Source organism: Saccoglossus kowalevskii, chromosome 8, assembly GCF_978046115.1.
Source record: "Saccoglossus kowalevskii chromosome 8, keSacKowa6.1, whole genome shotgun sequence".
NCBI classification, from domain to species: Eukaryota; Metazoa; Hemichordata; class Enteropneusta; family Harrimaniidae; genus Saccoglossus; species Saccoglossus kowalevskii.
This window is the reverse complement of record NC_140648.1, coordinates 15,888,537-16,006,486: the sequence shown is the minus strand read 5'-3', so window position 1 is coordinate 16,006,486 and position 117,950 is coordinate 15,888,537. Positions and strand designations below refer to the sequence as shown.

General features: G+C 34.8%; 3 protein-coding genes, 1 long non-coding RNA gene and 1 pseudogene across 5 annotated transcripts; 3 read left to right on the top strand and 2 right to left on the bottom strand.

Annotated features, from left to right (window-relative positions):
• The first annotated feature begins 6,292 nt into the window (after positions 1-6,292).
• On the top strand, positions 6,293-20,175 carry LOC100370271 (signal recognition particle subunit SRP68-like). The gene is made up of 12 exons (XM_085502259.1): positions 6,293-6,394; positions 8,358-8,424; positions 9,398-9,511; positions 11,106-11,301; positions 14,014-14,096; positions 14,446-14,635; positions 14,750-14,989; positions 15,207-15,416; positions 16,563-16,657; positions 16,821-16,953; positions 17,261-17,339; positions 17,884-20,175. The coding sequence occupies exons 1-12, from the start codon at positions 6,304-6,306 to the stop codon at positions 18,171-18,173; spliced, it is 1,788 nt and encodes a 595-aa protein (XP_085358385.1). The 5' UTR covers positions 6,293-6,303; the 3' UTR covers positions 18,174-20,175.
• A 1,303-nt stretch (positions 20,176-21,478) lies between these two features.
• LOC100370424 (cytochrome b-c1 complex subunit 2, mitochondrial-like) lies at positions 21,479-34,571 on the top strand. The gene is made up of 12 exons (XM_085502258.1): positions 21,479-21,567; positions 22,039-22,110; positions 22,840-22,989; positions 24,228-24,349; positions 26,625-26,749; positions 27,192-27,347; positions 30,691-30,783; positions 31,266-31,471; positions 31,844-31,924; positions 32,891-32,964; positions 33,378-33,531; positions 34,272-34,571. The coding sequence occupies exons 1-12, from the start codon at positions 21,517-21,519 to the stop codon at positions 34,356-34,358; spliced, it is 1,371 nt and encodes a 456-aa protein (XP_085358384.1). The 5' UTR covers positions 21,479-21,516; the 3' UTR covers positions 34,359-34,571.
• Positions 34,572-35,660: 1,089 nt separating this feature from the next.
• On the bottom strand, positions 35,661-83,962 carry LOC146739359 (uncharacterized). The gene is made up of 2 exons (XR_014930086.1): positions 83,851-83,962; positions 35,661-35,991 (listed from the first exon to the last, which is right to left on the bottom strand). It is a non-coding gene; the product is annotated as an uncharacterized LOC146739359 (long non-coding RNA).
• On the top strand, positions 35,985-105,919 carry LOC102802066 (small G protein signaling modulator 3 homolog). 2 transcript variants are annotated; one of them, XM_085502256.1, is made up of 21 exons: positions 35,985-36,128; positions 47,106-47,293; positions 51,750-51,947; positions 53,596-53,733; positions 55,219-55,275; positions 55,845-55,979; positions 58,491-58,607; positions 61,570-61,648; positions 62,320-62,465; positions 66,520-66,615; positions 70,388-70,519; positions 71,972-72,026; positions 74,756-74,886; positions 75,515-75,670; positions 76,003-76,057; positions 77,235-77,343; positions 77,445-77,538; positions 85,750-85,820; positions 98,086-98,220; positions 98,676-98,856; positions 102,682-105,919. In XM_085502256.1, exons 1-21 carry the CDS (start codon positions 36,050-36,052, stop codon positions 102,754-102,756), a joined length of 2,427 nt encoding a protein of 808 aa, XP_085358382.1. In that variant the 5' UTR covers positions 35,985-36,049; the 3' UTR covers positions 102,757-105,919. The 2 variants fall into 2 exon arrangements, with proteins under 2 accessions (XP_085358382.1, XP_085358383.1); XM_085502257.1 differs by lacking the exon at positions 35,985-36,128 and adding an exon at positions 37,091-37,249.
• An 8,259-nt stretch (positions 105,920-114,178) lies between these two features.
• Positions 114,179-114,837, bottom strand: LOC100368845 (histone H1-III pseudogene; annotated as a pseudogene).
• Positions 114,838-117,950: the final 3,113 nt, after the last annotated feature.

Sequence of the window (117,950 nt, the reverse complement as noted above, 5' to 3'; positions counted from 1 at the left end):
CATTGTTAAACCTGCCACCCCCACAATATAATAATGGCCGTCCAAAGGTAAAAACAACATGTCTGGGTCAAAATTGAATAATAAATATATATTTTTAAGGCCATATATGGTTGAAGTAAGACTATATGGAGAGTATAAAAAATATTTACGTGCAGCGGACATTCAAACGGTGTGAATCGTCTTTATTTGTGCACAACAATTAATATTCATGACTCACTCTATCATTTTTCATTCGATCCCCTTATAAGGAGCGCGTCCCTGAGAGGCGGTGACAAAGGATGAGTGGACTCATTAGCATATTAATGGGACAGGTTTGTCCTAGAACTGGTCCCTGGTCAAAAAGAATAACGCAGAAACAATCGATATTGAATTCACAGCAGTCATGTGCGCTATAATAAAATGGCTGTTCATATTTTATTCACTCGTTCTGAGTAGGGATTTGTGAGTCGATTTCCAATATATGTGTTCTCCTTCTTAATATTTAAAATTGCCTGAGAGATAAATTGTCAACTAATATATATACGGAAGTGACTGGCGGGTATGAGTCACTGCCCGAGTCACTGCCAGTCGTACAGGTAATTGTTATCAGTTGATAAACTGTGGGACTCGCACTTTGAAATTGAATATTCGGTTTCATAGGCGGGCACACCCAATTCACAAACAAGGGATTTCCAACGGCCACGCAGACCCAGCACTCCACAGTGAAACTGAAGTGCCACGTGTATTCAACTTCATTTGTAACCATGGAAATCACAAACAAGTTTATCTTCGAGCCTTTTTTGGGCATGGTTCGCAGTTAAATTAAAATGCATATAGACTATTAAAGCCCTGATTAAAGCCGATTTTCCTGCTGCGGTGACATTAATACCCAGGGTTGCGCAGTTTGTGTTTTTCATGTTTTATCGCATCTCGTCTCGAGTAAAAATCACACGGCCTTGTCTTTACCTACTTCGACATGGCGCGAATAATCCTGGCGTTGATAGCTGTTCTGTCAGTGTATTAGATATTAAGCACACTTTAATCACAAAACCCAATCTATATCACATGTATAATTGTTGTCGAATTCTAAAATCTGTGTCATATTTGAGAAATATCGTGCACGATTACGGAAGTTGTAGAAGACGCCCCTAAAAGTGCTCGTGGCGTATTTGTTGTTCACCGGCAACTTCCGCGTAGAAACCCTTTATGGTTCTATGTCACCAACTGTCATCGAGGGGGGGGGGGCAGCACTGCGTATTGGGACTGTATCTTTACCCTGTGCTTTACCAGAGTTTTGCGACTGATATCACAAATTTAATAACACTTTTAAAGCATAATACGAATTTATATTATTTAGTATTAATTAAAATATGAAAACACTTGATTCGTGGTCGACGGTTGGACTGGATTTTTCTGTTTATGATAAAGGTCAACGTATAAAGGTCAAACATAAAGGTCACCAACGGTAGGTCACCGAGATAATAAATAATGTTTGTTTGTTTGTTTGTTTGTTTGTTGTGATGACTCAATTTACTGAATCACTGCGCGTTAAATATGTACAATATTTGAATTTATTAAATTGCATTCATTACACGTAAAATGCACATGGTTTTATTCTCAAGGTTGAGGAGGCCATCGTGACCGTACTCGATCTTAAAAAATAGAAAGGCTGTAATTTATAGCGTATTTGCGCGTACGTGGTTGGAGGGGTTCAGCGTATTAATGTCCATGATGCCAATACACACAGGGCCGCCCATGTGCAGTTGTCTGGTACAACAAAGAAATTCTGTATAAGCATTTGAGCGCAGTTGTTTCGTTTTATTTTTGGTGTTTTTAAAATTACATCCTGTGGCATGTTATTTTGTGTTTTTTTTTAATTTGTATTGGCTAGCTATTCTAGTTGTATTCGCATCGTGGATCGTGGGCGCGGGTGTGTCCGTTACGGTTCGTTTATTCACTGATAAGAATTTGTTTGGCGATCATGTCGAGCCAGCACCAGGAAGACTGTGTTCAATGCACACTCGGCAGTGGAGAGAATAGTGAAATCCTGCACAGTCCGTCGGTCATATGTACTTTTCATATATCCCTAGTGCACGTAACAAGATTCAATTGTTCATAGTCGTGTTTGAGGGACTGTGAGTTGTTCTTGTCGCTAAGAGCAGCAGTTTCCACTGGACAACTGGCATATTACTCTCAACGTATGCTCAATACTAGTACATGTATACATTTGTACTCGCCAACATTTCGGAGTCGGTTCCGAGCCTGTTGTCAGGAAAGCATTGCTTTGGCGGGTAATATGTATCTTCAATACGATAATTCTGACTAAATAAATAATCTTTTATTGAAATCGTTTTATGAATTTTTCTTACAATGCAGCATTTTATACGGCTGACGGTAATTTTCAGGTTGCATCCAACTAATCCAAATCAAATAGAAAATAACGACATCTGTATTATTTTATCACAATAATCCTATTACCCTTTACGATGTCTTATGTCGGTGCGGACCAGTTATTTTTTTTAATCACAAGGTTTCATTGCCCATTCGTTTGTCACGTTTAAGCGATCTAACCCACGCCTCGTGACTGATTGTGCAGTCCGGGCGCACATTGTAATATTGAAGAATGTGCCACCTATTATTTTTTTGTTTTAAATTGACTTTAATTTATGGTGAACCCGGAAACAAACCAAAGTTCGATAAATTAAACAATGCGTCAGACTGGATGATTACGTACGTGTATCAATTAGCAGAGACCGACACAAGCACGGGGTTTTCCCCTGGTTTACTTATGAGGAAGTGTAACACTACGCGGATTACCTTAAATGGAAATAACGTGAACATAAAGAATTTGGCACAAAGTATTGTTGTTGATATTTGTTTTAGGTCTTGAGTACAAAGCATATTCTTTACTGCCCGTTTTACTTCCTCTAACCTCAGACAACTAATTATTATTTTCTGAGCTTTAACCATGAAGCTAAAACTATTTACCTCTATGCTCTGGCTAAGTTTATAGGGTTTCCTATTTGAAAACTGGGGTGAGAGGGAGCGGGTCTCCCTAACCCTAGGTCTCCAGTGCCACCCCAATTCAGTTGGATATGGTCCTTTTATGTACAACTGCAGGTATATCCAATACATTTGGTACGCTGTTGGGGTTATGGATATTTAGGATACTAGTATGTGTTAGGTCAAACTCTTGCAAATTGGGGCTCAAAAAATGCAACTAAAGTAAATAACACTCTCAAAACTGAGTGGACGCATGGCTATCGTGAGACAAATGTAAATAAAATGTTTAAATAATTCCTCACTGCCCGCCTGATCACCATGTTTCCAAATGGGTAGCCTTATACTCATGCGAGTTCTTCATACGACTGTGAGCCAATTGTCAGTGTACCATCCGCAGCTATATCGAGCCAAGGAGGTAACGAGGTTACGAGGACAAAGAACGCTAGCGTCGAAAGTGATCATTGGTAATGACAGGACGTTTAAACAGACAAGATAGGAAGATTAACTCGACTAGAAATTTAACAGGTTGAAACTTTTACCTCCATGATCGAGCGTTTTAGTGTGAACAATATAACGAGGTGGTTGGAGGGGTGCATGGACTGTACGCTCTTCACTTTGGTATGAAAGTCTAAAGACTCAAAATGAAGGATGTATTTTTATCATTGACAAAAATACACCAATACAATACAATTTCCCATATAATGTGTACCTATTTTCTTGTTTGGGTGAGGAAAAAAATGTGATTTCGCAGTTTCAACTTACCAATTTACCGTGACTGAATCCTTGGGACCTACTCCATATTTCGGAGTCGATATTACCAAATAATCTAAATCATGAATATTCCTAATAAATCTTTAATATTAATCGTGCGTTAATTTCTGTATAATTTGGTGGTCGGTCCATTCTCATACAAGCTGCCATTGTATTGCATCATTGGGGAAGCTTGAATAACACATTTGCAAAGTTAGTGGGGGTGCAAAACATGGGAGCAAATACAAATCTTCATACCAAAATAATGTTCGGAATTATTATAGCACAACAGATCGTTCTTTGATACAACTGAAGTCGGTGAAAAACTATGACTTGAGAAGATGGGTTTGCTATAGCGTACAATCTGATCGTACGTCCGTGAACTTGATGCTTGGGGTCCCGTTTTAGGATTCCCTGGGTTTTGTTTCCCGCTTCAAATATATCCAAAAGAATGTACCATAGCTCCATATATCACCGAATAACAGCAACACCCTGGACAGTGAAGAGGTAACTTCTGAAAAAGTGTGTACTCCAGCCCTATGATGTTGCAGAAGTTTAATAGATATTGAGAGACGACATTGAGCTACACATGATTAGCGCGGAATGATAGCACCGTGACAATTAAATATACATCGATAAATGTGGCAGATCAAAAATGTCTAAATAAAACCAGATGCAATGCGCTGGGTCAAGGCTGTGTCCGAGATTTATTTTGTCTCGTCGCCTTTGTCCGTCTTCCCATATAAGGTGTAACCAACGCTCGGGCATTCGCGTAATGTGACCCGAATCACAAGCGTGCATCCAGGTCACTGAGTTGGCATGGCAACCACGAATTACTGAATATTCCACATATTTGTCTTAATCGCTCTATATATTACTGTGTTTGTAAACAAATGAAATTTGATGCAAGTTTCAATGTCAAGTGTATTTATAGTGGGATACTGTAAACATATTAATGATCACTTGTTTTTCATTTCTTTGGTTTCGTTGATAAGTAAAACCCGCAAAATTAAACCAAATGACTTTGCTTCAAATATCAAAATAGTGGAATTGAAATCCAGTGAAAACTTATACTTTCACACTTTATTCAACCACAAAAAGTACAACGGAGGAATTAACATGGTTAACAACAAATAAAAAACCATATCAACAAATAAAAACAAATCTATCAAAAATCATATTCAAATAAAAACAGACGAGAAATAATAAAGGTTACACATTACAATGGAATCCTAGATAAAAAAAACAATTTCTTATTGCTATCTAATAATTTAAAAAAAACTAGAACGCAAACAATAGTATCGTTCCTATGGGCAGTATTTGAGGAATATCTTCTGTTTTTAAAATACTGGCTAAGTCAAATATTGACGGAAACGTTGCTATTATGCACTAACATAAGTCACTGAAATTAGAATGCACATGAATTTTATCGCTTCTTCAAATAATATTTTTTTGAGCTTTTAGAGGGGCATGATACTAAAATATGGATTTCATTTTCAGTCCGATTTATTAAACACAGCTGACATTGTCTACTGATTTTTTTTTTTTTTCTGGGCTGAGTATATCTCTCTGTTTCTATTTTTAGGTTGGCGACGATTCAAACGGAATCCCGTAGTTCATAACAATAGATATATAGTTATGATTTCACTAACCGCATCGGTGAGACATGATCAGTGCGAATACATCAGCAATACAGTCATGGTTGATGGTATAGACCACTTTCCCGGAAGTAGCAAAACTGGGGTGCAAAAATACTCCTGCCTTGTCATGGCGGAAAATACAACCATGTCAGTTTAATGATAGTCGATAGAAAAAAAAAATATTTTTGTTACGTCGATTGTTACACCCAGGAGCACAATATCACGCGTGCAAGTTTACGTTACACCTCAATTTCATGCGAAAAGGCGGTTCATCGACTTCCGGGAAAGTCGTCTATGGCGCCACCACGTATGCAAATATAGTTTCTCAGATAGAAGATGAAATTACGTGCTCTCTCTCTATATATAAGGAGCGAACCATTATTTTTTTTTAATGTGAGCTAAGGTTATTACAAATATGCATGATTACATTTAGCAAACTTCATCGAACACTTCATCAAATAAATATTCGGCAAAAAATGCCATTTGATTTATGTGTAGTGACGATACTGCAATAAAGATAATTTTAACGGACGGCATTCCATTATCAAATCGTTTCTAGCCTTGTCTGAACATTCACGTGGCTTTGGTACCCAGTGTGAACTTGTCTGAATATACCAAATGTGATCATGCATTTGAGGAACAGATTAAAATACCGGTAGTGTTGGATGAAAATGGTACAATGTTTGTAAACTGTATCACCATAGGAACCTTGACCAAAGAGTTTTAAAATAATATACAGTATGGCACAAGTAACGTTACATATCATGTGTCCATGAAATCACTATGAATATTTTATCTGAGGCTGAGTGAAAACAAAAATAGTCAACAAAATATGTTTTTCTTGTCGTTATCCACAGCGTTGATGCGACATAATTTGTCACAGCGCCCTCTGTTCGATCTTTTTGTTTATCCCATAATGCATCAGTTCAAAATGGCAGAAGAAGTGCAAAACGTGGCTGAAGTAGTGCCGGAAGAACCGACACCAGAAGCGACGACTCCGACCGACACTTACACAATTGAAGGTAAGAAATAGGGAGTATATTTAATAAGTATTCAACAGGAGAAAAATGGTGCTGATAGCGTGCCGCTGTGCAAAGTAAACACGTCGTAAAATTGAGTGAAGATACATATTGCTTACAATAAAACCCAGTGGACACATTCACAACTAACAAGACGATTTATAAAAAGATCGTTTATTTTGATATGACGACGAAAATTGACATGTGGTTTTCATTCGATGACATGTGAAACCGGATTTTAAATAAATAAATCCAATATCGCGTAGCCCCTAAGTGCAGCAACTACAGCAATAGCTTTGTAACTGCAAGATGCAGTTTAATTTTTTTAGTGTTTTTTAGTCGGCGAACCATATGTTACAAATACAATGCCAATTTTGAACACGGGTATTGTCACAGACAATAGCTACCTACTGTGGTCGAGTCAAGGAAGAACTGCAAATTATCTCACAAAACTGTTGTGTATTTAATATGAACTGTAGATTAACATGCCATAGTGAAATTATGCATTCTGTTCAGAGCAGGTGGAAGATCCTTTACCACAATGTCCAAGTGTTTTTATTGGTTTTTATTGTACTCTTTAAAAGATGATGGATACAGTGCGATAAATACAAAATGTGATAAACGGTAGTCCATGTTATTAATTTCACAGGTTAAATTATAAGAATTTTGGTTTGATTGTTCAAAACAAAATATACGTATCGAAACTCAATAAATAAAAAAAAAAGGTTGAGAAACATGTTTTTCACTGTCCAACAAATCAGGGGTAAAATACCAAACTTTCACAGCCGAACGACCCGCTAACACAATTTGTCCAAAATCGTCATCCAACTTTAAGGACATTGTTAATTGTCTCCTGAGTGAAAATGAAATGATAATATTTTGGTTTCAAAAAACCCTGGAAAGTGTTCTATGTTTTTTTTGTAATTAGGTGTTCATATGCAAGGATTTTCTCCATAAAAACAGTGAATTCGGCAAATTGTTAGTGGTTGGCATAGCCCAAAATGACCATTTGGGTGTGAAAGTTTGATAATTTTTTTCGAATTTGTAGAAATCTTAAAAACACATTTCTCAACTTGTCTCTTTATTTAGTATCATGTCATATTCAAGATGGTGGCCCCCATAGTAAACATCAGTAAATTGTTGCTTTTATTTCATTATCACATTACACGCCAACTGACTGTGTGTAATTGCTACATGTGTGCAACAGAAGGTCTTCTTGGTGTTGAGTGGGACGATTACAATCACGACTGGGAAACTATTCTGGGGAGTTGATTTTCATTAGAACTCTTGAGTTGGCCGAAAATGAGTTTCTCTGCCTTACAAGCAAGTGCTGATGATTCAAACTTTCCAGACTGCATTGTCTGGGATCGATGTTACCACTGACCTCTTGTTACCTACTACATTGGCCAACAAAGAAATTAAATTATAAAAAACAAGAACAGAGATAAAGAAAAATATCGGCTCCATGAAATATTAAAGGACTTCATTAGCTTAGTTTTGCTTACATATGTCCACACTGACAAGCACTGTAAACGTCAACATCTCCCAAAATTTACCAATTTGACCCAGAGAGTTATTAAAGCTGACGTAATTCATGGAAGGATTTCCATATAATTTTAAATCCAAAAGTCTATTTCTTAGTTTTTTTTTAATTTGGGAAATGCTATGAGCAATTCAATGCTGGAAATAAAACTGCAGGATATTACTCCAAGACCACTAAATTACGTTTAAGGGAATGTTGTCTTCTATCAAATAGGGGTGATAAAACTGTTGGTCATCCATTCCTGTTTGGTACATGTTGAAGAATCTTTATTCAAAAAGTTGCAAATTTCTACAGAATTATTGGCTTCCTCGCTAAAGGTTTTTGGCTTCCAGATCTATTTATGGGTTCTGTGGATCTGAGAAGAAATGAATTGAATTGGAAAAAAATAAATACATTTACTTTATTTTCAAAATTTATTTGCAGTTCTACAAATTATTAAAGAAGCCCAGCAGCAACATGGTTTACGACATGGGGATCAACAAAGATACAGGTATGCACAGTTACAGACAAACTCAGACTGGTGAAACTTATGAGAACCCTCGCCTAAATTTATGAGGATTTTACACCTATATTCCTCTATAACCGCAAAAAAAGCAGTCTTTGAGAGTGTTTGTGTGTGACTATGTGGCTGCCACACACATTGACAGCCACACAGCACAGTTACTAACTTGAGCTATAACATGAAAGTAAAGATGAAGTTTTCCATTTTCCATCCATGGTTGTGGTATAAGATTAAGTTGCTGCTGTAAATTCTAATCATCTTCAAAACTATGTGAATTTGATGATTTCACTAAATCTCTGGAATTAGATTAATTTTGGGATTTAAATGAAAATGACACCTGCAGTTAGGAAATGTAGGCCACCGGTTAGCAGAATTTGTGTATGAATCAAAATCTTACTTCAGATAGTTTTGCTACCATTAAAAAAGATACTCAATTTCTCGAAATTCGGCAAGATGAGTTGAATTACAATAATGTTTATAATTCTGAAAAAAGAAATACCGGTATATGGTTACCGAACTAATTTTTCAACAAAATTACCTCGAAAGTTAATCAAAAATCTATTTTTTTTAATGATTTACAATAGGTTTGTATGGAAAAAACATTCCATCATTTTAAAAAATTTTTGTAGGTGACCTATGCTAAAAAAATTGTATGTAGTTTTGTGAGGGCCACAAATGTATTTGAATATTAGTACAAGTTATCCACGGAATAATGTGTTTACATTGAGTCCTATAGAAAATGTTCAAAATGGCCACTTTTTAGATTATTTTGCATGTTTGAAACGCATCCATTTTTCCTAGTAAAAAAAACGTTGAATATGAATGACGTGCATGTATGTGAATCATCACACAACAATGTTTGAATGATTTACTGTGATAATTTTTTTTTCATGTTTTAATGTTATGAACTACCTTAAATAAGAATATTTCAATGGAATTCCTCTTTTACATATATTTACAGAGGTTACTGTACAAGAAAGCTCAGAAGAATACGTAAATCTGTTCATTTTGTTCTGGGTCATAGAAATCGATTTAATAACAAGAAAATTACTGAAGATATTATGAAAGATTTCAAGTAAGTTGGGTATAGTTGGTGGTGGCAATTGTGTAGTTATGTTATTGTTGATAACGTAGGATACATCCTTTTTCTCATCTGTAGTTTGCTGTTGTATTCTACCTCGTTCAATAAAATCAACCTATCAGATAAATTTGCCATCAACATTATGTTATCTAAACAAAATAAGATAAAGATGTTTTTTATTTTTAGTCCCCGTTCGGACGTAGTCCGAAAACGGGGACTTATGGTTTGCCCTGTGTGCGTCCGTGCGTCCGTCCGTCCGTGCATCCGTGCGTCCGTGCGTCCGTGATCACCTGTATCTCGAACATGCATGGACCGATTAAGTTCAAACTTCACTCATACATCACACATTATATGGGACATATGCACATGCATTTTTTTCATGATCCGATTAGCGATAGCCGAATAGCGGCCATTTTAAGGCCGAAAATGCATCAAAATCGCACATTTTCACCATTCCGGACCCGGATCTCAGTTATGCATGGACGGATTTCATTCAAATTTGGTACATACATTAAACATAATAGGACCTTGATGCACGTCATTTTTTTTTTCGGATCAAGTTCGAAATGGCCGACTGGCGGCCATTTTGTTTCAAAGAATTCAGTTCTGGATCCGTATCCGAGACATGTCTGGATTGATCAAGTTCAAACTTCACACACACAAGGTACATCATGTCACAAATATGTATGTGCATTTGTTTCATGATCTCATTAACGATAGCCAAATGGCGGCCACTTTAAGGCCGAAAATGCATTGAAATCGCACATTTTCACCATTCCGGACACGGATCTCAGTTATGCATGGATGGATTTCATTCAAATTTGGTACATACATTAAACATAATAGGACCTTGATGCACGTCATTTTTTTTTCCGGATCAAGTTCGAAATAGCCGACTGGCGGCCATTTTGTTTTAAAGAATTCAGTTCTGGATCCGTATCCGAGACATGCTTGGATTGATCGAGTTCAAACTTCACACACACAAGGTACATCATGTCACAAATATGTATGTGCATTTGTTTCATGATCTCATTAACGATAGCCAAATGGAGGCCGCTTTAAGGCCGAAAATGCATTGAAATCGCACATTTTCACCATTCCGGACCCGTATCTCAGTTATGCATGGATGGATTTTGTTCAAATTTGGTACATACATTAAACATAATAGGACCTTGATGCACGTCTTTTTTTTTTCGGATCAAGTTTGAAATGGCCGACTGGCGGCCATTTTGTTAAAGAATTCAGTTCTGGATCCGTATCCAAGACATGTCTGGATTGATCAAGTTCAAACTTCACACACACATGTTACATGTACATCATGTCACAAATAGATATGTGCCTTTGTTTCATGATCTGCTTAACAATAGCGAAATGATGGCCATTTTAAGGCCGAAAATGCATCAAAATCACGTATTTTCACAATTCCAGAACCGGATCTCAGTCATGCATGGATGGATTTTGTTCAGATTTAGCACAATGTGTTGTACATATGCAGGTGCATTTCGGTCATGATCTGCTTTGAATGTATATGTCACTCAAATATGAACGGAACGGGGACGTGTCATTGACAATGACTTGTTCGTTACAGGTTCTTGTATATACCGCTGTTCAGTGCAGAAAGAGCTTGGAGCTACGCCATGCAGTTAAAACTAGAGTCAAACACGGAGCCTAGAAAGAAGTTTTATCTCTTACGAAGACTACGTAAAGCTGTAAAATACAGTGAGCAATTAGAGAACCTGTGTAGCAGCGTGAAATGTGATGCACGGTCTAAATTAGAAGCACAGGTAACCAGGGGTTGTCAATTTTAGACAAGTTCAATCAGCTGACTACTCAGTCGAAATGTATTTCAAAACCTGCTAATAATTCTGCTCACAAATCTAAGGCTTGCTTATTTATTTATCATATCATATCATATCACATACTAAAAACGCATTGAAATAGCCAGAAGTCACTTAGCAAATTTACCAGAATCCAAATTCAATCTCATTGTGAGAATATAATTTATTTAAATTTTGAACAACATCTTGAATTAACGAAACTCTAGTAAATTTGCTAATGTAAGTAAATCACGTGTTAGCAAAAAAACAAAACTTCTTGCAGTAAATACTAGCACGCTATCCCTTGCAAAATGTTTTCAAAATGACAAATTGATTTGTTGCTATCGTACGACATGCATTTTTTTCATGATCTGATTAACGATAGCCGAATAGTTAAGGCCGAAAATGCATCAAAATCGCACATTTTCACCATTCCGGACCCGGATCTCAGTTATGCATAGACGGATTTTGTTCAAATTTGGTACATACATTAAACATAATAGGACCTTGATGCACATAATTTTTTTCCCCAGATCAAGTTCGAAATGGCCGACTGGCGGCCATTTTGTTTTAAAGAATTCAGTTCTGGATCCGTATCCAAGACATGTCTGGATTGATCAAGTTCAAACTTCACACACACACAAGGTACATCATGTCACAAATATGTGTGTGCATTTGTTTCATGATCTCATTAACGATAGCCAAATGGCGGTCGCTTTAAGGCCGAAAATGCATTGAAATAGCACATTTTCACCATTCCGGACCCGGATCTCAGTTATGCATGGACGGATTTTGTTCAAATTTGGTACATACATTAAACATAATAGGACCTTGATGCACGTAATTTTTTTTCCGGATCAAGTTCGAAATGGCCGACTGGCGGCCATTTTGTTTTAAAGAATCAGTTCTGGATCTGTATCCAAGACATGTCTGGATTGATCAAGTTCAAACTTCACGCACACATGGTACATCATGTCACAAATAGATATGTGCATTTGTTTTATGATTCGCTTAACAATAACTGAATGATGGCCATTTTAAGGCCGAAAATGCATCAAAATCACGTATTTTAACAATTCCAGATCTCAGTCATGCATGGATGGATTTTGTTCAGATTTAGTACAATGTGTTGTACATATGCAGGTGCATTTCGGATCAGAACACTGAAAGTGGTCTTAGATTTCGGTCATGATCTGCTTTGAATGTATATGTCACTCAAATATGAACGGAACAGGGACGTGTCATTGACAATGACTTGTTACAATACGGTTTAAATACCATCTGAATTTACGGTGCAAAAATGGATAGGTTCTGTGGGAAAATGGTCGAAAGCAAGATCTTTATCATTACTTTGTTGTGGAATGTTTTTGATCGTATGCAAACTCTCGATACAAAGCTATTTCTGCCATGCTGATTTGACCTGAACAACTTCCTTTGACCTAACAGGTCACGTCTTTCGTTAACCAATGAAAATGCTTGTCGTACAGACACAGTTTCCTGATTATTCACAAAGTAATTTTTTAAACACAATGCGGAAGTGTATTACCATGATGTTAAAATGCGATCTGTTAACACTAATTTTGACAAAAAACAATTTTTTTTGCCTAAAAGCTGTTGATTCACAATTTTTCAAAGGTAAACTGAGGGTGGGGGAAGTATTTAAACCTTAAACCTTTCACGGCCGCCAACATGTCTAATCGAAGAATAGTTTACTCGTTCACACCCCATTCACAATAGACTCAATGGATACGATTATTCGGAAAAGTAAAACTATGTTCAATGACCAGGTTTCACGACTCGACGATCACATTTTTGCCGTTTGGAAAACTACTATTCAAAAGAAATTAGATTATTTCAGTATTGCAACATCGGGGTTCATTCCGAGTAAATAACAGAATAGAAAAGGTGCGAACTATGTTACGTACGTTTGCTCTGAAATTAATGTGAGTTTTCTTGTATAAGTTGGAACCAAACTACCGTACCAGTCATGATTTTTATGCATTGAAATGCACATTTTACATGCATATTTTAATAAATTTCGCCGACGCCCCGGTAAAAACACCCTGCCCTCAACTTGTTAAATGTCTAAATACACAGGGGTGGGCTTATACTCGGGGGGGGGGGGGGGTACGGTACTGCATATTATAATTAAATTGTGAAACCTGTTTGTCTCTTGTGTGTATGAAAATTGTAGATGCTCAAATAACCCACCCCCAGAACCACACATATGTCACTGAGTGAGATTGGCGTAAGTTGAGATAGCATATTGTCTGTGTCAAGCGATAGCAATTAGGGATTATTTTATTCTTAAGGGCTGATATGTGGACATTTTCACCACCTGGCAACCATCCTCGGTGAAAACAAGAGCTGAAAACCCTCAGGTTTAATATTATTTTGAGCTAATTGTTGGGACTCTCCTGAACAGTGCAACAATTCTACTCTATTTGGTTGTTCAGGATTACCTCACAATTGAGCTGCGCCATTTTCCTGACTTCAGCTGTTTTAACTGATTCCTCGACCGGTGTTACAAAGCAGCTTAAGTATAGCCCATAGAAATACATTGTACACTGTGGTGCATGTACAAGCAATGCAAGATAGGATGTTCTGTAACGTAGCACCGCCCTGTGAATACTTGAAAGATATTGAGTGTGAATGACAGATTCCAATTATTGTTTACAGGCTTATTCTGCATGGATGAAAGCAACATTACATTTTGAGTTGAGTGAATGGCAGAGTGCTATTGAATTATTCAGTAAAGCAAAGTAAGTACAGCCCTGACATGTGGAGCCTTTTACTATAAACTTCAAAAGTAGCTTTGCACATCTGACAGTATCTCATGTACTTTTACCAATTGACAATTGTGATGGCTTACTTGTGATATAAAGTGGTTTTCATCATTTTATTTCAATCATTTCTCACTATGAGAGAAGTGCACATAAACAAAAAATGGCATATATTTTATGTTGAATCTTTAAAATTATTTTGACCCAGGAAGTACCTTTGTCATTTATGTAAATACATGCACTAATAAATCAAATACTAGTATCGCTTACACAAGTTGTTTAGCAAAAATCTCCAAATAATTAACACATAACTGTGTTTTTATGTTAGAACCATCTACGAGAAACTTGGAGGAGCATTGGATGATGAGCAACAAATTCTTTATAAACAGCGAGTGGAAGAGATAGCGCCAAATATACGATATTGTGCGTATAATATTGGTGATGAAACTGCCATTGATGACTTAGTGCAGATGAGATTGAAATCGGGACCGGCTGGTGAACTCTCTTCCAATCTTGATGTAAGTGAGATTCTTGATTCTGTTTTTTTTACACAAATTTGTCACCTTGTAAAAAATATCTATACTTGTTTACAACCCATATTCTGACTTTTCAAAAAATTTTTATGTTTTCAGATGCTAATTCAACAAACCCGTGAGAAGCAATCAGCAACTCTGAGTGAGGTCACCTGGAGAGGGCGCACTGTTGGTGTCAAACAGGAGCAAATCAGAGTATTTTTACTGAACGTGCAACAAAGTGAGGATGAAATCAACAAGGCGACAGACTCGGAAACCAAAATATCGGTTTATGATACGCTATTACTCGAGTGTCGTGATGTGATACAAGAATTACGAGATGAAATCAAAGCGGATCCAGTAAGTATATTGTTTTCTTGTACATGTCCTTGTAAGGTAATGGAAACATTCCAGTTCATTCCTGCAGTTATTCAATATAGGAGTACTATACCAATCGATAGACAACTAGTACGAATTGACCAAAGCCGCATTGTGGCTTAAAAGATCTGTTGACATATTGTGAAGAAATGAGAATTGGAACCTATGTAATCATGCAAAATTATTTTTTTTCCATTAGAAACAGAAAACTCAGAAAGCAGACGGCAGGATATCTAATTTAGAGTATCTTCATAGTTATGTGACATACATTAAAATAAGTAAGACGATAGATCGCAATAAGCTAATGGTAGAAACCATGAAAGATAATTTACCTGGTGGCGAAGTACAGGAAGGAAAGAAGATGACCAAACCGCAGGATATGATACGATTATATGATATTATAATTCAGGTATGTGTACAGCAGTTTCAGTGAGGCGTAAAATTACCTCCTCACTTGTTAGTGTATTTTAAAGGTGCATCTTTGGCATATTTGCGGTATGCACTAATGGATATTGCAGGTGCGATTCTATGGTTCTATGATACCTGCAGTTTTGGTTTATATGTGCTTCTGATGAAACAAATACTGTATAAGTAATTCTGAGCCCAAACTGAGGGCTATTATCTCAAATATGTGCCAAGTTGTGTGTCGTATCACCAAGATACCTCATTTGGTATAATTTTAACAAATTACAAACTATGAAAGATGCAAACTTGCCAGACGTTTAGATAATGTCATCTATTTGAGTCAAAAACTAAATTGAAAATTATCAAATTATCTGAAGAAAAAAAGCTGTGGATAACACTGATTTTGCTTATATAGATACATTTTATTTATTTGCAGACATGTATGTATGTGTGTATGTATTTGCATATTAGTTTGTTCATGTGGTGTTTGGTCGTAAGGATAGGTTTACTATGACTAGGTAGTTGGAACATAATTACTTGTATCCTTGGGGGCGGAGCTACGTCACAGACGTTCTACGTTGCTAAGACGCGCACCACTGTACCACGTATTTCTATGGGCTTTGTGCGCGCTGCTGTGGAACGCCGATGGAGCCGGTGAAAACTCGAGAAAACAACACAAACTCAACTTTGAAGTAATCCTGAACAACCAAATTCATATATGTTACACACGTAGGGCTAATCTTGTTACACTGTTCAGGGGACTCTCAACAACCATCGCAAAGTACCATTTTCTGCGGGTTTTGGGTCTTTGTTTTCACTGCGAGGGTGGCCAGGTAGTAGAAAATGTCTGGATGTCTGCCCCGAGGATACTGTATTTTCTGTAATAGATGTGCATGTGAACCCTAAATGTCAATTTTGATTGAATTTTAAGTTTGTTATAATTATCGGTAAGAATAATCAGCTGTGTTTAAAATTGAGTGCTGTATTTTTGTGCATGTCTGGACTATTTCTTTGATGATGTGAAATAAATTTGTTTGAACAATAATTATTTTGATTTTGTATTTATACCACTAAGGTTGGTATCATTAGAATACTGGCAAAGCAATGCAGTTTGTCTTTTAATCCTAACTGTATTTGGTTTTATTTTCAGAATTTGACGGATATTTCTCAACTTCCCGGTTTAGAAGATGACGATAAGTTAAAAGAAGAGATTGATTATGAAATTTTAGTTAATAAAGCGTTTAGGTAAGTTGAAAACAAAAAAACTTGTAAATGAGAAACAAGATTACATTCCTAGTAAAATGCTAACAAAGAATAACTAATTTTTTTTCTTTGTTAAATAATATTACTTAGCAGCCATAACTTTATCAGTCTCAACTTTTCATCGATTCGTGTTTCTCTGTTACAGATGTTTTTATGTTGCTCAGTCGTACTCCTTTGTTAAAAAGCGAGTGGAGGCCTCAGCATTGTATGAAAGAGTTCTACATTACACTGGCATAGCAAGAAAACAATCAAAAACTGCATCAGGGCAAAACAATAAAGTAAGTGTAATGATTTGAGGCTATGACGTTTAGTTTAGTTATTTGCATAATGATATTCCATTCGTTCCGGGCCTAGCAGTTGAGCAATAAACACCTTGGCTACAAGTACTCCTCTCCAGTGCGTTATTCTCCTCCCAGATTTGGTGACCAATACTGACTTGGTTCACTCTACCTTGAGAAGTCTGTTCTCAGTTTACAGTCTGATTGCGTTGCATATCTGCTTCACTGATTTTCCCAGAGATCCCGTTTATGGTTGCTGCATTGGCATTTTTTGTGACTGTCTACATTTCATTCTCTGTTTTTGCAGGATTTGCTGACTAAAATAGAGGAATTGACGAGGATAGTGAAAGGATTAAAATATTCAATACATGCATCCGCTATATTAGGTAAAGAAATCTTTAGAGCATGTCATTTGACCGTATTCGCAAATGACCGACCGCCCAAGAATTCGTTGAGAGAGAGTCACAAGGCGGGTTTTTGCCCTCTAAATAATCTTTTATTTGCTCTCGTCAGTCTGATCGCTGTTATATCGATATATGTTGTAACCATGGTTATGTGGACACGATAAAAGAAGAGAATGGAACATTGAGAGGCAAACCTCAAATCTTGTGGCTCTCTCAGCATCCTGTTGCATTTAGTGCATTGACATACAAATTATGTTGTACTTTACCCATAATCGTTTGCTGGAAAATCAAGATGATAGACAACACATTATCAAGTTTAATATCAGGAGAATGAAAAGTGATATTAAAAACGTAAATTGCATTCGACTTCATTTGTAGAGTTCTTTTATCTGGGAGCATTGTGTTGTTTGCCCGGTCTTCTCCTTTAATGGGGGACAGGATGATGTCATTTCCCACTTCTGCCAATTTGTGTTACGAGTAGAGTTCACTCACTTTGACTGACTCGTTTATTTTTACATTACTATAGATACACAAGACATGACAGAAGGCGTGTCTCAACTAAGTGTACAGAACAACAAACCACTTATAGACCGACTTGAAGAATATCGCGACGACCCCAGCCTGCTGACGCGTAAACCCAATCTAGTCACATTCCCACCAAACTTTCAACCAATCCCATGTAAACCGTTGTTCTTTGATATTGCATTCAATCATGTTGAATTCCCATCACTAGAAGACAAGGTAGAACAGAAGAAAGCGGCGGGTGGTGGACTCACTGGCTTTGTTAAAGGATGGTTGTGGGGTGGAAAGAAATAAAGCCTGAGGCAGGCCGAACAGCTTTGATATGTTGCGAGTATCGGCTATGACAACAAAACGGTTGCCAAGCAAACAAAGCAGTTATATTTTTTTTCTGTTGTAAATACTGAGCATTACAGAATTGGACTGGATGAATACAACTGGTTGGGTTATGAGCACAGATTGTAAAGAACTGTATGCATGAATTGTTACATGGAGGAAAATACCACTAATGTTAACGTATGAAATAAAATTCACTCGGCATTCAATGCGTTTCAATGGTCATTATGACATTTTGAATCAACATGTATTCTTGAATTCAACTGCATCTCAACCTTGCAAAATGGGTCACAAGGGAAGTTGTATTAAAATCAAAGAAAATCACTGAATTGTTACTGTACATCTATAAAGTGCCCCTAAAATACACTTAAACCTGCAGATGGCCAAGCATCGACACATTCAACGATTACAATAGAATAAGTCTGGGGAGGGGGTCTCCTGTATATCTTATTTGCTCTATTGGTAGTGCATGCTCTTATGTGAATGTCAGTGTAAGGCCTGCTTATTGCTAATGAGAGTGCTCCCACAGAACTCGTATTGGATGGGGTACTTTAACTGCTAGTATGGGGTAGCCAAGACAATAGTACTGGAAATGAAATATAACAAAAAATGTCAGTGTAAGGCCTGCTTACACCTATGACAGAGGGTTATGTATGATCATAAGTAAATGCAATGTTTGGTTTACATGAGTGATGATATACAGTAAAACACTACCTGCATGCGTGCGTGCATTGTTACCAAATTGACAAACTAAATTAACAATCCATGCATCTGCAACAAAAAAAATATCCTATAGTTAAAATAGATTTCATGTTAAATTCTCTGCATCTTGAAATTGAAAGGTGATATTGTAGTGAATAGTCTGTCAATCTTTATGCACGAGTCTTTGCACATGGGTACCATGAACACCGAATATACGTCAATATGAGCTGCACAACTGCTGGTGCTTTAATTAATTGCTTGGCTATACGATCCAATGAACTAAAATAAACTATGGAAAAAAATTGTGCAATAAGGATTTATAATACAAGGGTGTGTTATGCGATTAAGATCTCGTTCACATCGTCAGAATATCACATAATTGCAAATGAAACCTAAATTTCTAGAAATGCTGATGCAAATTAGTCTGAAAGAACCGATTCATGCTCATCGCAAATCGTTTTTTGGTAGTGCATAGTGTGTAATATGTACACTATACGTTTTTAAGTAATTGAAGATTTCCAAGCACCCATGGCGTTAAAATATACAAACTTTAATACATTTTACTAGATAAATATTAATTAATATTAAGGGATTTAGTAGTTTGCTGTTAATTATGTTAAATGGATGGTGAGATACGACTAGTTCGAACACTCATGGTGACTGTCAGAAAATGTTATGCTATGTACTACTAATGAGCCATTACAGTATTTGTATGATTTGATGTGGATGGCAGAAATCTATTGAGTACCAAAATAGTATTACTAATAACACAACTTGTAACTCGTATACAGTGCACGGTAGAAACATGTACCCAAATTTCCTAATGTTATACGAATGTACCTACCCCCAGCTTTATTTAAATCAAATAAAGATTGGCTCCAGAGCTCAACATTGTGTAATCCATACTTCGTGCACATATGCGACGTATCAGCAACTACTAATTCATGCAAATTATAGTTTTTGCCAATTGACTATGAAATAACTCGTTATGTTTTATACTTTTATTGTCGGTAGGTCAATTTGACTTCCAACAACAATTTTGAATTTATAAATATTTCATACATTTGTATTTATAAAATGATTATAATGTTCACGGTTTTCTGCCACGCACTGTATCCAGGTGACAGTCAGTGTATTTATAAATGTACACATGTGCAGTCATTGACTTTGAACCCCAGTTGTCTGGTGATCCAGTGATCAGGGAGTTCGGATGCTGAATTTTATTTACACTCTGTTGATAATAAACAACTATTCAAAGCTATACCAGACTTTGTGTAATAATTTGTCATAAGAGCGTGAAGAGTATAATCTAAATGAGTTGGAAATTACTGGAAACTCAAAGCTGTTTGTGAATGTAATTGTTTACTGTGCCCTTACCTTAGAGTGACCAATTATTCACACTGATCGTCGATCTGAAAATCATTGGTTTGAATAGTGTGTATTGCTAATTTCTCGGATACACCATATTCTATTCCATTGTATTGTAAAATGCGTATTCATGACATTATCACATGTCATTGAAATGTGATTTTTTCAAAATAGTGACTGGCAAACATTTGTAACATAAAAATGATCAATTCTAATACTTGATTTTTTTTTTTATTGTCAGACTGAATTATTAACAGGGACTGTCATTTACAATTGTTATGAAATGAAATGTGGAATTTAAAAAAAAAATTATTAAAAATATTGCAATTTATTGCTTTTACCCAATTTCTAAAACTTAAGTAACTTGTCAGCGTAGTGCTGACACTCTTTGGCTACCCACGCTCCTTTCTGATTTTCAATATATTTTTATGTTTGAGCAAATGAGAGTTACATATTTCAATGTGATGACTTTCAAAAATTACAAATAAACGAAGACGCAAAAATGACACTAACTCGTACTCTGAACTTGTAATTTGTGAGAAAAATGTAAATATAAGTAAATATCCGTACCACAGAAACCAAATCAATAATTCATAAAACATTTGATATAAGTGGTTGTGTATACTGGTACTGTACTTTGTTAATATTTTCTCAGAAATATAAGTACCCCAAAATCCTTGTAGCTCAGCGTACAACAATAAAATTTGAACAAATTATATATAGTAATTTCATGAATGTGGACAGTAATTCTATTTTAAACCAACCTCTATATAATGATTTGAAAAGTTGCATTCAATAAATTTAGCTTTTTCAGTAATTATTTATTTTTGTTCATTATCACAATAAATTTAGTTTACTTGCCTTGATTCATAAAGCCAGGAACGGATTTTGAAGATTCTTCATTCTTCGTCTTTGCTGATCATAGATGAGACAAGATATAATAAAGTGGAATTCATCTTCCCTGTTTCTGTGAGTGAAAAAGCAACCCATGCTAACAGTATTGCAATGAAGCTTTGCAAACAAAATAGCGATATTGATAGTTCAAATGTAAAAGTTTGTAATGGTAAGCTGATATCAGTATTGTTACTTTATGAACAAAACAGAGAGCTATATCGCAATACTGCTGGTTGATTTTTTGTTTCATTCACAGACACAAACAAACCTAACTAGAGGGCGCTCATTCACAGAGAATGCTGGGATATCATTATCGTGTCGGCCATTTTGTCTAAAAATCATGTTGTCCGGTAAGGTCACGGCAGTTCGACCAGTTATTGCCAATATTTCAGTAAGTAACGTGAAATATTTCTAATAATTATGCACAATTGTTGCAGTATACTTATTTGTCGATACCGATCTTTAAAGGTTCGATCAGGATAAAATGGTTTGTCCTGCAACGCTAAACGCCGGTAACAGAGCAATGCACGTACACCAACTTTTACGATGTTGACCTTACTTCAACTTACTTACTTACTCCAATTATGATGTGTGAAATAACATTACTGGTAGTTCTGATGTTGCTTGATAGCATTTGGCATGTTTCGCGAGGCTCTATATGTTGATATCAACAGAGAAATATAAATAACTCCCATGCACCTTCCCTGGAACTGATGCCGTTCACCAATATTGTCATAATTGATGCATTTATATTCGCAATAAAGTAATATTCATGTCGGAATTTTCGACTTCGATTTCGTTCATATTTTGTAAATATTTACACCCATGGTCATTTTAATCAGCTATTTTTTGTTCTCAACAGCAACGAAGTTTGGCACTGTGGCCAGCTAAAAAGAATCAAGAAAATGTCCACCTCCGTAAAGAAAATGTCAAGGTATTTACTATTGTCAATAAACTTTTTAAATAAAATTGCAAGATTTTTAAGATCAGGGTATACATCTTAGATACATGTGTATAATGATTTGCGATAAAAAATTGCATCACTCAAATGTATTTCTAAGGAACGAAAACTAATTTGTTTCATACATTGTATACACACTTATTTTGCATTAATATTTCTAGAAATGTGTATTTTGTAATCACCTCTCGTATTGCAGTGTATCTGAGGGCACCCAATTTGAGGCCAAGGCTTCAAAAACATGCTATTGATTCAATGAAATCATAAAGAGGGTACTGAAGGTAGTCATGTCTGTCATTAAGGTGGTGTGTCTAAGACAATTGCCACCCTTGACTTTGTGAATTTTGAGCCCTGTATTAAACTTTACAAAACAATTCTACACAAACATTTATGATTATAATACAATCGTCATGATGTTTGGAAATATATAAATTTCCAAATTGGTTACTCAATGATTGTATGAATTGGAGAAATCAACCATTATAAATTCGCTGCAATCTGCTATATCAAGCAAGAATTTGGGAAAAATTACACTTGAGACTGCTTTGAGAGATTATTTTAGTTTTACTGGTAGCCATTTATATGGTAGCCAGTGTAATATTGCTATAATAATATGACTAGGTGGTGTGGAATAGATTTCAAGGTAGATCCAAACAAAAAACCCTTCGAGTTCACAAATGATTGATTTTCATTACCTTCCCACAGGTCAGTAAACTGCCAAATGGAATGACAGTCGCATCATTAGAAAACAACTCTCCAATCTCTAAAGTTGGAATTGTTGTCAATGCCGGGAGTCGATACGAGTCAGCTGATAACCTTGGTGTTGCACACTACCTCAGAGCATGTGCTCATTTGGTGAGTGGTATTAAACTTGTTAATGAATCTTATAATTGTGATACCTTTCCTCATACTAGAATACTAGCTACTGTCAAATCATTTTCCCAAACATTTAATTACCCTATTTTGAGCATCACCTGCTGAAAGCCACCACTTATATATAGCAAAAATGACTATTATAGATAAGAGTTCCTTTGGGCCCCCTCACCCATAACTGTAATCCTACTCTAATCCACCCCCTTCTCTGTGCTTCTCTCCCATCTCAATTGTATATACCCTACTTCACTTAGAGCTAATTGAATGGGCATATTGAAATCATTGGGAGCTGGATTGTTAGAGTTGGGGTGAGGGGGTCTTAAGTAACTCTTTCTTAACTCTTTCCTAAGCCTAGTATATACCATAGTGTTGTCAGCAGGTGATAATAATTTTAGCCAGGGATACAAAAATTTTTCTTTTTCTTTTACATATTCACATAGATTTTATTTGCCAGATTGCGAAACGGCAAATTGGTGGGGAAAATGGGGGGGGGGGGGGGGCTTATAAGCTAGTTAAAACTTCTCCCGAGTGATAATTCATGCTGATTTATTCATAAACAAATCGTTGTGTCTTCACCGACTAGCATCATCCAAAATAACTTGAGGATTGGCCGTTACGCCCCGGGGTCACTAATCTCTCTTGGGTGCGTTTACTAAATGGAACAGCATTCGACTCTGCATTTTTACGTGAATATTGGTCTGTACGTTTTGGGGTTATGAAATTATATTCTAAACACAACTGCATTGCGTAGCAGAAAATGATCATGGTTGCGCAATCCGGTCATGCTGTGTTTCACAATTGTTGATTACTCAGTAGCGATTATAATAACGTACAAAAAATAAAAATTTGGAGGGGGTGGCTTATACTGTAGCAGGGGTTTATACTTGGACAACTACGGTAGTGGAATTAAAACCCAGGAAATAATGCATGTACAGTATATAGTCAAGAGTATAGGGATTGCATATAGAAAGCAATTATTACATTTGTTGTTGATCAACACATTACACAACTCGATATGCCTGTATATTGAGTTAGTGCTCAACAATGCTAACCTACCCCTGTAATTTAAATTCTAACTCAAACCTACCCCTGTAATTAGATTTTAACTCAAATCTACCCCTGTATTTAGATTCTAAATCTAACCTACCCCTGTATTTAGATTCTAACCCAAACCTACCCCTGTGTTTAGATTTTTATGCTAACCCATTGCTTTATTACAGACATCACAAGGAGCCTCAAGCTTTGCAATCACCAGAGGTATTGGAGACATAGGCGGTAGTTTTGATGTGACGACTACCAGAGAACATGCTATTTATTCAGTACAGACATTAAGGGGCAAATTGTAAGTTATTGTAATTTCTTATCATTTTGATAATTACCCAACCCACTACAGAGTGAGGCACATTGCTGGTAGTTTTGTGGTTTGGTTTTTCTTGCGTGCTTCATACACATTGACGAAGCAAGATGAATAATAAGTTCCCAGTGTTCTCCACAAGGGGTTTTAGGTGGGCGGCCCGCCCATCAAGTTTTACGGCTGCCTAGTAACTCTCAACACCCGCCCACCAACGTACATCCAGCTGAAATTATTTGTAAAAAGCTTGCATTGTTCTTCCCAAGCCTAAACAAAGGAGTAGTTGCCCAACCCTTTATTTTGCTATTGTTTCAAGAGTCCAAACATAAACAATGACCACTGGAAGTCTGCAAGCAGTTATCAAATGTATTCATGGCAATGTGTCAATCGCCTGAATTCATCGTCGCCCGACATTGTTGCCACTTATTGCTCACAATACGCAACTACAGTGGTTTAAATTTACAGCTGTATTTTTAATAATCGTCTTCTGATCACGAAAGAAAGAAGTAAATACGAACGAAATGTATATGCACAGTAAATAAACAAATATATTAGCAGATTGCATGTAAACTCGAACAAAAATTAAAATTCTAGCCGTATTTACAACGTTCGCTCGATTTTCATCGTGAAAACAGCATGGAGGAGGCAAACTGGTGACCTTTTGGCCTACCCCATTCAACGACCGTCGGCCACCCACCGTTGTTGGCGCTGTAACGATTTAGTATCTAAGTTGCATAGGGGAACAGCGCATTCTGGGTGTTCGTGTACTAAATTCGGAAAGCGGTAATAAACATCAAACATGGCTGCCGGATTAGTTTACCGCGAGTATTTGTAATTGAATAATATTTTAGTTATCTTTTCCATGTTTTTTTTCAATTTATCCATTTTTTATGTCTAATCTTTCGAGAACATAGCAGATTCTTTTCTTTTGCCGATTGCTAGCATTTTTTCTTGAATTCCAAAACAACGTGTGAAAACGCAACGCAACGTATCGTGACCGTACTAGTAAATGCGTAAATGCATCTTACCGTCCGTCGGCACGGGTGAGTACTGATGCCACAAATAAAAAATGTTATGAGTTTTATTTTGACAAATCGTCCGTTTTGGCGTCGGGGACAAATCATCTCGTATATTTTCTACATTATAACTCTTGTACTTGCTCTTGGTTACTCGAATTGCATTTCATGAACGTAGAATAATTTGCGAACGTGTAAATCACCGATTTCAAACTTTTTGCATTTCGTAAATAATAATAGTGACCAATCTGTTTGTATTTCAAAAAATTGTAACATGTTTCAATTAAATTAAAAAGAGAATAGTAAATAACTTAGTGTGTATTGCAGTTCATGACATAAATGCTAGAATGCTGTATGTAAATGACATGCAAATTAATATGCAAATTTATGCTAATTAGGCCGCCCACCAGCTATTTTGGATTGTGGAGAACACTGTAAGTTTGTAAAATCTTCATGTCTATACATGTATTTCAAGAATTCTGTGAGTTGGCGATATCCAATGAAATCTTTCACAGTTTGGTAAACATCAAGCAGGAATTGTTATAAAATTACTCTTTTCCATTTTACTGCTGGGGAGTGCGGATTGAATTGAAACCTAAACCTTGTCTGCCCACCGGACAACTTTGCGACAGTCCGATCCCATTTAAAATGTTCTTCTCTTCAAAGTATGGATTTTTTTTATGATAAACTTTTTTTTTTAGGTGTGCCACCTGTAGTGTATTTTGACCACTTGCTAATTAACTACTGTCCCATGTAAAATCTGCTTGCTAAAGACAGGTAGATGTACCCACATTTTCTATAGTCGCTGTGTTTGCAAGTCAATAGATGAAAAAAGCTAAACTTAAGAACTATTGTCCTTGCATAATGTTTCTCTGATGGGTATCATCTGCCCTCAATTCTAATGCAATATCACTGCAAACAATCATAGGTCGTACAGAGCATAAACAAATGCATCTGTTGAAATTTGGCATTTCATGGGAGTACATCTTTGTATTGGAGATGCTGAGAATCTTGTGTACATTACCGTCGCTTATAATATATATCCCTTGATTTCCCATAATGCAATGTGTGGAATGCGAGTGAAAACGTTCGTATTGGAGATGCTGAGAATTGTGTGTACATTACTGTCTCTTATAATATCCCTAGATTTCCCATGATGCAATGTGTGGAATGCGAGTGAAAACAATGTACAATGTATAAGATGTTGAGAATTGAAGACATTGCATATTCTTCTTATTTGTTGATTACAGAGACAAAGCAGTGAATTACATGACGCACGCCATCTCATCGCCATCCTTCAGACCGTGGGAAGTGGAGGAAACCCTATCACGGATACAGTTTGAGGTAGGACTGGCCAAACAGCAGCCACAGATAGGTAAGAACACATCGTCTTCTTGCTTAAAGTGTTGTGATGTGTGAATAATCTTAGTGACTAATTTCAAACTGCAAAAGCATTCACCCCCAAATCACCAGCATGTATACTGAAGCCCCAATTTTTTTTCATTTTATGTAACCAATGTATTTCTCAAATGTTGCATGAGGACAGCATGACAGGGTGATTTACATACAGAATGCTGAATTTGAATTGCCATCTTTAGATCATTTATGCTTTTTTCATAAAAACTTGTTTTTATCATTGCCTACAAGTCTGGATGAAAATTATGAGTGTATATATTGTTGATGACACCAAAATAATGTTGATCAAGCCCACATAATTTATGAAAAGTTTATGGAAAAATTATAATTTAGGTATGTAAATCAGATCATTTCAAACAATATTTATTTACATGTAGCAAACAATTCTGTTCTGTTTCTAGATGTGTTGGAACGATTACATGCTGCCGCTTACAGGACGTCACTGAAAAACTCGCTTTATTGCCCCGACAGTAACGTTGGAAATATCACACCAGAAACTTTGAGAGAGTTTGTTGCTAAACATCACAATGTCAGCAATATGACATTAGTTGGGCTCGGTAAGTGACTGAGGCATATCCACTCCTCGAACATTTGGTATGCCTTGTTTTGTCAGTTTGTTTAAATATGTGTCTTTTAGTTTCATCACTCCCCACAAATTCTGGTCTGTTTTCAGTCTGGGTAGTTGTGGTGGGATTTGATTGTTGAAAGTAAATTGTTGCAAGTGTAACTTTGTTAGATTCTGCTATCCAGAGAGCTTAGTGATTTTTTTTTTTTTGACTCCCATGTGCGAAGCACAAAATGGGAGTCTTTGCAGTTAGTGTGTCTGTATGTGTGTGTGTATGTGTGTATGTGTGTATGTGTGTGTGTGTGTATGTGTGTCCGACTGTTCCACTGCTATCTCAAGAACCATACATCGGTTTTTGATGAAACTTGGTGCATAGATGCTCTGGGCCAATGCGCAGATTTGATTAGGTTTTGGTAAAAATCCATGCTCGTTAATTACCTTATTTGCATGATAATTAGCTAATTTTTAGCTGTTCTATGACTGTTCCACTGATATCTAAAGAACCACTCATTGGATTTTGATGAAACTTGGTACATAGATGCTCTGAACATATGCGCAGATTTGATTAATTTTTGGTAAAAATCCGTGCATATTAATTACCTAATTTGCATGATAATTAGCTATTTTTTAGTGGTTCCATGACTGTTCCACTGATATCTAAACAACCACTCATTGGATTTTGATGAAACTTGGTACATAGATGCTCTGAACTCATGCTAGGTTTTGATTAGTTTTTGGTAATAATCCGTGGATACTAATTACCTAATTTGCATAATGATTAGTCAATTTTCGGTTTTTCCACTGATATCTCAAGTACTTATCATCACATTTCAATGAAACTTGGTACATAGATGTCATACGACACTGCACAGACCTGATAGTTTTTATGGTAATATCAGTACATATTAATTACCTAATTTGCATAATTAATTAATTTTCAGCATTTGATATAAGTAGTTAGCATTACATTTCAATGAAACTTGGTACTTACATACTCAAGGACTATGCAGAGATTGATTGTTTTCGATAAATATTTGTGCATATTAATCACCTAATTTGCATAATTAGTTAATTTTCAGCTTTTCCACGGGTATCTCAAGTACTAATCATCGCATTTCAATGAAACTTGGTACATAGATCCTTTAGGACTATGCAGAGACCTGATTAGTTTTAGGGTAAATAATTGTGCATATTAATTACCTAATTTGCATAATTAATTTTCAGCTTTTCTACTGATATCTAAAGTACTAATCATCACATTTCAATGAATCTAGAATTATGCAGACCCAATTAGTTTCCGGTAAATATTTGTGCATATTAATCACCTAATTTGCATAATTAACCAACTTTCACACTGATATCTCAGGTACTATACATCACATATCAATGAATGTACATGGATGCTGTAGGACAATAGACAGACCTGAATAATTGTGGGTTAAAATCTGTACATATTAATTACCTAATTTGCATAATTAACCAATTTTAAGCTTTCACACTGATATCTAAAGTACCGTAAAAACTCCAAAATTTCGACCGGTTTTAAATAATTGGTGTTAGATATGTGACGTGTTTTTAGAGTCAAAATTAAGGTGCATTTTCGGACGGTCGAATTTTTCAGAATAGAAATCAGCAAATGAAAAAATGGGGATGATAGACAGTGTGCTTCATTAGTTTTTAAAAAATGCAATGTCCGTCAATTGACGTAAACTTGCTCATGTTTCACGGTAAAAGCAAAGGTCGTGGCCGAGTTGTAACTCAAAATCTAAACAAAGTCATCAATCGGTGAGTATTATGACAAGCAAAACAAAACATCAAGACGCGGAGAAGAGGTCAGCACAAAACTAATAGGTCAAAAGACAAAGCTGTCTCACACTACCTAGAAAAACTTGCGAATGTTCGAAGTACAGGTACCCATTGGACAAAAGATGCATGGAAGTTTAGCAAACTATCCCCCCGACCCAGTGCAATGTATCCGGTTAGAATCAAAGCTCACGTGTCCGTTATTTGAGGGACCAAATTCTGCCGTAAATTCGCCCTTGGATTAAAAAATAAAATGGGATTTAAGAAAATAAAATGGGACTTTTAAGGTGTATTTTGGCGTCATTTTTTGGACATTTCAATCAATCCTGCCGGCTAAAATAGAGTAAGTTTTACCGTAGTCATTGACGTTTGTCTATTCAAGAGTACACGTGTATGATTTTTATCGTGACTAGCGTGAGCGGGTAAGCTTCCTTTCGAGAATGAGCTGTTATCACTGTGAACAATGTTAAATTATTCTTCAGATGACCAGTTTATTTTTTAAAAACAACTAATTTTTTTATTTAAAAAAATCATGCCGTTTTCGCATCAAAATCCAAGCCAAAATATCGTACTACAACATCAATCTATTTAAATAAGCTATGGTAATTTGAACACGTTGGCATCATCCAGCTTTTTGATTGGTTAATTAGCGATTTGACCTATTTGACCTAAGAGAACATGGCGGATATCCTACAGCATCAAACGTTTATACGAGACCGGAATCATTCGCTTACGATGAAACTAAGTTGACTTTTATTTGTATTTCATAACCATTCAACAAATTTATTTTGTGTACATTATTATAATCACTACTGAGTACAGTAATAATCAACAATTCAGAAACGCAGCATGCCGAGATTTTTGTGTTCGTTTTTATTTGAAACTTCGTTTATTTAGAATATATTTTCGTTACCAATAAAATAAAAATCTCTCAGTCAATCAGAAACTCGGATTCATGCCTTCGAGGAAGGTCCCGTTTGAACGCTCACATCGTTTTTTTTTCGTTTGGGGGAAAACTAAAACTGGTCGCAATTTTCGAATAAGAATGAGTCGGCAATTTTTAGTGGAGTCGAAAATTTGGAGGTAAATAAAACACCGAAACCCGGCAAATAAATAGCCGGTCGAATTTTTAGAGGGGTCAAAATTTTGGAGTTTTCACGGTAATAATTATTCCATTTCAATGAAACTTAGTACAAAGATGCTCTAGGACAATGTACAAACCTAATTAGTTTGGGGTAAAAATCTGTTCATATTAATTCCCTAATAAGCATAATAATTCATAATTTTTTGGTTTTTTGGTTCTAATCACATTTCAATTAAACTTGGAGACATAGATTTTCTGTTACATTGCGCAGACCTCATTAGTTTTACACTCAAATCTGGTCATATTAATTTTCTGATTTGCATAATTAGTTTTCAGCTAAGTAATTTCAAATTATATTTAATGTGTCTCCAATACTCTCAGCACATGGGAGTTCTTTCTAAGCTTTCTTTGATTTTTTTTAAATCTTTCCTCGTTTGCATTGTTTTAGGTGTGGACCATGGCCAATTAGTAGGGTATGGTGAAAAGCTGTCGTTACCTCTTGGTAGTGTTGTAGAGAAACAAGCATCAGTGTATGGCGGAGGTATGTCACATGTGAATGTAATGATGGCTACCGGGTGGCCATTTTGCTTCTGAACTCTAAAGTGTACTGTTATAGCTGGATAAGCATTGACAGATCTGATTGAAACTTAGGACAACAAAATAATTGATTTGTTTCTTTTCAGCGTGTGTGTCGGATCGAATGAGGCCGCTCACAATTGTTTCCATGTTTTTACCAAAATACTGTTCAAATGAAAGAAAAAACTGCAAAAATAAAAATTCCATGAAAAAATGGTGTCAAATATAGAAACAAATGTTTTTTAGCCTTGTGTACAGTAGGCAAAACAATAAGAAATAAAGAGCACATATACAACTAAATTTTGTACATAACTATATAAGTGAACAATACCTGAAGAGTATTTGTGTTCATTCTTTGATGGACATGAATTGTCAGTGAACTATAACCTCCGAACAATTTTCTTCATTATTGTGTATACAAAAATATTTTTGTTTGGAAAATTACAGGTGAGCATAATAGAAATCCAACTCGGGATGCTTTCACCCACGTCGCTGTAGCAACAGAAGGAGTCGCTTTGAACAGCAAGGATTTATTAGCGGCCGGTGTTCTACAGTATTATCTGACTGGTGCCCCAAATATTAAACGTGGATCTCTGACGGCCACGTCTAGACTAAACCAAAGGGTTGCTAAAGCCATCAATGTACCATTTGCAGTAAGTATCTTTGTACCCAAGAATCAACTTGTGTTCATGTAAGTTTTAAAAACACTGATTGACTGAAATTTACCAGTTACATGATGTGATCGCTCTATAGACCGAACTCAAAACTGACTGAATTTCATTCCTGAATTGAAGGATTTTACTGTTTATAATAGATAAGGAAAAGCAGCAATTTGTGTCCACATGCATGTATGTGGAACGACCTTCAATACTCTTCACGGTACCCCATTCGGAATATGGCATACAATATTGATGAAATCCACACTTCAAACAATAACCATTTTCTGACAGGTTTGTAGAGGGACTGTGACAACCAATGAGAAAAGAAATGATAAACAACTATTTAATGCAATTGTTTCATTTCAGACTAGCTGTATTAACGTAAACTACAGTGACAGTGGTCTGTTTGGAGTCTATGCCGTATCACAGCCAGACAGCGTTGCACCAGTAAGTACATGTTAATTTATGTAATGACTATCTTATATCACAATGCTGTCATTGAACTTGGCAGATTGTCCTTTAATTATATTACGAACATTATAAGGTTATTACGAAGATACCTCAAACTAAGCACGAAGACATTAGAGCGGCAGTATCGACCGACACGCAGCCGAGGTCGATGCGACAGCGTACTGTCTGAGTGCATACTTTGAGGTATCTTCGTAATAACCTTATTATTATACATCTTTTCCCTTCAAGGATACATCATGGAAATGCCGAAATCCAAAAAGTTTATAACAGAATCAGCGAACTTCTTTGTATGGAGTCCGGTCAAATCCTTGTGGCAGCCATGTTTGTTTTTATTATTAGAGGACGCTTATGCGCGTAATCATTCCATATTTGGAATTCGCATTTCCAAATATGGTAGTATGAAAATACCCCGTAAAATACCGCAAAATTACGGCACGCTGTAACGTATGGCGTTACGGCGACAGACGTATAATAATATATATTATTAGTGTGTTCAATTATGTTGTAAGTTTAGGCTTGTACTTGTTGCTAGTTTTCAAAATGTCTGGGATTAAGATATAAGAAACAGAAACAAAAAATATAAAGTGTTTCTTTCCTTTGGAAGAGCGATTTTCTATTTCTGTGCCTGCATGCTGCAAAAACATGTCTTGGAACCTAATTCTGAGTTCAGCTGAAAGTCCTCTCCCACAGGAAACTGAGGATGCCAGACTTATGAAAAGGGTTTTTATCGCTGTCTTAAATTGAAGGTCTATCTAATATCGGCAATAACTGATTAAACAACAGTATTGTCGCAAATGGACGTCTGTTGTATATCGGCCATAACAGATTTCATGATGTATTGTGGAGGGAGGATTGGATACAGGTCCCAAACGATGTGATCAGATGATGCCATCTTGCCTTACCATAAAATAACACAAGTCCATATTGAATTTATTTGATCAGATGCTGAAAGCATTGATGTCAGAGTTTTCTGCTGCAGCTAAAGGTGTTGATGGACAAGGTGTTGACAGGGCCAAGTGAGTTCTTTCTTCCACTCATTTCAGTACTGTATTATGTTAGTCTTGTGTCTCGCTCTTTCTTTGAAGGATGTATAGAAAAACTGGTGAATTTTCAATCTTGAGAATTATCCTGACTCTTCATATTGACTTTTCTGTCATAAAAGGGAGACTTCCAAGCCCAGGGATTGCACCTAGGAATCATAGGACACTATTGTTTGTTGTTTACAAAATTAATCTATCTTTTGTTAGCCATTGTTATTTTAATCCAGAAAGTAAATTTGTTGCGAGATTAGGCTTAACTGGAAGTGCCCCTTTAAAGAAAACAATGAAATCTTACTAACAGTGTACACTGCTACAAAGTGTCATGGTTTTTCCTGACTTGGAACGTGTTTTACCATGGTAAACAAAAACTAATAATTGTGTTTTTACAGGAACCAGCTTAAGGCCAGTCTTCTGATGGCGTATGAGAATCCTGATGATATCTTTGAAGACATAGCACTGCAAGCCACTACAACAGGAAGTTATGTATCGATTGAGGAAGTCGTCAATAAAGTAGATAGCATTAATGCTCAGGATGTCTCTAATGTAAGGATCACTTATTTTCCTTTGTCACTAGGTGGTCCTCTTCCACATTTTGGCTACTCTTTGAGAAAATCCTGGTTCAGTTTAGTTAGGTTTCAAGCTTACACCATACCTTGTCTTTTGAATATACGTGGTTAGATGGAAATGTCCATCCATAGTAAAGGCCTCTATGCTTTTGAAATGAGAGTGAACATGATATTTAACTTTTGTTCTTAATTTGTGCAATCAGAGTTTAGTTTAGACTAGACGATTTATAGAATTTTATTTTAAATAGGGAAATTATTGTCCACTTCTTTTTGTGAAATTCCAAAGCACGGGCATGTACAGTGTACATGTGTACTTCGTTTTGCGAAAAGTGGTCTGCTTTATCTGAATATACCCTCGTTCTGTCAATTTTCAACCATGGAACATGAGGGTGGCGTAAATCAATCAACGAAATATTTGTGATGATAATCTCTCTGAAGTTTAAGATCACATCATTCTTAAACAATGTAAACTTATGTCTGTGTAAATTAAAGTGCAAAGTAAAGAAAATTAACTACTTACTCATGAGTTTAACCTTGCTTTCCTCAATGTGTGAATACTCCATTGACTTGCACTGCAAATTTGAAAAGTGTCATTCCATGTTCTAAATTATTGAATCCTTGAACTCACCGTAACATCACTTTCTCTTCAAGTATTCGTCCCCTCTCTCTCCCCAACTAATAACACTTACTATTCTATTTTTTTTTTTTTTTTTTCAGCTTGCTAAGCGCATATTCACGAAGAAGGCCACACTGGCAGCTTCCGGTAATCTTATCAACACACCATACGTCGAAAATCTTCTTTGAAATGAACAACTCCACAACTAAACTGAGTGACTGATGTATATTATGATAATTCAACGACAGTGCTTTTTATTGTTGTCTTGCTTTATAACAGTTATTGTCTGTTTTCTTCTCTGAAAAAAAAAATTGTACTTCATCTCTTCTGAAGATTTTGTTCAGCGTGTGGAAGACATGATCATATTTTATCAAATCAAATAAATGGTTTGCCATCCCCTAGGTTTATTGTTTTGTTTTTTATTCCAGTAAAATATTACGTGTGTGTTCTTACACTTGAGGATGGATTCAATGTTCTGCAACTCCAGCATGGGAAATCACTCTAATAAATGAACGCTAAAGTGAACACTATGTGTTCTAGAATTTCCCTTGTTTGTTTGGTTTGTCAGAACAAATAGAAATTTAAAGAATGAAAAAAAAAAACCCTTTAAACTCGATTTTTTGTTTTTGGAGTTAGAGGTGGGTGGTATTTTAAACTGTTTTTGCTGCTATAAATTTTTTCAATTTGACGAGTCATCCAATCCCAATGAAATAACTGCGACAAACTTTTAATTTTTTTTTCCTACTCTATTTTATGAAAATAAAAGCGTGTTTAATTAAATATTTTTTTGCGCATGACACTTATTTTGCATTCATCTTTTGGACAAACTAGAAAACTCGCTTGAGCAGCGAGTGTGTGGAGCGTTCAAATCTTTAGAGTTTCATCTTGCCATGGGTACAAATTTAAATGAATAATTCTCACTATTACAAATTCTGCAACTGTCACACAAGATTTCTATGGGCTCTGTGCGCGCTGCTGTGGAACGCCGGTCGAGCCGGTGAAAATTCGAGAAAACAACACAAACTCAACTTTGAAGTAATCCCGAACAGCCAAATTTATATATGTTACACACGTAGGGCTAATCTTGTTGCACTGTTCAGAGGAGTCTCAACAATCATCCCAAAGTACCGTTTTCTGCGAGTTTTGGGTCTTTGTTTTCACCGCCGCAGGTTGCCAGGCGGTGAAAATGCCCGGATGTCCGCCCCCGAGGATAGCATGTTCCAGCAGGTCTGGTGGAGCAGCGCCACCACAGGCAAACAAGAGAAAATGCATATGGTATCCGATTTGTGCATGTACCTAATACTATTAGTTGTATGAATGCATGAATGAATGTACATACAACAAACTGAAGAATCACTGATGAACCCGAGATAAACCCGCTCATTAAATAATTCCAGTTTTGAACTGCATGATGTAAATATTTGATATTTGATAAAATAAACAATATACATTCATATATATTTACACTCACTGATTGATAACCTTGGCAATGAGGTCATGTGAAATTTATTATGACTGTGAAGGGCTTACACTCGCGGTATAAATTACTGTCAGTTCATATGCATTGAGGGCAGCAGGTATGTTGGTAGAACCCTCAGTCCTGCTACGTCATCAAGGTTGTATTGATTGAATAGCATGTTGCTGCTGATCATAGACTATCTCATTCACATCAAACATATGTGCCCTCTTTTCAATCCGTGTTAAGTGCTCACATTATTGCGAGCCACGACCACAAACACACGCACATTCTGTTACACTTTCAAGCTACTCTCTCCCTGTTTGTTGGACTGGTAATCCAGGACCGATTTCCGCTGCGGCAACCTGTTGGAATTTATACCAGAAAGAAAGAATAACTAAAATTTTCAACACATAGTTATAAATGTTGCGAATCACCACAACGGTTTCCAAAGTTTCGGATCACTTGTACACACAGGATTTTGATCTGTACAACATAGCGGGTGAGTGTTTGTTGTTTTTTTCATTTTTTTTTGTAAATTGGTGGGTTTTTGACATATGTTGTAGCTTTACTCAAACAATAGTTACCGGTATTCCCATGAATACAAAATATCAGAGAAGTATATAATGTTTATGCCACAGACAAAGAAATTAAAAAAAAATATTTACAATCAGTGTTTATTTTTAAATCTATTTGTTTTTACTGAGATTTCTTTAATGTACACAATATTTCATATCAGCAAGTTATGATATTTATAAACTTGATTTTTTTTTACTTCTGGTAGTAATCGAAAAGTGTCAAAACATACACCAGTATATCAGATTTTGAGAAACTAAAACAAACATAATCAGAATTCATACACTAAAACTATGTAAATAAAATAAATGTTTTATTTTTAAACTAAAACTAAAGAGATAATATTTAACCGTTTTGGATTGTATTGTGCAATTGTAATTTTGGAATTGTCTTTGTTTTAAATTCAAGTCTATTAAAAAAACAAACACTGATTTGTCAGTATTACCGATAATTCACTAATTTTCTTGTTTTGACGTCACTTATATTATTTGTCATATGGAATTGATAACAAAACAAGTCTTCATTGATAATTTGCTTAGATATGACCTTAGGGTATGAAAAGATGAGGCAGCTGTGAAAAATCGTACAAATACAAACTGATCAGTTCATCAATGAAATTCTCGAAACCGACTTACTCAACCACTTTCACTATGTATTCTACTTACGCAAAAATTCAAAACAAAATAGCGCCAAGTCTTGTTTGTTTTTATTATTTAATGTTACATTGAGAATAATTATTTTAAGATGAATCGACTTTTTAACTCGTCAAATAGTTTAATGTAAATTTTGGAACGGTAGTTCGATTTTCGTGTGGCAATCCCGTGCCTGTATCGCCGTAGCAAGTTGGAGTAAACTGTCCAGCATTTGCATATTCATCAGTAAAGGTTCGCTGACATTTGAGAAGGGAGAGAGGGGTTGGTGTACTACAGCCAAATCGCGATATTATTGAGTGAATTGTTGTAAATGAACCAACGATTTAAGAAATGGCTCTGAAGAATTCCTTTGGGAGACGTTCAAAGCAAGGATATCGTGGTGGTAAAGTGTACGGTACGTATCCCATGTCGACAGAAACACGATGTTTTGCAGAACCGATGATGCGACCATGTCGATAGCTCGACTTGTCTTCTTGGAGTATTCTGTTCTTACTACGTCAAGACATCGTGAGCATAAATTATGCGATTTCGCTCAAACGTATAAATTATTATAATTTTAGTTGGTGATAGAAATCAAGTTGTGACGACACGGCATTGATAAGAGAGGCATCGCACCTGTGTGTAGAGCATTTTCCCGTGTGTGTATGCACACCATGTCGATCAGATATTTGCTGTTCTGACCGACGTGCCGTTTTGTTCGTGTTTTCCGGGATCGTTGCTCACTCACTGTATATAAACATGACAATGCCTTGGAAACTGCAGTCGGTTGGTCCACCGTGTCCGGGAATTATACCCGGTCATACATTTAAAGCACGTAAGCGATCGTTTTATTTTATCATTGAATGAATGGACTGTGTCACCCTTTTTTGCCGGTTCGTATGTTTATTTTGAACACAACTCAAGTCCTTTGATCAAAAATGAACTCAACAACCAGTCCAAACCATATCCATCCTTCCTGCTTATCAATGCAATTTTAATTGTATTTAATCCGTTCACCGCTTAGCACTCGGCCTAAATCAATCCTTCTACAAATGTTGCTTTTTACTATTTTTAGACGAATGCAATTTTTACGCGACGGTTTCTCTCAGTGACGCCGGTATAAATCATTCCAATTATTCTATGAAATTCATGTTGCCGTATCCCCCGACATTATCTCCAGTATTTAAGAATTATGAAAATATCGTAAAATAATATAATAAAATACAGCAGATGAACTAAATCCAGTTGCCATTTTGAATATTACGCATTTTCCGGCTTTTGACGTCATACACATATATTTGAATATTTGTGCTACGTTTCGTCGTCTTTCGTGTGGGCGCAGACCTGGTGATATTAATACGTTTATTAGGTCAGTAATTATTTCCGTTATACCCCTCCAAGAATGTATTCATATTTCAAAAAACAACAGTATTGTCTATTATTGTATATAATAAGTATTGGTCATATCGTGTCAACTGACACTGATGACATTATTAGATTATTTTTGTTTTAAAATCATTAATTATTTTATACCTATATTTTGACTAATTAATGAAGGCTAGTATCCCACTCTAACTAATCATCCCATATCTAAATTATAAATTAACATAGTACATTTTCAACTAATTGTGTTGGCTATTCATGTTGAACCTTTAATTTATTTTGTTTCAATTAATCTGTTTAATTAGTATGAATGCCATACAATTACCAGTGTAGTTGTTTTTGTACCATTTGCCTAAATCACTATATTATTTCGATTTGAGCATTTGTGATTCGCCCCAGATGCAGTCATTTCAGTTACTGGAAGTCCCTAACCCTAGATCTTAATCAGAGCTCATAATCTTCTTATTGATAAATATTGTGAAACCCAATATTATTTTGAATTATTCAAAAATTAAAGGCACTGTTTTATAATAGGTTTTATTGTACTAAAAATTTTTTTTATAAGTCAGACCACCTGTTAATACAGTCATGGTTTTATGGCGTCTCACGAGCAAATATGTGTACCATGTACTCTATGTTGTAGCTATAGGGCGCATGTTCAATGACTAGTTTGTACTTGTGCTGAAAAAATACAGGTGTTCACTGCTGTTACATTTACTGTACTTGCTCTATTAGAAGTGCATCTCTCTCAAAAAAAAATTGCAGATATACTGCATGTTGGATCATTGAAATATGAATTACAGCCAAAACAAAGTCAGCTTGAACGTTCAGTTGCGAGACGTGAGAAAATAAACGCAGCGAGTGCTACATTTTGAAAATAAAAATACAAAATAAACGCAATCAAATGCGCGGGCCACGCGCGTTGGAAATAAATAGAACGCGTTGTGACACAGTCTTACCAGCCACTCACGCAATATAATTATGCTATTTTCAAACGCACTGTGCATGTGGGAAAGCGATGAGTGAACTCGAGCAAAATTATGCTAGTGTGAGAACACGCTATATACCCCGCGGAGTACTCGCTATAACATCGAGAAAATTTGCCATTTCAAAGGGCACCTCTTACAAATAATTGTCTGCGAATTTGTGAACATAACGTGCAAACAAGAATATAGCAAATTATGTTTTTTTCTGTAATATTCGTGTGTAATCAGTAATTATGAAGATAATTTATGGGTGCATATGGAATACGTTTCGTTAAGAATTATTCTTAGTATAAATTTCTGAATTATCTTGTCAAAATTATTTTTTTCAGGTTTTTCTAAGGTCTATGCCCCATCTAGTATTCAAATATTCTTTGAGGCATTGTTCAAAAAATCCTGGACAAGGATTTGTCTCTTCCGGTGTTTTTTTCCTTGCCGTAGTATACAGAAATAGCACGAGTGTGTGCGTTTCCGTGAGTAAAAGAGGCAGGTGAGACTCCTTGCCGCAATGCGTTCTATTCATTTCCAGCGCACGTGGTCGGCGTCTTTGATTGCGTTTATTTTGTTGTTTTATTCTCGAAATGTATCACTGGCTGCGTTTATTTTGTCATGTCTCACAACTGAACGTCCAAGCTGACTTTGTTTTGGCTGTATTTTGACCACAGACAAACTGTTGTCATTTACCTATGTGTATGCATTACTAATAGATCCGTGCACAGTACATATATAGATGAGCCCTTAGATTAAACAGTGCTATGTATTCAATGTGAGTCCCATACTATGTCGCATAGCAACCTATATGTTTATGGATCAAACGTGTCTATTTAGACAAAATGTGAAAGCATGTGATCATGACGAGCACCATTTTTTACTAAAACAACATTTTGACACTGACGTTGTCGCAGTGGAATGTGTGCTAGTGCTCATCTGTGCTCGCCATTTTGTTGTCAGACATGCCCATATTAGGTGAACAAATAATGTCAGAGTGAACTGGCCTATAGATACGTTAGGGTATGCTCATTGATTGTTGAACTTAGTTTTGCTATCTCCATTCTGACATACTGCAAAAAAGTAAGGGCAATTAGGGAGTCCTATACATTGTATTGTCACATTGCCCACTTTGCTGTACATAGCTCACTTGTTCAAAAAACAGCACTGCAGCAACTTGTTATCGGGTCCTGGATACCAGCATTAATACTAAACAGAACATTTTTTATTTTGGTCAACACTATTTTTGTTGATTGCATGGCAATGAGATAAACCTATGATATGGTCATTTTTATCACTATTCATAAAAATACAAATTTAATTAATTTTTTCCTAAAGAAAATTATTCATTCAAAACATTTATTTAAACTGGTTTCCAATCAATCAAAAGAGGGCCCAATTTAAAAAATTTCCCAGCAAGCCCCTCTGTTTACATTATGCAGGCTAATTATATCAATATCCCTTCTGTTTGAAGTATGTAGACTTCTCTTGGGAGGGGAATGGGTTTGACCAGATGTGGATGTCTTTCTAGCCAGAATGCTGTGGATGAGTTGTTTGTTTACACTGGTTTGTACCTTTCCTACATGTGAACATTGTCTCATTGCAACTGTATTTCACGCTCTGTTCCGACCGAAGCCCAGACTCGATCGTTTTACATATTCAAATAGTTATATTTATATCTGGGCAATGCAGCCACCATTGGTCTCCAGGGACGTTTTTTGTGGAAAAAAACTGCAACATGAGATGTTAATATCTTTATTATAGGACATGATTGTTTCCACTCATGATCAACTAGTACCCTGTATTTAACCCCACCCTTCAATACAAGCATGCAATGACTTGATGGTATAAGCGGTATTTGCTGCCTCACTTGTTTAATGTGAGTGCTGAATATTGTAAGCTACATTGTAAGAGATACATTTTCTTAAATTTTGCGAGTCTGTGAAAATTGTGGAATTTTGTAGCACTAAAAATTTCTCCGGTGTCCTACATGAAATTGAAAAAAATGTTATCAGTGACATCTAAATGTTTTGCAGTAGCGAGTTTCCAGATGAAAATGTAATTTACATTTTTTGCAAGCAGGTTTGAATGGTGAAAATAATTATGCAAATTACGATTTCTGTAGTTTCTCAAACGTCTTGGTCAAACTTTGATTTTATTTCTTTGAGTTTAAAATGTGCAAATAAAACTGTCTATGTCAGTTTAGTAAATTTTCAGACCACTGAAATCGGCACACTTAATTAAACAGGCAGTTTATTCGCTTTTCAATTCCTGTACATATATACATATTCCTTCAGTGAATATTGGTGTTGGCACATTTCACTAAATATCGCAAACTTGCGTTCATGTTTTTCACCTACTTAAAATGTGGATGATTTTATGTTGAATGTGGTTGATGCCAAAATCCGTCTGAATGCCCGTGACACATACATAATACAGGTGACCTGGCTTGAATAGTTCACAGTGCGATGTACAAGGTAATCCTCTGTTTAGTCTGTAACATTAAAAGTATGTTTTTCAATAGAATACTTTAAAATAAAAAGTATTTTGAAATATTAATTAAATCACAAATTTTCTCAACAAATTTCATACAAGTGTCCCCTGATATAAATTGTTTTTAAAGTTGCATTCTGGGAGCATAGAGAAAAAGATAGCTTTCTTGGGGGTATTGGGACTATTATAACATATTTTATTGTCTGAATTAATTAATTGTGGGAAATACATAATGTATGTTCAAACTGAAAGCTTTTCAGTACATTTGAATGCTGTGATCGTTTTGTGTTAAAAAATCACTCGATCGTTAGGTCAGTCAGTTTGCTGTCAATACCCAAATATTATTGATCATTCCTGTAGATTCGGTTGTTAGTATTCAGTACCGGTATCTTAGGGTGTCATTAGGCCATATCGCAAGCAGGACTTCCCAAGCAGGTAGTTCAGATACGACTTTCTTAATAAATCAAACAGCTGTGAATTTGAGGCCCTTTCCTTCTAAATTTGTATGACATTTTTTGCCACTGCGCCCAAGCAAACTTCAAATATAAAATATTTCATCAAAATGTATACCATACAGTAATGCTTCATTCATAACTAGTTTATAAATATTTCAAACCTTGACTGCGTTGTCTCCCAAAAAAACTGTACACAATGGTTATATCTGATCAGACACTGATTGATCAATTACACTTGTGTGCTGTGTGATCTTGTGGGAAAAATATAACCTCTTACATTTTCTATGTTGCAATTTAATCAACACTAGTAACTGTAAACTACCATATTTTCCATACAAACTATGCAAACCACATACTATTTTCTCTTGACTCACCGATAACTATACTGCATGACAAACAGTGAGATGGAAACGTATGACTGCAAATAAGATACTGATAATAACTATTTTGTAATTGATTTTTGTGGTGACCCACATTTGTGGCAAGGTGGCCTACATTGAGACTGACTTCCATGAAATGCGACATATTCCAAATATGTTGAAAAAGGTAATACAGCTAAACCTGTCTGATTGAAGTCAATAGAAAAATACTAGGAAAGTTACTTGTTTAAAGACGCATTTATGGTTTATGATAGTATGAGGCTATTACGTTTCTGTATGTGATGCCTGAATTCACTTGTATTCTTGTGAGAACCATATTTTTATCACAGTCCCTCTCTATCAGGAGGACTGTTATTAACATATTTTCATGCCTATAGTCATAATGTAATGAGAAACAGCCTAAAATTTCCAGCAAAAAGATAAATTTCTGCACCTGTGTCATACATTCTGCGTCCGGTGTAAACAAAGGCACATTTTCAAATTTGATTTTTATATGACACTGTAAACTGAGATCAGACTTCTCAAGTTAGAGTGAACCAAGTGAGTACTAGTATTAGTCACTAAATCCGAGAGGAGAATAACGCACTGGAGAGGAGCACTTGTAGCCAAGGTGTTTATTGCTCAACTGATAGGCCTGGAACTGAGTCTAAATACTTACGAGATGTTTCATGACAATGTCTCAATATCATTATGCAAATAACTAAACTAAACGTCATAGCCTCAAATCATTACATTCACACATTTCTCAAATAAGGAAGATGTCTTAAACTCGTGAAATGTGTCCATTACACTTGCAAACATACGCCTGGATTATATTGTTTTCACGACAAGATGTACAATAACAGATGTTAATACATGGCAGATAAATTAGCTAAAATAACATGCTAGCTGGGAATACCAGGGTTCTTCCCAGGACATTAAAGAATAGGGTTTTAATTTTTGATAAATAATGGAGTCCATTTAGCATAATGATAAATACAATAGAGGTGATACTCTTTGCTTTTTTTCAGGAGGGAACACTGAATATGTGTTGTAACAATACATACAGAAACAAATAATAAGGCAATCAAGTAATACCCACTGTACGGCCCTAGTGTAACTTAATATTTTAAGATTTAACCCTTTGAGCACCAAATTTGCACTGTTTTACTATCCAAAACTGTTTTTCTCAAGTTTAAGTTTTGATTCAGTACAGCTCATTGGGACATCGTCAAATCAAGCGTGTTCAGGCTTTGACATTCAAACTCGCACTTATCGTTCAAAATGAGAAATACGTCTGGGTTTTTTAAGAAAACGCTTTGTCACCGAATAATAGTCTGTTAAAGGTGCCATGTATGAAATAATTAGGGAACAAAAAAACAAACCTGCATAGAAATCAGAAAAATATGTCTTTTGATTACCGGGAACACATTTCAATTGACTTGATTACGGACAATGCATGACGTAAATTTCATCCGGAAATTCCACAATGTGCACTTGCAATTGTCATTTTTACAAGGTTTGCTATTTTTGTTGTCACGTGGTACTTGTGTAAACAATGGCTGTCCAGTTGCGCGAACTTATCCCTCTATACTTATGCTTTTGAATCATATACATTAAATTACGGTTCTGAATGAAACAATAGACAGAGAATGCTTTTATTCAAAAACGTCATCAAACCCTTCCTGCTACCTTAAGAAGATTGGGACAAAAATAGCCAAATTTTGAGGGAAAATTGACTATAAAACTAGAAAAAAAGTGAAGAAAAATTTGGGTGAGAAAGTCTAGTGGTGAAAAGGTTACGCTGGTTTAAATAGCTTGTTTTCAGAACCATATTATATATTATGTGTATCTAAATTAATTTACATAAAGTAATTAGCATAATTGTCTCATAATAATAGTAACTCAGATAAATACTAAAAAAATTATGCTGAAATTACAGATAACAATGATACTCTTTAAAAGTTTTTTATGAAAAGACAAAGCCAGCTCGAAGCCAGCTTGGGAGTTAAGTTACCGGTATGCCCAGACTGTAATGAATAGACTTTGTCAAGCCTGGTGGATGCACGTCTTTGAACCTGTTTTATTTGTGACTAGGATCGAAATAAAGAGAGCCTGTTGCTCTAATGGTTCCCAGGCTGCTATCTTTACTATACCAAGAAGTCGACTTGGTTCTCTACATGCCTCATTGCTGCCACATACATTATATTAATTATCATATTATATTCTGACTTCTCATTTACATGGTACTATATGCTTCACCAGATCTCTTTTCATCACAATAATTCGCCGTAATTGCTCTCTGAATCATATTCCATCTCCATTGACCCTAAAAATGTTGTATGTGTCCTGGTTTTTTTTTTCTCTGACTGGCTCAAAGATTGTTGTAGCTTAACTTGGCACCCGCATGTTGTCTCCCAAGTTATATAAGATTTCTATCCCTGCTTGGCAGTGGTGGATCCAAGATCCAGAGAATACTGCTTGAGACATCCAATGATTTGTCATGCCATTCATTACCGTTTTTGCTACATTCTGTCAAATCTAACTAATACCACACATGCATAAGTGGGTGTATGCCTGGATTGGTCATTGCATGGTGTCTGAGTATTGTGGCTGAACACTTGTATAACCGCAGCCTGGTACCATGTGCTCCATAGTAGTTTTTAGAATGTCAACAATGGTGATTATACTGATGAACAATTCCAGTCTGAAACCTGTAGTACACAATGAAAGTATATTCACAAGAAGACTTTTGTACGCTGTATTATTAAAACACTGTGTACGGTTCATACAAGAGCTTTGAAATTATAAACCAGTTTAAAGGTGTCTCTTGTATAGCATTTGTTATTTTTGTGTACGCACACAGACTGTGGTATACACGATGATTGCCACGTTGACATATGTATGTGATTACACTTACAATGATAAACCACTTGACCTCCTTTCATATAGGTATGTGACATGAAATAAAAAAAAAAATGAAGTGGTTTTCAATTTGCGCATTATGGCATAGAGTTATAGCTCCTTCTGATCTGTATGATTTATCATTGCATGGTTGCCATGGAAATGACTTATGTTAGTCGGGGCTGAATTTTGATGTTCTTGACATTAATGTGGATGTCAATAAAAGGTGTCTGGCATATTCTCCAAGATGATTGTCTATATTCGCATGACATTTTAAGTCAGAATAATTTATAGTATAAGTTATAATTATAAGTATAATTTTGTAGCCTTTAGCAAAATAAATCCCCATTTTTTTCAAAACCTTTGATCAAGCAAGTCCTGTCTATAATGGGAAATTTGGTGCAAAATTAACTAAGATTTTACAGAAAAATACAAAAAATGTGCTAAATGTTGGTAAAAAAAAATTTAGTCTTTTTTTTTTTCAAATGATTAATTTGTAGATTTTTTCAAACTTTAACTTGTGATTTTGCACACTTTTTAAATTTAAAAAAAAACAATAATTGCTAAAATTTTATTTTCAATTCACACAATTCAAATTAAGACAAAACTTTTTCAGAGAAAACAAACCTAAATTTTAAAATGTGTTGTATTGCCATATTCAAATCAGTTATTGATGATGCAAATAAAACATTACACATTTTGTTATTGGAGCGATAATCAAATTTCTATTGCTGAAATCTGTGTAAACCATTTTTTGTTATTAAAAAAAAATTTAAATCTGTCACTGGATGCAAATTACTATACAATTTGAGGTAGATATGCATTGTGACATGACGTCATCGCCAAGTCATGTTGCCATGGTTACCATTCACAGTTGTCAAGGTGATAGCCCTGATGATAGAGGGGATAGTTTCTAGATATGATCAACATTGCAGCCAAACCATGGTGAACTCATAACATGCAGTGCCAACACATGGGAGGCTGTTGTTTGTATTGAATTTGCAAAAAATTAAAAAAAAGCTTTACAAAAAATGTTTGTTTCACAGTATTTTTCCTCAACATGGTGCTTAGAAAATAGTCTTGTTTGTGCTCCTGGCATCCAACTGTTAAACCCCAGTTTAAAAGGGAAATATTCGTTATTATTTATAAATGTTTGGTATTATTACAATTACAACAAAAATGAAATTAATATGTGAATTTCCACTAACATGTGCAGTCACTTTAAAATGTCAAATACCAATGCTCACTTAAGCCTTCACCCCAACCTATAATCAATCCCTTCCCAAATCTGTCAATGCATTATTTAATTTTTTTTTTTCAGAATTTAATAACAAATTGAAATAAAAATTTGGTTTCCATGCAAAATCATAAATTTAGTGACAATTTCTAAATAATAATAAAAAGCTGCCAAGCACATCAATTTTAGAAAAAAATAGAACAGAAACATGAATATTTGTTCAGCCTTTTTGACAATTTTAAAATAAATGTTAGGAAAACAAATTTACCCAGAGACACTTTTTGACTTTTTTTCTGTTCCTTATACTGCTGGTCAAGTTCTAAATTTTATACTTAAATACTGCTAAAACAAGTTGTTTTAGTTATTCATCGAAGTACAGTTATTACTGACCTACATGACTTGTGATAATGATAAGTGTAATAATTAATAAATCATAAAATTTTTCAATTTATTTTATTTTCTTCAACAGCTGAGACTCTATCTGAAGATGAAGATGATGTGTTTTTCAATGATGAAAATCCAGACAGTATAAATCCCTCTCATTCGACGATATTAAACATGAGTGGTCAGCCAACGTTTCGTCCCACACCGGGTGGACCATTTTCAGCATTGACGCCGAGTATGTGGCCGCAAGATATCCTGGCTAAACTGGCACAGGTAATAAGAAAGTGGTGCATGCTCTGATATGATGTTGACAGTTGTACACTGCATAATTCTGACAACCTGAGAATTCAAGAATTGTTATATAATGCTGTTCTGCGACATAGGAATAATTATTGCTTTTCTGTTTCGTTTTGTTTTTTGAAGATGGGGGGGGGGGGGGGGGGCTTTGCTCAAAATTGAATTTTTGCAGACATCCTCAAAATGCAATTTTAGAGTTTTATAGTTTAGTTAGATTTTATTAATAAGCTTTTTTTTATTGATATGCTTAACAAAACAAAGATACAATACACAAATACAATACAGGTTACTACACAAATACAAACCTATACTTCAAAATAATCAATGAATTCTCCCCATTTTTTATTATGACTTCCCTGTCTATTTTCTATAACTGCAACTTTATTCTCTGTATGGTAAATTAATTTGATATATGATCTAAAACCACCAATGTCTGGTTTTGTTCCAACAATTTAACATTTAAATATATAATAGCGTGTCAATAATAATATAGTATTACTGGTATGTAATGGTCTAGCATTGTATACATCCCCCAAAATACATGTGACTGCACTTTAACGTCAAAGTGTCACCTGTAATGAAAGAAAACCATTCATTGACTGATGTCCAAAATACAAATACATATCTACAGTCCCAAAATAAATGAAAGTAGTCTTCCTCAACTTCTCCACAAAAAGAACACATCATTTAAGCCCCACAAGCACAACAACCCATTTGAAGGCAATATTTTCATATTAATTTTATATTGAAAATAGCGTAATTTGGCATTGGTAGTAATAGAAAAGGTTGCAAGGTAAATATTTTTCCAAGGTAAAGAGGTGTTCAAAATGTCCAGCCAATGTTGCTTTATAACTGAGGGGGTTGAATCAGGAAATTCCTCATGACAATTCCAAAGGTAAATACTTTTATTAACCTTAGTTCCTGACAGCCAGATATTGTTATTCATGTTTGGCATACAGACCATTAGTTTTGACATGTTATATTCAACAATACTGCGCTTCCAAATAGATGCAATTGCTGATAATAACTGTCGATATTCAAATTGAGTACATATATTCCTGTAGTTTGATACCAAATCTTGAAACGTGTAAAAAGTACAGTCTGCATTTAAAAGATCATTAATAAATATTATACCGTGTTGTATAAAACGTTTCCAAGCAACAGTCGTGTTGTCAATAAGAATATTAGAATTATAACATATTAGTTCTTGAGGTATATTTTCTATGTTTATTACTTGCACTCGTATAATTATACTGCAACCATGCTAAAATTAAGTCTTTTAGAAATCTTGATCGAAAAGGGTTGAACTTAAATAGGTCTGGTTTACCCAGCTTAGCGAAGTAAACCAGAGCACCACCAAAGTCAGGAAGAAAGTACCGGTATTTAAATATTTTACTACAAAAGGAAGTATCATTATGGTAAATACGCGGAATCCAAGCTGCTTTCAAAGATTTATTGAATGCCCCTGAATTAGTAAGTTTAACACCACCCTTCTCATATGACTTGTACAGTTTCGTTTAACAAAGTCTCTCCTACCACCCCAAATAAACGGGAAAACAATATTTTCATATTTCTTAAGCTTAGATTAATTAAATCCTCATGAATTATCAATAATAGATCACTTTCGTGTTAAAATTAAAAAAAAAAGTTTTTTAGGTAGCACATGTTATATTCATACTTCATACTATTTCAATAGTAACATAATTATACACCAAGGGTCTCTAGTTTTTATAAATTAGATCATCATTTGGGGTGTGAAGAACTTAAGGTTATTTGCACTGAATTACAATTTTACACTTCTGAGTATATTACTTTGAATATATGCACTACATTCACATTGTATATAATGGAAAACTATTATCTCAGTGGAAACTCAGTACATTGAATATTCATTTTTTGAAACAATTATAATTTACATCAATAATAATAATATATATGACTATTTCGTCCAATATGTTATTGAGCAAATTTTCAAAATATGAAGAAATAATGTCACTATAGAAAGCAGTGTAAAAATGGAAATTTTGACCAATCTGTGATCGAGAAAATTTTCAAAATATGAAGAAATAATTTTACTATAGACCCCAGTGTAAAAAATGTAATGTAATGGCATTAGAGCATAATAATGAAAGAATGAAAAGAAGAACATCTGTCATCTTAATTTGGTCCAAATGTTCTTAAAGTTATTGAAGGCTGGTACTCATATGACACTCCATATCCTGGTGTTTGATATCATATATTCCCTCATCAACTCAGTACATATTGGTGGGATCATATTATTAGTACTGTATGCTTGCTTTGTCTGGCTTTGTCTGTTTGCTTTCTTTTAATGGTTGGTATATTCGGGGAAAACTTGATATCTAATACGAAACGTGATAAAATTCCCAAGTGAACTGGGAAATTAAATACTTAGCTATTAATAAAAGCATAAAGCTGCTGGGATGTTGAAATGACATCTTAACAACATACCAGATTGTTCATACAATTGTGGTATTAAGTGCTTGATACAAAGTTATTGGTTTGCATATATCATTTGATTCTACACTCTCTTGTTGTCCTACCATATTTCACAGCCCATTAGCGTGTTTGTCTTCATAAAGCATCGTACTGTGCTATTATTTGCTTTCACAAATAATTCTTTCTAGCTTCCCATGACTTGTCCAGGCAGGTTTGAATTGTTCTACCTTTCATTAAAATATAATCACACGACTAAAAATCTCCAAACCATTTTTTTCTGTATCTGCAATTTGTGATCAAACCATTAATTTGTTTTTGAGGCAATTTAAGTACATTCATAAAACTCTCGCTCAGATCTATGATTTATGCTATTAACACATACGATTTTAATAAAACAATTTATGAAGTCTACTGTATTTGCTCTATTAGAAACACATCCCTAAATATAAGTGCACGTAAACAAAAGTTGAATCTGAATTATTAGACATAGACACATGTGCCAAGTAGAACAAATGTGTTATTTTGAAGTTCAATTTTATGAAATCCAACCGAGAAAATGATGTCGCTTATAATAGACTTTGGAATAACATTTATCAAGTATTTTTGGTGGCAGACATTCAGACATTTCCGTGGCAACCCTCTCGGTGAAAACAGTACTTTGGGTACTTTGGAATGGTTGTTAAGAATCCCCTGAACAGTGTAACAAGATCACTCCTGCAAGTCCAACATACAATGTATATACATTTGGTCGTCCGGGATTACTTCAAAGTTGAGTTTGTGTTGTTTCCTCGAATTTAGATATTTTCACTGGCTTTTTGACGTCTTGTGACGTAGCTCCGCCCCGAGGATAGAGGTTGTTGCACTGTGATGTAATTTATTTACTTTTTTGCCAAATACCACTGATCAGCACTAACTCTCGATATGTTGTCACAATGTTGTTATGGAAGTTGTTTTATTAACGAGGTTACATACTTATATTTTAATAACAACTGCAACAAACATCGCCATTATATTATCCTTGGGCGAACATGCTTGCTATTCACTGTGCACTAATGTATGCACAAAATGCAAACAATTCTAGAATGTCTTTATAGTGGTACTTTTGAATATTATAATTCAGGAGCCTCATTTACAAAAATTAATTTTAATACAAGAACTTGTTTCGCTGATACAATATCTGTCATCCAATATTTATTGTTAAAACGGTGTGATTTTAAGACACATGATTAATTTCCAGATACATACGTAAAATAATATTGATGATAAAACTAAAAAAAAATAGAATGAGAGTATAATAAAAAATAATGCAAACACTTGTAAATAATTGGCAACACATGCAGATATTGGATTTTCTCTATAAAACATATTTACAAACAGTCAAATGATTTTGACATACAAAGGGTTCATTTTTATCTCTCCAAAATTAAAATTGTGATTTTATCAAATTTCATTTATTGACATTGATTCCAACTTATCTAGTTTTGAACCGATGACTTTAATGTTGTTATGGAAACAATCAAGAACTACTTTTGAGAAGTTCTGCGTCATTTTTATGAGCATGTCTTTTTTCTATACACTGCCCTCTAGTGATGTTTCTTGGGCTAGAAACATTTTTGCAAAGTGTCAGTTTTATGGAATGATAAAATCCATATGTATGTCACTTGTCAAAACAACTATCAGATTGTTTGTAACACCAGCATGATAGAGTGTTGTGAGTCTCACACTCACATTTAGAGGAACATTGTAAGTCAACAATGTATTACCGATATATATAAAGACAGTTAAGTTGAAAAGAGTGGTTCATATATTTTCAAAAATGAATAATTAAATATCATATAACACATTATAGTTGTCATGTTGATGCGCCATGTTCGATATGGGTTCCATGTGACATAGTGTGCTCATATTCATTGTTTGTTACCACACTCGCAACCTATACCGACTCAAACAAAACATACTTTTTACTTATCCACAGATTGAAGATTCAGGGAATCCTCCAGACTTTTGCTACGATGAATTTGGATTCCGTGTGGACGAGGAAGATGGAGCAGAACCGAATTCAAATAAATTATTGAGTCAGCCGCTGATAGAAGATCCGCAACACAGACTACAATGGACGGCTCATCTGGAGTTCACACAGAATCAAGACGTGGGAGACTTGACATGGAGTAAGGTAAGTCCCCACTGGGGTTTGTGGGAGTATAGTTGTTAGAATGTGAATAAGGTAACTATTTATTCTAATCGATTTTTGGTCATGTAATGAATGAATGTCACTGATTACCACTTCTAGATATAAATGAAAATAATTTTATTATAGAAACTATTGGAAAAAAAGAAGATAAAATGATAATATTTTGCTATTTTCCAAAAATTCAGACAAAAACAAATATATTTTTTTTTTAATTTTCAGTATTCCAATTGCTTAGGCACATATTATTCACAATATGAGGATATGTCATTTAATTTAATTTAATAATTCAGTCTGAACCTTCTTAACTCTGGGGCATCGTAATTTTTCCCACTAAAATTATTGCCACATTGTGTCTATTTTTATGTATATTTTTTAAATATGAAAAAAAAATTGATAGTTTTTGACCAAACAAATAATAATATCTTAACGACTAAAGGTCTTGATCCCAAAAATTTTCAAACAAATATGGGGGTGTTATTTTGTGAGAGCTCAACATGACATCAATTTGGCTTTGGTGCCAGGTTTTCAAAATGAGCTTGGTTTAATAACAACTGTCAATATTTACAAAAAAAAAAAAGGAAGAATACAGAAATGAATCAAAGGCTGTAAAAGCAGTTTTCAAATGTTAACACAATATATGTTCTGTCTGTAATGTAGTCTAAGTGTGTGGGTGTATATATACTCAAGAAAATGCAAAGAACTACATTTCAAATGTCAGTGATCGTATGTGGGAGAGAATATATATATACTTAACATTTATAATAAATGTAAAGCTTTGGGGATATTATAACCCATGTATCTTATTCAAATGTCAGCTAGAATTAAAGATTTGTACCGGGTACAATGTATATTATGTCTACCCTTGGGTGCATGTACAGATATATTTCCGGAACCTTCCTGAGACCTTTCGCATTTATTTTTTGACCTCTGTGTACAATATCGTCATCTGGTTACGTGTCCCCATCAGATGTTTATCACTTTAGAATATGCTAGTCCACGTCTACTTGTATGTTAATACAATGCTGAGTGTGTGTGTGCTGATTATAGAAATATCAAATAAATAAAATTTTGCAATGTGTGACGTATCTTGCGTGACCACTCTATGTTCGTGAATTAGTTATTAAAATCAAACTGTTTTACCAACCCACACTTTAATTCGATGTAATTTTTCCCGGAAGTGCACTGTTGCATGAACAATAAGTTATATATATATGTATATGTGGGTGTTTTTTAAATGTACAAAACAAAGACTCAGTGTTTTGAAATAATTTGCAAGCTGTGTAGCTAGGATTTAATAAGTCTGTATATATCATGTATTTCGTTTTGATTAATTTAACAATGCCGTGCACAGCGCTGCAGGATCTATGTGTCAACTGGTATACAGTTACAATGCAAACAAAATCCCCTATTACATGTATGCCAGAACTGTATCTATAATCCCTGTTATTGCTATTAGAAAACCAGTCACATGTCTGTTTGACATCGCCTCCCACAGAGAGCCATAAATGAATGAGCAATCGGCAAGCCAGATTTGAAATTATGATGATTTTTTCAAGTAATTATCACATTTGTTAATAAACTTCTGTGACATCTTCTGTTTACAATGTTGATCATTTATCGATATTTATAGGTCGATGCCTGTTTGCCACGTTCTGACAAGTTGCGATCGTTAGTACGTGCTGGGATACCACACACCATGAGGGGTCAATTGTGGATGCGATTATCTGGTGCTATGACAAAGAAACGAGCGGCAGATACAAACTATCAGGTAAGAATGGAATTATTTTTAAATTGAAAAAAAGTTATTATTGATAATAAGATTAGCTTTTGAGTGCCGTTGTCATTGAAAATATATTCTTGTTGTCATCAAACATAACTTTGTTGTCATCAAACATAACTTTGTTGTCATCAAACATAACTTTGTTGTCATCAAACATAACTTTGTTGTCATCAAACATAACTTTGTTGTCATCAAACATAACTTTGTTGTCATCAAACATAACTTTGTTGTCATCAAACATAACTTTGTTGTCATCAAACATAATTTTGTTGTCATCAAACATAACTTTTCTGTCATCAAACATAACCTCTCTGTCATCAAACATAACATTGTCATCAAACATAACTTTTCTGTCATCAAACATAACCTCTCTGTCATCAAACATAACCTAGCAGAACTATTGTATTCTGAGCGCGCATGTGTGTGTACGTCCATTTGTATCCATGCTTGAACTAATCAAGGTTAAACTACACATATACATCAAACATACATTGCTTATCTACATTGTAATAATAATATTTTATTATTATTTTTATTAATAATAATGTTTATTAAACCGTAATGAATAATGTCAGTTGAAGTAATAAAGTATAGAAAAATAGAATACAAAACAATAAATACAACAGATCTATAAAAGAGTACATGCATGTCTTGAGAGTATTCATTATTGTAATAAACTTGTTTGTAATTCAAGAGATATCAAAACTCATCAAAATAGCCTGTGTTTGTATTCTAATGATCGTTACCTTTGTCTAGTATGATAGTGTAGGTAATAATGTAAACTTGTATGTCAAGTCTAGTTTGGACAAAAGCTAGTGTTTTGTAAAGTTGTAAGTCATCTTGCTAACTGACTGACTGTCAGAATGATTTCCAGAATCGCTGTAAGGGTCATAAACAACAACACTTGTTATCTCTAGTTTAGCAAAACAAACTTGCATAATAGCCTGAGAAAACTAGTTCTTGAACATTGGAAGTTTGCTGTTTGTAATCGGGCTGTCACATGGCTCACCCATCCCATGATGATGAAGAATATGAGGTTATTACGAGAATACCTCAAAGTATGCACGGAGACAGTACAGCTGGAGTATCGACCGACAAGCAGTGGAGGTCGATGCACAGCATACTGTCTGAGTGCATGTTTTGAGGTATTCTCGTAATAAGCTTATTATTATTATACATCTTTTCCTTCCAAGGATACACCATGGGAATGTCAAAATTCAAAATATTTAGAACAGAATCAGCGAACTGCTTTGTGTTGAATCCTGTCAAACTCTGATAGTAGCCATGTTTGTTTTTATTAATAGAGGACGCTTATGTGTGTAATCATTCCATATTTGGAATTTTCAATTCCTTATATGGTAGGATAAAAATACCCCATAAAATACCGTAAAATTACGGCACGCTGTAACTTATGGCGTTACGGTGACAGATATATAATAATGTTAATTATTCAAATATTTGTTTCTTATATAGGAAGTTGTTAAAGCAAGTTCAAATGAGCATTCCCTGACGGCAAAACAAATAGAAAAGGTGAGTACATACTATTCACTATATGCTAAACCAATGTATAAAGTAGGGTTTCTTTATTTTATAGTAGGTAGACATTTTTATATTTTTTATAGAGATTTATTTTTTGTAACAACTATTGTTTTTTCTTGCATATAAGAACTGTTTTTGCAGATACGTGTATCATAAATCATTACCCCAGTTTTTCAAAATTTTGAATTTCAATAAATCACATTCACAATTTTGTAACATTTTGTCAAATATGGCCAAAAAGGTTTATGGTCAGGTAGTAAAAAAATACGGGAGGGTTGGGTATAAGAACCACACACTTTTTTTTTCTTGACCTGAAAAATACTTAAAAATATGACAATCGTATTTTGGCTGAGAAAAATTATGGCGATCTATGGATTAAAGCACTGCAGTTGTCTTAGCACATCCTATAGGAAATGCATAGTATACAACAAAATTCTAACATGTGACATATGACAACTGTGGAGTTTTAAAAAAAATGTGAATTATTTACTATTATGTTATGAATTCAAATAATTATCTCTGTGTGTGTGTAAAGTATTATTTTTTCTTTTTTTTGTCAGGATTTACTTCGAACGATGCCAAGCAATGCCTGTTTCTCGTCAATTCATAGTACTGGAGTACCGAGACTACGACGGATACTCAGATCGCTAGCATGGCTGTATCCAGAAATAGGATATTGTCAGGGCACCGGAATGGTAAGTTAAATAAACTGTCGCTGGATGCAGCGAGAATGCTAAATATTACAGATAATAATAATTTCTCTGGCCAATCAGAGACCAGAACCAGAAAGAGGCTCCCTATCAGTTTAGGGCGCCAACTTTATTACGGTGCTGTTGCCATCTTGTTTTGTAGTTTTCACGAGCTCAAGGGAGTAGTTTTTTCTGTTGTTCCAAACTTTATCCCATTGAGAATAAACGGTGTTTGACGATTTAATATACTACGAGACGTTGCATTATCTACAAGTCTACAAGTTGAACCTGCTCGTCGTCGCCTGATATAATATAGCACAGTCGTCAAGCCACAAACTCAGCATTGGGCATCTTGGGATTACTTTTGGGTTATACAGAGTAGTTCATAAATGAAGTCAATAAGCATGGTGTAAATGGATTAGGTAGTCATGATCGGTAAACACAAACTTGAATAGCTAATGATGTATATTCATAACTGTTGTAGTGTCAATTTTTGTGCTAAATATTCATTAAGCCTAAGCATTTCTGTTATTCTGGAACCAGATCTCGGCCATGTATGATCGGCTTTTGTTTAAACTCGATATATTGGACATTATCATGATGCATGTCACCTCGTTTTGCAAATTAGATTAAAAATTTACAACTGGTGGTCATTAAAAATGAATGCTTTTCCAGAGTAGCATGTCACTGATATGTCTTGACCAATCATGTTCAAACTTCACACGTTATATACGTATGTTACACATTTGCACATGTATTTATTTCACAATCCAATTCAAGTTAGCCGAATGACATCAATTTATATCTTAAAAAAATCATCAAAATCAAGCATTTTCAACCATTTTGGTTATGTGTAGGCAATTGTTGTTAAAACTTGATGCATGCATTGGACATTTGGTTTTTTTTTTTTTTAGAAAATATTCAAAATCAAGGATTTTCGCTGTTCTGTTTCGAATAAAATTGGCCGACACATAAATCATCCGTTCATTGAGTTCTGATTCAAAATGTTTTTTTTTTTTATTTTGCTTTTGATTTACTTTCAGTATTTTTTTTCTCATTCTTTATTGTAATATTTATGTAAGTATGCTTTTGAAATAAAACATTATTATTAAAAGGTTTTTTCATAAATATTCATAACTAATTTTAGAAGTATAATTTAAAAAGTTTAATAGATTACAATGCTGTCAATCACTAAATTCTCCACTGACAATGTCTCTTATTTGATAACTCCATAGTGAGTAAATCTCACCCGAATTGTCCCTGAAACCCAGTGTAAATTTTTACTGTTTCTGTGTGAAAATTTTTCTCTTTAATTTAAAATCGATTTACGGTATATTACATTTTTTTGCTTATTTATTCTGTAATCCTCAAAATTAATTCCATCCGACTTGAATGTTGGTTAAATTATCATATAATTAGCAAAATTGTTGAATAAATATTTCAAATTAGTGACAATATCAATCTACTTATTAACCTGTTTTTATATTCTGCTGAAATAAAAATTGTTCTTTTCTAATGATAATTGCGACGCTATTGAATAAAAATGAAAGAAATGCTTATTAGCGCTTTGAAATTCATGAATTACGCTCACAAAGGACTACGTCAACGTCTGCTGGAGATATAAAAAGAACAAAATTGTTGGCACTGATTCTAAACAGTTTCTTTTTTCTTTTTTATTATTATTGTTAAAAAAAGGTCTTTACAAATTTAATACTAGGAAGTTACAGTTTTGTTGCCATGGAGATTAGGATTATATGAATATAATCTTTTTTGACCTCGCGTATGGTCAATTTAATGCATATTATCATAATGCATATATGTCGGTGCTTATCAAAAATACCGATGGTTATTTGAATGAAAATGTAGCATTCACGTGTCATGCTTGCCATTGTTGAGAAAAAAATACAAAATTTGTGTGGGTTATTTAAAGTGTTTATGTCTGCAAGTGGACTTGTAACTTATTTCTGAACCATAGCCTTGTAACAAACCCATTGTATTAGGTAATCGTGATTAGCGTAATTTAACTAAAAAAAATTAACTCTGAAATGAATAAATACAGTGACATTATATTATTTTTTCAATTGATTTACATCCCCCCAGCTGTTGTATAATTATTCTGTTTTCCCAATCACTACTTCCTCTTCTCACTTTCCGTCATCTCTTTAACTATTCAATTCAAAACATATGAAATGAAGCGTATTAATAATAGTTGTTCGCTGCAGTGACTGAAAGTATTTTTTTTTATCAACTCCCTATACAAAGTATCCAACATATATTGAAACCAGTCAAAGCCAGTTATCAAAAACGGTTTACAGAAGTGTCTAATATTATCAAGTATATGAAACAGGGTTTTTTGATGTTGACAGGTTTTATGTACTACTATTTTTTTTTGTTTTCTAAAATAATTTATTGTTACATTATTCAATATCTAGTAAGTAAAAATGTATATAAATTCTCTATTAAAAAAAAAAAAATCATGGTTTGCGTTCATATGTGTATTTATTGTTTTTTTTCAAGATGGCCGCCTCTCTCTTACTCTTCTTAGAAGAAGAGGATGCTTTTTGGATGATGTCATCGATTGTTGAGGACCTCGTACCTGCGTCATATTATTCTAGCACTCTGATTGGAGTACAGGTAAGTTGAACGAATGTTCAAAATAGACACGATTCTAACTAAACATTGTTTGATGGCTATTGCATAACCTTGGAGATCAAAATCTAACCTAAAAGTAAAAAAAGATGAGTGTATATGTGTGTGGTGTGCTCCGTACATCTGAAGATGTCTGGAATAATTAGTGATGGATTGTCATCGATTGCAGACTAAGTACCTATTTAAAGTGGAGCAATCAGTCGTGGTGAGATTGACAATTGATTGCTTCTATTGACCCATCTACATATTAAATACACATGGCTTAGGGGTTAACCATTAGAAACTCAAGGGGGAGACAGAATTGAAAAAAAAAAATCAAATCTGTATACCATACCTATTTCTTAAAAAACAATATTACACACAATGGAAATAAAACAATTACATACAGTGAATTTATCATTGTAAAAAAAAAATTAGCACAAAGTTAAATTAAAGGAAAATAATATTCTGCCAATCCCCCACCCTAATAGGCCACCTCTTAGATTGATTTAAAAAAAAAACAGTAGGTTTGTTGAATAGACCATTTTCCGTTCACTGCGAGAATCACGCGTTATGCGTGAAATCGAACGTAAAAACAGGACAAACAAAGGTCATAGCGTCGTAGTCGCGTCAAACATCGCGTGGGATTCGACAAACGCCAAAGTATTTCGGGGACATTTCCATGCTTAATAATGTGCTGTGCACATTTGATGATAGACAATTTTGATTAAGTAAGGGTATTCGGAAGCAATATTCCTCTGTCGAAGATCGGCCGGTCAATGTAAGCTACGAAATAAAGAAATTCTAGTTCAAAATCAAATCGTTTGATTTTTGCGGCAGACGTTCGAAGCGTGTCTTTCATGCATCTCGCGAGATCTCGCAATTGTACGGAAAATCACCTATTAGAAGAATCGATGTACTCATAGGCACAATGTTATTATGATTTGATGTTGATTCAATGGCGCCCTCTATAGTTTGTGTGTTCTCAAATCTTTCACCTTTTCAGGCCAGCATACATCTGTGTTTAATTTAACATTGACATGGCAGAAATAAATCCTGCTGTTTGTCATTTTACTTAAAAAAATGGAAAAACATGTGATCCATTTATCTAGACGACCAACCTGTGGTTTGTTAAAATGATGTTGTTAGGTTAGTAATACTGGAATTTCATGGAAAACAAATTTTTGCACATTTCGCAAGGCAATGAAAATTTTTCTGGTATCACGTGACCCAGAATTTCAGTGACTTTCGTGCATTTTTGTTCTTAAAAATAACATAAATTTCAAAATTGCAAAAATTGATAGCAGTGAAAATTAAACAGTTTATACTATAAGCATCAGAACTTGTCATACTTAAGAGCACAATAAATTATGCTGATTTCTGTGAGATTCGCACTGTTGCTGTTGCAGAAACTTGTTTATTATTAACAACATAATAGTTCGGATCGTGTTTGTTGCATTTCTTTTTCAAAAGTGCTAAATACCGCAAATATGTGGTGAAGTCATTCACCCTAGACATGTTAGTTTCATGCACATGTGGTAAAATAATCACCATTTCCTTCCGCCATTTTTTGTTCAACATTTTTTCGTACTTGTGGATGACGTGTTTATGGGAATATTGTAGCTTGGCATACCCGGTACATCTGAATTTAGTAATCTGTTTAATAACGGTTTCTTGCATATTTAACAAATATTATTTGTTTAGTTTACACATATAAATACACGTTCAGTTATCTATATGTATTTAGTAAACATGACCATTTTTTGGATAGCCTAACAGCTTTTCTCAACCCCTTTAGAGATTTGACTGAGGGGGGGGGGGGGTTAATTGTTTGACCTTGTACACATGGAATCATTAAAAGCTTTTTGCCTGTGTTTATACTGTGTCTGAAACATCTCTCAGTTCAGTCATAGGTGGCGCTATTTTGTCTGCCTTTACATTCAAGCACCGTAGCAGTCATTATTGTAAACATGTTCTGTGCTTGTCATTAAATTCTAAATTTCTGTTAATTATTCAACATTGGGAGAATGAATAACCCAGGTCTTGTTCACATTCGCAGAAGACGTAAAAAAAAGTCACTCTATAATTTATTAAATTCAGCATAATACAAAGAATATCGTTTTGTTAAAAGTTGAAAGTTCTACCATACCTATGAACTTATTTATTTATATATATTTATTTATGCACTTGTTTATACTGTAGAATGCTTTATTTTTGCTTGGAATTTATTTTCGCTATTTTCGCTGAAGGGATGCTTCAGTGAAAATAAAATCCAGCGAATATACTTTTTTTTCCTATTTCTCACATTCAACTCGTCAAAAATCAGTGAAAATAAATTCCATACAAAACATCAAAAAAGATTTTTCAGCGAAAATTAATTCCAGCTAAAATAAAGTATTTCACAGTAATATGGAGCAAGGAATGCTGTTTGTAGCAGAGGTATTGAAGACCGACTCTCTGTGAATATGTTTAGCAATGAATCATGAATTGTATTGCAATTTGCAACTCCCAGTGTTAGTAAGCGCATGTTTCAAAAAGTGTTGCATCAAATAAATAAATAAATGAATGAATGAATGATTAAATGATTGAATGATTGAATGAATGAATGAATGGTAAGACTTCCTCCCCTCACCCCTAACTCTAATCTTAACCTTGCCCCTCCCCTATTTTAATTGTATATGCCCGTCTCCAGAACACTGTATAGTACTCTGGAGGGGCATATACAATTACATTAGGGCCTGAGGGTTTGTGTTTGCGTTAGGGGTGGGGGGGACGTTAAGGAAGGCTTTCCAAAATAATAAATAAAATAAATCAATAAATGTACTTCAGTATTTCTATAGTGTAACCATGCTTATTTGCGGTGTACGAAAGCTCAAAGTGTTACCATAATCATGACAGTTATCCACTCCAGATACATTTGGTGCCTAATCATTTCGCATTTAATAACTTTCAATTTGTTTGATTTCAGGCAGATCAAAGGGTTTTACGTCAATTACTCGTAAGTTATTTACCAGATCTGGATCATGTGCTCAAGGAACATGATATCGGTAAGAGCTGATACATACTCTTCTTGTCACCACCACTATTCCATTTAAGTGGTAATTCTGACGCAAATCCCATTCTCAATTGGGTTAAATTGTTATTTGGTGTTGCTATTTATTAAAATAAATTTTTTGATAGTAGAAAAAATTTGGAAGAACCGAATCAAAATTTCTAAAAATAAAAAAAAATTCAATATGTAAATTAGCTGTTGGTTTTCAGATGTGCTTGTGACCTTTGACTTCTGACGCCCAACAAGAATTTATGTACTTTTCATTTCCTACAGTGTATGTAAGTTGGTGCTGCTGTGTACCCAATACATATCATGGGTTCATAACATATGTAGACTTAGTTTCTGTAATTGATATTTCTTATGTCCACTATATGGTGGTCTTGGACAGTTGTATATTTCTACAGAAATATAAAAAAGTTGAATTGGTTTCAAAGATGGACTCCATTATTCTTCAGTACTTCCTGAAGACAGTGTCCCAACTGTTATATTATCATTAGATGAATGTTGGTTTTTTTTACTAAGCTATAATTTGACAACTCTGTTAGGATCATGTTTCTCCTGATCTTTGTCAACTTTTAAAATTAATCATGGAGTCTGTGTGTATGTGATGTCATTGTTCTTGCATTCCATCAACTATCAGTGTTTGTTTTTCTTACTTTTTTACAGAGCTCTCCTTGATTAGTCTGCACTGGTTTCTCACTGCCTTCGCCAGTGTTGTGCATATGAAAGTGCTGCTGAGGCTTTGGGATCTGTTTTTCTTCGAAGGATCGGTTGTGCTCTTTCAGATTACTTTAGGGATGCTTAAGATGAAGGTAAGAGCAGAGTTTTAATCTTCTTGTTTTGTAAACTTGATTTTTATACAGTGTCTGCGGTTAGATGGGAATGGAATCAGGGTAGGATCAAAAGGTCACACACAGGTTATGAACTCTGTTATGAGGTTGAAATGGAATACTGAGGATTTTATAGTCCCAGGCCTCTTAGAATATACAAATAAATAAACAAAAAATGTTATTCCTGACTTTACTACTTTTTATTTATCTGGCTATCTGCCTATGGTGGAATAAGGGGTAGACCATTAGAAACTCTAGGGGGATGTGAAAAAAAAAATCATTCTACACATATACATAGCCAAAAGAAAAACGAAAAGAAAAATCTGCAAAACTGGCAAAACACAGAGTGTAGAAAAAATATTGCTAATTCATATGACATCAAATTCATCTAGAACAGATTAAATCATGCTCACTTCTCTAAGTAGCAGAGCAATAATTTGTGCAGTAGCTCTGCCATCACCCCCTCCTGAGTTCCTATTGGGCTATCCCTTAGGAGGGTGTCCAGAAAATGTTGTTGGATAGTAACTGTTTTATGTGCTGATCACATTCCAATCTTTTGAAAGGTCAGATGTCCTTCTGTCTACTCAATCTAAAACTTAGCTGAGTTTCAAGGGCAGATATTACAGCACTCAATGTGTGTTTCTTCCATTTGTGTGGGGTTGGGGGGTGATTCTGGCTTTGAGGGTTGACACCCCCCCCCCCCCCCAAGGACAATATTGCAACAAAAGATTTAGTTAAAAACCAAGTAAACTTTTGTCACTTTTAACAAAATTAACATAATTATTTTTCTAGATCTGTGGGCAATTGAAATTATGTCGATTTAGTCCCAAAAAAAAATAAAAAATGTTTGCATTCAAAGAAGAATGTAGTTGACATGTTCTTTTTTGTAATGAAAATTGAAATTGTGTGTATTATTCTGATAATGTATTTGATTTTTATATAATATGACTAAATTAACTTTTGGAGTGCCAGATATTTTCCCGCCGAAATTCAGTGCAAATATTTTTACAGTTTATAACATTGTTTAAATTTCATCATCATTTTGTTGTTTTAGTTTGTGATCAAAAATTGTGTCAATTTTTATCAACATTTCTTGTGGGGGAGAAGCAGATCGTATGAAATCATTTTGTGAATAGTGTCAACAGTTTACGATATTCCGAAAGGGTTAAATTTTCCACAGAGGAAAATATCGAATGTGTTGAGAATATGAGAGTGACAGACCGGCATAATTACACAGTGCACTATGGTACTACTGGGAATGATGTATTATGATATGCTACCAATATATGGGGGTGGAGTGGGAGTTCTTTTTTTTATCTAGTTTCCATGTCCAGAATATTGAATATTTGATGTAGCAAAGAACAAGCTGCTAGATCTGAAACGCTATATCATCTATGTGTAGCATGTTGATTTTATGCTTTGAGACACAGAGGACACACCGAGCCATTCATATTACATGAGCATGAAGACAGTTAACGGTTTGATTCGTGTATGATTTGTGTATGATTGACGTTCAATTCATACTTCTATTGAAACACGTATAATTCACGCAAATGTTCGTATATAGCAATTTGAGCCATTGTATTTTTTTTGACATGATAGCAGTAATTGTATAGTCAACAATGAGTTCAAAATTATAAACTGCATTCAAAACTAAACATGAAGGGAATTTTGGTAATTCTATTATATGTTAGGGATGTTTTTTTCAAATAATTGCATCAACAAGGTTTATTATTTTCGTGAAACGTTCAAAATTGAATTTATTAAATGAACAAGCATATGTATGTTTGAAATAATAAAGTGTCCGATGTCAACAATGAATAAAACATTTATAAATGTTTGACTGAATGCTTACAAGTGGTAATAGTTGAACCCCTCTGAAATCCTTGTCAGTTGTTTTGATTAGCTGTCACGTAGGCCTGTATGTAACTTTTTTGCGTCTACATTGGTCACTTGAGCATCTAGGAAAGTGTCTGGTAATTGCTCACCAGGTGTGAGAGTTAGGTGTATGTGTATCTTATGCCCACTGTATCACCACAAACAAAGCCTAGTGACAGAAATTCACCACTGCCCAAGAGTACATCTACACTTTTAACAATGATTGCAAAAGACTATAATCAAGTTGAAAGTGACTTATTATGTATTTAAACAAACATGAGCTAACTTTGTGTAGGCTCCCTCTAGTGGCAACATTGACTAATTAAAATTATGTTATGAAAATCATATTATCAAACATTTTTCTTTAAAAGAAAGCAGGTACCTCTGCATTTAGGTTTTTTCAACTTATTAAATTATGTCATGACAATCATCGATCAGTCCTCAGATCATGTGTCCTTGTTTTCATAATATGATTAATTCTCTCATCATAGCCACTAGAGGGCAGTGTTTTGATTGTATGCTGAGAATGATATCTTTGTTCTGTTTCTCCTATTTGGCATTTTCTTTTTTCTAATTATATTTATCATGTGATTAGAATCTGTTTAAAGTAATTTATTAATTAATGCTATGAATAAACCATATTTTTAATTGAACTATAATTGTTTTATAATTCTAATAGTATAATGGAATTAATCCCATATTTGTATTGATTTTTAGCTAAAAGAAAGGAAATTAATGACATTGATAAATCACCAAATTGACCTTCAGGGTTTGTCTGATAAATTGCCACATGGACAAACCCCATAGTGTTGACTGTAGGACACCTTAGGTGACTCATTATTCAGACAGACTGACCAGTCAAGCTGGTGTGAAAAATTCTCTTCTATCACAGATACCAATTTATTCTGTAATGTTTGTATATTTTGCTGACATGACAAAAAAGACAGCCATATTGTTAAAATGTGATAGGCTAGGTGGCTCATTCAATAGACCACCTGTTACCAGTTCTATTGAGTTCATTGAAATTCAGAGTAAACCATTATTATTGAAGGGGTTTAGACTTAAAAAAATATGATGAATTTTCAGCTCAAATAAGGCTGACTGACACAATTGAAATTGAGCTTATTATTCTCTTGTTTGGTAATAATATGTTGACTGTTACAGCAGTTTCTATTATTTTTATTTTTTTTTAATACTGTATGGTAGTATCTTGGTCACCATCTTTAGCTCCCGAAACAAACCCTTTTTAACTGTACGGTAAATTCAACATTGAAATGGTACCCGTACTTTATATCTGTGTTTGATTGAAACATTACAATGTTGATTTAACATTTCTAACTCTGTCCATCCACCAACCACAACAGTCAAAGCTATATATTTATTGGTTCAAATAATAGTAATAACATATATAGTAATACCAGAGTATTTCTACACCAGGTTTATATCGCCTATCATTGGTCCATCAGCTATAAAGCATTGAAATGAATGTAGCAATTCAACGTAAGATTATACTTTTTTTTAGATTATCACTCGAACGGTATTCATTCCGTCATACAGTTGAGATAGCAATAGTTTGAAAAAAAAAAAACATTTTTTTTTTCATTGCCGCTCACTGCCGCAGCCGGTTGGTATTTCCTATGCACATTATTATGTTAATTTTTTATCTGTTGCTTTGTGGGTGTGTATCGGTGTCATTGATACGGCTGACTTTTCATGCTGTTCACACATGACACATGTCATTGAGAGTAGGAGATTAAGATCTCCGTTCATCAAACTCATCAACACACCAGTCCAGTTAAAATGCCAAGAAGTGATTTCCGGACTCTTTTATAAATCCACCGGAGGAGAAGGAGGCGATTTCGCCATGCCGGATATGGACACTATTCTGACAACTACGCCACAGATTAATTTCCAGCTTCTTCACTCGGAGGATATTCGTCCGGACCGACTCAAAATCTGGCCTACACCATGTGGGTATCTTAACTGTCAGTGCGTCATCTACGAAACTGTTAGAAATTACGATATTGTCGATGATACATTTGACAATAGAGAAGGTGCTGTGAAAGCCGGTTTCATTTGTTGCCGGCCACCCCCATCCAAGGTATGTGATTAAAATTAATTGTAATATGTGCGAATTTGAATTTTTTTTTTCTGATAGGAAGACACCCTTCTTGATTTGGAGAATTCAGCACAGATATTCAACGCACTTTCTGATATTCCAGGGGAAATTGATGATGTCGATAAGCTGATAGAGGTACGGTATCTTATAATAAATTAATTATATTATAAATTACGTGCAAATTCATAACTCTTAATAGTCGCTTGACGGCAACCACACATGTAACACTCCCATCATTTTTTTTTTCATTCGAAAAATTATTTAGAAAGGGCAAAATTAATACAGAAATCCAACAAAGATTTAGGAATATTTAATTCAAATAAATGCCTGTTTGATGTATTATTTTATGCTTCGTTTTAACATTTTTTCTAATTGGTTACCTTGTGTTGCTATGTAACCCACTGGGCTATGATAGCATATTTTGTCTGAAAAATCGGCTATTATTTTATTGTACACATGTAATGGAAAAATATGTTCTAGTGTGGCAAACATAAATGAGTATAGTGTAAACAATCAGCACTTCAATGAGTATTGATTGTGTTAATAAAAATTACACTTGTATGTGTTAAATGGTGTTTTACTGTGGAAATTCTGGTGTTGTGTTGAAAAATTGTCCCCCATGATTCAATTGCAAGTATTCATTTTACTGTGATTTTTGATGTGACAGCAGACACGGGTGTCTGTATGATGACTGTGTTTAATATTTAAACTGGAGTCAATATTTTAAATAATGGTGATTAGAATAAAATGGGGGGGGGGGTCATTTCAGTTCTATTGAGTTATTGAAATGACTCATCCAAATTTTCAGCCCCCCTTCATCCCCCCTCTTCTCTTCAAATTAGTATTTTTTTCCTGTTCTCTCATTCACTGAATTATCTTTACATTTCCTCTCACTGTCATTGCACTGTCATAAGCATGTTACCGTCATACAGATATGTTTTAATTATCAAAAGAAATCATGACAGAAGGAAGACCGGCCGGTCTGATTCACTCCGCATGACTAAACAGCACTGCATTTTATTTTAACAGATATTACAGACATTAAACATGTTTCAGAATGAGTATCACTAACCAGCCGTTTCAATTCCCTTATCATCAAAAAACATAACAATTTTTGGTATATATATATCCTAATTAAAAAAATCTCCATCATTTTTAATTTTGTCTAGTAATGAGCATATCAATTAGCATATAAGCCTTTATGTGCAATTGCAAGATATTTAGTTTCAGACTATAATGTAATTATTGTTTCTAATTGAAATTTTTAATTAGACATTGAGAAAAATGTTATCATTCATTATTTTTTGCTGATTGCCAATTATATGAAAATTACAGTCTGTTGACACTTACACGTCGAGCGATAATCTGCACGGTATGCTGGTATTCTAAGTCTATGATGACATCACTCTTGGCAACTGTATATACTATCAACCGCTTTCATTTCGCAAGAGACGAAATTTCGCGATTTAGTTGTGGCAAACGCTTTGACTGAAGTGCTTTAGAAACAAAGGTTACAGTGTTTTTTGTGCTTTCTCTTGTCGTCAAAATATCAAAATTGCTAAGAAATTTTAATTTTCCAATTATTACTACTTCACCTTAGCCTTTATAGCAGCAGACTTTCTTGCCCAAATTTGTCTGAAAATGTTTCTTATATACTTCAATATTTCTGGAAATGAATTTTGGAGCCAACAGGACAATTTTAAGTCAATTTTCAGTTTTTACTCAAAAAAAATGTGGTTATTTTTGTATGAATCTTTTGAGGAAATTGCAGACTATAAATGGGACTATTTTGTGAATTTGTGATGAAAAGAGGAAACTGGTGGTGAGAAAGTTAATTTGTTTAAAATAGAAACTATAACTTTTAATCGTCAGTTATATTTGCTCTGGTATGCAAATGACAGAGATGTGTCTTGTCAAAATAAATCATATTTTAATGATACAGTATACAGTAAATGCAATTTTTTCTTCTTTATACACTCTTTATTGGAGATGTATTTTTTACAATACTGCAAATATACTGTAGAATACTTTATTTTCGCTTGGAATTAATTTTCGCTATTTTCGCGGAAGGGATGATTCCGTGAAAATAAAATCCAGCGAATATACTTTTTTTTCCTATATTTCACATTAAACTCATCAAAAATCAGTGAAAATAAATTCCATACAAAACGCCCAAAAAGCCTTTTCAGCGAAAATTAAATCCAGCGAAAATAAAATATTCCACAGTAGTATAATATCTACCGGTATATAAAATACAGTTCTTTCCCAGGCTAACATTGTGCGTCCCCATTTGTATGTCCTTTTTGGTTGATTTACCAACTTTGTAATTAGCCTGAGAATTTGTGTGTTGTGTGGTGTAGCTCCTGTATTGATGTAAAGCATTCCTAAATACATTGGATATAGTTAGCTTATTAATGCGCCGTGAAATAGATTTCAATTCTAATATCTGTCGTTGTTTTCTAAACCACTATAAACAGGACAGACACAGCCATTTTTGCTGGCTCGAGCCGTAGGGCTCCAATAAAATGCTGTCGTGTGAACGTAGCAATTATCTCCAATACACTGTAAACAGTGTTTCTATCCTGTTACTAATAATTGAAAATTAAATTACATTTTTATTTTCATTATTTTTATTTTTGACTTGCAATTTTCTTTTTTTACCTTGGATATACCCACTGTCTTATCTTGGTACACAAAGCACCATAATAATATTATTAGTGTACATGTATAATATTCCTACTTTGGTATTTCAGGATCAAACCGTTCAATAATGTCATGAACAAAATATCTTGACTGTATGGATGGGCTCTTCGTGTATTCCAAACCCTGTACTCCAGTGTACCGATTCAGAAATTCTAATCTCCGTCCCAACCAATCCGTGATAAATATAAATTAATTAAAAAAATTAAATTTCAGCATGTGTATTATCGGCGTGCTTTACAGTATGTTCATGAACCCCAATGTTGTATTATGCCGGTGAGTTGTTGTCACTTGTTTTCATCTGTGGCAAGAATAAGGAACACCTTTGCTAACTTCACTTTGCTTTGCTGGCAACCACGGTTAACCCCCCTCCCTTTCCCAACATAACTCCTATTCCTACTTCAACTCCAAATCCCCATCCCTTACAAGGCTTATTATTATTTTCGCTTTTTGGTTGGTTCTTTGTACTCAGAATTCCACCTAGGTGTGCTGCAGTAGTCAACAACGATGAAACTTGTCTAAACCAAACACCGAAATGAACAAGAAAAGTCAGTCTATGTATAGGGAAAAAAGAACAAGCAATTTATGTTTGGGGTTTAGACAGGTTTCCAGTTAACCCTCGGTCTGGTTTTACTGTATTCTCATATTTGTAGATCCAATTTCTCTTATATTATCGGCTAATCTGGTTATTTTTGGGACAGGTGCAGATATAGCACGCAGGGTTTTGCTGCGCTGTTGCGTATGACCACAATTTATGCAAATCTTGCTTTGCATAATTTAAAATATTGGCGCAGAATTTCTCTTCTCTCTTCTCAATCTAGTTATTGGCAATGAATGCAATTTTTGGTTTGTGTACTTTGTTTTCAGGTTCACTTCTTCTAATTAATACAATGTGTAGACTTGTGTGTGTCAATGATAGGATATCGACCCACATGTACATGCAGTACTTTAAGACAGCCAAAGGACAAACGTTTTTGTTAGAATTAAATAAACATATTTACAATGTGTCAGTTCGTTTTCCATCCAAATATGCAAGTTAACATCCTTGTCCACGGATTTTGAAAGTATGCCGTTCTAATGCTTGAACAGTAGATTTCCTATAATATCAGAAAGCCAAGAACCCAACTTTGTTTATAGATGTACCAGTATCTGTAGTGTAATCATACTTGTCAATATACTCGTAACCAATGTTTCTCTACTTTTTCAGTCGGCAATGAAGGTCTCGTCATCGCTAACGGATGTGATAATAGACACACACAGACGTAAACATTTAGCGTACTTGATGGCGGAACAAGGCCAGATTGTTAATCCAGAATCATCGGGGAATTTACCAAAACAAGTAAGCTTAGAATTTATAAACTTCAGAACTACAATAATCCGGAGTGACGCTCGTTACCGATTTGAATTTATTTGTTGATTAGCATTCACTCAAACCAAGTGACTATGTGTTTTCAAGAGTCTCTATGACTCTACAAAAATTGAAGATTGAATTTTGCTACCCACTAGTTCTGTCATTACCAAACTTGAAAAGTCATTGGTTTCATTACAATGTCACCCAGTGTCATTTTTCAAATACAGTATATTCTAAACACAAAGTTTCAAATAAAAACGAACACAATTGCATTGCGTAGTAGCAAACGTTCACAGTTGCGCAATTTTGTCATGCTGCATTTCACAATTAACGCACAAAAAATAAATTCGTTGAATTGTTATGAAATACAAATAAAATTCAACATAGTTTCATTGTAAGCAAATGATTCCGGTCGCATATAAATGCTTGATGCTGTAGGGTATCCGCCATGTCCTTTCTCTAGTTGACCTAATAGATGAATTCGCTAATTAACGAATTAAAATACTGGATGATGCCAACGTGTTCAAATTACCATAGCTCATTTAAACATGCTAATGTTATTGAACGCAATGCGGAAGAGATTTGTCGATGTTGTAGTACAATCTTTTGGCCTGAATTTTGATGGGAAAATGGCATAAAAAAATAGTTGTTTTCAAAAGATAAAATGATCATTAGAAGAATAATTTAACATTGTTTACAGTGATAACAGGTCATTGTCGAAACGAAGCTATTCACGCTAGTCACAATAAACATACTCTTGAATAAAAACTTAATAGACTATTTTAGGCATCAGGAAAGATTGAAATGTCCGAAAAATTATGCCAAAATATAAAAAAAAAAAAAACTTTAAAAACTGCCTAAAAATCGTCCTTGGCGATTCCTTGGTCCCATTTTACTTTTTTAAAAACCCGAACTGCCGTTTAACGGCCCTGTGCGAATTTACGGCAGAATCCGGTATCTTTGCTCTAATACCGGTAGTAGTGCATGCCATTATAAAAATGATATAGGTGTTTCTATGGTCAAGATCACTAATAATTAAATGATCCAACATGCAATATACCGGTATGCAATTTCTGATTTTCATATACTTCCATTGGAGATGAACTTCTAATAGAGCAAATACCTTAATTTCCTACTTTTATTAAAGCATCCTGATATAAAAAAAAAACATAAATTGTCAGATTCCACAATCAGCTTTTGTTTACATAATAGACAGCTGTTATATCGCTATCATCCATTGATATTTTAATTATTAATATCCTTATTGTTTACGTGGTGCATATCGTTAAATATAACACTTCATTAACATGTCTTTAGTGTGAATGGTTGAAGCACCACAGCTGGCCTATAATGTCTGTAAAATTCCATATGGTTTATAAACACATCATGGGGATTACTGAGGATACTAACGCTGAGCTGCATTTTTCTTTTTCCGAACAGCACTTACACAAGAGGCAGGTTGCGAGGCGAAAATCGTTAATTGGTCAGATATTCGGTAAGTTTTTGTACCACTGTAATGTTCGTGATGCGGTTGATGTTGCATTTATACTGACCTTCACTGAGTATCTCGGCCCGATCAATTACCGCGTACTTGATGATTCTTGTAACTTTTTTATGGTTTTCTCCTCTTCAATGTTTGGAAGTAAATGTTCAGTGTTATTTTCTGAACATTTGTTCTCAAATTTCTTCGTCTATTAGTTCTAAATACAGATAACATAAAATAAACTCTCGTATTCATGTCGATAAACTTGGCGTAGCAAATACGCTTGGTTCAAAGCGCATCAGCAATAGAAGTTTACATACACCTAAATATTGCATTTTTTCAAATATGATTTAGTTCGACCATTGTAATAACTCTATCATTTACTTAAGCGTATTCGTTACTACCAATAATAGAGCAAATATGGTATACAATATGCTTTTATAAGGTGATATCTTGTTCTGAAATTTTGCTGAAAACAGTTTCAAGTTTATTTGAACCTTATGGTGTGATGTAATGCATCTGGTTATTGAAATAATCTAAAACAATCCAGTGTCTCATTCTTTAAAGCAGGTAAACGTACATTCATATTTAACACAATTAACGCGTCTCAGTTTCTTGGTCCTATCAAGTTGTCTAAAATTTACATAACAGCCCCCCTCCCCCAACCTCAATAGAGGCGCATCAAGCCCAAACATTTGCTTTGGTTGTTACAAGGCCAATTAAAAGGAATTCCGTGTTTTATATGTAAATTAGCAGGCATGTTCATTCCACCAATGTTGTATTATTTGATTTCATGTACTTCATTCTATGTCATGCTAAATTGTATTATAAAGGGAATTTATTCTGAAAACTTAGATGTAATTTTTCACATCTGTAGCACAAAAACCAATTGCGAAGCGTATCACTTATTGTAAAAAAATAAAATAAATAATATAAAAATCCCTGTCTAGATTTATTTTTTTAGACCACTACCAGAAATGGCAGATATGTTTTATTTGGCCAAATTTATTAAAGGTGTACCAGAATATGAAACATATTTTTTGCTATATTTATCAACTTTGATGAATCGTTTACATACTCGTAACAGGCCCATGCTTCTAGAGAAAACACAGTAAATTTGTATACAACACATAGGTGGTGTTTATAATACCCATACACGTCATCTGCATACACCAAACTAGACATATACTGAAAAAGAATTTGTTTTCACTGGTATTTAATTTCACTATTTTTTAAATATATGCCTATACCGATAATAACAGGTTTTTAAATTTATGGATTGTCCAATGAGTTCTATTGTAATTTGACTTGTTCACATCAACAGAAATAGATATATTAATACTTGGCGTTTAATAGATGATTCACCGCTCATTGTAAGATCTTGTGTAATGTGTCAAAAGCGTGGGTCGAACGTATGACGCAAAAAACGAATGATTTGATTTTGAACTTTTGTGACGTTCTTTTGTTCAACGTCAAAAAAACTGATCTTTCAGAGAAAAATATGGCATTGAGATACCTTTAGCTCATCAAAATATTGAGATGCCTTTTAATAGTTCATCAAAATATTTAATAGTTCATCAAAATTGACCTTCATCCAATGTGTATAATACATTATTAGGTGTGGAAATATTTTCAAAATACACAAAATACGTTTATGTTTGTTGAATCCCATGTTTTGACGCTACTACGCTACTTTTGTGTGTCTTATTTTTACGTTCAATTTCACGCAAAATGCTGGATCTCGCTGTGAACCGAAAATTGTCTATTACCGGTAATGCCTTCATAGTATCTTTGTGCTTTGTTTTCTTCTGCAGTCCCCAACCCCATTCTTCTGTAAAATAAAATGTGTGCCATTGTCCTTTCTGCCACTTACTAAACTAGAAAATGTAGATAAATAGATATATATATATACACCTAATATTAAAATATTGGCATATATTTGAGTATAAAATTATGTTTTGCGAAGATACTGAATTATTATAAACAGAACCAAAACAAATATTAATTCTTTGAGCACCAAAATTAACTTTTGTTTTTCACAAAACCTTTGTTCATAAATTTCGATCAAAAGATGCATGTGATCAGACTGTGTGTTTTGACTCGCACCATCTGGTCTTTGTGATCTGACATGCACGAGTTCAGGCTGCGTGTTTTGGCTCACAACAACTAGTCTCTGATCTGAAATGCATATGATCCGACTTTGTGGTTTGTTCAACTCTTACCATCTTTTATTTTGTGAAAAACAGCACTATGTTGCAATAATTGACCCATCATATCTTTCTACGTGTCAGGAAATTGAGATGAATATTTTTTTCAAAATTTACTAAAAAAATCATAGCTGTATTTAATTCATAGTTTATTACTGGTAGTCAATTTGCCTGTCCATTCTCTCATTTAGAAAAACATTCCAAATTGTGACAATGTTTCCTTGTTTTAAACGCTGTTTTCTCTTCTAATTATATTTTACACAGCGTTTTGGACTTGCCAAATGGTTTGAAAAGACAACTACTTCTTTCACTGTAATTCGCCTAAGGCGCACATATTAAAGTATTGATAGCGCATTATCTGAATATTTACCGGTGCCTGGCAACACCAGAATGAAGCTTGTCAAAGTTTTGAAATGAACTACTGCTATGCTATTGGTCAATTGTTTCATTCCCAAAATGTTTTCACCATTGTTCATGTGAAAACAGGAATACAGATACTTTTTGTTAATCAAATATTTTTGTTATATCCTATAGGTCAAGATGACAGATCAGAAGATTTAAAAGCCAAGAATATTCGTCAGACTGAATTAGTGTCTGATTTAAGAGAATCTATTTTACAGATAGGAAGACATTTTCAGTCGATAGACCCTAAAAATGCTAAAATTGTAAGTTAATTGTCAATTTCAATATGAATATAAAATAACACAATTTAGTGCATCGGTGTCCACTACCCTGCTAGTCTATGATGGAGCTTTCTTTACCAGTGTAACATTAATTAACAATATGATTTTTGGGGTATTTAAAGCAGTTCACATGTCTCTAGGAAATCAAGTTTTATTTGCTACAAAATTTTGTGATATCCCTTGATGCATCACTGTGTTGTAGATATCACAGTATTGATATCTTGCCAACCATTTTTCAACAAAACAATTAAAAAAGAAATGCATGCTCTCTATATTTGGAAAGTCAACCTTCCCAATAAAACACGATTCAGACACACACTCCTTATTTGGGAAGTCTACCTCCTAAAAAGGCATGATGCAGAAACGCACCCCTTATTTGGGATGTCTACCTCCTGATAAGGCATGATGCAGAAACACAATCCTTATTTGGGAAGTCTACCTCCCCAATAAGACATGATGCAGAAACTCACTCCATATTTAAAAAGTCTATAATGATGCAGACAAAAACTTCTTATTTGGAAGGTCTGCCTCCTAATAAAGTGAATGGACATGTAACAGGTGGTTATGTCCTAAGAAGTTTGTGACTTTGTATTCATATTTTACTCCACAGACTTTACAAGCCGACTATTCCCTGGAAAGTCACCAAAAAGACCATGAAGTCTTCGTCAACGTTACAAGACACAGAAAACGGAGAGCCAAAGCACTGTTAGACTTTGAACGTCATGACGACGATGAATTGGGATTCCGAAAAAATGATATAATTACTGTGAGTATAGAGAATTGTTTTTGTACAATGCATTAGGGCTGAAAGTGAGTTGTAGTTGTTAACTATGAGTTGTTCAACTGTCAGCTGGCAGTTTTAGATCATGTGCCTCTTGATATTCTCAATTCTAATTGCCATTTGCAGAATGATGTGACATTACATGCATTATGTCTGATACACTGCCAAGTAGCCAAGCCATATTTTCTAACATCGGTCTAATACAGTACAAGTCTGAGGCAACGTCTCTGACACACACTCTCATCTGTCATCGCAAGAAGTAATTTCAAAGTACTAAACTCACTTCAACAGTTACTTTTTTTTGTTTTTATTTGTAGATCATTTCACAGAAAGATGAACATTGTTGGGTTGGAGAACTAAACGGTCTTAGGGGTAAGTTACTATTGTAATTGCTCTATTAGTAGTGTATATAAACCCAAAGTCATATTTATTGTACATTGAATCATAAAAATATTTATTACATTGATCATAGGAACACCTCTGTAATTCTTATGAGTGGCTTGTCTAATTTGACACTAAGCATCTTTGCTCTTTTCTCAAAGAAATTCACGTCAGATATTGGTGATGTTAATCTATGACTGATTAAGTTGGTGATATCACTGAGTATGTTGGTGATGTCACCGAGTATGTTGGTGATGTCACCGAGTATGTTGGTGATGTCACCGAGTATGTTGGTGATGTCACCGAGTATGTTGGTGATGTCACCGAGTATGTTGGTGATGTCACCGAGTATGTTGGTGATGTCACCGAGTATGTTGGTGATGTCACCGAGTATGTTGGTGATGTCACCGAGTATGTTGGTGATGTCACCGAGTATGTTGGTGATGTCACTGATTAAGTTGGTGATGTCACTGAGTATGTTGGTGATGTCACTAATTAAGTTGGTGATGTCACTGAGTATGTTGGGGATGTCACTGATTAAGTTGGTGATATCACTGAGTATGTTGGTGATGTCACCGAGTATGTCGGTGATGTCACTGAGTATGTCGGTGATGTCACTGAGTATGTCGGTGATGTCACTGAGTAAGTTGGTGATGTCACTGAGTATGTTGGTGATGTCACTGAGTATGTTGGTGATGTCACTGAGTATGTTGGTGCAAATGTTGGTATGAGTATGTTGGTATACAAATGAAGCTTACAGGAATACCAATTTTCTGATTAGTAAAATGTATATTTGTATATGTATATGTATATTAGTAAAATAGTATATTTGCATGTACATATTAAATAATAGGCAGGTTGCACTGACGGTGACCTCAGTCTCACAATCCCACTCACTCTGAGCTAATTCAGTAGTTTTGCTGCTGACATTCAATAAAAAAACAAAACAAAAATACATAAAAATTGGAGTAAATTACAGAAAACTTGACATGATAAAGTGTAACCAACTTCTGTTGTTTTTATGGTGATACTGCCCTCTATAGTCAAACAAACTCATTCACAGAAAAACTGAAACCAGTGAGTTAGCCTCCTTTGTCAAAATAGTTCTCTTTAGAGCCCACTTCTGTGAACACAACAATATTAATAATATTATTATCATCCTGAACAGGGTGGTTTCCAGCTAAATTTGTTGAGTTATTAGATGAACGGAGTAAACAGTATACAACAGCAGGTGATGATGCAGTCTCGGAAACTATTACTGACTTGGTCAGAGGAGTGTAAGTCATCTCTAAATCATAAATTCTTTCTTTTTTGTGCATTAAATAACTTCCTACCAGCATGGCCTGGCTAACTCTGTGTTTGTATTCACGTTCTGCAGACTGGCTCCTGCTCTAAAGGCCTTATTTGAACACGGATTAAGAAGACCCAACATCCTAGGGGGTTCTGGTCATCCATGGCTTTATATTGAAGAGGTAATTCTTGTTATTCAACCAATTTCTATCTGTAAACCCTTTTTTAGCTCCGCTGTCGACTTTGTTGAGCGGAGCTTATCATATGAGTGATTGTCCGTCGTCGTCCGTGTCAATGTTTTACTTTTTCAACTTCTTCTTGAAAACTACAAGCCTGAATGCTTTGATACTTGGTGTATATGTACCTTGGGTAGACCTCTCTTAGGTTTGTTCATTTCATGTTGATATCTTCAATTCTCTAATTTTGGTGAATATTTTTGTCATTTTTGGTAAAAAGTGATATTTTCGACTTCTTGTTGAAAACCGCAAGTGCAATTGCTTTGATATTACATATATAGGTACTACATGTAAAAAGTGATATTTTTGACTTCTTGTTAAAAATTGCAAGTCCGATTGCTTTGACACTATACATATTGTTCATTTTCTAATGATATCTTCTGTTCTTTAATTGAAATGTGCATTGCTAACAGCGGAGCTATCTCAGCCGAGAGGCTGCTTGTTTAATTTCAACATTTAGCTGCTAATGAGGGAAATTGAATATGCTGCTGTGCATTTCATGTGTGGACGTAATTGTTACCTTCAATCAGTGTGAATTTTGGTGTCTTTGGTGTTTTTTTTGTCAATCACAACCACTTTGGAGAGTTGTTTCTATCAAAGAAAATATTTTTTGTCAGTTGCTTTGGTCTCCCAACTAGAATTGTGGTATACTTCATCCAACATATGGTTCAGCATCTTTTTGGTGTTCAACTGCAAGTTGCATTTGAACAATACTATTCTACCAGTGTTCATTGTTTGACATTCTTAAAATTAATCTCTAAAAGATTTATTTATGTTCACGTTTACTGAGCATGACCACCTTCCCATGCACTCTCCTGGTGTCAGATATCTATCCGACTTTTTTTTCCCCCTGCCATAATAAGTGATTTTCCATACAATTGCGAGATCTCGCGAGATGCATGAAAGATGCGCGTCGAAAGTCTGCCGCAAAAATAGAACGATTTGATTTTGAACAAGAATTTCTTTATTTCGTAGCTTACATTGACCGGCCGATCTTCGACAGAGGAATATTGCTTCCGAATACCCTTACTTAATCGAAATTGCCTATCATCAAATGTGGACAGCACATTATTAAGCATGGAAATGTCCCCGAAATACTTTCGCGTTTGTCGAATCCAACGCGATGTTTGGAGCGACTACAACGCTATGACCTTTGTTTGTCCTGTTTTTACATTCGATTTCACGCATAACGCGTGATTCTCGCAGTGAACGGAAAATGGTCTATTCTCCAGAATCTGATCTGTGAGTTGATTGTTCAACTGTTGAGTGCTAATAGTGTTCAAGAATCCCATGTGAGTTACTTGTAGAATGTGCGTTGTCATGTATATACACTGAGGTTATCACGCAGATACTTCATTTGTATTTAATACGTTAATAAGTGCAATGTGTTTCAGAGGAAAAGGTTAGAATAGAGAAGAGATGGTGACAGTATTTGAACTGTAGAGGGCACACTCACAAGTTTTTCTGCTCTTGGTGTTTTTACGTTGTCCGTTGATGAGAGACATGCTTATTTTGCTTATTTTGTTTTTCGATTTGGCATTTGGCGTCGCATATCTACATGGTGGTCTTGCATTGCTCCGCAAAACAAATTTTATTGCTTAGAACATCAAACTTTCTGCTATTCCTGAACTGGATATCTCAGTTGTGCAGTGTTAGATTTTGTTTAAACTTGGTACATTGATCAGATTAAAAACATTCAAACTTAAATATTATATAATATACATACATCATATCACACATGCACACACATATACATACACATATATTTGTTACGCATTGCAATTAAAGATAGCGAAATGGCTTTCACTTTAATGCGAAAATGCATTAAAATCAAATACGTATACCGGTACATCATGTTAAGTTCTGATTCAAAATGGCCGATTGTTTTCAGTTATGTTTACTATTTATTGCCCAGCCGGGACTCTCATGTCAATGTCCTCTTATGCCGCGCAATAGTACAACATATTGAATTTATTTTACAAGGCTTGCTGTTAGTTGCAAACACCGACACTAGATTCAAACAGCCAAATACAAATGATTTACGTGACCCAACACCAGTTCAGTCATCCCACAAAATGAAACACAGGTGGATAACCTCATTAAACAGATCATGACGAAAGAAATCACATACAAACAAAGGCTTCCTCCATTTGCTCCTCTTTCATGTTTTCTGAACCGTTTTTAAGGGTGCATTAGATTTGTTAATAGGGTTGGAGGGCATCGTTTTTCACAAAACCGAATTGACGTCATGGCGGATTTGTGACTTTTGCAACCATTACCTTTCACACAGTGTTCAATTACATCTTGATTATAATAATTGCCGTATCTCGTTAATAAAATGACGACCACCTCTCCACTCTAGTATGTTCTTAAATCTGTCCACAGCGCTGTCATGTGCTCACAATTTATATTTCTGTACTTTTGTTGTTGTTGATTTCACTTTCGTAAATGCAACCGAAAAAAGTCACGTCATCGACCCTAATCATGTATTTATAGTTGTCATGGTTTTTTATGATTCTAGACAAGAGTGAAAGCTTTTCTTTGTTATAGAAATCTGAAAATAGGTTCCTTTTGCTGACTTTTCATTGCACGTATATTTAGTTTTCTGACTTTCTCGCTATTAGTAAAATAAGGGTTGTATTCAAAGATGCACAACAGGTTGTTAATTTTTTTAATTTGGTATCCTCGGGGGCGGAGCTACGCCACGGACGTTCTACGCTGCTAAGACGTGCACCACTGTACCACGCATTTCTATGGGCTTTGTGCGCGCTGCTGTGGAACGCCGGTGGAGCCGGTGAAAACTCAAGAAAACAACACAAACTCAACTTTGAAGTAATCCCGAACAACCAAATTCTTATATGTTACACACGTAGGGCTAATCTTGTTACACTGTTCAGGGGACTCTCAACAACCATCGCAAAGTACCGTTTTCTGCGAGTTTTTGGTCTTTGTTTTCACCGCAAGGGTTGCCAGGCGGTAGAAAATGCCCGGATGTCCGCCCCGAGGATTAGATGTTTTTCCTTGCATCAAAATTGATGTAATCTCACTGTGATCACACGTCTTGTTTCTCAAACTTCGAGAATACTGGAAATTCTATGATTATTTTACTACCGTCGCATGTAATGTTTGAACGCAGATGCAGCGCGTTAGTGAGCAATCTTGCTTTCAGACAAGCATCTAGTGCTTTTTGACGTCGACAAGGTTATTTTGGCTTGTGTACGAACACAATAAATCAATGCATTGAGATAACGTGTAATTACTTGATACCAGACATGGGGATTCGCAATATGAACTATATTCAATATCTGTTTCAACGACTACCAGGGCAGTGAAATTATTGCACTCTGTTGTCTTGAGAAGTGTTTTTTATCCCTGGGTGTTACCAATCTTGATAAGGAAACTTTGCACCTGGATGTGTTCGGAGTATTCCATTGGATTGTACGCGCACTGTATGTATGGGGGAAAACAGTTTGTAGAAATTTGAGAATAAAATTGTACTAGCAAAAATTAAAAATGGGAGATATTTCATACATTGTTTTCTATATGTGACATGCTGTTTGTTATAAAAGATTTTCAAAATACTTGTGGTGTTCTAATTTTTTATGCAGACACCAGACGCTGAAAGGCATAAGAGTGGAAGTAAGACGGGAAATCCCAGCAATGTTCATTAAAATTTCGTCCTTTACATCAGAAAAACGTTGGAAAAATGTCATTCTTATGGAAGGAAGTCTTTAAATCATTGTATTTCCTTTTACTCATACCATATGGTTTCTTCATTTCATGTTGACTTGATGGATACAAAACAGAATATTATATGTTGTGACTATTGCAAAGGAATGAGGGCAATGCTATTACTATCGCGTGAACATCTGTTCAAATAAGACTATAGTTAAATCCGTGTTGTGTTCTTTAAGTGTACACACACCAATTGATAACATATGTGCATCAGCCGAAACTTTTTTTTTGTGATCGTTTGTCAGATTGTTAAGTTAAATTACTGCTGTCAGTTTCGTGATGAAAACTCCGCAAAGATACAGCTGTCTCGGCTCCCCAGGTCCTTGTGTTTTACTCTCTTATGAAATGTCTGCTTTGAATATATAGTCATTTCATAGTGTGTTAATAGGTAGGATCATTTCTAATCTGATTCTTCAATGTGAATCTCCGATTTTACTGCAAAATGAAGTAACAGTTCAAAATGCTTTATTAGTTTATACATGTAGTTGGAAATACTAATTCAGAACAGAAACCGATCATTGTGAATCCAAACATAAAGGCAATATGAAAACACACTCAAATAGTAAGAGCCAACATTTGGGCATTTAAATTTTAAAGTTTATTAAATATATTCCCACAATTTGTTCAAATTCAGACCACCAAATATTTCTCTTAATAGTATCAAGAACCCAAGTAAAGCTTCTTGAATGCTATCAGAGTACAAGTTTAATTAAGTTCTGACTGAGAGAACGGTCACAATGCCAAGACAAAGCCTTAGGCATTTTAAGCACTATTCGGCAACACTTGTGTTATATCAATGACTGTATATCTGAGGCATATATCTGTAGATTTTAATCAATGCAATATCATCATCACAACAAATGACAGAATTGAAAATATATTGAAAAACCGTTAAGTGAAGCCGATATTTTGTAAAACATTTTAATGAAAATTCTATGCTGTAATGAACGATCTGGGACTACTTTGGCGCCATTTTACATGTTAATGATAACCTTTTCCCTGCTTTCTCTACTCCAACTCTGTAGAAATCCCAGGGTTCCCTCTTTAAATTAAAACTTATTTATTAGTATATTGTCTTGTTAATTTATTATGTACACGTGTATTTCTTCATGATAGTCGGCAGAGCACTCCGGCAGCTGTGGGTTTCACTCGCATTGTTTCTCGTAATACAACTTGACAGCTAATTATTAATTTAATATGGGTATAATGGGGTGGCCCAGTTTATTTTGCCTTTTTCACCGTCCCTGTCGTAAATACTACTAAATTTCTCCCCACTCATGTGCGTGTTTAACTTACGCTGAGTAAACAAGGGAATAAAACATGTAAACTTTGTTGGAAAGGTTAGTCACAGTCCATCTTCGCAAGACAGGATCGATTTATTCAAACCTCATCAGACCACTGTACCTTGACAGAGCTTTTTTTTTTTAAGTGTGCTCGCCAGGGCAATTTGATATCCTACCATTTGTTGTACTTTCATTGCCATAGGCTACTCCAAGTCCAGTCAGATCATTGTACTTTTCAAAGGTCATACGTGCGACCTCTCTCGTCAGATTCATGCACAGGGTCTCTGGAGTATGTTTCCATCAAGCTTGCGAAACCGTTAGCGCTCGTACCCGAAGAGTCTCAATATTTTGAAATGCTATGTAAAGTTTTAAAAATCAAATGATAAACTGTACGTGAATACCTCAATACTGTACAAGAACTAGATTAATATTAGCAACATGGGTGGAATATTGGCTTCACTTCATATCTACTTTATATTATAGATAATGTCCTCTTTTATTTCAAAGTAACATTGTGGTCGCTGTAAAAATATACTGTTGAGTCTGAAATTTATTATTTTCAGTTTAAACGAGTTTCAACAAAAAATGTGTAGATTTTTTAAAATTTTCACATAAACCATTTCCATTCTACAGATGTATCCAATCTGAAAACCGGAAATTCATTGTGATACCGGTACCCCATGCTCACAATCTCAATACTCTCACAAGCTTCCTCTTCCTTCACGTATTGTAAAATCATTTATGTTCACTGACATTTAATTTCACTATTTTGATGTTTTAAGCAATTTCACTGGGTTTTTAAGTTCACAAACTTGGCAGAGAAACAATGAGGTCTATTATTATTCCACAAGTTCACAAGCGAATATCACTTATCAATGGAAATAACAAAATTCAAAACCAGCGAATAATTAAATCATTTACATCAACAGTCAGGTGGAACAATAGCAGACCAACTGCATGGCTTTGGAACATAGCTTGATGAAGTAATGTATAAAATAAAAACATGTGCATTGAATTAAACATCCTAAAAACATACTAAACATACTAAACATACTAAAAAGTGATACAAAGTAACTTACTCCCCAGAGTTTGGGTAGTGGCTGACCTGCCGTGAATAACCTGCTGTAGCAAAGGTGTGATTGTGGTTTTGTGACAGTTTGGAATACTTTTTTAATTACTTCTCTTAAAAGAACAACTCCCAGGAACTGTGAGTTTCCTGATTTCACCATGATCAACTCACCTGTGAAAATTTGTCTGTAAATAATCCGGAAGAAAATAACCAGTTGAGCAATCAAGCGAAACTGGCAAGGTTTTCATGGTGTCTGTCTTCCCATTGACTCAATGCTTGGATGTCTTCTATCTGCTTGGAAGGTTGCCAATATTATCGTTGTCAGTTTTACCTTGCCTTTTTGTAGATTGGGGGAATGTCAATTGTCATTGTCGTCCACATCATGAACTGTTTGTGGTTTCGATTGATCTCTCTCACTGTTGCTTTGATATCCTCTGTCTTATGGAACAGTTGCTAATTTTGTCATTCCTATTTTTATCTTGTTTTTTGTAGATTGAGGGAATGTCAGTTGTTAGTCCCCGTTCGGACGTAGTCCGAAAACAGGGACTTGTGGTTTGCCCTGTGTGCGTCCGTGATCACCTGTATCTCGAACATGCATGGGCCGATTAAGTTCAAACTTCACTCATACATCACACATTATATGGGACATATGCACATGCATTTTTTTCATGATCCGATTAACGATAGCCGAATAGCAGCCATTTTAAGGCCGAAAATGCATCAAAATCGCACATTTTCACCATTCCGGACCCGGATCTCAGTTATGCATGGACAGATTTTGTTCAAATTTGGTACATACATTAAACATAATAGGACCTTGATGCACGTCATTTTTTTTTTTCGGATCAAGTTCGAAATGGCCGACTGGCGGCCATTTTGTTTTAAAGAATTCAGTTCTGGATCCGTATCCGAGACATGTCTGGATTTGATTGTACATATGCAGGTGCATTTCGAATCAGACCACTGAAAGTGGTCTGAGATTTCGGTCATGATCTGCTTTGAATGTATATGTCACTCAAATATGAACGGAATGGGGACGTGTCATTGACAATGACTTGTTATTGATGTTGTATGCTTCATAAGCGGTTCCTTGTAGTTGCATCCACAAGTGTATCTTAGGCATGCCTGGGCCAATTTCATACACACATCATATCGTACATATACACATGCGTTTGTTTCATGGTCCAATTCAAGATGGCCAAATGGTGGCTATTTAAGTGCAAACAATTCATCAAAATCAAGCATTTCTGTCATTCCGGAACTATATCTCAGTCATACATCAACATATTAAAACTTGGTACGTTCACTGAACATAATGGGTCCTTGATGCACATCATATTTTTTCAAGATCAGATAGAAAATGGCTGACTGGTGGCCATTTTTTTTTTAACAAATGCAGTTTCAGGGTCATATCTTTGACAAGCTTTTGATGGATCACACACAAACTTGACATGTACATCACATGTAAAATTATACATAAACAAATGCATTTGTTTCATGGTCCATTACAAGATGGCCTGCTATTCCAGAACTGAATCTCTGTTGTGCTTGGACATATTTCATTTTAAACTGGCAATCCACATTGAAGACAGACATGTAACAGGCTAAATCTTTACAAATCTGTCCAATTTTCATTGAAAATTACAAAATAAGCATAAATAATCAACAAAAAATAGCTACAGTCAATAGCAACTGCTATTTTTCATTTTGATAAAGTTTTTAGATAGAAACTTTCTATTTTTTGGCTATACATGTAACCCTGGTTTTAAGATGACTACTGTAATCATCATTTTAGTGCCAGAAATGCATTATGAATGTCATGGTTGGAATAAAAGAAGGAATCACACAAATAAACTGGCTCTACTTTGTATCATCTCTGTCACACAAGTGTAAATAATTATTTGAAACTAATGTTGTCATTAACAGTGACCTGTTTTTTATGGTAAGATGTATCAGATTTTGTTTATGACATAGGGTGAAAAAAAATGATGGTGTCTCAAAAGTACTTTGATTGGTTAATTATGACAAAATGTGTTTATCTGTGTTGTGTGTTTTTTTTTGTTCTTCCAGGCAGCGGCTAAAGAAGTGGAACGAGATTTCGATTCTGTGTATTCTCGATTAGTGTTGTGTAAAACTTACAGGTAAGAGTTACTTTCATTATATCATTATTACTTTCATAATACCTGAGTTTGAGGTAGATTGCTACCAATAAAACACATCATAAGTTACTCCATTATACCATGGTTACTCCATTATACCATGGTTACTCCATTATACCATGGTTACTCCCATTATACCATGGTTACTCCTATTATACCATGGTTACTCCTATTATACCATGATTACTCCCATTATACTGTGGTTACTCCCATTATACTGTGGTTACTCCCATTATACCGTGGTTACTCCTATTATACCGTGGTTACTCCTATTATACCGTGGTTACTCCTATTATATCGTGGTTACTCCTATTATACCATGGTTACTCCTATTATACCATGGTTACTCCTATTATACCATGGTTACTCCCATTATACCATGGTTACTCCCATTATACCATGGTTACTCCCATTATACCGTGGTTACTCCCATTATACTGTGGTTACTCCCATTATACCGTGGTTACTCCCATTATACCGTGGTTACTCCTATTATACCGTGGTTACTCCCGTTATACCATGTTTACTCCCATTATACCATGTTTACTCCCATTATCTGTCCATCGCCAAATCTACAAATCTAAACGAAATAAAGTTAATGATCTTATTGATGTATCACGTAGGAGTTATTTCGCTGATAAGATCGCGGATTGTAATGGTGACCAAAGAAAACTGTTTTCCATCGTAAATGGTCTTCTAGGCTCGACAAATAATTTGAATGCGTTGCCGATTCACGATAACAAAATAAATTTAGCGAATCGTTTTAGCATGTTTTTCGTGGATAAGATTAAGAAAATCAATCAAGGACTAAATCTAAATTTATTGAATGGAAACCGTTTTAACGAACTGCACAAGTTCTCTGGTGATGAATTGAAATGTTTTGAACCAGCCACGGAGGATGAAATAATTAAAATTATAAAAAAATCGTCGTCGGCTTCGTGCGATTTGGACTGTTTACCCACTAATATATTAAAAGATGAAAAGATCCTTTCTATCCTGCTTTCACCTATAACAGATATCATAAATGAATCACTTCGCACTGGAAGTGTTCCTGAGAAAATGAAATGTGCGCTGATTAAACCTCTGCTCAAGAAAGCATCGTTGGATTCAAACATGCTGAAAAATTATCGACCGATTTCTAATTTGTCTTTTATATCTAAAGTCCTTGAACGTGTCGTTGCATCCAGAGTGAAACAACATTTAGAGAATTATTCGTTGTATGAAGAGTTTCAATCAGCGTATCGGACCGCACATAGCACTGAAACGGCTCTTTTGCGGGTCGCTAACGATGTACTATGCAGTATTGATAATTCTAAGAATTCAGTTGCTCTCGTACTTTTGGATCTTTCAGCCGCTTTTGATACTGTGAATCACAGGATTCTCATCGATAGGTTGAGATCAAATTTTGGTTTAAATGGTCTCATCATCAAATGGTTTGAGTCGTATTTGAGTAACCGCATTCAAAAAGTGAAAATTGGAAATGTATTTTCTGATATGACGTCTATATTAGTAACCGGTGTTCCACAGGGCTCCGTCTTAGGGCCATTATTGTTCTCAATGTACATGCGTCCATTGGGCGAGTTATTGCGACGTCACGGCGTAAAATATCATTTTTACGCCGATGACACACAGATTTATTTATCGGTTTCTGAAGATGATCAAATTCGCGCCCGGGTGATACTTCAGACATGTATTCAAGATGTTAGCGATTGGATGTCTTGTAATTTCCTACTTTTGAATGTGTCGAAAACTGAATTTGTGTGCATGTCGTCTCGGAGATTCTCACAAGACTCGTGTCCTTTGTCTAGTATCGCAATTGGTGAAGAATTGGTTAGTGCTTCGTCAAGTGCTAGAAACTTAGGTGTCTTGTTTGATTCGCAGCTGTCTATGGAAACACACATTTCTACTATTTGTAGATCTGGATATTCCCATTTAAGAAATATTAATCGTATTCGTAAATCATTATCCCAATCTGATACTGAAAAGTTGGTACATGCTTTCATATCTTCTCGCTTAGACAGCTGTAATTCACTATTGTCTGGTCTCCCTGTAACTAAGATAAAACCTCTTATTCGTGTACAAAATGCAGCAGCCCGCCTTGTCACTCGTGCTCGAAAATATGACCACATTACAGACATTTTTATTAAACTTCATTGGTTACCAGTTGTACAAAGAATCAATTTCAAATTACTTTTACTAGTGTATAAATCTTTGTATGGTTTTGCCCCAAATTATCTATGTGAATTAATCGAATTTTATGTACCGAGTCGTAGTTTAAGATCTGAATCGAAGTTTCTTATTAAAACTCGTCAGATGTGTAGTAAAAAGTCCAAGGTGTTATACAAAGACCGTGCTTTTGAAAATTTAGGTCCTAAACTTTTTAATGAATTACCTCTGTCTGTTCGTTCTAGTCCTTCAGTAGACATTTTTAAATCCAGACTGAAAACGCACTTATTTAAATGTGCTTTTAATATTTGACTGATTGTTTATTGTATCAGCGCCTTTGATCTTCAGATGTTGGAATTGTTGCGCTTAATTAAATAGAGTTATTATTATTATTATTATTATTATTATTATACCATGGTTACTCCCATTATACCATGGTTACTCCCATTATACCATGGTTACTCCCATTATACCATGGTTACTCCCATTGTACTGTGGTTACTTTCATTGTACTGTGGTTACTCCCATTGCATTATGGTTACTCTCATTGCATTATGGTTACTCTCATTGCATTGTGGTCACTCCCATTGTATTGTGGTTACTCCCATCATACTGTAATTACTCCCATTAGAATATGGATATTCCCACTATACCGTGGTTATGACTTTAAGGATGACCTAACATTTTTACAGCTCACAGTTATTACACCTTCCAACCTTTCCAGTCATGTGATGCAAAATTACAAGTGTATGATAGACATGCTAGGATCATTCATTTATTCATTGCTTCACCTTCCACAGTTCAAAATAGTTCTATTAGTACTTTGACCGTGACCAGGGGAAACATTTGTTCATGTCTGTTAACTGTCAACCGTGCACGAGTTCCAATTTTCCTGCCCATGTACCGATGAGAACTGTGTCAGGCTCATTCTATTTAATTCTACCTCACTTTACAACCCTTGTTACCCATAGAATTTCAATCACTTTAAATAGAAGCTGAAATGATAGCAATTATATCAGCAGTTGTGACACTGAAACGAGCCGAGTACGTCATCATTGTGATGTATTGGATGATTAATTGTGGGAAAACCGTCAATTTAGTTTGAAAAGCTATAAAAGCTGGAGTTGACATTGAAGTGCAATGAAGTGGAAGCAATAAAAAGCGAAAACACACATACATTAGTGATTCTAGTGTTCTGTTTAGTACTTTGTTTATCAGCTAGATGGCATCCATGTCAATAGCCATAAAACACTGCCGTTAGTTGTCTATATATACCCACCCACGCACACTCCATGGTCATAGCAACTCTTTTAATGCGTTTAACAGTTTTGTAGTTTTGAACTTTTAAACTTGCCATCTGTCTTTGAATTTGTTTATCAGAATGTTGCGGGTATTGTTTCAATCCACATTTACTCATTAATTGTGAGACCTCTGATCCAGATTTATTTCTCCTATCCGTGCATGCTTTCAGCAGGCGAATTGGGTTAATGTGTCATGCTACGTTTTTGACTCCCGTGTGTCTGTCCGTTCCACTGACATCTCAGAAAACGTATGTTGGTTTTTAATGAAACTTGGTGCATAGATGCTCTGGACTAATGCACAGATTTGAAATTCGTGCATATTAATTACCTAATTTGCACGATAATTAGCTAATTTGTAGCCGTTCCATGACTGTTCAACTGATATCTAAAGAGCCATTCATTGGATTTTGATGAAACTTGGTACTTAGATGCTCTGAACTAATTGCACAGATATGAAAAATTTACAGTTTTCAATATTTCAAGTACTTCATTACTTTTCAATGAAACTTTGCACATTGATACTCTAGAACAGTGCTCAGACCTGCTCCGTTTTAGGTTAAAATCAGATCATATTAATTACCTAAATTGCATAATAATTTAAAATTTTTTGCTTCTAATCACATTTCAATTAAACTTCGTAGATAGATGGTCTGTGACAGTACTTTTCTTAATTTAATGAATCTTGGTACATATATACTCTAACACAATGTGATGATTTAATTAGTTTTGAGTTTATATACATCTATAATAATTACCTAATTTGCCTAATAATTTAATTTTAAGCTTTTCACTTTATTTAGGATTAATCATCATATTATACTGAAACTTTGTACATGTGAATATGAAACAATATACAGACCTATAAAATCTATGCATAATAATTGCTTAATTTGTATAATAATTCATTTGGTTCATTGAGGTAATCCACAGACATGATTAGTTTAATGTTGATAAACATACATATCGATTATCTATTATTAGCCCATTTAAAAAAAATCAGATTTAAATTGAATTCATCACAGAGGTGCTCTGGAATTAATTAGACTAAAAACCATGGATCAAAGTTAAATGAATTTTCTGTATGTATTATAAATTTTTATAAAGTGAATCACATTTTCATGTTTTGCATCCCAAATTGCAGACAAATATTAGTTGTCAAGCTTCTCGTTTGAAAAGCAAATTTTAAATTTTGAATTAATTTTAATGTGTCTCCAATACTCTCAGCAAATGGGAGTTCTTTCTAAGCTTTTTTTGATTTTATCTGAAAATGAAATTTACTTTTACAGTGAACTCTGACCAACTACACTTTTCATGAGAGTATCGTTTTTTTTTTATCACCCAAATTGGGTGGCCATTTAGCGTTGACACTCCTTAACTTATTGTTGATTTCCTGTTTTCACAATACTTTTCTGTCACAAGCCAAATCAAATTGGCACTTCCATAAAAACAAAGAAATACTGTCCAGCGTAATTAGGAAGCACCCCGGATTTTTATGTTCCGGATTACTGTATACAAATCCCCAAGCCTTGGCCATTTTGAATTTATAATAAAGTCATTAGCAACATTTTGAATCGCTAAATTCGCTAAAAAGACATGTTTTACAGTATGTAGGCCGTAGAGCGCCCTCAAAGTTCTTAGTGAATCATCACATTGAGCAGGGACATTTCTGAGGTTTTCTTTTATTCGTCAACGTACTACATCTTGTCAACCACATGCTTCCAATTATACACATCTGCCATTAATATCCATACCTCGGGCTAAAAACTGAAGTCTACTTGAAACAAACAGCACAGAAGAAAAAAAAAACACTGATATTTGCAGTACCTTCACTATACCTTCCTCCTCCAGCTGCCAGGTGTCCAGTGCTATTGTAGCCCTCGCTTGTTTACATCTGTAAGAAAAAATCTGTAGCCTTGACCTCTGACCTTGTTATTTTCTTGGCTGATTGTAAGAGGGGTGAGGGGCGGATATTGATAATTTTGGACGCTGCATCGCTACCATTGTTCTCTTTGACAGTATCTCCGGAACTATTGAAATCAGTGAATGGAATGGAGGCTGCTGGTGTTCTAAAAATAGCTTGAGATATAAATAGAACACAGTGTGAGGAGGGGGGATGTTATTTCTGAAGATAATCAAATTCTAAAAAGGTTGAGGCAACCTCTAATAAATAAATAAACAAACTGCCCTGCTTGTGTTATTTAGCGGATGTACCATATTGAGAAAGCAGAATTAGGGGAGTGGGGGGAGGGGCTGTTTGAAATGACAGAACTGGTGCCTCCCGAATGTATTTGTGAACAACATGTTTTTTTCATTTCCATTCATGTTTTTCTTCAGCATATTTACTTAACTTTACGACATGTTTACCAAGTTAGCGGAAGTGTGATATTGTCAATATTTTGTTTGTGCATGCCCAAAAGTCAAAAAAGTAGTACCAACTGGATGGTAGTTCTCAATACTGTAACCGGAAATGTTGATATTATGCGCAACAATGACAACTTTGACACGATTACTATCTAACGATATAATTGTATCCAGAAAGTTTGTTTGGGGGAGGTGAACTACCTGAAAAGTTTTTTTTTTTTCTGTTGCTGTTAAGTTTTTGCTTGTGTCGTTTAAATGTATATGTTTCTCCCCTCACAATTTATTTAGGGATTTTTTTTTAATGTCCCCCCACAGAGTTTCTCATGGTCAAACCCCCCTAAGGTGTATGTTTCACAAGTGGGATTTGTTGTTTTCATTATTAAGAGGGAATTAAAATTAAGCATTAAAAAAGAAGCTACTGGAACTTTGTACTCTTAACCTAAATCCAAATGTTTTGATTTTTGTAACTGTCAAAACTGTCAAACATGAACAAACATTTGTTTTAACAGTATTTGTCACGTAATGTACGTATGAAATGAACCCATGCAACGAGGTCATAGCGTCCGTTACTTGAGCAAAAACATAAACAGGCATTATGTTTTTGAATTTGTTTTAAACTTTTTTTGGTACACAGTAACTTCTGACGCTAAACATCTTTGTGTATGTTTTATGGTAATGCTTGATTTCACTCCAGTGACTGAGTGAGTGATTGATTGATGGACAGAGGGACGGACGGACAGCTTTCTGTCCGTCCTAAAGAGCGAAGTGTTAGGTTCTTAAACTTAGCAAAGCAACAGTTTGAGGGTGAGGTGTGCAGTGAAAGGTCATGTGAAAGGTCACCACTCAACAGTCTCAGAAGTACATGCCATTGTAACATAAGTTGGCACAAATAACTTGGTTTACTGTTTAATCAGCTCCATTGTTTTAAAGAATGTAACCAATTCAAAGTAAATACTTTTCAGACGTATACCCCTGCTTAAAAAACATTTGTTTCTTTCACCATGTAACAACAGTGTCAAATTATCCCTTCTCCTCTGTCCTATTCACCAGTCAAAAGTACTCGTATTGCCAGAAATAAAAAACTGTGAGAATGTTTTTCCCACCATCTGATTTTGTCGTAGTGTAATTAATTACTTGTTGGGTTTCTTCTGGAAGTAAGCCAACATACCAATTGATGTTTTCATGTGTTTAGTGATTGTTAATTTCATTGATTGAGAAAGTGATCATGGTTAAAGGGTGTATATACTGCAAGTAGGGGGGGTGTATATTTCAGTCACATGGGGAACACGTTGAAGGGATTTTTGCTTTCAATCTGAAAATAAATGTTTTGTCATACTCGACCTTTTATTACAGCGTATTTGGTGACTATCAGTAATGTCAAAAGATTTTGAATTATATCACGTCTGGCGTGCATGCATGTATACGTACAGATCATGTGAATGTGAATCATCAAATACGATTTCTTTTTTCTTTTCTTTTTTTTTGATTTGAAACAAACAAAGTAGAGCAATCATAACAAACTTAAGATTAACTTTATGTGTTGCTTTGCCATGATCTTCATCAATCGTAGGTTTGTAAAAAGTACACGTCTGATAACTATGTTGCACCTTCTTTTGTCAGTTCACCACAAATGACACTAGCGGTGGTGTACGTGTGTTTGTGTGAAACTGCGTATTCCATGGTCTTTCATCTTCTGGATAGTTGGCTTTTCACCCAATGTTTGACACAAAGGATCTCGGTCTTGCTTGACAGCTATTCTATTTCGGCAGTGTTAAAGAAATCTAGGTTACTCTGCCGAGCTAAAATTAAACCATGGGAAAACTGCAAAGATAGTGAATGAGATAGTACGACGCAACAATGCATCTCTTCTGTAGTGCTCGGTGTTATGACATCAATCTCTGTCAGTGAGTCATTCCGAGGCCTCCACGTGGTGGTTTGTGAATCGCATATTGTTGACAGGATGCTTTGATGCTACTTCTTTAAATACAAAACGCTGAGGATGTTGTGAAAATTATTTTTTTTTTTTACTTTGCAAACTTTTCAGTCTTGAGTAATGTGGTTTGTTGGTTATTGTTTGTAAAAGAGCATGTGATTGGCTGGTGGTGTCTTGGACTAGTTCATTCGATATGGGGTGGTACAGCTTTGCTTTGGTTTGGTTTGTTTATTGCACGTGTGGGTTGAACTTTTCACTTTCATTTGTTTGTGTATGTTTGCATCTGTTTCTTCAAAAAAGATTTGGCAAAGAAACTTTTAAAATGTTGTATATTTTTTTTATTTATTAGTTTATTATAGTATTCGTTTGGTGCTTTCAGTTTTTATAGAAATTCACTAAAATTAGCTCAATAACAATTCAATCCACTTTTGACAAAGGCTCAGCAAGATCGTGAATCAGCCCAAGGTATATCGTTAAATTTAAACATAAGTTCATGGCCACATTCATGACATTAGCCTCACCTTAGGTGAGTTCTACTCCTTAAAAGCAAGTTCTCATTTAAATAGTAATAACCCAAGAATAAATAGAGCAATAAAAAACATTTATCAGCAGCAGTTTATTTATATAAATACTGGGAGTGAACTTCAGAGGACACTCATTTTCAAGACAAAATTTGATAAAATTGTCTTTAGTCTATAGGAAATATATTATTTGGAAAATCTGCATTTTTTGAAAATCTCTAAAGCAAATTCCTAGTGCATGAAGACTGACGTTTTTTCTCTCAGCTCTAGCTAAATGCAACTTGTTGATGGTCATATTATTTAATTTCTCACACTGTTTGTTTGCGCCCGAAAAATAAAGTTTTCATTTCATCAAATATTTCTTGAAACTTCAAACTAAAATAAACATTACTATCACTATAGCTGGGATATTTAGTCAACAGTACCAATGTTTGTTGCAATGTTGCAGACACTATAAAGTAAATAGTAACCGATGTTGTGGATTTAATTTGGTTGTCAAAACATTTTATTTTTCACAAAGTGCCAATTGAACCATTTGAGCAACAAAATCAAAATTTGTCTCCTTTCACAAAACAAAACCCACATTTTCCAAAATTATAATCAAGATCTCTAGCCAATAGGAAATTGTGTCTATTTGGTACAAAATTATCAACAACAAAAATTATAAAAAAGGGGGGAATGTTGCATTAAAATTTTTGGGGGGAAAATTATGTGAGACCAGATAATTTTCCCGATATCTATCTAATGTTCTGATCTTATAATTTGAGGGGAGGTTATTAAGGAGGGCAGTGGTTTTTTTTGTAAAGTTACTCTGATCCTAATGAATGAAATTTCACGCTTTGTTCTTGACTTGAAATAAATGATTAATACTGAAAATACAGATATGTTTTTTATTCCCTTCATAAAAAAAATGTGATTAATATTATTATTTGAATTCTGTAAGTAATAATTGAACTTCGTGTACGTCTGTCTTGGTTTAATAGTGTAAGCCATCATTCTCGCCCCTCAATCACATTTCAGAGAAAACTATTTTCGCCAATACAAAAACAATTTCTATAAAAATACAATGGTTTATGCGTAATTATGAATGAAAAAAATGGGGGTACACAAATCCCATGGCAGATCCCAATAATGTGGGATACACTATTATGTAATCTATTGTCAGGGAGCTAATCCAGGGAGATAATCCAGGGAGATAATCCAGGGAGATAATCCAGGGAGATAATCCCATACTTGTTAACGCACATAAATTACACATGCCGTCAGGGTACCACAATGTATTCAGGAGTTCATTATTAAAGTAATCATTTGAGATTTTGTCCTCTCTATTTTCAGAGCTCAATAATGAAAAGAAAAATTATAAAAATTCTTTTACAATTAAATATTTCAAAGTCAGTGTGATTGTCTGCAAATTGTGTACAGACCATGACTAATCCTGTTTCATGCAGGTTGCATTAATCCCCAGTAGAGCCAAGCTTAAAGGCAAACACGTATACACACGTATATTTATAGAAAAGAAATAACTTTAACGATTATTATTACGCATTTTCTCAGCATGACGTATTTACAGACACACCCACCGTACTGAAACAACTTTTGCTTTAGTGCACAAGAAAGTAGCCTGTCATGCGTGCATGGCTTTATCCACGTGAATACATGCTGAATAGTCTTCGTCTGTATCGTACGTTACTAAACCAGTTGCTCACTCGCTCACTCCCCTAACCAGTATTTCAAAGGAATTCCTCATTCAATTGCCCGTTACCCTCCTTGTTAAATTCCACACTCTCCTCACATTGCAATTTTTTTTTTTTTTGCTCGCATTGCCACTAAGGTGAAGGCGTATTGAATTACTGGAATAATCAAATGGCCGACTCCTCCCAATGACTACATTACAATTCAGAACGCATCGTATGCCGCTGGGGATTTTTTCATTAGTTTACTCGATGCTGAAATTCATTACACTTTAAGAGCGGCAATGTAGCATGGTGTAAGCAAAGCAAATATACTGAGATACTGGTAGATTGTGTTAAAAACAAAACAAATATTTTGCTAGTGTCAGCTTTAGGTCGTCTCGGTGGTATTTTCATGCACTCATAGACAACTTGTACAAAGAGTTTTTATTTACGCCTCTGCAGGTGTGGCAAAGTGTAAGATAATCCTAGTTTCCGGTGTCATTATCGCTTTGAAAAAAACATCTTGTTATAATTCATTTATTTGCTGCTTGTATATCATCGTAGAATTCTTGTCACTGAAGTTTTTTTGTTTTGGACTATAAATCACATTAGTGTCGTTGATATTTCAGTTGTGTTTAATGGTTAACAGAGCTTCTCTGTTACTTTCTTATAGTTTGCAGCTGTTTTTAATTAATGTTGGACGACCTGCAGCAAATTAACGAACGTGTTTATATGTCCTTTATATGGAGTGCGGTTTCACTCAGTAGAACTGTCCTGGTGCATTGTGGGTAGTTTTTTTTTATTAAATTAAAAACAAATTGTTTTTTATTATTAACTTATGTTATGCGCTGACTATGGATGTTTTTCTACTGGGAATTCCTGAGCAGTGATGTAAAATATGAGTTTACTGATAAATTATAAATATAAACTTGTTGTTGCTAAGTAAGTATGATGTTTTAGAAACTGAATTGATTCATCATGTATTGATACTGTGCATTGATACCCCCCTCCCCCAAGTATAGTCATGCAGGTATTACCTGTCAGCGTCACACCCACTAATTGTACCGGTCCTTTCATTTTCATGCTCTGTAAACTTGTGTAAGTTTCTGATTCACTGTGTTCTGACATTAAGGTGTGGTGGGATACACCCTTATGTAATGCCTTGTGAGTCAGAAATGAGGGAGACGAAACAAGACAAGATGAAAAGAAGGGAAGAGGAGAGCTCAAAAGTTGAAAATGTGACAATGTTGTTCTGATTGTTTCTAATTCCCTGCAATAAAGTATTCATGTTTCTGCTCCTCGAAAATAAACGCTTAACACAATATTCATGAAAAAACTAAATTACAGCACAAGTTTAAAATTAAAAATGACGCTGCATCAGTTTTTGGATAACAAATAGGTCTAAAACCCTTTTTGCTTCTGGACCAAATGTTTAATGTGTGACTTTGAGAAAAACATAAATAGTAATTTGAACATTTCTTGCTGATTTCTGTGTATGTTGGTAAACACCAGTATAAGACTTCTGTGTCGATCAAATACCACTAAAATTGTTTCAAAGAGTTGTTTTTGCTAGAGAATACTCATATTACCAGTAATTTTTTGTTGCAGGGAGGTCACCTGCGCACGTGCGAGAATAACAATGCATGCTGAAAATGCAAAGGCTCATGGGTAGACGCTTGTTTGTAAACAATGACATGCTATGGCCATTGCCATCTGATGTATGCGCAGGTGACGACTCCCTCGCTTTAATTTCACTGTTTGGATATTTGTTCATATTCACTTGGAATTTCGCTGAACAGCTAAATTAAAAACCAGTGAATGTATTAACAGTAATTTTCAATTTATTCGTTTGAAACTTAATTCAACAACACAATTTTACACAATGTAATACAGTCGAGTAATATAATGCAGTGACCGGCACTCAATACCCAAATATGGGCAGTGTATACTTATATATATATTATTGAACTTCAAAACCATCTACATTGTATGTAATGAAAATTGCTAAATTCAATGCATTTTTTTCAAAATATTTTCCCAATATTAAGTTTCATATCATTTCACTGAGTAAAATGTTTAGATATGAAGAAATACTTTCACCATAAAAAACCATATATTCTCAACTATATTTTCTCAAAACATTACCCCAATTGATTTTCTTATTTCTGGTATCCTATTAGCATTAGCCCATAATAATGAAAACACAAAGAAATTGACATGTTCTTTTAATTCGTCCCAAACCTTTTTATATGATGGATACATGGTGATGTTGTACTTATTGTTTGTTGCTAGGTTGGATGAAGATGGCAAAGTTTTGACACCGGAAGAAATTCTCTACAGATCAGTGCAAGCTATCAATCTATCACATGATGCAGCTCATACACAAATGGACGTCAAGTTTAGATCATTAATATGCGCAGGATTGAAGTAAGTCATTTATATTACGATATTTTTTAGGAAGGTTTTTTGGTGGTGGGTCTTCCTGGTAGTGTTTAATTATAAAAAGAGGGCTTAATCCTTTATTTTGCCTCAAATAGTGGGCCCCTATTTTAAATTTTAACTAAAATAAGGGTCTACTTCATTTTGACTAAAATATGGTTTTCTTATTTTTACATTTTGACAGATTTGAATTGTACATTTTTTTTCCAAAATAGGTGGTCTTCTGCATTTTATCTAAAATAGGGGACCTTAATTATACATTTTGACTAAAATAGGGGGCCTCAATTATACATTTTGAATAAAATTTTAATGAAAATGTAAGATTGAAAGCTAAAGGGGGAAATTAAATCTCCATAATAATACTCATTTAACAAATTTGTATTTTGATGTGTATGTGCTTAATGCCAGACTTAGATCTCGTAACTTTTTGTTTTTGTTTACAGTGAACAAGTGCTTCATCTATGGCTGGAAAGTTTATGTGCCAGCGAACAAATAGTAGAAAAATGGTATTATCCGTGGTCATTTCTCCGCAGCCCAGGTTGGGTGCAGATTAAATGTGAACTACGAGTGCTTTCAAAATTTTCATTCAACTTGACACTTAACTGGGAACTTCCCAAGAAAGAGGTGAGTTAGTGAAACCCAGTGTAGGATTTCAGTTAGTGAAACCCAGTGTAGGATTTCAGTTAGTGAAACCCAGTGTAGGATTTCAGTTAGTGAAACCCAGTGTAGGATTTCAGTTAGTGAAACCCAGTGTAGGATTTCAGTGTTTCTGATGATATCTTAAATGGTGAAAATTTACAGCAATTATAATGTAACAAAAGATATTTTTCTGTCAGTAATGACTGTGCAGTCACAGCAAGTGTAGTCAATTACCATCATTTTTACCGTTTCTTTGTATATTTTTGGACTTCTCGACCATAAGCTATTTATTGAATTGAGAAACAATTGAGGTAAATTTCTAGCTAGAAGAATATCATACTACCAGTAATCTAATAATAACATTTTGTTCAGCTTTGGCTCCGTAATTTATAAACAAATGACAAAAAAATATTGTTGGATTTTAAGATTTTTGCTTTGGACAGCATAACAATATACTGGGGGGTACTCTTTTTTGTGAACATAATACTGTTGTCATGGCTACCATTTAAAACTCATTACCGGTATTAAAGCTGCCGAGCAACTATGTCAGTTTCAACTTTGAAGGCTGACATTGAAATATCTGATACTCATTTCAGACTGTGTTCATTGACCCTTTGATCACATAAATCCTCCTCTGAAAATAATTAAATAGCCACTCACTGTTTATTTTCAATCCAAAATTGTCACCTACTCACATGACATATTAGTTTTCTTTTCCCATACTTGAAAGGTGTTACCAAGGCGATGAGATACAAATGTAAATGGAGTTTCAAGTCAATCGGCCCATCAATTTTTGCAGTTTTTCACTGAAAAAAAAATGGCAGCCATAGTGACGTGACCTTTGAATGAACCCTAATTATTGCTAAACCAGATTATCACTCTTTTAGTTTAGGTATTTGTACATTTTTGACTCCCGTGTGCGAAGCACAAAAGGGAGTCTTTGCAGTTACCCTGTCTGTATGTATGTATGTATGTATGTATGTATGTATGTATGTGTGTATGTATGTATGTATGTATGTCACTTTTTTTGTTCCACCGTTATCTCAAGAACCACTAATCAAATTTTGGTGAAACTTGGTACATAGATGCTCTGGGATAATGCGCAGAGTTGATTAGGTTTGGGTAAAAATCTATGAATATTAATTACCTAATTTGCATGATAATTAGCTGATTTTTAGCTGTTTCAAGACTGTTCCACTAATATCTGAAGAACCACTCATTGGATTTTGATGAAACTTGGCACATGGATGCTCTGAACTAGTGCACAGATTTGATTAGTTTTGGGTAAAAATCTATGAATATTAATTACCTAATTTGAATGATAATTAACTGATTTAAAGCTGTTCCATGACTGTTCCACTGATATTTGAAGAACCACTCATTGGATTTTGATGAAACTTGGCACATGGATGCTCTGAACTAATACGCAGATTTGATTAGATTTTGGGTAAAAATCTATGAATATTAATTACCTAATTTGCATGATAATTAACTGATTTTAAGCTGTTCTATGACTGTTCCACTGATTTTTGAAGAACCTCTCATTGAATTTCAATGAAACTTGGCACTTGTATGCTCTGAACTAATGCGCAGATTTGATTAGTTCGGGTAAAAATCTGTTAAAATTATTAATTACCTAATTTACATAATGATTAATCAATTTTCGGCTTTTCCACTGATATCTCAAGTACTAATCATAACATTTCAATAAAACTTGGTACATAGATGTCATATGACACTGCACAGACCTGATAGTTTTTAGGGTAATATCAGTACATATTAATTACCTAATTTGCGTAATTAATTAATTTTAGCTTTTGATATTTCGAGTACCGGTAGTAATGATCACGTTTCAATGAAACTTGGTACATAGTTACTTGAGGACTGTGCAGAGACCTAATTAGTTTTGGGGTAAATATTTGTGCATATTAATCACCTAATTTGCATTATTAGTTAATTTGTTGCTGTTCTATGGCTGTTGCACTGATGTCTAAAAACCACTCATTGGATTTCAATGAAACTTTTAAAGAGTACCCATCACATTTCAATGAACCTAGGACTATACACCATATTAGTTTTTGGTAAATATTTATGCTTATTAATCACTTAATTAACATAATTAATTAATACTATATCTCAAGTATTGATCATCACATTTGAATAAAACTAGGTACATAAATGCTCTAGGACAATAGACAGCCTGATTAATTTTGGGTTAAAATCTGTTCATATTAATTCTCTAATTAGCATAATAATTAATATTTTTTTGGTTCTAATCACATTTCAATGAAACTTGGTACATTGTGCAGACCTTATTAGTTTTACACTTAAATCTGTTAATATTAGTTACCTTATTTGCATAATTAGTTTTCTGCGTTTCCATTTTGAATTAATTTTTAATGTGTCTCCAATACTCTCAGCACACGGGAGTTCTTTCTAAGCTTTCTTTGATTTTTATTATGGCCTCCAAAATGTTATCTGTGATCATAAGAGGACTGGCAGGCAATGCACCCACACTATATTTACAAACTATCATGTTTAAAATATGTTACACTGTTATTTTTGTGCTTTTTATCAACGAGGTCATGACATCGTGTTCCAAGATACTTATGAGTACCCCTAGATACAATGTACCGATAGGTGACGACTGTGTCAAATAAAGTTCAGGATTTTCTAGGTCAGCTTTTCAGAAATCTACACACATGGCCGACATAGAGCCTGGCAAAAAAACTTGTTAGAAAAATACTAGTAACCCAATGATTGAGTGCTGAATTGATTGAATTTTTACCTCAACAGACCTATAGGTGTCTCGATGGATGTGGGCGACTTCTTGTCAAAAAACACTTAAACCGTTCAACTTGTTCTGTAGATACCTTGATTAGGTATAGATGGAAATTTGTTCATGAGAAGTCAATCCACCAAAAAAATTATACAAATTAACTTCCAAAAACTATAAAAATGCTTAAATGATTGACTTTTACTAAGACACTGTAGAACACTTCTGCTATAGAACATTATCAACTTGTTTTGAGGAAGACAATACAACCTGTGTTTATGAATGTCTGTTCCAATCAATATCTCAAGAACTAATCAATAGTGTTCAATAATGCTTTGTGATTAATTTTTCAGTAGAAATCTGTGCATGTTATACTAATGTATAAAAATGTTATACACTACCCTACTCCCAAATGAGTGACAGAATTGGTCTATTTTTTAAACCAAAATCATTTTGTACAATATATATTTTTCTTTATTTTCCCCGTTAGCTACAGTTCTTAAAATATTATTTATTGTGTAAAATATTATGAAAATTAAAAGCCTAAAGGGACCCTGTGTATGTGTGTGAAAAGTTTACAGTTCAGCCTTTGGTCAAAAGTCGGGGTGGGCGTTTGCCCGGGCATGGGCTCTCATCAGTATAAATACGGTATATAAATTTGTCAACATCTGTAATTTGTCCCAAATCTACAAGCACAGTTACAATGTGGTGAAATCTCAGACAATAAATTCGTCTCTTGATGTTTGTCATAGCTGCCTTTTGTCTTTCCACAAGCGGTTTGCAATTCCGTGTTGACGCCTCGATCACTTGGTAAATTGATGAAACAACCGTAGCAGTGTTTCAAGTCTGCACATCCCAATTTTTGATTTCCTTTCCTTTCCTTTTCTGTAATTGTCTCCATGTTTTTAAAACATAGGTAGAATAAAATATTGCCTGTAGATTTTGATCAATCAATCAATCAATCAACAAAAGCTCCAGGAGTTTCATAAAACTACTGTCAAATAAATTAATAAATATCTTCTCATCTCTTCCAGATATCTGCACCTCTTAAAGAAAGTGTTCGGGATATGCTAGTGAAGCATCATCTGTTTAGTTGGGATCTTGACTGAAACACACCAAAACACACTGCCATCACGAAAACGACTCTACATATACTTGATCTGTGTTGCTGTGCCATCCTGTCTGTGTATGTGGTGACAAGAAGTGGACTTATAGATTTTCAATTTGCATTGTAAATTTAGATAGTAAAAAAAACAAAACAAAAACAGTCACATGGTATGAAACCCAATGCAATGATATGCTTAACAATGTGGAATAGTGTGTTTTCCTCGGAGTCAATTCTTACAATGTGTAAGTGAATTCCGCAAATACATTGGCAAATTATGGGGTGGGGTATCAGAAATCAGCTGTCTTTATTTTCACTTCTTTCACTCTGTGGCATTGCTGGAGTTCTTTGCATCTGTGCATCATCTGTTGAAGGATTCACTGCCTAAAATATCAGTATTATGGTGAGAAAGAGAGAGTAAAAAAAACAGGTTGCTGAACACAGAAAAAGGGGAGACAGTGCTCGCTCCTCTCCCACAGTGATGCATGCATGCCTACACCTCATCCTCGACCACATAGGAGTTATTTGACATTTCTCAAATAAAAAGCAGAATTGTTGTTGATGAATGTCATTTTTAATATTTAACACATATTTATGAATACATATATGTATTATTGTATTTCCCTTTTTGTGTGTATATTTATCAATTTTCTTTCTGATGGTCACACTGAAACCGCTGCATTGGTAGTCAGTTTTGTACACCTTAAAAACATTGCCAGATAGTCTATATGTGTGGCTTAGCATATCACTGGCATAGGATTGGCAAAGCATATATGTACATTGTAGCAACATTTACAATGGCACTCCTCGATGAATCAAAAACACATTTGGGGTAACATGGAGTATGTTTGTTTAATGTTTTATGCTGATATGCTCACTCGATTATGATCTATCGAGAAGTAAATTTGTTTTAGCCACATACATAATATTTTTCGTACAATTAAAATGATATAAAATGAATATCATTTGAATAAATAGCACATGCTATAATTTTACATATGATAATTTGCATACAATGTACAATTACATTGTAATCAAGTGTGTACTGTAAAGGGATTAATTATTCACTGGGTTTTAATTTGGCTTTTTTCGCTGACTGAAAAATGCGCTAAATTAAAACCCAGTGAATATGTAAAATTGTGCTTAGAACACATTATCTAAATGATAAAACTGTGAATTTAAAACCCACTGAATATGTCTGAAATGGTAAATCAGCGAAATTTAAATCCAGTGAAAATTAGTCATTTTACAGTATACAGTAAATAGTGAGACACGCTCTCGTCTTGAGACTTGTATTGCAAGCTAACAAAAATCGCCTTGTGTCAGATTTGAATTGTACCAGAGATCATACATACTGCAGAAAATGTAAATTTTAATTCATGTCGTCGACCAGTAATAATAGTGCAGTGGTGCTCGTTTACATATCTCAAAGTGAGGTTTCCATTCAAAATGAATTTGTCTTCAAAGATTTACTGTAATGCTACAATCTTACAATAATCCATTGACGTTGTGATTTTTGACAGTTAAATCGGGACATAACAGAATGGTCACAAATACACAGTACTGTAAACCTTTTTTTTCTGAAAATGATAACTATTTATAGGGTACATTACATTGCTGGAAGTAATGGTCATTGTTTGTTGATGTGTGTAAATGAAATGTCACAAGAACTCTGCTGTCCTGAGGAGAAATTACACGACTGACTGTACTTTACTGAATGCACAGTTTTAATCAGTCTGCCAACTGAATGCAAAAATGAAACCTGTTTCATTCCCGCAGTTAGTCGGCTAACAATTGCACCAGCACAACCGGTTAAAATTGACGAATTACAGTTGGTTGTTTAATTTCTTCTTTAAGGACCCACATAAAATATTCATTTTACGATTAGCTCTGAGTGAAGAAATTCTTGAATGTTCCATCTCCTGCAAAATACTGTGGTTTATGCAGTAAGTGATTAACTGTCATTACACCTTCTTCCATATTTATCAATTATCAGTCTCTGTGTGCTATGAATTTATGTTGTTGAATGATTGTATCTACTGTATGGTATCTTGGTTCATTATCAAATCACCAGCTGCTGCCCTTGGAACAGCAATATACAGATAAAATTGTATTGTTTACTTTTTTTTGGTTTATTTCTTTACTGCCATTTATTGAGTCTTGTATCTGATTGTATCCTTTTGTAGAGCACAAACGTAAAAATGATTAGGTTAGATGCACATGTTAAAAATAGACGATGTTGTGACCAACCGATATAATTTATCCATGTGTGCATTATGTTTTTAGCTTCATTGATGACGTAAGCGATCAATGAAAATGAGATGTGCAATTATTAACATGTTGAATGTTTTGTTGAGGTAGAAACAGCTGATGTAATTTTTTCTTGGCGATGTTAAATCTACAACAAATACTGTAGTGAAATCGGCAATATGGGTGGGGGCGGGGGGTTGTAGTGAAATCAGTGATATTTGGGGGGGTTCTGGTAAGAATTGTGCTTCCATATGACATGTGAGGAAATCAGGCATATCAAAACAGATTTTTTATTTTAGCTGTATTTATTTATTTGTTTGATATGTTTTTGTATAGGAGTCCCACCCCCTAGATAGATCAGAAGTTTCCTTAACTATATATATATAGATTGTGTACAAAGTGACTTTTGTAAATTCTATCAATAAACTTACTGATAGTAGTCGTGTCTCTCAGAGACTATTCAACCCTTGGGTTGCTTTGTAATTCGCAATGTATGTAATTGTGCTTCGCTCAAAAACCAAAATATTTTGTGCATACAGGTGACATTTTCTGTAATTCCAATATGCAGGTTTTTTTAAAAAAAACACAAAAATTAAATTCTTGAATTTTGGAATGCGACCTGACTTTGCGTTTGGTTAGTTGCTTATTGTAGGTAAATATACCTATAATTAATTTTAAATTTTTAAAATTTATCTTTACCAGAGCTGTACTTGGTGAATAAAAATTGTAAATATTTAAAGGTGGCTGTATCTCATGAGCAGGGTGGGAATATGTTGCAACATAAATCCATGGTTGTCTTGGGTTGACCTTGACTGTGATCGAGCATGCCCATGTAGAATAGTGTTTACAATTTACTGCAAGAAATTAAATTATTACAAAGTATTTCTCTGAAAAATAAAAATTATCTTTGAGCAGCAGTTTACTGTATTTTTAATGGTTTATTGTATGAAGAGTGATTCTTGTGTCTGCATTTTCCGTGTTTTCATCAATTCAAATCCACATTCATCTTTATTCATTGTTGATAAACAAATGCAATATTAAATACAGTGAACATCAGAAACCTGGGGACTTTATTAACATCTTATGAATATTAATTTTTTTAAATAAAATTTATTGTTAGATTTTAAACTGACTAATCCAGAAATAGTAATGTAACTTCGTTATAATATTAATGAGTTATTTCAATGTTATCCATTCAGCAAATGCTTCCTTTCAAATAAATTGGTGGTCATAAGAATCTGTTGGTACGGCAGGTATTTTCGCTAAAAAGTTTTGAAACATAAAATCAAAAAAATATTCTACAAGATCAAGCAATGAGAATGACTTACCATTGACATCTTAAATTTGTAGAAAGATTACAAAATCTATTATCTAAATTGAAGACCCAAATGATAAAAAAAAAATGTAAAATGTAAAAAACAGATTGGCGTCTTGCCTAATTAAACAGCTGCTAATAAAATAACTTCCAAATGGGAAACGCGTATTTGTTTGTTTCATCAACTTCAAAAACCTTTGGCTCAGTTCAGCACCAGGGTTTACTTTACAAAATCATCGGAGAATTTGGTTTTACTGTAAACTTATAAAGTACCGGGTAGATCAATCTACCAACTTGGCACTTAGAAAACAAACAAATATTTTCTGTTTAAAGAGACATCAGGCAAGGGAATGACCTGATTCCCCCTTGTTTTAATATATTTGTAAATGATAACAAAAAAAAGACTGCAAAAAACTATCAATCAATATTCTAACTTAAGTCACTAATAGAACTTGGATTCACTTTGAGTTTATAGATAATTTTAAAGAAGTTATCAAAAAATATATGAATATTTTGCAAAGATCTGATAAAAAAATGACAGATCAAACTTTTGGTATAGGTAATTGTTCTTTGACATTGTTTGGGTGTCGGCAATTTATTCACGCCTATTACGTTTATACACAATAATTATTAATAATATTAGGTATGACTGGCTGTCGACAGTCTAATTTTGACTGAAAATGACATTTTCAGTTTTTTCTTGAAAGTCATTACTTTAAATCAATATAAAGGATGTAGTAACCATCAATGCAATAAGGCTGTCATCATCCCCTGGTATGTATGACATTGGCAAATCCCCCAGTTGTTTCCCCGGGGTGGGGGTGACTGAAGTAAAACCTTCAAATTTTGACCACAAGTCATTCATTCCCACCTGTGGTAATATTTATTATGTTATATTGCTTGTTATTGTCATAATGACGCACCTGTGCACCTTCCTTGTGTGACAACTAGATCTTCCTTAGACAATAAAGTTTTGTAATAATTCAAATAGGAAATACTAATTAGAATAATACTTCAGCTGCAACAGGGTACCCTACCCTCCTGACCTAATTGTGTTGTCTAGTGTTACCTTGTTGACTATCAGAACAAGACCTAGTTGTGTTACACTGACAAGCACCTAACAAACCTAACCGGAAGTGGTTTCCTTACTACTCGTCCTCTGGCTTGACTACTTCAGTTACCATGACACTAAACAAAAGTAAATGGCTGAGGGTTGTTATGATTTACATTGACATCAATAGACCATTTTCCGTTGCGAAATAAAGAAATTCTAGTTCAAAATCAAATCGTTCGATTTTTGCGGCAGACGTTCGACGCGCGTCTTTCATGCATCTCGCGAGCTCTCGCAATTGTACGGAAAATCACCTATTAATACCTTACAGTCACCTTATCACTGATGAACTCGCCCTACAGTTACCATTCCTAGGTACATCTATTACAATGTACTTCAAAGAGCAAAATTTTAAATTTGAGGCACACCATAGTGATACCTAGGCCTATAGGTAGTGCTCCATTCAACCACCATTTTTTTCTTCTCGCAGCTCCCAGGTAGAAAAAATTGAAGAGACACAATATAGTTACCAGGGTTATTGTTTTAGCGATGTCTTTAAGAAGCATTATCTGATGGCCCTAACAAGTGTGTGCTAGTTCTGTTACCTCTTATTGTAATTAACATTGTTGGAGGTTTGTTCATCATGCTTAATAGAGGAAACAATGTCAACAAGTTTGAGTATGCTTGTTTTTATTTATATTAAAAATTGTTGTGGTATGAGAGAAGATCCGAAAAGTATCGATATTGATTGTACTGAAAAGCTTTATTATGACTTCTTATCAAATATCTATAGTGACTGTCCTAGGGGGCTTTATTAAGAATCGCTATCAAGTATCTATAGTGACCTGTCTAGGGGGCTTTATTAAGAATCGCTATCAAGTATCTATAGTGACTGTCCTAGGGGGCTTTATTAAGAATCGCAATCAAATATCCATAGTGACTGTCCTAAAGGGCTTTATTAAGAATCGCTATCAAGTATCTATAGTGACCTGTCTAGGGGGCTTTATTAAGAATCGCTATCAAGTATCTTTAGTGACTGTCCTAGGGGGCTTTATTAAGAATCGCTATCAAGTATCTATAGTGACTGTCCTAGGGGGCTTTATTAAGAATCGCTATCAAGTATCTATAGTGACTGTCCTAGGGGGCTTTAATGTGACTTGCTATCAAGTATCTATAGTGACTGTCCTAAGGGGCTTTATTATGACTCTCTATCAAGTATCTATAGTGATTGTCCTTAGGAACTTTACTATGACTTGCTATCAAATATCTATAGTGACTGTCCTAAGGAGCTAGATTATGACTTGCTATCAAGTATTTATAGTGACAGTTCTAAGGGGCTTTATTATGACTCTCTATCAAGTATCTATAGTGACTGTCCTAAGGAGCTAGATTATGACTTGTTATCAAGTATTTATAGTGACAGTTCTAAGGGGCTTTATATGACTCTCAATCAAATATCTGTAGTGACTGTCCTAAGGAGCTAGATTATGACTTGTTATCAAGTATTTATAGTGACAGTTCTAAGGGGCTTTATTATGACTCTCTATCAAGTATCTATAGTGACTGTCCTAAGGAGCTAGATTATGACTTGTTATCAAGTATTTATAGTGACAGTTCTAAGGGGCTTTATATGACTCTCAATCAAATATCTGTAGTGACTGTCCTAAGGAGCTAGATTATGACTTGTTATCAAGTATTTATAGTGACAGTTCTAAGGGGCTTTGTTATGACTTGTTATCAAATATTTATAGTGACAGTTCTAAGGGGCTTTATTATGACTTGTTATCAAGTATTTATAGTGACAGTTCTAAGTGGCTTTGTTATGACTTGTTATCAAGTATTTATAGTGACAGTTCTAAGGGGCTTTATATGACTCTCAATCAAATATCTGTAGTGACTTTCCTAAGGAGCTAGATTATGACTTGTTATCAAGTATTTATAGTGACAGTTCTAAGGGGCTTTGTTATGACTTGTTATCAAGTATTTATAGTGACAGTCCTAAGGAGCTAGATTATGACTTGTTATCAAGTATTTATAGTGACAGTTCTAAGGGGCTTTGTTATGACTTGTTATCAAGTATTTATAGTGACTGTCCTGGGGAAGCTTATTATGACTGGCTATCAAGTGTCTATAGTGACTGTCCTAAGGGACCTTATTATGACTTGCTATCAAGTATCTATAGTGACTCTCCTAAAGGGCTTTATTATGACTTGTTATCAAGTATTTATAGTGACAGTTCTAAGTGGCTTTGTTATGACTTGTTATCAAGTATTTATAGTGACAGCTCTACAGGGCTTTTTTATGACTTGCTATCAAGTATCTATAGTGACTCTCCTAAAGGGCTTTATTATGACTTGTTATCAAGTATTTATAGTGACAGTTCTAAGGGGCTTTGTTATGACTTGTTATCAAGTATTTATAGTGACAGCTCTACGGGGCTTTATTATGACTCGCAATCAAATATATGTAGTGACTGTCCTGGGGAAGCTTATTATGACTGGCTATCAATTGTCTATAGTGACTGTCCTAAGGGACCTTATTATGACTTGCTATCAAGTATCTATAGTGACTCTCCTAAAGGGCTTTATTATGACTTGTTATCAAGTATTTATAGTGACAGTTCTAAGTGGCTTTGTTATAACTTGTTATCAAGTATTTATAGTGACAGCTCTACGGGGCTTTATTATGACTTGTTATCAAGTATTTATAGTGACAGTTCTAAGGGGCTTTATTATGACTCGCAATCAAATATATGTAGTGACTGTCCTGGGGAAGCTTATTATGACTGGCTATCAAGTGTCTATAGTGACTGTCCTAAGGGACCTTATTATGACTTGCTATCAAGTATCTATAGTGGCTCTCCTAAAGGGCTTTATTATGACTTGTTATCAAGTATTTATAGTGACAGTTCTAAGGGGCTTTATTATGACTCGCAATCAAATATATGTAGTGACTGTCCTGGGGAAGCTTATTATGACTGACTATCAAGTGTCTATAGTGACTGTCCCAAGGGACCTTATTATGACTTGCTATCAAGTATCTATAGTGACTCTCCTAAAGGGCTTTATTATGACTTGTTATCAAGTATTTATAGTGACTGTTATAAGGGGCTTTATTATGACTCGCAATCAAATATATGTAGTGACTTTCCTAAGGAACCTTATTATGACTGTTATCAAGTATTATAGTGACTGTCCTAAGGAGCTAGATTATGACTTGTTATCAAGTATTTATAGTGACAGTTCTAAGAGGCTTTATTATGACTTGTTATCAAGTATCTATAGTGACTGTCCTAAGGAGCTAGATTATGACTTGTTATCAAGTATTTATAGTGACAGTTCTAAGGGGCTTTATTATGACTCGCAATCAAATATCTGTAGTGACTTTCCTAAGGAACCTTATTATGACTGTTATCAAGTATTATAGTGACTGTCCTAGGGGGGCTTTATTATGAATCGCTATCAAATATCTATAATGACTGTCCTAAGGGGCTTTATTATGACTGGCTATCAAGTGTCTATAGTGACTGTCCTAAGGAACCTTATTATGACTGGCTATCAAGTGTCTATAGTGACTGTCCCAAAGGACCCTATTATGACTTGTTATCAAGTATCTATAGTGACTGTTCTAAGGGGCTTTATTATGACTTGTTATCAAGTATTTATAGTGACAGTTTTAAGGGGCTTTATTATGACTCGGAATCAAATATCTGTCGTGACTGTCCTAAGGAGCCTTATTATGACTCGCTATTACATATCTATATCGACTGCCCTAAGGGGCTTTATTATGACTCACTATGAAATACGTAATTGTATCTATAGTGACTGTCCTAAGGGACCTTATTATGATTTTCTATCAAGTATCTATAGTGACTGTCCTAAGGGGCTTTATTATGAATAGCTATCAAGTACTCGTATCTATCGTGACTGTCCTAAGAACCTTTTATGACTCGTTATCAAATATCTATAGTGACTTTCCTAAGAGACTTTATTATGACTCGCTATCAAGTATCCATAGTGACTGTCCTAAGGGACCTTATAATGACTCACTATTAAATATCTATAGCGACTGTCCTAAGGGACATTATTATGAATCGCTATCAAGTTACTATAGCGACTGTCCTAAGGGAGATTATAGTGACTTGCTATCAAATATCTCTAGTGACTGTCCTAAGAGGCTTTATTATGAATCGCTATCAAGTTACTATAGCGACTGTCCTAAGGGACATTATAGTGACTTGCTATCAAATATCTCTAGTGACTGTCCTAAGGGGCTTTATTATGAATCGCTATCAAGTTACTATAGTGACTGTCCTAGGGGGCTTTATTGTGACTTGCTATCAAATATCTATAGTGACTGTCCTAAGGAACTTTATTGTGACTTACTATCAAGTATCTATAGTGACTGTCCTAGGGAGCTTTATTATGACTTACTATCAAGTATCTATAGTGATTGTCCTAAGGAACTTTATTATGACTTACTATCAAGTATCTATAGTGACTGTCCTAGGGAGCTTTATTATGACTTACTATCAAGTATCTATAGTGACTGTCCTAGGGAGCTTTATTGTGACTTGCTATCAAGTATCTATAGTGATTGTCCTAAGGGACTTATTATGACTTACTATCAAGTATCTATAGTGACTGTCCTAGGGAGCTTTATTATGACTTACTATCAAGTATCTATAGTGACTGTCCTAGGGAGCTTTATTGTGACTTGTTATCAAGTATCTATAGTGATTGTCCTAAGGGACTTTATTATGACTTGCTATCAAATGCATTGCGTCTAGTGACAGTTCTAAGGAGCTAGATTATGACTTGTTATCAAGTATTCAAAGTGACTGTTCTAAGGGGCTTTATTATGACTCACAATCAAATATTTGTAATGAATGTCCTAAGGAACCTTATTATGACTGGCTATCAAGTATCTAAAGTGACTGTCCTAAGGGATCTTATTATGACTTGCTATCAAATATCTATATCGACTGTCCTGGGGGACCTTATTATGACTTGTTATCAAGTATCTATAGCAACTGTCCTAAGGAACGTTATTATGACATTCTATCAAGTATCTATAGTGAGTGTCTTAAGGGACCTTATTATGACTTGCTATCAAGTATCTATAGTGACTCTCCTAAAGGGCTTTATTATGACTTGTTATCAAGTATTTATAGTGACAGCTCTACAGGGCTTTTTTATGACTTGCTATCAAGTATCTATAGTGACTGTCCTAAGGGGCTTTATTATGACTCGCTATCAAATATCTATGTGACTGTCCTAAGGGGCTTTACTATGACTCACTATCAAGTATTATAGTGACTTTCCTAGGGGGCTTTATTATGACTAGCTATCAAATATCTATAGTGACTGTCCTAAGGGGCTAGATTATGAATCGCTATCAAGTGTCTATAGTGACTGTCCTAAGTGGCTTCATTATGACTCACAGTAAAATATCCATAGTGACTGTCCTAAAGGGCTTCATTGTGAATCGCTATCAAGTATCTATAGCGACTGTCCTAATCACTGCACATGCGTATTTAGGCTTACATATCTTCGTGTTTCGTTGAGTCGCAGACTACTGTAAAATACTTTATTTTAGCTGAAATTAATTTTCACTGAAAAGAATTTTTGGATGTTTTGTTTAAAATTCATTTTCACTGATTTTTGAATGTAAAATATAGGGGAAAATGTATATTCACTGGATTTTATTTTCACTGAATCACTCCTTAATCGAAATTAAAATATTTTATGGTAATTGCTTCTCACTTCATCACCATAATAGCCTTATTGCGACACATGCAGAAAACATTTCCCCCTTTTAGATCAAATCCCAGATATAAAAGCTCGTTAAAAAAATGGAGCGAAGAAATTCCATGTAATTTTTGTGGAATAGTAACTCAATTGATATGCTATCCAGTATCCCCATGGTATACATGATATGATCAAAGTCCAATCGTATTTAACACGCGAGATGATAGTGCACATATTAGAAAAATATATAAAAAATATTTGACATTTTTTTATCATAATTCATCAGCACTCGTTCTCATTAATTCATTTGATGTTTATCTATCGATTTACAATTTTTGAATTTGTACAAATTTTAATCCTTGATTAAGCATAGTCTTATAAAATAATAGTGGTTTAGTATTATTATGTTTCGCAGTAAAATTTTTAATCATTGATTACGCATCGTCATTGATCTATAAAATAACATTAGTTTAGTATTATCTTTTGAAGCCCTATGCTAGTATAGAGGTTAATGACGATGTGTGGTCCATCCAACGGTTCGCAGTTGCACCGACAGTATTAATCGTACTTATGCGTAATCTCGCAATATGGTACATGGCTTATAATGTTGTTTCTTGTAGCTGGTGTGAATTATTTAATATACAGATTTCAAATAATAATAGTAATATCAAGTTTTGTAATGCACCAAACAACGGCCGTTGCTAGGGAGGCAGTACTTAGCGATGAACCTGAGCGTTGCAAATTTGTGCCGCGGTTTTGGGCGTGTGCGTAGTCAAGTCACTGGTGTGCATATGCGAGTCGCACAACATACTAGTAATATATGTCGTGATTCAGTTGTCTGTGTCGAACGTTATATGCACTGCTAAAATGGGAGCATAGTAAATTTAACTTATCATGGCTACCACGAAATTCTTCTGAACGGAAACAGAACGCGTATCAACAAATATCACATCGTTTATGACATCGTCTATCGAGTACAGACACGTGCAGACAGGCATACATTCACACATACATACATACACACACAATTGTTATACGGTATTTCTCTTTTTGGAGGATGTGGTTGGCCCTGAAAAGGGCCGTTTGGTTTGGGTTTGTGAAGTATGCATTCAGTCGCTTACTTCTTTTTTGAAGCGGCCTTCTTCTTTGGCGACTTCTTTACCTTCTTGGCCGGAGCCTTCTTTGCTGCCTTTGGCTTCTTCGTTGGTGTCTTTTTTGGTTTCTTTTCAGCCTTGGCTTTTGGTTTCTTTGCTTTTGGCTTCTTTGCTTTAGGCTTCTTTTCCTTTGGTTTCTTGGTTGCCTTCTTGGCTGCTTTAGGCTTCTTGGCCTTTGGTTTCTTGGCCTTAGGCTTCTTTGGTTTCTTCTCTGCCTTTGTCTTGGGGTTCAGCTTGAAGCTACCAGAAGCACCTTTGCCTTTGGTCTGTACCAATTTGCCGCTGGTTACACCACTCTTGAGACAACGACGGACAAACGGGGTGATTTTTTCGACATCGACTTTGTAGTTGGCACCGATGTATTTCTTGATTGCCTGCAAAGATGATCCATTACGCTCTTTCAAGTTGGTAATGGCCGCGACGATCATATCGATGGTCTTTGGGTGAGCTGCCGGTGCTCTTGGCTTCTTCGGCTTGCTAGCCTTTTTGGCTGGTGCGGGAGCTGCTGCGTCAGACATGTTGTCAGCGAGACTTTGTTTACTGAAGTAGAATCAGAAAGCAAATTGAATTTCCCGCTAACTACGCCGCCTCTTATTCACTCATTGCGAACGTCAGAGAGAACATCATATCGACTAAGTGCGCGCCACATAATGGACGACCACTTTGAGTGTCAATATGTGCTTCATACCCGAAATAAAACCATTCGCTCTCCTCCGTCGAACACATTTGCGAAACCCCTTGACACTGTTTCAAAAACTGAGACTATATACTTCAAATTGGTATATCATTTATGGCGTATACTTTTAAATGCATCGAATTATTTCAATTCAAACTCTGTGTAACGCGCTTGTCAAACAGCATCCAGCGAGTTCGGAGAGGGATATTTTAACAAAGCTAATTCTCGCGCAACAAAATATACACTTAAAACCACACTTTAGTGTATGTACTTGTCGTAAATATTCATTTTATTTGTAAATAAGGATAGTTTTTACAACTTTTCAGCGTTTGAAAAAAAATTGACAAGCACATTGTCGGCCATTTTCATCATAAACATGACGACTGCCTTCTACCAATACTCGTGATTACAGGGCCATTTACTCGTCGGTAATCAACAAAATTGTAAGATAGTTCATTCATATTGTATAAAATATCTTCAAAAATAGTTATTCATTGTCACAGCCATGCATATTTCAACGGGTTTCCCACTTTTTGGCGAGTTTTCGTTTATTTACATTTGCCCCAACCGAGGATGCAATCTGCATATGAAATTAACTTCCGCCATTGGCTGCCGATGTTTTTCGTCTGCGAACTCTGCAATTTTGTAGATTTTGATCAATTATTCGTGATATTTTCACTACTTATTGTTGGATTGTGAGGCCAGCCATATTTGTAGACTCTATAACGGACTAACTAGGCTGATTTTTTTTTGTATTTTATCGCGACTTTCATTCATGTCTGCGATGCAATTATTATAGGAGGGCAATGACAGCTTCGGCGACCAGGGACAGGTCATGTTACGACGGATTGCCTGAAGATAACCACGGATAGTATCTATTCTAATTGCTGATATTATTATTCACATCGTGCCGTTATTAGTTACAACGGTCAGTAGAAAATATGCTTCGTTTCCTCAACAGTGCTGACTATTCTCGCTGATTTTGGCGATACACTTTACTTAGTTCAGGGTCAAATGGCCACTCGTACGTGTCTCAGCAAATCCCTATGACTTTGGGACCATTATGTATCTATTACAACTATAACTTATGTATTTCAAACAAATGGTGTCGATGAATATTTCGAAAAAGAATCGCTATAAAACAACGTATTTGTTGACTTCGTTGTTGCAGCTGTTAAGTGTATACCACAAATATTCTTGCCGCCATTTTCTGGGGGCCTGGATTTTCTGAAAGGGCAATGGGTCATCACAGCCAATGACGTATACAATAGTATTCCTGTTGTGGTATCTCGTATATTACCTGACCATGTTTATAAAATGTACACAAATATAACATAAATACATAAATATTTAGATTATGTAATGTTTAAACTTTACTAAAAATTCTGGGACGAGGCCGTAAATAGAAAACTATTTATCTGACTGGAACGCCCGCCGCTTGACTCGATATTTCGAAAATACTACCTCTTCGAGAACATTATACATTACATGATTAAATGCAAATTTTATCTTGGATAGTGGATGAAAATACACAGAGTATGTGAATAATAGTCTCTTCGTGGAACACGAGATACCATAATCCTGAAATTTGTGAATAGGGCAACTTGAATGGGTCCTTTTCGATTTTCCAAAACAGAACCCGCCAATATTGAGAAAGAACACTGAGAAAGAACTTAAAACAAAAATGACCGATTGACCGAATTGCGCATAGTGACGTGAAAAGTGCTAACAATTAAATAATGTACACATCAGCATACGCACTAAAAATTATTTCAATGTTTTATCATCTGTTTAGAATGATAATGGGGATGTTAGTGTGTGCCAGTGTAGTCAGATGTTTTACGTTTCATTTGTTGAAGGTGTCTGATTGTGCAACATGCTCGTTTAACTGGGAAAGGCGCCTCGTTCCCCACTTCAAAAATGTTTGCACATTGGGAGTGTCCTAGTAGACATATATGTACCCATCACTCTTTATTTGTGTCAAACACTAATCTCTACACTAATTTATTCATGGACAGCATTTAACAGAACTTTATCTTAGTGGTGTTTGCTTTTCTCGAATTGAGTGATCTACTATCATTTACAATACATTGTTACTACGGTTCAGTGGTGACAATCATTTTAGTTTTGAAAAATATCAATTGTATTAATGGTTTAATGGTTATCCGTCTGGGTAGTAGCTTAAAAGGGGTTTAAGGTCACGTGGTGACGAAAAGAAACGAGTTATATGCGACGAGTGAATTCTCATAGTCGCTAACGGCATACATATTTGGTAATGGACGTGTTTTCCGAAGGCTGAGTATAGGATAATACGATATTCGTGATAAGTTTCATAGTGAGATTAAAGTATGTAATAATGGATTGGTCATTTCTTCCTGTTCTTTCGTTCTATGGTTTTGTTACTGTTTTTGTCACTTGAAGGGGTAATAATCTTCGAAATTGTGTCTCGAAATGTGTATGTACAGTACTTTATTTCTGGAGATCCGTCAAACTTTTCAGGGACGCGTGGTCTTAACTCCTCAAAATCATTCGCCCGAAAAACCGTCTATGAGATGTATTTTTTTAAATAATTCTGCGGTAAATAGATGGTGTAATTTGAGTGTTAATAAAAAGTTGAAAAGATGACATTTTTATTAGTCATGATAGGTGAAAATTAGTTTCCGTAACAACGCAATAAAATGTGTTATTTGTTCGTATTCGGCTGTGGATAAACAGCTAATTTCATTTTATCAAATGTATTCCATGAGTTCATAATTACAGATATGTGATAGGAGGACTGTCTCCAAGAATGTGACAAAGCTGGTCAGTATCTTCGACAGTAAATGCGAACTTGAACAAGACGGCGTATCACGTGACCAATTTATCAAGACCTTTGTTATGTAAATCAGCTACAATCAGTATGCTAATTAAATTCAATTCATTTAAATATACGGTGATTCGTTAATGCTGTAAAAAGACTGAAATTTCGCACCTAATGCATCGCGCACAGTAAATTTCGACCA

What these genes read in the sequence shown, in the direction of transcription:
- LOC100370271 (XM_085502259.1), top strand. Translation starts at nt 6,304, where the DNA reads ATGGCAGAAGAAGTGCAAAACGTGGCTGAAGTAGTGCCGGAAGAACCG. An exon ending in GATATTATGAAAGATTTCAA is followed by an intron (nt 9,512 to 11,105) that starts GTAAGTTGGGTA and finishes TGTTCGTTACAG; the next exon opens with GTTCTTGTATATACCGCTGT. An exon ending in GAATTATTCAGTAAAGCAAA is followed by an intron (nt 14,097 to 14,445) that starts GTAAGTACAGCC and finishes TTTTTATGTTAG; the next exon opens with AACCATCTACGAGAAACTTG.
- LOC102802066 (XM_085502256.1), top strand. Translation starts at nt 36,050, where the DNA reads ATGTTGCGAATCACCACAACGGTTTCCAAAGTTTCGGATCACTTGTAC. An exon ending in TGATCTGTACAACATAGCGG is followed by an intron (nt 36,129 to 47,105) that starts GTGAGTGTTTGT and finishes TTTCTTCAACAG; the next exon opens with CTGAGACTCTATCTGAAGAT. An exon ending in GCTCAAGGAACATGATATCG is followed by an intron (nt 61,649 to 62,319) that starts GTAAGAGCTGAT and finishes ACTTTTTTACAG; the next exon opens with AGCTCTCCTTGATTAGTCTG.
- LOC100370424 (XM_085502258.1), top strand. Translation starts at nt 21,517, where the DNA reads ATGTTGTCCGGTAAGGTCACGGCAGTTCGACCAGTTATTGCCAATATT. An exon ending in TCAGAGCATGTGCTCATTTG is followed by an intron (nt 22,990 to 24,227) that starts GTGAGTGGTATT and finishes GCTTTATTACAG; the next exon opens with ACATCACAAGGAGCCTCAAG. An exon ending in AGCCAGACAGCGTTGCACCA is followed by an intron (nt 31,925 to 32,890) that starts GTAAGTACATGT and finishes TTATTTGATCAG; the next exon opens with ATGCTGAAAGCATTGATGTC.